This window comes from Euprymna scolopes, chromosome 45, assembly GCF_053919585.1.
Source record: "Euprymna scolopes isolate OS-2025 chromosome 45, ASM5391958v1, whole genome shotgun sequence".
Taxonomy (NCBI): Eukaryota; Metazoa; Mollusca; class Cephalopoda; order Sepiida; family Sepiolidae; genus Euprymna; species Euprymna scolopes.
In genome coordinates, this window is record NC_136526.1 from 20,458,881 (window position 1) to 20,603,059 (window position 144,179).

The window sequence follows — 144,179 nt, forward strand, 5'->3', positions numbered from 1 at the left end:
ATGGGGCTGTTTAGGCATTTATTGTAGCCCAGAGTACACTAATCATAGTGTGTTTGCTTTTCAAATCCACACCTGACCTTGTCTCTAACCTCTAGTAGAAGATGTATATAAAACGTGAAGTAAATTGTACAATACATGCTAATAGCATAGATCTAACATAGGTGTGTAAAATTCCAAACAGAAAATTATTACACTCGCAAAAATATATCAGAATTACAATTGTCTTAAATTTAGTAAAAAGTTTGGACTGTTCTTTAAAAAGTAACTATTAAAATGTCCTTAAAACTGGTATCACAAATTTAATTCAAACATATTTCAACATCTCCTGATGACATGATATGTGAAACGCATACAATTCTCAGTCACATAACCTCAATTTAATGACTGATTAAAGTGTTCTGTAATAGGATAATAAAGAACAATATGGCTACTTTAAAATAATCGTAAAAGCAAATAGAATACATAAATTATGTAAGTTTTTTTCTGTCAGTCTTGTTAATTGGTATTTGCGATTTGGGAAAGAAAGATTCATTTTTGTATTTATTTATATTAGTATTACATAAAAAAAAATGCGAGCATGAAAAGTAATATGGTTAAGATTGAACTTAGAAAAGTAAAAGGACTAGCTGTTAAAACTGGAAATGAAAAAGACAAGATATTCTAGTAAAAAATATAAATTTATAATTTAAAATATTGCAGCATTAAGAATTTTTTCAAATTCAATTTAACATTATATATAAATTCTTAATGCTGCAATATTTTAAGTTATAAATTTATTATATTTTTTACTAGAATACCCTATCTTTTATTTTCCCAGTTTTAACAACTAGTCCTTTTACTTTTCTAAGTTTAATCTTAACCATATTACTTTTCATGCTCGCGTTTTTCGATGTAATCCATGATTTTTCCAGGCTTCGCTTTGAAATAATATTTTCTTTTTTGTGTGTTCAATATAATACGCATTGTCTACAATCCATAAAAAAATTACTACCAACTTCTTAAATGGACTGAATAAAAAAATCAAATAAAAGACATAATTAAGTAAATAAACAAAAAGAAGGGACAAAATAAAGAGAGAAACAGAATTAACGGGCGACATCGTAAGCGAAATATTGTCAGCCCTAGCACGGCAAAGAGCATCACTTTTGTTAACTCTCTCTATATAACCCAAATAAGATGGCATGCGAGCGACATTGCCACAATGATTTATGAAGGTGTCGATGACGAAAAAGTTGCTATGGTATACTATGAAAATGTAGATAACCAAGTAAACATTCTAGTAGAAATAAGGACACAAAAACATTATTAAAGCTGGTCCAGTTTTAATGATGTGTTTGTGTCCTTAATTCTACTAACATGTTTCCTAGGTTATGCACATTTCCATAAACTAATATTCTTGCATACTAATAAGTCTTCTTCCTGCAACCCAAATCATTGCATATTAATTTTTTATAACAAATCGAATTACTATGTATAAGTTACAAAATCTTTGGGTCTTTTTTTTTTTTTGTTTTCAATAATTAAATTAACAAACCAGAGAAAAAGACTTTTGTGCCGGACAAGTACAATAATGAAAGTGGGTAAATGGACAGTAGTGATCGATAGTGGTGTGGTAAAATCACAGGGAATATTGAGAAAAAGAACACAGGAAATTTTTAGAAAAAGAACACAGGAAATTTTTAGAAAAAGAACACAGGAAATTTTTAGAAAAAGAACACAGGAAACTTTTAGAAAAAGAACACAGGAAATTTTTAGAAAAAGAACACAGGAAATTTTGAGAAAAAGAACACAGGAAATTTTGAGAAAAAGAACACAGGAAATTTTGAGAAAAAGAACACAGGAAATTTTGAGAAAAAGAACACAGGAAATTTTGAGAAAAAGAACACAGGAAATTTTGAGAAAAAGAACACAGGAAATTTTTAGAAAAAGAACACAGGAAATTTTTAGAAAAAGAACACAGGAAATTTTTAGAAAAAGAACACAGGAAATTTTTAGAAAAAGAACACAGGAAATTTTTAGAAAAAGAACACAGGAAATTTTTAGAAAAAGAACACAGGAAATTTTGAGAAAAAGAACACAGGAAATTTTTAGAAAAAGAACACAGGAAATTTTGAGAAAAAGAACACAGGAAATTTTGAGAAAAAGAACACAGGAAATTTTGAGAAAAAGAACACAGGAAATTTTTAGAAAAAGAACACAGGAAATTTTTAGAAAAAGAACACAGGAAATTTTTAGAAAAAGAACACAGGAAATTTTTAGAAAAAGAACACAGGAAATTTTGAGAAAAAGAACACAGGAAATTTTGAGAAAAAGAACACAGGAAATTTTGAGAAAAAGAACACAGGAAATTTTTAGAAAAAGAACACAGGAAATTTTGAGAAAAAGAACACAGGAAATTTTGAGAAAAAGAACACAGGAAATTTTGAGAAAAAGAACACAGGAAATTTTGAGAAAAAGAACACAGGAAATTTTTAGAAAAAGAACACAGGAAATTTTTAGAAAAAGAACACAGGAAATTTTGAGAAAAAGAACACAGGAAATTTTGAGAAAAAGAACACAGGAAATTTTGAGAAAAAGAACACAGGAAATTTTTAGAAAAAGAACACAGGAAATTTTGAGAAAAAGAACACAGGAAATTTTGAGAAAAAGAACACAGGAAATTTTGAGAAAAAGAACACAGGAAATTTTGAGAAAAAAAAAACAGGAAATTTTGAGAAAAAAAAAACAGAATTTTTAGAAAAAAAAACACAGAATTTTTAGAAAAAAGAACACAGAGAATTAAAACGTTTTCTATTATATAAATTTTCTTTTGGCTAATAAATTCTTGTAACGGGTTAGTATATAATAATACACCAAACCGCTGCAAAAATATACAATGAAACAAACAGAAAATGAAGGAATGAAAACGCTTGTTGAATAAATTTGAACACGTTTATTTTTCGTAGAAAAACAAAAAGCTAATGTTCATCTCAAAAGATGAAAAATCCAAACGTGAGAAGGAAATGAAAAGGCACACATAAAGCGACTGCTGCTTTATGAAAACGGGGGAGAAAGAAAGGGCGAACGTATGCAGGTCGCTAACCGTCCGCGCACATGTTTTGACGAGGAGTGGCCACTGGTAGTCGGGAGGCGAAATCTGGTGCGACTGGTCAGCTCAAAAACCACCCGATGAAAGAGGAAGAAAAGGGGGCTGCGCGTGGGACCTTGGTTTTCTGCGCATGCGTTTGGAGAAAAAAGGGAAGTGACCTCACGCTCGTATGTGTGTACGTATGTGTGGTTAATGCATATGTGTGCTTGCGTGTGTGCCTGGGGTGTATATACGTAGTTGTGTATATACGTGCGTGCGTGTGGAAAACAAGTTTGGACATTCTCATGACTTTCATAAACTTATTGGTCATGGACTGTTTTTCAATCGATGCCACAAAATATGATTTAAATTCTGCCTCCTCATCCTGTGTATGCTATTATAGCTGAAAGGTAGACAATTACAAACTTAGTAGGAAATTGATCAGTTGATGAATTAATTGTAAATTATGGCCAATTAGAACAATGAAAGTGCAAAATTTTAAAAACATAACTCAATCCCAAAATCGATCAATATTCTAACCTATTTTGTGTGATTAAAATATATTGTAAAAAAGTCTTAAGGAAACAAACGCAGATTAACTCATCTTCCATATAATAATACAAATTACAATTTGCTTATGGTTTAACTGTACAATTGCAGTTCTTAGAAATACGGTTTACTGATACAATTAAAAAAAAGGATTATTATTTTCTGTTCAAACAAATTTGATTATTAATAATTCTTGAATCTCTCAGTGCATCGATTAATGTATTCAGGTTCGTATCGTCTTGAAAAGATCCATTCAGAGGAGAGGTGTAGGTCATAGTTTCATTGGCCTCTAATCAGCCCATAACCTCAAGAATCAACTCATAGAAAAGAAATTACACAACCGAAAAACATTGGCTAATTGGATCAAGCCAAAGTAGTTTAACATCAGAGCTGGCGCTATTTACCACTGTACTTCCTGGCATGACAGGTGGAATATTGTTGGCTGAGGATAGGTGGGTAAAAAGGTATGTTTATAGCAGTGCTCTGAAGGCCTCTACAGTATTCTTTTCCATTCCCTTACTTAAAATCTTCTCAGAAAAAATTATATATGTTACAAAATTACAAATCGGCACCATGTTGACTTGATTTGATTCTGGTTTGATGACGATTGTGCTAATGTTGGCGATGCTGAGGATTGTAGTAATAATCTGTTTTCTTTCAAATAACCAACAACATCTGTTCTTACAGTCCACACTCTTTATTATAGCTCTCTGGTTCTTACAGTCCACACTATTTATTATAGCTCTCTGGAAAATAACAGTAGGGAACGGTGCTTGTTTAAAGTACCCAAGGGAGAGGAGGCATACCTGCAATAATCTAGACCATCAGCAAACACATCCATCTCTACTGAAATCTTACAGAAGAAGAAAGAGAAAACAAATAGAAATCACTTCATTCCTTACAGCTCTGACATTATCCCCAATATTTGAACGTTAATAAAACAAAGACTGTTGGAGTTATACTTGGTGGGCAAGTCAGACATGGACTGAAGTTTATTTCTCACCAAGTGTGATTGATAGTTTTTTCAAAGAAAATCACTTGAGACAAGATGTAAAGCCACTTAATGTAAAGAACTAACAAGAACAAAAGATGATTATTGAAAAGACAGGAAATACCTATTGACCTTAGTCCGAAAAAAAACAAAGCTTTAGATAGAAGGAAAACAGTGAGCAGGAAGAGAGTTCCACAACATTGCAGTTCTTGAAAAGAAGCTACTGGAATAGGAAGTTGTATTACAATGAGGTATGAAAACAGCGATTTGATGATAACCACTAGACCAACAAGTCAAACGATCTGGAACAAAGGAAGCAGGGAATAGGTCAGACGATTCTGAAGAACACCTGCCATACCAGTATCTGTAGAAAAGACTGAGACTAGCAATATCACGTCTGTGAGAGAGAGGTTGCAGTGAAAAAGAAATTACAGATACGTTTCTGCAATTTATCAAGGAACTTTAAATTGGACACAGATTCACACGCCCACATATGACAACAATACGCCATACATGGTTTGATAGTAGATTTGTAGAGACAGAGAATAGCCTTGATTTTAAGAAAGTGTTTGAGTGATAGAAAGAACCGATTTTATAAGAATCAGAAACAGCGATGGATTTAATGTATGAACTCCAAGAAAGATTTGATGAGAAAGAAAGACCAAGAAGTCTTAGTGTCGATTTCTCATCGAGAACAGAACCATCCATTGGAAAGAAGCTATTGGAATAGAAAGCTTTATTTCAATGAGGTATTAAAACAGCAATTTGATGAAGACCACTAGACCAACGAGTCAAACGAGCTGAAACAAAAGAAGCAGTGAATAGCTCAGACAATTCTGAAGAAAACATGCTATCATAGTATTTATAGAAAAGACTGAGACTAGCAACATCATGCCTTAAAACAGCAATTTGATGAAGACCACTAGACCAGCGAGTCAAACGAGCTGGAACAAAAGAAGCAGTGAATAGATCAGACAATTCTGAAGAAAACATGCTATCATAGTATTTATAGAAAAGACTGAGACTAGCAACATCATGCCTTAAAACAGCAATTTGATGAAGACCACTAGACCAGCGAGTCAAACGAGCTGGAGCAAAAGAAGCAGTGAATAGCTCAGACAATTCTGAAGAAAACATGCTATCATAGTATTTATAGAAAAGACTGAGACTAGCAACATCATGCCTTAAAACAGCAATTTGATGAAGACCACATATATACATCTATCTATATCAAAGGCAAAATGGCCGTGCACGTTTTTGTATGTCCTAGAAAGGTTTTGTTTGGGGTGTTCTCGACCACGTTACTATTTTTCTTTTTTACATAGGCATAACCACTTATCAAGGCCCAGAGACCACTCGAGGATAAGGGTTAAGAGTGTACAGTAGTCAGTTGGACAATAAAGTAATCGTTAGTAATGGAAATTCGGTAAATTTGTTAACAAGTGGAATGGCTCATCAAGAACTTGTTCACGTTGGACTTGAAGACAACTATAGTGTAGTCAGCTGGAAAGCAGGAAAATGGAAGACAATTCCACAGACATGCAGTTCTAAGAAAGAAGCTTTTTTCATGGAATCTACGTTTAGGTTTAGGCACAGATAAAGAGTGAGGGTAATTATTGATAGTATTTTCAGCTAGACGAAAGTTTGGCGAGGAGGTACCATAGATTGAAGCTCAGTCGAACACTTTCCATGAAAATAACGATAAAGCAGAGACAAACTCGCAACAGCTCTTCTGTGAGATAGAGGTTGCAGCAAAGAGAAAAGGGCATCTCCTACGAGGCTACGAAGTGTATTTTGAACTCTATCAAGGTAGGACAAGTCCTTTCTAGCAGCTCCTGTCCAGATGTGGCAACAGTACTCCATCCTTGGATGTACCTGGCTCTTATATAAATAGAGAATTGCATTTTTCCAGCGGCCTTGGCAACGGATTTAATGTATGTGTTAGAACTTTTTATATACTCCGTAGATTATAATATCTACGATTTGCAAATGAATGTCGTTTCTATATGTATTTTAATCAACTTTTATAAAAATTCCATCTATTCCATCCTTTTTCGAATTTCCCCAACATCGTGGGGAAGCAGAAACTGGCCTGCAGCCAACTTTCATTTCTGCGCCTGCATGATTCTTAACTTATTCACTTCAAGTCAACTTTTTAATTGACATCGATAAATTTGAACGCTTTTCACTTCTCATCTTTTCTTTTACTTTCTTTTCCATCTTCACATCACGGTTTCGAGCCTGCCTACCTACTACCACTTTTTTCTTTTTCTTTTACACCTCCAAACACCCGGGCAATGCTGGGTACCCCCGCTTCTACAATATAAATCGCAAACGTCTGTGTGTTTGTTGGTTATTTATTTGTTTGTATGTCCACTTAAAACCGGTATTATGACCAAACCGGTATTATTTTAAACTTCCAACTTTCAGAAGACAAATATCGAAAAATGGTCCAAAAACATTAATTCCTTCACCCTCAACTGGGCACTTTTCTACAGGGGAGGGTCGCTTTTTTTTACCGATATTTTCGACAGTCATACCCTCTTTTCGATTGTCTAGCCTTAATTTAAACATTCGTCACTTCCGATTTGGCAATGGGCGCAACAGCAAAGGCGTCATTTTTTTTTCACATTCTTTTCCTCCTTCGCAGTATGGGTTCAAGCCTGCCTGGCTGCCTACTACCACTTTATTTTTTTTTTTTTTGGCTTAATGCACACATCCAAACACCCGGGCAACGCCGGGCACCCAGGCTAGTCTTTTATATAAATCTCATCTGTCTGTTTAAATGTATGTATGTATGTATGTATGTATGGCTGCCTAAAACTTTTATCAGCAGCATCAGACCAGGTCTAAATTGGTAACATCTGAAAAGGTGATGTCTTGCTCAAATATATGTGAAAATTAGAAAAAATGGTCAATTATTTTCTATAGAAATACACATTCGCAATGAGGGAGGATAGCAAAAAATCGTTCCTTCATGACAGTTTAGCTAAACACGCATGCGCAAAAAAATGTTCTTTCTTGAATTAGTTTAAATAGAAAAAAAATCGTGTTACTTCACTGATGCAGTCATAGACAAGTGGTTATGGTGACAGTGTCATTGTCTTAAGGTTGCACGTTCACGCCGACATTCCTTTTTTTTTATTTTCCAATTGCATCATGGAGACATCAGCTAAGACGTCAGATTTTTCTTACTTTCTTTTCTGTCTTCACATCATGAGTTCGAGCCTGCTTGCCTACTACTGCTTTTTTTAACACCTCTCTTCACCCAGGTTACTTACTGTTGTTTTTATTCCCCTGCCCTCGCTACTGCCACTTTTTTAACACCTCCCGGGGCCCCTTACTACACCACCTCAACACACCCGGGCAACACCAGGTACCCCTGCTAGTCTGTTATATAAAGGTCAGTTTTGTGTGTGTGAATGTCCAGTTCATAATCGTGTTGACGCACTAGTTTCTGTGAGATCACCAAAGTCTAGCCTGGTTAAAACTAAAATAGGTGACCGATTGGGAATACCATGTGCCGTATGTGTTCTTTACTTATCTTAGCATTGTTTCCAGTTATCTTGGTTTTCTCTTTGCCACTGGAATCAAGCAGTGCTATCTCAGTAGATGAGTGGTTAGAGATTAAGTTGCGTCGTGGAGACATCGGCTAAGACGTCAATTTTTTTTTTACTGTCTTTTCTGGCTTCACGTCACGGGTTCGAGCCTTCCTGCCTGCTACCACTTTTTTTTTTTTACACCTCTCTTCACCTACAGTTGTTTTGATTCCCTCCCCATGCTACTACCATTTTTTCAACACCTGTCTCCACATTCACATGTTCTTTTTTTTGTTTTGCTCAACACACACCTCCAAACACTCAGACGACGCCGGGCACCCAGGCTAAAAGCAAAAATGTATGTATATATGTATATATGTGTGTTCGCTTTTTCTGTATGTCTACAAAAGGCTTTTATGGCCATCATTCTCGGTTGGCTCGCTCCTTAAAACTTTTTATATGCTGTCTGAATAATAATATCTACAACTAAGGAACTCGGGTCGCAGCTATCTTTAATTTACCTGACTTTTACAAGCTATTTTCGAGATATTTTTTTATCGCAGCGTAGCGGGGAAAACAGAAACTGGCTTTCAGCGCAAAACTAGGCCAAACATCACGCAACTTGACGTTCTCGCACCTGCTAATTTCCGTTTATAAACGTCAACTTAACACACTTACCAATTCATATGTTCCTGCGGTCGAGATGGTTAGGTCGCAGAGTTTTTTTTCCATTTCCTTTCCACCTCCACGTCAAAGGTTCAGGGTTCAAGCCTACCTTTCTACCAAAACTTTTTTTTTCTTGTACACCTCTAAACACCCGACCAACGTTTTTTTTTTTTAAACAGGGTTGTTTTGATCTACCTCCCCCCATCCACACACACATCCAAACACCAGAGCAACGCCGGGTACCCCCGCTAGTCTATATATATAAAAGCGAAAATGTATGTATGTTTGTGTGTTTGTATGTCTGCTAAAAACTTTCGACAGACAGAACAAAAATTCACAAACTTGGTCTCATATGAAAGCCACATCCTTCGCCCGACAAATATCGAAAAATTGGCCAAAAACATTAATTTTTTCATCCTTAAATCAGCACTTTTCTACAGGGGGGGGTCAGCAAAAACCGTCCTCTCATGACGAGATCAGTTTTACACATGTGTCAGACGACGTCATAACCTGATTTAGTTTAAATATTTAAAGAACTGACACAACTTCATGTACGTCGTGTTAGGTCAGTTGGTTAGAGCATTGGGTCATTATCTAAACGTTTTAGGTTCGCATCGTGGTGTGAGATTTCTTTTTTTCTTTCGACTTTTTTAAATTTAAATATTGAAACAGGGTTATTTAAGCCATTTTTCACATAACGTTCGTTTTTCTGTTTTTTTTTTTTACTTCGCTTATTCTTAAGTTATCATTAACACCCTCCACCCCCGACCGACCCGGGTACCCACCGATTTTTAAAATTTTAATATCGAAACAGGCTTATTTAAGCCATTTTTCACGTGTTTTTTTTTTTTTGGGGGGGGGGGTATTTTTCAGATTTTTTAAAGCAGTTTTAACGTTCGTTTTTCTTTTTTGTTTTTTCGATTTTTACATTTAACATCGTTTGTTTGCCTTGCGTTAGTTTTTTTTGTGTTTTATTCTTGTTTTGATTATCCCTCCCCCCTCCACCGCCAGGGTACCTGTTTTCTTTTTTGTTACTTCGCTCATTCTTAGGTTTTTATTAACACCCCCCCACCCCCGACCGCCCACACACACACCTCCAAACACTCGGGCAACGCCGAGCCCCCCCCCCCCGCTACTCTATTACATAAAGGGCAAAATCGGCGCGAGCGTTTGTGTATGTCCAGGAAAGGCTTTTTGCATCAAGGTTTTCGTGTTGGTTAGATTCCGCGAGAAGTTTTCGCATACTTCCCAAATCTTAATATCTCACATTCACAAACGGACATCCTTTCTTTCCTTTTTTTGATCGTTAAAAAAATTCCCACAGTGCCATCGTCTCCAGTGTTTGTTTGTCGTTTTTCTATAAATAAAGCGAAAGTATTCAAAAGCAAATGCCTGGCTTTTGGGCCGAGTAGTATCTGTTCTGTAATTAGTTCTTGGTCAATGTAGGGGAAACCCTTCATACTGAGACAATTTTTTTTTTTTTTTTTTTTTTTTTACAAAGGCATCACCACATTATCAAGGCCCAGAGGCCACTCAAGGATAAGGGTTAAAGAGTGTACAGTAGAAATTGGTCAATATAGTAATCATTAGTAATGAAAATTTGGTAAATTTAATAACTTATATGGAACAGCTCATCAAGAACTTATTTACTTTAGACTTGAACACAACCATATTGTAGTCAGCCGGAAAGCAGGAAAACAGAAGACAATTCCACAGGCGTGCAGTTCTAAGAAAGAAGCTTTGTTCATGGAATCTACGTTTAGGTTTAGGCACAGATAAAGAGTGGGGGAAATTATTGATAGTGTTTACAGCTAGACGAGTGTTTCTTGTGAAAGTTTGGCGAGGGGGGACCATAGATTGAAGCTCAGTTGAACACTTTCCATGAAAATAACGATACATCAGAGACAAACTCGCAACATCTCTTCTGTGACATAGAGGTTGCAAGGAGGAGAAAAGGACATCTCCTACGAGGCTACGAAGTCTATTTTGAACTCTATCAAGGCAGGACAAGTCCTTTCTAGCAGCTCCTGCCCAGATGTGGCAACAGTATTCCATCCTTGGACGTACCTGGCTCTTATATAGGTAGAGAATAGCATCAGCAGTGAGATATCTACTGGATCGATAGAAAGATCCCACCATTTTTCCAGCGGCCTTGGCAACAGATTTGATATACGTGTTCCATTTAAGATCAGGAGTAATGGTCAAGCCCAGAGGCTTGTCAAAACTTGAGGCCTCCTGAAGACGAGAGCCATTCATTTCAATTGATGACAAATGTGGATTAGAATGTTGATGATGTAAAGAGAGAAGCTTGGTTTTAGATGCATTAAAAGTAACCAGCCACTTCTTTCCCCATTGTACTACGTGCTCAAGATCAGAGGAGAGAGAATTGGAGAGAACTTGGTCGTTTACTGTCTTAGATGTGCTACCATAAATGGTAGTGTCGTCAGCATAAATGTCTACAAATGATGTAAGGATATGATTTGGAAGATCATTAATGTAGATCAGGAAAAGAGTTGGGCCCAGGATGGATCCCTGAGGGACACCGGCATTAATACTGTGAGCTTCTGATTTTTGCCCCTCAACTACTACTCTTATGAACCTATCAGAAAGAAATGATTTAATAATTGAGAAGACTTTTCCAGCTATACCATAGCTATTTATTACTTACTTATTAATTACTATTTATTTGGATACTGCCAGAGTGCCCCCTTTTTGGAGGAGCTGGTTTTCCCCCCACATAAAGAACCACCTTGTGTCTAATTTGCTTTCATGGGAGGTTTAAAAGCAACGCCATTTCTGCAAGTCATATTTTGTTTTTGATTGACTACATTAAATTTGAACGCTTTAGCCTTCCGGTCGCAGTAAGACGTCAGATTTTCTTTCACTTTCTTTTCTGCCTTCATGTCACAGGTTTGAGCCTGCTGCCTGCCTGCCTTCCTACTACCACTTTTCTTCTTTCTTTTTTTTTTTTTGTTCAACACATACCTCCAAACACCCGGGCATGCAGGAAAGTTTGAAAGAAGGGGGATGTGAGTATGTCACCATACTAATATAAAGCTTCTTTCTTAGAACTGCATGCCTGTGGAATTCTCTTCTGTTTACCTGCTTTCCAGCTGACTACAATTTGATTGTCTTCAAGTCCAACATAAACAAATTCTTGATGAACCGTCCCCCTAAGTAATTGTTGTAGACCCGTATATATATATATATATATATATATATATATATATATATATATATATATATATATATATATATAGGGCTCGAATAATAATAACAACAGAAACAACAGCCAAGCTAACGTATCCAATAATATAATTCCCAGTGAAGACCAATTTAGTACTAATCAGAACCAAGGCTATGAATCCCCATACCCCATCTCTGCCCAGCCCCCCAATATAGGACTCAATAGAAATGGGACCGATGAACAAATAAACAGTAATAAAACAAGGAAAACATTCACGTATATAGGTGCATCATCAAGCTTAATAAAAATAAGAATCTCAAACCACCTATATTCCTTCAAAAATGAAAGATCTCAAAACAATGATAATAATAGCACATCTTTAACCAAATTAATCAACAGCCTAGAGGACAAGAAAATTCCATATTCAATTAAATGGAGAATACTGAATAAATCTAGATCATATGCCCCAGGGGATAAGTGTTGCAATCTTTGTATATCCGAGGCAGTTAACATCATAACCTTCAATAAACCCATAATTAATACCAAGAACGAGCTAGTGTCCAGATGTAAACACAAGAAAAAATTTAAATACAGTAATCTTAAAATAAAATAACATACACTCTCTGTACAAATGAGAAATAGGTAAAAATAAAAAAGTACTAAATACACACCAGTCTTGACTAAAATCTAAACACTTACTTTACTAATAATAAAATAATGTTCATTTCTAAAGATAGTTTCTTAATAACCTGTTTTAACACATAAATAACTTTTTCTGTTTGTGTATATGCACATGTTAAGTAGAGCCTTACTATAAGAACATTGAAATACTACACTTTAAATCTCCTACACGTAATTGGCACTCTAAGATCTAATTATAATAGTATTTCCAAAAGCATGTAGATTCCCATTTAAAGAATTTATAATTCCGCACCCATCTGCTAACCAGAAAAGGAGTAAAAATTCCCCATTGCAAGGTAATCTCCAGATCCGTACGTATAAACAAGAAAGAACTATACTCATTGATGCGTCATCCCTGTTGCTACTAGGTTAATTAAATTCTATAACCATAGTCACACAATCCCATTTTTTTTCATCTTATTAATGTTAAATTAGCAGAGGAGGGGTTAAAAAATTATAACAAAATTTAAAAAATAAAAAATGTCATTGATAAACTTAGGTAAGTTACATACACTAATTATTCCTATAATTTATAGTGTTAAATAAGTGCATAAATTTTTATTTCTAAATACATTTTTTGTATATATGAGGGCATATCTGTCTATATATGATACACCTGTTATTTGTGGGTATATATGGGCTTAGATGTAAGTATACATAGAATAAGTGAGCGTATGTGTGTATTAACCGTATGGTTGCGAATATGTATAAAAATATATATATTGTACACGTTCATGCATGTGTACGTGTGTGTGTATGTATATGTTATGTGTGGGTATATATATATATATATGTGTATATATGTGTGTATATATGTGTATGTATATGTATATATGTATATATATATATGTGTATATGTGTGTATATGTGTATATGTGTGTATGTATATGTATTATTAATAATGCAGTTATAGAAAATTTCCCCGGTTAAATATTATTAAATAGCATAAGGTTATGGATATACTGATTTTAAACTTTTTCTGTAAGGTATTATCATTACTTTATTACCTTTGTTTTAACTTACTTAGCATTGAACTATTACCGTAAGGACCATAAAATAAAGATAAAACGTTCCATTAATAATATTAGAATTAATTTCACAATTAGCTAAATAAACATTAGTATATTCTAAACTCTATGCCAATCCTCTTTCTAAGGGAAATATAGATAAGTATAAAATTAATAATAATTAGCACCTCATGCGCAGTAACTTGAGTTGACAGAACAAATACGATTTAAATTGACAATGAGGCTTGAGATTAAACTAGGAAAAATCAGGAAAAAAAGAATTATTCCATTTACGGATTAGGCCCATCTCTTTGTTTTAGTTTGTTTTGGTTTTTGTCTTTATATCTATATTATTCTTATTCCTCCTCCTTTCTTCCCCCCACCCCGAACCAAGTCCCTATATCTTGTACACGACCTGACCTCAATTAAGCGACCGGTCAAACTTTATGATTCTTAGATTCTACTTGAAGAGATATCTATTTTTATAGAGATGTATGTATGTTTAAGTGTGTGTATATGTGTATATGTATATATATGTTTATATATATATGTGTATATATGTATATATGTGTGTATGTGTATTACATATGTATATTGTGTGTGAGTGTTGAGTTTGTATATGTGTGTTCATGTGTATATTAGGATGAATATGCACAAAATTGTCTCACCCCACCTCCTGCCACTTACCATTGCCTACTCTCCCTAACACTTCCCCCCCCCCCCGCTAAAATAATATAAGTTTCCAATGAAAAGGCTTCCACCAGACTTTGAAATTATTTTCGGCTGGACCCAAGACAAATTTAAACAAGCACTTGCCCGATTCGGATATATACACAGCTATGCGGATTACCCAGGATATAACTTGGAAACTATTACCAAACGGATGTAAAGAACATATAATATGGATTTTACCAAACAAGTTGGATCAACAAAAACAGTCATATCCTTTTTCTACAAATACTCCTGCCACAGAACTTCTGATAAATATAATGTTTTCACTTTGACTTTCCATGTCTCACTGACTTTAGCAAATAGGGTGCATACCTTTATAACTATTTGCTATTATTTTCACTCCTCTGATGAGATGGTAGACATCGAAACCCTATAGGTTAAGGAGATAAACTTTCTAAAACATTCTTTGTCTTGCTTAGAATAATAAAAATTCTTTGATATGAAACTCAACCACTTCATTTCATTTCAATGAGAATTTTTTGAAATTCATTGAATTACATTTAATATATATATATATATATATATATATATATATATATATATATATATATATATACTCTCCCTAACACTTCGCCCCACTAAAAATAATATAAGCTTCTAATGAAAAGGCTTCCACCAGACTTTGAAATTATTATCGGCTGGACCCCAAAACAAATTTAAACAAGCACTTGCCCGATTCGGATATGTACACAGCTATGCGGATTACCCAGGATATAACTTGGAAACTATTACCAAACGGATGTAAAGAACGTATAATATGGATTTTACCAAACAAGTTGGATCAACAAAAACATTCATATCCTTTTTCTACAAATACTCCTGCTACAGGACTTCTGATAAATGTATTATTTTCACTTTGACTTTCCATGTCTCACTGACTTTAGCAAATAGGGTGCATACCTTTATAACTATTTGCTAATATTTTCACTCCTCTGATGAGATGGTAGACATCGAAACCCTATAGGTTAAGGAGATAAACTTTCTAAAACATTCTTTATCTTGCTTAGAATAATAAAAATTCTTTGATATGAATCTCAACCAATTCATTTCATTTCAATGAGAGTTTTTTGAAATTCATTGAATTACAATTTAATTTTATTTGCTCTATCTTGCATATCTAGCAATTCTTGTTTAGATGGGATAACTTATAGAATATTACTGCCAGTAATATTTTGTAAACCAACAATCTCACGTTTACATAACCACTGATTGTTAAATAAAAACTATTCCGAAGTATATATATATATATATATATATATATATATATATATATATATATATATATATATATATGTATTTATCATAAAGAATACAGGAGCCACACCGAAACAGACTGTCGCTCATAGACACTGCACAGACGTGAAACCCACGTCACTAACCTAGCTACGGCTAGGACCACTAGAAACACCGACCGTTTCTCCCCACCAAACGGCAGGTCCACATTGTCGACTACGTACACTAAATCAAGTGGCACCAACCGCTTGGAGTCGATGCGAGCCATTACCTCTCTGACATATTCCCAGAGACTCCGAATTCCACTGCAATGAAAGAATGCATGTTCTCTCATCTCCTCCTCTTCATTGCAGCGTGGGCAAGAGGGATAATAATATTCTCTATCCCTGCAGTCCCAGTCTAGGCTGCCAAAGAGTGGCAGCACGTCCTGAACTAGCCTCCATGTGATGGAAAACTCTGAATTGTTGATATGGCTACTGGCTGGCGCCCAACTCCACAGCGAGAGAATTTCCCCTCTCTACAGATGTAGCCGCTCCACCAGCGAATCGTTTACGGTTCCCACTACTAAATCCTAATATAGCCTTCTCCAGGAACGCCAATATTTCGGCGTGCTTATGACTCTTCAGGTCAGGCATTTCTAAGCCTCCCTTGCCAAGTTTCTGCGTACATACCTGTCTACGGACATACGGCTTTTCTCCCTTCCAAAGAAGTTTAAACAGGAAGTGCTCTAAAGCCTTACAGCAGTCCACAGGCAGGGGAAGAACAGACAAGCGGTAAAGAATCAGTGGAAACACATAAGTAGTACATGCCTCCGCACGATCCTTCAAGGATAATTTCCTCCGAATCCAAGTCCCTACCGACGACTCGACCTTCATCTGTACCTCCGACCAATTCTTGTCCAGCTGGAGTCCAGGCCTGAACCACACTCCGAGGATCTTAACCGGGCCATCCGTCCAGCCGAATGCACCTGGAAGCGAGTTTACCCTGGTTCAAGCTAACAGACTTGCTGCGATTGACTACGGCCCCTGTGACAACTTCATACTCAGCGATCGCCTCCATCACCACTCTAATATCGCTTCGTCACATAATGAAAACGGTGACATCATCAGCATATGCAGACACCCTGGCAAATTTGCCGCCAGGTAGAGCTATGCCACGCAGGACTGGTCTCGTCGCCTCGTCCCTGAATTTGCAAAGGAAGGGCTCCAACGCCAGGACATATAACAGATGCAACAACGGACAACCCTGGCACACCAACCGAGAGACCCCAAAGGGCTCCGACAACCTACCACTTACTTGCATCACTACCGTGGGATCACGATACAGAACAGAGACCCACTTGCGGAAGTCCGGACCAAAGCCAGTGGTCTCTATCACAGATTCCAAGAAACCATGGTCGACCCTATCGAATGCCTTGGACTGATCTAAATTGATCAGCATGGCTTCCATGTCGGCTTCTAAGCCCTCTATGATCGTGTGCACCAAGTGCAAGTTGTTTTGAATCGATCGACTCTTCACAGCATAGTTCTGATCCGGCTCGACCAAGCCACCGATAACAACCTGCAGTCAGTTTGCAAGAACGCGGGACAAAATCTTCAACTCTGTGTTTAGCAGAGTGATGGGCCTATAAGTCCTCTAGATTCCCCCAACCATACCGTTCTCCCTTCTTCAGAAGCATGACCACTCCTTTGGTAACCTGCCCAGGGATCGAGCCCTGCGCAAACCAGTGGTTAAACACGCCCTTCAGAAGGGGCACAAACATGGGCGACAACCTCAAGAACAGTTCGTAAGGCAGACCATCGAGTCCTGGAGAGTTGTTATAGCCAACCTGCTTCAACGCAGTAATGATCTCACACTCCGTAACCATCCCCTCGCAGCTAGCCGCTCGGGCCGCAGTAAGGCGGGGCGAGCCAGCTAAATAGCTGCCAAACTCCTGGCCACGGAGTCTGGGTAGTTGGGTGAAGCGCTACTCCAAATGTTGTCGAAACTCGTTGCAAATCTCTCGTGCTGATACGAGAGTGTGCCCTTCCAGGTTTTTCACCTCCCGAATGTACCCATCCGAGCTGTGTCTTAGGGCGGCCCCACACTCAACAGCATCAACGTTTATGGCTTTGTTGGAGACTCTTTTTAACCTAGATCTAACTATTTGACCCGCATATCACTTGCTAGCCAAGTGATCCAGGTCCCCCTTAATTAGCGCTAGCTCTAGAGGATCCCCCCTGCCACAGCCTGGGTCAGCCTATCCTCTAGGTGCCTTTTCGTCAGAGCTCTAGTTAACGCGAGGCGTTGGCTATATTGGACGCAAAAGTGCCTAATGGTAGCCTTAAGTCTAACCCACCAGCTACTCCCAGTAACCACCCCCACTAACTCCCGCTGAATTAGTGTTGTCAGCTGCTGCCGGAAGTCTTCCAACTTCAACAAGGAGGCGTTTAACTTCCAGTAGCCAGCCAACCTAGGCTCATTATCTAACTTCAAATGGGCCATAACTAGTTTGTGGTCCGAATGACCTACACAGTGGAATGTGGGACAAGATAAGAAATCTATGTCACCTCTTCCAACTAACATCCTATCCAAGTAGGTACTTGCCATATGATTTTGCCATGTCCACATCTCCCTCCCCAGGTGATCCAGACGGAATCTGTTGACAAGATTGCATGAAGCCATCAGGTCAGACAGGCTTCTTTCACACCTCTCTGACTCTCTATCCCCCCTGACCTTATCTATTTTGGGGTCCAGGATGACATTCCAGTCCCCCATTAACACTACCCGCTTTGGACCCAAAGAGAGAAACACCTCCACCCACCGAAAAAAGGAAACCCTCTCGCTGCAGACGTTAAGTGCATAAACTGCCACAATCTGGAACTCGCCACTTTTAACGGCAACATCGACCACGACCAACTTCCCATGAGCGTCCGCGTGGATGACAGTAACTTTCACAGGCAGGGTGCGACTCACTAGAACAGAAACCCCACAGCTATGGAAATTGCCATATGCTGAGTAAACGCCAAAGTCATTTACCAGCACACAGCAATCTCCGGCCTCAACAAAGTGGGTCTCCTGCAATGCAGCTATATCTACCTCAAGGGCCACAAGATCCCTCAGCACGCGAGCAGTCTTGCTTTGGGATCTCATGCCCCTCGCATTAAAACTAGCTAGGTTCAAGCCCATAGCCATTATTACCTAACTAGTAGTATTCGTCACAGATGTCTCTGAAATCTTCGGGAGTAAGTCCGAAGGTCTGACCAAGACTGCCCGTGAGCAGGTCAGATGTAAGCCGTCCGTCTCGTGCCAGGCCCCCGACGTCCAAGGGGAACGTCACTTTTAATGCCCTATAAAAGGATGGGTGAACGTAAATGGGGACCCTCCCTTCACATTTTTTAGCAATCTGCCCAAGCGATTGGTGCTTCCCGTCAATTATATGCTATCCCTTGAAGGCAGATTTTCCAGCCTCCAACATCCTCCACAAGGCCTTTGCTCTCCCTCCCCTATTTGGTCTCACGAATGTAATGAGTTGTGCGGCATCACTGAAGTTCTGGGGATCGGCAGCCTCCTTCCCATCAACCTTTGAGAGGTTGACGAGGCTCCTCAGGAACTTCTTCTGTCGTCCGTTGAGGTCACCGGTCGTATCTTCTGCCGTCACTTCACAGAGGCGCTCCCCCGGCCAGAAAGGAAACTCTTGTTTTTTCCTCTCTAGGGGCCGCCTCTTGCTTGTCTTGCTTCTTCTCTGGCATCTCTCCTATCGCTGGAGCTTCTGTAACCAGAGCTTCACCTTGCTCCTTTATTTCGGGGGTGTTGAATAGGGGAGGGGTGGACTGAGCTTCCTCATGGGGGATCTGGGTCGGAGGCTCATTTTTTTCGTCTTGGTGTTCTTTCCGTTCCCTTTTTCCTGCCTGTTTGGTCTTGCCCCTCTCCTTCATACTCAGAGGAGCTCATACAGAGTTTCCGCTTGGCCATCGCCACTCCTCTCGGTGTTGCCTGGGGAGCTGACCCTTCCTGTCTTTTTGCCTTTTTCGGGGCAACCTGACTCCAGGTGACGGCTTCGCGTTTTTCTGTCGCTTTCTTCTCCATTTCCTCTGCTGGCTTCCTCGTTGCTTCCTCTGCCTTCTCAGGCGCCTTCTTCTGGGGGCAGAATTTGGCTACATGCCCCGGTTTGGGGCAATGCCAGCAGTGCAGCCTTCTCCTCTCGACTATCACAAACATCTGCTAGCCTTCGCATGTCAGCTGGGAAGGGATCTCATTGAATCCCTTCCTATCCACTCTCATAGGGATCTTGTAGTCGCCAGTTTGTATATTTCGGGGCCCCATCACTGGCTGTACCCCCTCTACCTCACCAAACTGGGACATTGTGGCTCCCAGCTGGTCCCCATCTATAAAACACGGCATGCCCATCACCATGACCGTAGTTCTCCGTTTCGATTGGTACTCCGGTTTTATACTTTTTGCTATTCTTTCCACTTCCTCCTTTGTTGGCAAAAGGAGATCCCACATGGCATAACTGCGCCGGACTATGTACTGGGCAGGGACCTTCAATTCGCCCAGTACCTCCAATATCTTCTCTTTGGGGACCCTGGTGAGACCCCTTTTACTTCAAGGGTTACCAGAGAAACCGATCTCAGCTGAATCTCCTCCAGTCTCCCTGGCAACACTTTTAAGGAGTTTCCCTCCACGTAGTCATTGAATAGGTCCCGATAGTACTCCGGGGTCATTTTCTGACCTTCCTTGAGGCCCCATGTTGTTGTAATCTTTTCAGGTTCTTTGGGCATGGCGGCTGGCTGCCACTTCTCGGCTTCTGCCCCGGTGGTATTGGGGATGAGTCACTCGCTGTGAGGGCTGGCCAATCAACCACACTGACTGGCGTCACTTTCATTGACCCCCTCCACTCCTGGGGAGCTCCCATCCACAACAATTAGTTCAAAGGATTTTGTCTTACTCGGTCCCTCTGCTGCCAGTTTATGAGGGCTACTCGTTTCAGATTGCGTCTGCGTTAGTGGTGGTGTTGACGTGGCTTCTTCCTCGTTGCAGGCCCACCAACGTTTGACCGGTCTTTTCTTCCTTGTCTTTCTATACTCTTTGTAAATGCTCTCAGCGTCTGGAGTGGTTTCCAGCAGCTGTTTCCACGCCTCAACTATCTGCTCCTTGGTTGTGGCCACCATGGTTGCCAGCGTCCTCCAGGGTGTCACTCCTTCCATACTTGCAAATGAGAACGGTTCCGCCATTAGCTCTGGCGTTGCTTCCACTACAGCCACTCTCTCTGTACTGCCTAAAAAGGCACGTCGGTTTCCCCTAGCCCTGCCGGCTGCTTAAGTTGGGTCCAGACACTGGACTCTCTGCAAAGAATAGAAAAAAACAATTAGTAAAAACAACAACAACCCAATTGGGTACAAGTAAACAAAAACAATGCTTAAGGGACCACTCACCTAAAGAAGGGGTCGGTCCCTATAGCCAAACAAGTAAATCCCTTAAATGGCCAACGAGTGATCAAGTGGGTACGACTTTTTCAAATTTGTAGTAAATTAGAAAAATGCCTGGAAAGAATTTACAACATGCGGTTAAACCTGGTCTGAATGTCTCCATCTAGTCTCTGAAACCAGTCGTATTCATAGGACTGGTTGATTCCACTTAGTTCTCAAATAGGGGTGATTTGTAGCCCAGAACAATAATCCAATTTACAAAATTTCCACTACTTATGATTACTACACTATAATCCCATTGACTAATGTATACCCATTAACCCTTATCCTCGAGTGGCCTCCGGGCCTTGATAAGTGGTAACTCTTTTGTAAAAAAAAAAAAACTCTCCAAAAAAAGATAGTTTTTTAACAATTCTTTGTTTTTGGAAATATGGTAAAAATAATAAAGATAGGTCATCGTCATGGCCGCTTTTACTGTACCAGGTATTTTATGTTTTTGTTTCCTAAGCAACAAATAATATTCCAGAGTTGTCAACTTTTTTTTTTTTTTTACATGTTCCTTATTTTCGTTTCAGCAGTCACCCCAATACTAAATTAATTTTATGCTCTATCCTATTAAAAATATCCAAAAATGTCCTTTAATTTGTTGCGAGGCTATAATAAGCATGTTAATGGCTTAGCAATAAAGAAAACCATTATACTAGTATATATATATATATATATATATATATATATATATATATATATATATATATATATATATAAAACTACATTATTTATTTAAAACAAAACGAAACAAAGTTCATACATTAGTGCAATAATTGGGTAGTCACGTAAGGACGTGTGATTGTGGCTTGTACGTGTTGACCTCTGTGGAAGTGTGCACAAATAGAGGTTATAGTTCATATTTTACACAAGCGATATATAGCTTAATTATAAGTCTTGGATTCTTCATATTGTATTAGCTCTATGTGTAAGCATCTTACAGGTAACAATGCTTATATAAAAACATGCAAGCCTACCTCATGTTTCTGTTTGCCTTTCTTCGAGTGCATGCTTATGAAGCGTGTGGGTTTACACGTGTGCATTGCTTGGTGTCAAGTGAAAAAAGAGAACAGTCAAGGAAAACGGAAGGCTATGGTAAAAGGTCACCAGAAATGCATGCGTATCAAAGTTATGTGATGTTTGCACATGCTCCACTCTATGCGTGTGTGCTACTGCACACAGCTTGTTCTGTGTCTGTGTGTTTGATCTAGACAAAGCAAATTGATATAAACGGCTCACTATAAATTCATTTTATTTGCAAGCATTTATTTATTTGATACTAGAGAGCAATGCTTTTTGTTTTTTTTTGTTTTTTTTGTTTTTTTGTTTTTCTTACATCATTCAAACACTACCGTGTTTGAATATATGGTTAAATGGCAGTTTTAGTCATTTAGAACTGCTTTAAAGCTTCACCGTTCACTCATTTTTCGACCAAATTTCAAACAATTATTACAATTTATAGATCACCTTCTCAGCTATATTGTGAAAAAAAAAATTTCAATTTTCATTCAGTAAAACAAATGTTAGGATAAATTTACTGGTGTTCAAAATCTTTAAAAAAAAAAACAAGGAGGTGAGCGACGTTTTTTTTAATTGGTTTCTGTAGCAACCACGTTGCTTCAACTACTACTGTTGCTACTAATTCACCGCTCTCGCAAAAAGAGAAGCAACAAGTGAAACAGAGAATGAAAGGGAGATAATTGGTGGAATTTAATTGAAAGCAGACGAGTGCCGTACATTGTTATTACATATGTGTATGTTTAGCATTGTCAGAAATCGTCAGTAAAAATTTGCAGTAAACACTGGAATATTTAGACTTACTGTCTTTCAAAGCTTATAATTTCTTGAAAAATGTAATTCCAACCCTAATTTTTTTTTTTAATTAAAGGACCAAAGACCAAAATTTAAAAAAAAATAACAGGGTTAATAGCAAATTATGCAATATTTGTTTTTTAAATCGGTTTTCCTTAAAACCGATTTAAAAAAAAAAGCAACGAAATTATACTTCTTTCGATTATGAAAAATATATATAAATTCCAAAAAATTACCTACCTATAAAAACTAGTATTCGATGAGTAGTTCAATTGTTCATTGTTAAGAATTTATCCATATTTATACTTATATTCCATGTCCTTTTTAAATAAAATACTTTTTTAAACAAGGATTAAAAACAAACGCAAACTCATATTTTTTTTTTGACTGTTCAAATAAAGGGAGACAAGTCGGATTTTATTCGCCTTTATATTCCAGCACCTTAAAGGGACATAATTTATATGTCTTTTTAATGCGTGCTGTAAACCAAATTTAGTATTTCGGTCCTCCGTACTTAAAAACTAAACATATTCACTTATAAGTTTTTATTATTAAATAAAAGAAACAGTAGATCGATTTTTTTTATTCTCTTAATGAAATACGAGTTTTTGATTGATATATTTTAATACTTCTTTATCGACTGAATTTTTAGTTTTTTTTTATATTTAAAAAAAAGAAAATATTGAATGAAATTGAAAAAATTGTTGTAAGCATCCCATATTTACTTGATATTCTAAGCATAACATAAGCTTCCACTTAAAAAAAAAATTCAACATGTTTTTTTTTTTAAAAAAAAAAAAAGGTTTTACACTTTGGACTTTACAGGTAAATTTCAAAAAAACTATTCTGTTTTTTTTTAAATTAGGATATTTTATTTATTGATCTTTTATCTTCAATTTGTGATATATAAAACTTTGCTACATAAATTAATTATTAAAATTTTAATAGACATTTCAAAATGGGGGGAGGGGTGAATAAAAAAAACGTTTGTCCAAAGTATTATATTTGGTTTATTGAAAAAGAGCATAAAATTTCACATTGACCCTGAAAATATCGTAAAAATTGAACCAATAGAAAAAATTTTATAGATTTTTAAAGTTTAAAAATTGAAAAATATTTAACTCGTAAAATTCAATTGATTTCATTATGTAAAAAAAGTGGCCGCATGAAGGTGTGCCGGCACTTTGTAAACACTGTTTTTTAAAAAATAATATTTCTATTATGTTTTAAACAACTTTAATAGTTTATTTTAGAAGTATATTCCATAAAGAAAATAAACAACCCACTTTAAAAAGAGAAATTTTTTAATATTTTATTTGCAGTTTTGGGTGAGGGGTGTCAAAAATTCCCTCAAAATTCTGATACACCTAGTGTATGTTATGTTTATGGGGACAAAAAAATAAGATTAAATTTAACAAAGAATAAGTGAATTTACGTGAAGCCTGGAAAAATCATAGATTACAATAGAAAAATGTGAGCATGAAAAGTAATATGGTTAAGCTTAAACATGAAAAGTAAAGGACTAGTTATTAAAACTGGAAAAAAAGACAAGATATTCTAGTAAAAAATACAATAAATTTATAACGTATAATATTGCGACATTAAGAATTTTTAAAATTCAATTTAGAACATTATATAATCAATTCTTAATGCTGCAATATTTTAAGTTATAAATTTATTATATTTTTTACTAGAATATCTTGTCTTTTTCTTTTCCAGTTTTAACAACTACTTCTTTACTTTTCCATGTTTAAGCTTAACCATATATATTTGACATTTTTTATTTTTGTACCTTTTCAATCATGCTCGTATTTTTCTATTTTAATTACAAATTAAAAGATGTCAACTTGGCTTTTTAGTCAAGATCAAAGTATAGTATCTGTTCTTCAGATGCTGCACTTCCATTTCTTGTTCTCTTTCAGTGGAGGATCAGTACTTCACGACTGAGACATTTTTTTTATTTTTGTACCTTTTCTCCACGTTAAAAAACGACCCTGGTGTCTAACTCCGTCCCGTAAATAGGTACAAATTAAAAGATGTGTTCAGGGGAGATAACTCTAACTTTAATCACTAAAGTATTCTCCCCTGCATCGTCTGTAGTGGTCGGAAATAATGGTTCATTTATTGATACGGTCGATATAAATCGTTTAATCACATGTATTGTTTGGTTATCTTCAAGTTTAGTCACCATGTGATTAAAAAGGCTTTGCGTGGTTGCAAAATGAAATCAGTGCTATTTATTTTTTTTCAAATTGTATTTTTTTTTCAATAAGTAAACGAAACAAAAATCGATTTTTGTTTATTTTTTGTTGTTGTTCGTTTGCTTGAAATACAATTTGAAAAAAAATAAAAAAATAAAATAAAATAAACTCCGCACAAAGATTTTGTAAACACAGGGTGAATAAACTTGAAAATAACCTATTGTTTAAATGTTCTTTGCAAAACTTTCTTCAAGTCATTTTTTTTTTCAAGTGTAAACAGTAAACTGTTGAAACGAAATTGTCAATAAAACCCGTGCAAGAGTTACGTACCTTGGAAAAATGTATAAATGAAACGAATTATTATTTTTTTCTTTAATTTTAAAATAACATTTTTGAGAGTATATAATATATATATATGCTGTTATTTTATAAACTTTAGCTTTAAATATTTAAAATTAATGTTTCGAAATATTTAAATTAATTAAAAAATTCCAAATACGAAACTTCCAAAGCTCAAAAATCCAAATACGAAACTTGCGGCTGTGAATACGTGATTGTATGACGACTGTGGAAAACGAGGAGACAACATTACAACAGATACGCATTTATGAGTCACGTGGTTTTGTTTTTTTATTTATTTAGAAAACGCAGAATTTACGGATTATAAAAAAAAAAGTCAAAATGCCGTCCAGAGCCGAGGATATTATGCGCGGATTCCATTTATATCCTTTAATGTTTTTTTTTCTTTTCCTTTGTTGACATTTCGCTTCATTGATAGAGTTAAGGCCGCAATCTAAACTTAGCGCTTTTGCTTCGAGCAAAGAAAGCTTACATGCTAAAATGCGATCTAAGCTTTGATTGTGACCGAAAATTATTTTAGAATTGGCAGTTTAAAGGTTTCAAAATCAATTGAAAATGTCCAAATTTATGACGTAAACATCGTTTCAGGCAACTCTACCTCTCTCATTGTTATCGATTAAAAAAGGGTATTTAGGCAGATAATGAACTGTGCTGAAATAATATTATTTACTAAACGATGTTTAGAACCCCATTTTTAACCGGAGGGGGAGGGCGAGGCTTTTAAAACTAAGATGTACTTTCATCTAACAATAAACAAGATACCATAAAACTTTAATTTAACTTGAAAATCCTATTTCAAAAATAGCATTATCCTTATTCTGAAAAATACCAAAAACAATGGTCAAACCAGTGATTTTTTTTTTCCTATGCCGTGAGAAATTTAAAAGTAATTTTGAATCCTTTAAACTGTCAATTCGAACATGCTTCTTTTTTTTTAATGTAATTCTGGTGAAAGTTATAAATGACAACATAAATTATTTGAAAGGAAATACAGTTGTGGAATTAGTCAAAAAGAAATTTTTGTTTACTTACATATTTGTGACCTATTTGCGTTAACCGTGCAAATCTATATATTAATAGAGGTGCTAGTGCAGCAGCACTGCAGCAGAGAGTGATCCGCGCTATTTTTTAAATAGTATTTCCAAGTTTAATTAAAGTTTTATGATGTTTTTTTTTTATTCAATTGTAAGGATAAAGTACAGAATAGGTACAAAACACCCTCCCCTCTCCATGTTAAGAATGGCTTTTCAAATAACATTATTATTTACGTCCGGATCACTCTCTGCACTAGTACCTTAATAGGATAGCGTGTGTGTTATTTTGCGTGTCACGCTTATATCCGAGTGACTGTCGTTTAATTATTATGGACTTTCATTTCTTGTAATAATTAATTTTACCAAGAATTCTTCAGAAGTTTGGGTTCCGGTTTCGATTATAGTTGATGGCACTAAAGTCATCTGTTTTTTTTATATACATAAATAATTGTATCAAGAATTATAAGTTTTTGTTTTGATTTCGATTATCGCTGAAGGAACTCAAATTATTTATATATATATATATATATATATATATATATATATATATATATATTCGTAAGTTTGGGTTTCGTTTATTCAAGCTTGCACCCAAGTCATATGGATATATTTTTTATATTTGAAATCGCAACTTTATAATATATAAAAATCGATAGAAAATTGACTCTATAATAATATATACGAAATCTGACAAAACTTTATATTTAAGCGTATTTTACGACGAGGCTACGTTGGGTAATACTTTTGCAGTTTTAACAAAAGAGCTACAATGACTTAGCCAAGATCAAAGTGTAATATCTGTTCTTCAGATGCTGCAGTTTTGCTGCACTTCCATTTCTTCTCTTTCGGTGGAGGAACAGTCCTTCACGACTGAGACAATTTTTATTTTTGTACCTTTTCTCCATGTTAAAAAACGACCCTGGTGTCTAACTCTGTCCCGTGGGGAGGCATTGTAAATAGGTGCAATAATACCAAGGCGAAGGCGTCTCCATTTACGCTGAACATCCACAGAATGCCGACATCGATATATTACATATGAAAGAGTCTGCTTGTGGAGTTTCCACAGGTCCCGCTAGTTGTTTAATAATTAAAGAATGAGAAGTAGAAGTGCCGTAATTAATTGGCCATGAATTTTCTAAGGTATCTCGTACCAAGTTCTTCTCAATAAATATCCGATGCCATACTGATTTATTCACAACTAATAATTACGAACTTATAAGCTTATAATTTATATTTTTAACGCAAATTGGTCACAAATGAGTGGATAGACAAAAATAAATTTGAGGTACTTATGCAAGGTACCGTACTATTTTTATTTTATTTTTTGTGCTTTTGCAATTATGTTACCGCGCTATTTTTATTAGTATTTTCAAGTTAAATTTAACATTATTTCAGCGCGTTCCGTGCGGAAATAATGTTATTTCGAAATCCATTCTTAACATGGGGGGGAGGGTGTTTTGTAACTATTCTGTGCTTCCACCTAACAATTTGATAATAATAATAAAAATATCGTGAAACTTGAATTTAACCTGAAAAAAAAAAAAACTATTTAAAAATAGCACGGTACCAAAAATACATAAACACGATTTTTTTTTTTTTTTTTTTTTTTTTTGCGGACGTGGACGAGAATACCCCCCCCCCCATTTTTATAGAATGTTTGGTGCTTATGTATTTTTTGTACCGCGCTATTTTAAGTTTTTTTTTGGGGGGGGGGGGTCGGGTTAAATTCAAGTTCGTTCCACGATATCTTTTTTTTATTATTAAATTGTTCGTTGGAAGAAGCAGATAAGTTACAAAACACTCTTCCCTTCCTCATATTAAGAATGGCTTTAGAAATAATAATGTTATTTCAGCGCGGTACCAAAAATACATAAGTACAGAATGTATGTAGTATAGTTTTCGAGGTTGGGGGTGTTTATTCCGAAAGCCGTTCTTAACATGGGCACGTTGGAAGCGTTTATACTACGCTGCTCGCTGCTGAGGTCGTAAAAAATATTAACTACAGAATACCGGTTAAAATTATAGGGGACGGGGTGATTCTCGTTCAGGTTCGCCTAAACGAGTTTTAAGATTCCGTAAAAATTGAATTTAACTCGAAAATCTTAAACAATAGCGTGGTCCGTAAACTGCACAAGCACCTTCTTTTTTCTGCTTAACTCCTCGTCCACTTGGGCGACTCTATCCGGTTTCTTGTGTTTATTTGTTTTTATAATATAATTCATATTTTTACCTTTTGATTTGAGAGTGGACAGAAAGTGAGGGGTCGATTTCGATTTACTATTTTTTTTTTTATTTTTTTTTTTTTCTTGTTTGATGAAGTTGGGTTAATTTTTTGTTTATTGAAAAAAAAATGAATTTCTATTCCTGAATAATCAACGCCATTTTAAAACGGATTTATTTAAAATCCTTTTCAAATCATTACATAATTCTTCTTTTTTGGCTTGTTTACATGGTAACCGATGTTTTTGTTTTGTTTTTGGTCTCATAAAATCGCTTTTTTTCTCTCCTGCCCAAAACAAATAGAAATGTCTGAGTTAAGGAAACGATAAATTATTTTTTTTTTTAATAACAAGAAAGCATTTTGTTTCATTTACTCATTCAAAATTATTTTAACAATTTAGTTATTTCGTTGAAAAAATTGTTTTTGTTTGCGAATACGTTTTTGCATGTTTTAATAATCGAATACTCGTGCAGTTTACAACCCGTCCTGAAAGGACGTTTCGTCGGCATCTTCCGGTAGTTTACGTAAACAGTCGGTGTCAGCCCAGGTCGTAAACTGCGCCAGAGTCAATTACTGCTATCATCTTCATTCTCACTCGTATATTGTTTTAAACAATTAATCCGATATGTTCGGCGTCTTACCTTTTAAATATTGGCACTTGTCATAAATTTTAATTTAAAAAAAAAAAAAAAGAGATGAAAGAATGGGAAAAAAGTCAACAAATAACTGTTACCAAAGGCAATGAAAGTTACTTTCAATGATTTTCGTTACATCGAAAAACAACGTGGTGGTCTCGTTCGAGCCATAGTTGAGCCTTGATAATCGTTCAAAAATATAAAATTAAACAAGATACTGATGGAACATACATTTTCGCACGATTGATTACATTTATTGGATGGGTTTATATCAGTATTGTTTAATTTCTGATTTTGGGGCGATTATCGAGGCTTCACTGAGACTATTTTGTTTTTTGTTCTAACTTACCATCATTTTTACGTTAAAAAGAACGCTTTAAGTAGAAAACCACCGCCTCCTTTTGCTTTAAAATAAATTAAAAAGCAAAAACCTAATCCAGGAAGTTAGAGTAATTTAGCTTGCCTTTGGTAACATTTATTGGCGCTCTTTTATTGGGACGAAATTTCAGAAATCGTAAAACTGAATTTCACATGAAAACAATGGTATTTACGTATTCCTCGTATTTTTAAGATGATTATATCCAAAAATTACGAAAATCGATATTTCTAGGGCAATTGCTCTTGACTTATCTAAGGCCTTTGATAGGGTATAGCATAAAGGTTTACTTCACAAGATCTTCAGCTATGGTATAGCTGGAAATGTCTTCTCAGTTATTAAATCATTTCTTTCTGATAGGTTCATAAGAGTAGTAGTTGATGGGCAAAAATCAGAAGCTCACAGTATTAATGCAGGGGTCCATCCTGGGCCCAACTCTTTTCTTGATCTACATTAATGATCTTCCAAATCCCATCCTTACATCATTTGTAGACATTTATGCTGATGACACTACCATTTATGGTAGCACATCTAAGACAGTAAACGACCAAGTTCTCTCCGATTTTCTCTCCTCTGATCTTGAGCACATGGTACAATGGGGAAAGGAGTGGCTGGTTACTTTTAATGCATCTAAAACCAAGCTTCTCTCTTTACATTATCAACGTTCTGATCCCCATCTGGCATCAATTGAAATGAATAGCTTTCGTCTTGAGGAGGCCTTAAGTTTTGACAAGCTTCTTGGCTTGACTCCTGACCTTAAATGGAACTCATACATCAAATCTGTTGCCAAGGCCACTGCAAAAATGGTGGGATCTTTCTATCAATCCAGTAAATATCTCACTGCTGATGCTATTCTCTATCTATATAAGAGCCAGGTATGTCCAAGGATGGAATACTGTTGCCACATCTGGGCAGGAGCTGCTAGAAAGGACTTGTCCTGCCTTGATAGATTTCAAAATAGACTTTGTACCCTCGTAGGAGATGTCCTTTTCTCTTCCCTGCAACCTCTGTCTCACAGAAGAGATGTTGTGAGTTTGTCTCTGCTTTATCGTTATTTTCATGGAAAGTGTTTGACTGAGCTTCAGTTTATGGTCTCCCCTCGCCAAACTTTCACAAGAAACACTCGTCTAGCTGAAAACACTATGAATAGTTCCCCCCACTCTTTATCTTTGCCTAAACCTAAACGTAGATTCCATGAGCAAAGCTTCTTTCTTAGAACTGCACGCCTGTGGAATTGTCTTCCGTTTTCCAGCTGACTGCAATATGGTTGTCTTCAAGTCTAACGTAAATTAAGTTCTTGATGAGGCGTTCCATATAAGTTATCAAATTTACCAAATTTTCATTACTAATAATTACTATATTGTCCAATTTCTATTGTACACTTTTTAACCCTTATCCTCGAATGGCCCCTTGGCCTTGATAAGTGGTGATGCTTATGTAAAAAAAAAAAAGGTAGAAAATTATTTATTAAAGAAAATAAAAATAGAATTTGATGAAAACGATTGTAAGACACAGAAGAGTTCAAAAGGGAGGTAATTTTCTGTTTTAATTTAAACAAGATGGCGGGAATTTTTAATCTCCTAACACGATTAAAGTTATTTTGTTTAATTCAGTAATATTCAGGTAATTTCCACTGCATAATTTGGAAACTACCATTGTAACTTATTAGAATTGACAAAAAAAAATCGGTTAAAACCATTGTTTTTTTATCTGAAAGCTCCATTTATCAACTACAAAATCTCGTCCCAATACTGTAGAAGCGCCCTTTTTTTTGTTGTTGTTGTGTATTTAATTTTTTATTGTTTTTATTTTATTTATTTGCTTGGTTAGCTAATCTGGAAAAGCACTTGCTTTTCTACTCATCTGCTTATTTTTTTCTAAGTATTTCTGCCATCCATCTTAAAGGGACCTCATTCTTGTGGATCTTATGAAGCTCGTACATTCTAAGTCACTGTGAACCCATGGGCCGGATCTCTTTACCCTTTTTGGATATCTTTGTAGAAAGGACAGAGAATCGGTTTAGTACAACTGTATACAGAAAACCAACATTTACAGGCCTGTATATAAGTTGGGATTCTGTTGACCCTACCAGGAGGAAAATCAGTTTGATCAAGACTCTGGTCCACCGTGCCCTCATGATTTGCTCGACCAGCAAACTTGATAATGAATTGAAGAAGATAGCTGATATTCTTGTGAAAAATAGTTTCCCTGAGGGTGTAATCTCTAAGCATGTTCGTCAAGCTCTTGTTAAATTTAATACCAACCCTCCTTTTGGTCCGGCTAAGTTGGTTCTATCAGTAAAGGGTTTGTCGATAAAATTACTTCGGTTGTATCTCACTGTCTCTATGCGGTGCAGCCTCATGTGGTGTTCGGCACTAAAACTGCCTTCCCAGCTTTTAAGAAAGATGAACTTCCCACTCTACAAAAAAAGTTTAGTTGTATACCAATTTAAATGTCAGTGTGATGCTGACTATGTGGGTCGTACGTTTCAACGGCTGGGAGTCAGATTGGCACGGCATGTCCCTGCATGTTTCGAAAGTCCAGAGGGTCTAGAATAAACACATTGTTGAACACATCTGGGCATTCACAGAACACTTCCGGGCATTTATGGAGCACATCCAGGTGCTCACCTATTCATGAGTCATCAATCGGTGCAAACTTGTATGACAATAAAGCATGTGGTGAAGCGTATTCGGATGGCTGTTTTCGAATTGTACACAAGGCTCGTTCCAAACAACATCTAAATATTTTGGAGGCCGTAACTGTACTAATGTGCAAATCATCGCTCTGTAGGCAAAAGGAGTTATCACATAAATTAGACCTGTTTAAAGAGCTTTGATTTACCAGGAAGAGGAATAAAAAAAATTACCTTGGTTTTATTTTATGTAATGTACATTTTGTTGCGATTTAGAAACATTATCTTTCATCTAGCAATTAATGATATGGATATAAAATTTTCAATTATTTTTTTTTTAAAAGTGCAACAGAATGTACATTACATAAAATAAATCCAAGGTAATTTTTTTGATTCAATTTAAATTAAATTTTTATACCTTACTTTGTAAAATTTATAAAAGTGCACTTTGAAGATAAATAAATTTCAAATTGAATCTTGTACCTTTATTTTTAAAGCCTATAGTAAAAACATTTTGTTTAACAATTTTCATGCCTTGGATGAAATGCTTTTCTAACTTGTGTGTGTGTATATATATAAAAATATATATGGCGATTAAGCCACACAGAATATTCCGCGTTTCATCCACGCTATAGGATGGATATATATATATATATTATATATATATATACACACACACACACATCGATATCTAACTTTAGAGTGATTAGTATAGAAATTTAATAATGTTGTTTTCTTAATTATGTAAATGTGTTCTATCAATCTTCATTATTTGTCTATTCCTTTGACAGTTTGAAACGCAATGAATTTCTCAGTGTATTTGTAATTAAATAATCCTCACGACAACTGTATCAGTGTGTTGCTGGCCAGTGACTCATCTATACAGATGTAACAGCAGTAAATAGACGTTTGTATCATCATTAATAGCAGAAATTGCTGTTAGATGGTCCTGATTGACCTAGGTGAGATAATATTATTTTGCCTCCCTAATGGACACAAGGTTGGCGAAAATGCCAGTAGAAAATGTGGTTACATGCCATCAAAGCTGATGTCGAACCTAGCTCTGGTACACGGGTCTGTAATATTTGCCACTGGTCCAGGGACTGGTTACCCATTATTATCTTGCTTGCTGCAGACTGTTGTGCATAATCTACATTTGTCAGCGACGTTGTGTGTTCTATGGGAGGAGCCATTTTAAACCATCCTGGGTGAATGTTGTCAAGTTAATAAATTATACAATCATGCAGTTAACAATGGAAAGTGGAATCCCAAGGTTTGTGACGATTCGATCTTTATCTTTAGATTACCCTATAATATGGATCCTCTAAAATTCTGACAATTATGATATTCTTGAATGGTCGTATATCATAGATATGCTGGTATTTGAAACTATAGATGTATTTATACATGAAATATGTTCGTAGAGTCTCTGTCTAAGGATGCAATAGAAAACAAGGCCCTATACCAAGATGCAATATTGTGTTTCTCAAGTACAATTGTATAAGAAAGACAATGGTAAAAATTAAATTCTTATAAAATGGCATGGCATAACTTTTTGTTGGCGTTCGTTTCTTTAGTTTTTTTTTCTTTCTTTTCAAAAATTAAGTACTTAGAGAAAGGCCCACATGAAGGTTGCCAACATATGTGCAAGTGTAACTGACTGGATTTGCACGACTTGTGTTGTCTGTCTGCATTATTATCCATTTTATAATATATCCACCTCCAATATGGGATGGGAACAGGAGTCGTTACCAGTGTAACACGATCATCTTGCGTAAGCCCATAAACACATTGTCACGTATCCTGACGAGGTGGCCTGTTTGCCCAATTCTGCTTCACAGGACCAATCAGTGTAACAAGGCCCTCTCCAGTCCCTAAATGCAATGGATAATCCTAAAACCCTGTGGCTACACTTGTGATATAACCTCTGGGCGTATTTGTCGAATCCTGGTTCACAGGTCCAGCAGTACACAAGAAAATGCGTACTAACCCTAAGTCTCAGTGGCTATACTCTCAAATATGGAATAGAAGAGGAGTCATCCGTATTCATTTCTGAACAATGCTGGGTAATCTGCTAGTTATATGTGTAATAAAATTTTTATGTGTAGAAAATGGTACATTATTCTGCACGTCATTTAAGAAAATGATTCTGTTGAAGAAAAATCATGGGAAAGAACGTTTTTAAAAAAAGTGAGATTATTATTACATCTTTTGTTTCTGATTATTTAGATTCTTCTTGTCATATTCACAACCCTAACCCAAACCTCTTGTCTTCTTCAAGTGCATGTTTTTCAACTGAATTCTTCATACAAAAGATTATTATTCACTTGCAAGGAGTTCTCACACAGTCCATCAGCGGCGACCGCTCACTGACAATGATCTGCAATGTTTCTTGGAGTCTGGGTGACAAGTCTCCCTAGATTTCCAATGCTCTCCACGCCTCTCAATAATCAGCACAGATGCTTTCACGTTATCTCAACAGCTGCTTTAGTTGGTCACAATTGGATTTCCTTCTTTGATCCGATTTTTTTCGATCATCTTTTTCTGATACAAAACATATCTTAGAACATTCCAGCACATGCATTTGTGTGAAATTAGAAAAAAATAAAAAAAATCAGCCCAGCCGTTTCGGGGTCCATAGGGAAAGAACTCTTACACGTGTATATACACACACACACACAGTGTCTTTTATATATAAGTAGAGATAAAGGTTTTGTTCACAGAATTGTTTTTCCATGAGTCTGTGGTGGTATGGATAGAATTTACGAAACAAAGACAACAATAAAACGTTTATGTGGGAAGTGTATATTGTCGTCAAACAATGCATATGGTTTTAGAATTTCATTTCGTTAATTTGCTGCGTCTGATTTTGTTGGTGTGTGTTTGTTTCATCATGGATATTCACATGAATAATTGAAAATGGTCAGAAAAAAGGTTGACATTTAAAATGTTTTTTTTTTTTTTTTTTTTTGGTAACTTCTTTTTTCTTTCAGCTTAATGAAAAAGGTTTATTCATTATTAATCTGTTTTGTTGAATGTTTATTTATTGAGTGATTTTGAATCATTATTGATGCCAATATACACATAAAGGTTGTCCAAAAAGTCACTGAAGGGTTTGAACTTAAATAGATTCTTTATTTTCAATGATATCTTTCTGTAATTTTAACACAATCTGACTAAGACATTGGGAAATTTGAAAAAAAAAAGGAATGCAAAATTTAAACAATCTTTATGAAAAATAAATGTAACTCATTTTCAGCTTCATCAATCTTTCACGATAGACACCCGTCTAGCTGAAACTACTGTCAATAATTTTCCCCATTCTTTATCTGTGCCTAAATCAAAGCGTAGATTCCATGAGCAAACCTTCTTTCTTAGAAGTGCATTCCTGTGGAATTCTCTTCCGTTTGCCTGTTTTCCACCTTATTACAACTTGGATGTTTTCAAGTCCAACATAAACAAATTTCTGATGAACCGCCCCCTTAAGTAAGACACTTTATCAAATCTCCATTACTAACGATTACTACGATATTATCCAATTGATTACTGTACACGCAATAACCCTTATCCCCGAGTGGCTTCTGGGCCTTGATAAGTGGTGACTACCATGTAAAAAAAAAAAAAAAAAAAGTGATTTCAAAAGTTTTAAAAAATGACTTTGGTGACATCACGTAGAATCGAAAGCAAAATATTTAGTACTCTAGCTGTACTTGCTACTATTTGAGCTATCAACAGATAGATACAGATTTAAGATTAAACCGCTTCAAGTAATGAATGAATTTGCGCATACGCAAAAGTAACAGTAATGTCTGCAAGTTGAAATGAACATTTTTTCATTTCAATATGTCAGCATATTTCTATACGTGTTATTTATCCATCCAAACAAAGATTTTACTTGTTATAAACCTTCCTTATTGTATAATTACTATTTCCTATTTCAGTGTTCTGTAATCAGTAGTTTGAAAGTTTATTGGTTAAATATTTTCACACATACATCTACTGTTTTATTTATATAGATTAAAGAAAGCTAAAATGTTTTTTGTTGGTAATAAATTTTATTCATCTTGAAGATACGGGCTAGCTTATTGATCTTATCACCTCGTAAGCCTCTTAGATCATCCAAATCAATACACATTGGATTACTATTCACAAGGTTTTTTTTATTTCTAACGAAAAATAGTAAGAATAATTTAAAAAAATTTTAATTTGATTGACAAGGGCTTATAAAGCTAAAAGTTGTCTCATATTTTTAAGACAAATGAAATTTATTTAAAAAAGTAAACATTGTTTTGGCATTTTTAAATTTCTAATAATAATCAAATTCGTAACGATTTTTCAAAAATTGTCCATATATATATATATTGTCCATATATATATTCAAAAATTGTCCATATATATATATATATATATTGTCCATATATATATATATATATTTATGAGCAAACAGTTAATAAAACATGTTAAAAAATACTTTGAAATGAGTTAAAAACATATTTAATCTGAAAAGGAAACACTAGATAAGTGGATAGTCCTTAATCCACGGAGTTTCGAAGAAATACTTTCATTCTCATCAGAGGGTAGGAATTAGCAAAATGCGGGATCGGATTTTGTATGCAAAAGTATTTGATGAAACAAGTAAGTCAAAGATCTTACTTGATAACAAAAAAAATATATATATATATATATATATATATATATATATAAATTATTATGTCTCGGCAGTCGTGTGAAAAGCATATCTTATTTTTCTTTTATTAATATTATTGGAATTTTTTCCTTTTTTTCACTTGTACACATTTTTGTGAATTATTCCATGGATTTCTGCCTTTGGATTATTTTGGACCATCTTCCAATTACGGGATTTCCTTGGATTTTACTTGTGCTAATGGAAATTAAATTAACTTTCTTGAAGTTATATATTTGGATTTTACCGTCACTGGATTTTTTATCTTCCACCAGACGATCCATTCACCTGTAATCACCTTTTCTTCACCATATTCCTTCTGCTTCACTTTTTTTTGTTATCAAGTAAGATCTTTGACTTACTTGTTGTTTCATCAAATACTTTTGCATGCAAAATCCGATCCCGCATTTTGCTAATTCCTACCCTCTGATGAGAAGGAAAGTATTTCTTCGAAACTCCGCGGATTAAGACTATCCACTTATCAAGTGTTTCCTTTTCAGATTAAATATGTTTTAACTCATTTCAAAGTGTTTTTTAACATGTTTTATTAACTGTTTGCTCATATTATAAGCTCTATCTCCTATTTGGTTTTATCGAGCTTTTACATCTGGCTGAGATTACTTTATAAATATTAATTTTTTAATATTTATAATATACTTTAATTTTACCACCTTGGATCATTTTGGTAAATTTAATTGTAATTTTTATTTTATTTTATATATTGTTTTAACAAAAACCAAGACTTCAAAGAATGGGTTGATAGTAACAAATAGTGTATTTCATCGTTTCTGAATGCTATATGAATGCTCAATTATGAAATATATTTTTGTAGCTTACAGTTTCAGTCATCTCTTTTTGGCTTAAAATTTATTGGTGCATGAATGAGTACTGAATTATATAAAACCAGTAAAATTCGGAATACTACAAATAAGACCATATATATATATATATATATATATATAAGTCTGTTTATCATACAAACATTATTGGTTACATATGTGCGTATATGTTTCAGTGGAGTCCCAATTCTGTATAATAAACTGACTATTATATACCAGTTCTGTTCTGCATTGAGCGCTCTTTAATAATCACATGAGTTTCATTGGATTCACATCTAGGAAACCAATCGATACAACCGATGTCGGAAGTATATCTGTGGTTTTGCCAGCTATTTTGTTTAAAGCAATGTATAAGCTCTGTATCGTTAAACAGTTATATACACACACACCGGTTATGGACATTGAACCTACCATCTTGTATGACACATTGTGTTGGCAAATAAGTGTAATATAATTGGAAATTGTTGAAAATTCCTTCTGATATTGTCATTCTTTTACATGGTAACTCATATCCAGTGTTTCCCATGAACTGCATTGAAATAGTCTTCAAAGCCAACTCCTATAGTTCAATTTTATTTCATGTCTCATTGTTTTTGCCTTAACTCATAATCAGACATTGGATGAACCTTCGTGATGCAGATTCTGGGAAAATCTTGTGGCAATCCAGTGATGATCTGTAAGTTCTTTTTTGTTTTTTGTTTTTTTCCGAACTATTGCATGAATGTTTGTTTTCCATGTACATGTATTTACAGGAATCTATCAAATTAAAATTAAGTTACAGACGTTCTGCCAAATTCACAATCCAAAGAAGAGAAAGAGGAAAGAAATAAACAAGTATGGTGAAAAAAAAGGTCGTAGGTAAAATAATGTTGGTTGCTGCCACTTCATTCAAAGTTTGATACCGGTCAGTAATTCAGAATTTTATCTTTAAACTGCTCACATATACTGAAACATCATCTAAAAATTCACCAAAGTACTTCTTTTAAACTCCTTGGCCTAACATTCACAGAAAACATGAGTTGGAACAATTACATTGAGAGCATTGCCAGGATCGCTGCAAAGAAGGTAGGCTCTCTCTACCGTTCTAGAAAGCTACTAACGCTTGAAAGTATACTGTACCGCTGTAAGGCCACCATTCGCCCATGTATGGAGTACTGTTGTCATATTTGGGCTGGTGTATCTGCTACTAGCCTCTCACTCCTAGACAAGGTTAAAAAGAGAGTCACCAACCTGGTAGGTCCTGAACTGTCATCTAAGCTTCAGCCTCTGTTCCATCCACAAAATGTTGCATCCCTTTGCCTGTTCTATAAGTATTTTAATTGAGAATGCTCTGATGAACTGCAAGCACTTGTACCCCCTCGACATAAATACCCCCAACAAACACAACAACCAGCTAAATCCCACCCCTACACAGAGATCCCTAGATGTAAGAGAGCCTTCTACTCCAGTAGTTTCTTCCCCAGAACTGCTAGACTTTGGAACTCCCTTCTGGGTCCCTGGTTCCCCAACTCTACTGACATGCAGAAGTTCAAGTGTAATGTGAACAGACATCTTGCTGCCAACTCCCTACATAGTACCCCTGTAGCTTAGGTTGCTGATAATAGCCCCCTACTTCAAAGTGGCAATGTGCCTTGTTTGGGGTGAAAATGTAATAAAAAAATTTTTTTTTAAATCACACGGCTATTTGTTTATAACAACACAAAATTCCTGGGTCCTGAGCTCCAATGGTGAGGCTCCATATGTGAACTGTGGAAGATTGAAGTTGCCTCTTAATTACCGTTGCTCCCAAGTCTACTTTGGGCTGGAGTGGTAATACTTGTTAGTGCATCTAGTGCTACCAGATCAGGTTGTCTGAAGATATTGGTTTCCTGATCAAAAATGCACCAAACATTGATGTTATTTTTTCCTTTTGCTTTACAAAACTTAATCATGTTCTGCAAAGTTAAAAACAAAAATTTTCTTTCTATTCGAAGATATTAAGAACTTGCAAAAGAAAGATTTATATATGAAAATAAATGATTGCTGCTACATATGTGTTTAGAAGATTGTGGTGGACATAATGATCCTGAACCTGGATCGAGTGGTGAAAGTGGTTCCCTTATTCCTATCATAGAAGGGCCTGCTTTTGCCTGGCATGCTATTTAAAGATTAAGGAAATGTTTAAATCATGTGTTATGAGTGATGATTTGAACACTATTCCATTGATTACAAATACCGGCGTTATCAGAGATGAGTTATGGAGTTAGACGTCGAGTCCCGATATGCAGTCATGCAAATCAAGTTGGTTTGCATATGTCAGATTTCAATGAATTTAAAAACATAATTTGCATTTGCACATTGGGATTTGATTACTCTTAACTTGATGCTGCGAAAAGATGGAGAGAAGATGCCAAAAACGTAAGGGGAGGGGGAGGCATGAATCCATCCGCCCCGAGAAGGATTATTTTTGACTAAGTCAAAATGTTAAGTATAGGGTGGTCAAAAAGTCACTGAAGGATTTTGAACTAAAATAGATTCCGTATTTTTGAGATCTTTCTGTAATTTTGACACAATCTGACTAAGATATTAGGAATTTAATAAAAAAATGCAAAATTCAAACAATTTTTATTTATGAAAAAATGTCTTTTAAATGTTGCCCGTTTTCCGCTTTGCATATTTGTGCTTTCATGATAGATTGCAGAATATCTGGATTGTGATTTAACTCTCTTATTTCATTCCGGGTGTTTTGCTTCAATTCTTGCAGTGACTTTTTGGACACCTTAAATCCTGCAAGAATTGAAGGAAAACATCAGGAACAAAATAAAGGAGTTAAATCCCAATCCAGAGATTCTGCAAAATAATTTTTAGGAAAGAGCACAAATATGAAAAGCTGAAAATGAGTTGCATTTATTTTTCATAAAGATTGTTTAAGTTTTGCATTTTTTTTTTTTTTTTTTTTAAATTTCCCAATGTCTTAGTCAGATTGTGTTAAAATTACAGAAAAATATCGAAAATAAAGAATCTATTTAAGTTCAAAACCCTTCAGTGACTTTTTGGACAGCCTTTATGTGTATATTGTCATCAATAATGTGATTCAAAATCACTCAATAAATAAACATTCTACAAAACAGATTAATAATGAATAAACTTTTTTTTAGGCCGATCTTTTTCTGTAATTTTAACACCATCTGACTAATAAAGCATTAGGAATTTAAAGAAACAAAATGCAAAATTCAAACAATCTTTATGAAAACTAATGTTTTTTAAATGTTGCCCATTTTCAGCTTCAAATATTTGTGCTCTTTCCAAAACATTATTCATGACAAATTGCAGAATCTCTAGATTGTGGTTTAACTTCCTTATTTCGTTCCGGATGTTTTCCTTCAATTCTTGCAGGGTTTGGGTTTTGTTAACATAGACTCTTTCTTTCCCCATAAGAAAAAGTTAAATCGCTATCCAACTGCAATCCAGAGATTCTGCAATCTGTCATGAATAATGTTTTCCAAGAGCACAAATATGCAAAGCTGAAAATGGGCAACATTTAAGACGTTATTTTTCATAAATAAAAATTATTTTAATTTTGCATTTGTTTTTTTTTTTTAGATTTCTCAATGTCTTGGTCAGATTGCATTAAAATTACAGAAAGATATCATCAAAAATAATCTATCAAAGTTCAAAACCCTTCAGTGACTTTTTGGATACCCTGTGTTTCCATGAAATTTATCTTTTAATAGTTCTATTTTAGTCAAAGTGAAAACTCTTCCCTGATAGACTTTCAAGACCCTCTTTTCAAAGATGAAATGGAAAGAGACAGATATATCAACACATTCAAATTAAATTATATGGTATGATTTTAATGTTTCATTTTCATTACTTAAGACTTTTTTTTTTCTTAAATGAGTGATTTTTTTTCTTTTTGATTAATATACAATCAAACAAATGTATTGCTTGATTACGATTGAACACTTCAATCTTTGGAAGCTTTAAATACCAGCTTATATTTAAAAGATCTGAAAACATTTTGTTCTTACACATTTCGGTTTCTCATTTTTGAGTATCAAAGTCAAATAAAACTCAATAATATAGAGGGGCATTGCTGGTTACCATTTCATCTGTAAGTGTGCTCCTAGAAGGGGTTTACATTTACTGGAGAATAACCCAACCTATTACTCTGTGGGGTTATATAAAAAGAAATGCCTATCAAAACGATATCTAGACTATTCCTGAATTGAAATTAGTGGTGTCGAGAGGAGTGCGTCAGAGTTATTGCCAATGTTGCACATCCTATCCAGGGATGCATATAAGTGTTGCACATTTATAATTGAAACTTGGTGGACAAGTCAGGTAGTTTTTATTTGATTTATTTTATTTTTTTTTACTTTTATTTTTTTGGGGGATGGGACATCCTGTATATGAATTAGCCATCTATTTATTGTGCAAATCTCTATTTTGTTTATGCATATATATATATATATACCGCGAGGTAAAATACCAGGTTGAGAAACTGGTGCTGTCTATCCTTCTCTCGAGGGTAGATGGAACTCCTTTTCAGCAATGGTAGGTACCCCGTCTAGTGATGGCGTCACGATAAAAAATACCCTTGATAGCCCTAGCGAAGCCTCAAGTATTTAGCTATCAACAAGATATTTAATGATTATGTTAATTGTCGGTGACCTTGAAGTAGAATGCTAGCCTATGAAGCCAAGGCTGACTTTGTGATACCGACCAGCAGTAATTATTACAGCTGTGACAACAGCATATTATTTTCATTGTTTTGACTCTTGAGTATATATCCATTAATATCTTATGTTTTTATATAGACGGATGTGGTTCTTGGTTGATTAAGTGTGTCTAACTGTGTCGGATATATTCCCGAGAGTCAAAAGAATGAAAAGAATATTCTGTTGTCACAGCCGTAGTAATTATCACTTCCTACACTGATGATTGTAAGTATGAAATATTATTGTAAATAGATATAAAAATAATTGCTAATATTTATTCAAAAAATATTATATATATATTATATTGAAATTGGTATTAAAAGATGATCAATAAGACATGACTTTCTTAAAGATAGAAATTAAGTCATCTTTTATGAGAAAAGATTTTTAAAAAAACCTGCGAGACAATCTTTGGTAATATAGTAACTAAAAACCTGAATAAAGTTGTACATGGCTTTGTCATGCGCTAATCTTGCTGTGATTCATGGCTATTGTTGGATCTGATAAGCATGTCTCCTCCAAATGAAAACCTGTTTCTTTCTCTTCCTCATGGGTGCAGCCAATACAGAACTTCCTATTCTATTGAGTGCCTCATTAATAGCAAATCAACTGCAAACATGCCTATGACGGGGTGGGGGTGGGTGGTCGCAGGATGTAAAACTATTGTCTGACTTATATTTGGTCTTTCTGATAAACAAATTGATAAAAGATTTTACTTTTTTATAAAAAAGCCACTTGAATATATTACTCCTTAATTAGCTTAGGTTCTTGTAATTGTGTATATATATATATATATATATATATATATATACTAGTAAGGAGACCCGATGTTGCCCAGGATTGAATGATGATCAATGAATATTTCACACTCCTATATTTTTTTTTTTTTGTCATCAAAATCGGTGAAATCACCCATTTTTCAATCCAATCAATTACCTGCTCTAGTTTGGAGTCCATTGCGGGACACCTGGAGAAAGTTTCACATAGCTCATATCATCAGAGGAAATGAAATGCAGTTAGCAAAATGTTCAGCTGCGAATGGACGCTATTTTGCTTTTCAGCACAATTATTGAAAATAGTTTTTGAGTGGTTGTGGATAATTATATGGAGAAAATTCGTATAATTTTTTCCATATAATTATCCACAACCACTCAAAAAAACTATTTTCAATAATTGTGCTGAAAAGCAAAATAGCGTCCATTCACAGCTGAACATTTTACTAACTGCATTTCATTTCCTCTGATGATATGACCCATTGTTGAAAATCCATGGATTAAGGAAATTAAAATAACCCCTTCTATATATTCCTTTCTCAAGCAATAAATTCTTAAATCGAATATATGCCTCTATATGTTGTTTTTTTTTCAGAATTTAAAATTAAACCACGAAACTTATATATTGCTCTATTCTTAAATATTGAGCTTTTCCTTTTTGGCTAGGATCTCCTTGAAATATTACTTCAAGTAATATCTATCAGGATTTTTCATCTGAATTCTATCAGTGTCTTATCTCGCTTATATATATATATATAATTTTTAACCGGGACAAATATACTAACAGTATTTAATAACTAACAAAAAACTAAATAAATAAACTATAAAATAAGAAAATCGAAATAAAAAATAAAATAATTTGCCCCTACTCATCCTGCATTCACCTTTATAACCAATAAAAAAAATTAAAAATAAAGAAATAAAAAAAACTATAAATACACCAAGCCTCAAAGAAAAAGGAAAGGATAACAACAACAATCATTCCTGACGACGATCAGATGCACCGATAGAAATCACTTGAGAAGAATATGGCTGAACAACAACCTTTGGACGCCATTATATACAATATACCAGCTGAAATAAAAAAGACTGCTCGGTGAATCGAAAAGATATCCAGATGTGCTTGAATAATGACTTGCTGCCAAAATATACAAATATATTATAGTCAACATTGCACTGGAACATACATATTGTTTTGATAAAAAAAATTTTTTTTAAATTTAAACCTAAAATGCAAAAGTTAAGTATCATGCTTCAATCATGTTCGAAACAATGAAATTCATTTTGAACGCGCTTCTGTCATATCAAAGAATCTATTGTTGATTTTATATGCCTGGCATTACTGGTTGTGTAGTGGTAATGGCTTGAATTTAAGTTTAAAATGCAAAAATCAAGTATTATGGTGCAATTATGCTTTAAACAGAAACATTCATTTTTGATACACCCCTGTCATGTTAAAGAACCTACTGTTGATTTTATGTCAGGCCTTTCGGCTTGTGTGTAATAAAACTTAAATGCACTTGTGATGTTAGGCTTTGGTCAAAATTGCCTGTTCTTTATTTCGAGTTATTTCGATTATCAATACTTAGGTTTTGTACAGGAATTTCTCTATCTAAAACACTGACTGGCACATAAAGAACCTTTGTGCGATATTTCATATAAACTGGCCCAGCTGTTTTCAAGTCCATAGGAAATGAACTCACATACACAAAGTTCCTTTTATGTACTAGTAAATATAGAGATATATCACTTAGTTTTATTCATCTCAAACAAAACCTGTTGCTACAGCGAAATAAGGAGCTACAAAAGGGCACCTAGGTGAAAAATTGTGCAGCAAGATGTTTGTTCACATTACATTTAAATTTCTGCGTGTTTGTACAGTTAGGGAAGCAGGCAACAAAGGCTATATGTTTTAGGAAAGAATCTAAAGCTCTCCGGCACTTGAAGACTGCTACAGTGAATGGATGGGATTTAGCTGAGTTTCTGATTGGTCAGGTGTATTTGCGTCAAGGGAGCACCTAAAGTCCTGTGTGCTGTGGTATTTTTTGTTCACTGTTTCTTATGGCCTGATCGTCATTTTTCTCACTGGCGACTGTCACTGAGAACACACATGGGTCTACAAGAATGAATATTAAAACAAAATAAACATTTGACAGTTGTGTGTCTTCTCTCCGTTCTATCAGTGTTACGTTCATCTGTCAGTTGTAATCTAGCTCTCTGTTTCGCAGTCAACTCTAAAAACTGCCCAACCATTGTCATTATCAGCTCCCATCTGCTGCAAATGACATCTAGTTGTCAACTCTCTGCGTCAGTATCTGAAATCGCCCCCACCCTCGGCCACCTTAAAGCTACCCTTGTAATCTGTTCTGTAGGCTTGTATTGTCATTGTCAAATCTAAAAGGCTCAATCTAAAAATACCTACAGATTCATTGTTTGCTACTTCCTATTTCATTGTACATTTGTCTATTGTTCCCCTTCAGCACTAAGTGACTCGTGAGTCACCTTCATAGTATCACAGAGTAAGTGTCTTATAATTATTAAAGGAAAGGAGCTTCGTCTTAGTAGCATTAAATGTTACCATCCATTTAATATTTGTTCTGATTTAACTACAAACTGGAGGTTATTTTCTAAGAATTCAGTTATTGCATTGTACCCACATGTCGAGCTTAGAGGATGGTGTCCTCTGCAAATATATCCATCCAACACAATTTTCTCAGGATAGTTGTTTATGAAAATCTGGAAGAATTAAGGTTCAAATGTGATACATCTGCATTAAAGTCATGTTGTTTTGATGTACAGTCATTGAGGACAACCTGGATTTTTATTGTGATTAGGAATTTTCTTTTCACCCCAAACAAGACACAGTGCCACTTTGAAGTAGGGGACTACTATCGAGGTCATAAGTTGCAAGAATACTATGTAGGGAGTTGAGCAGGTTCCAACCTGTGACACGAAAGCAGAAAAAGTGGATGTGTGTGCATAAGGGTGTTGCACACCTCCACTCTAGCAAAAAAAAAAAGAAAAAAGGAAAATTGTGCTCACAAAAAAAAAAAAAACTAGTAGTAGGCAGGCAGGCTCGAACCCGTACCATGAAGGAGGAAAAGAATGTGAAAAAAAAAATGTGACGTCTTTGCTGCTGTGTCCATTGCAAAACAAGAAGTGACGAATGTTTAAATTAAGGCTAGTGAATCGAAAAGATAGTCTGATTTTCGAAAATATCAGCGAAAAAAAGCGACCCCTCCCTGTAGAAAAGTGCCTTGGTAAGGGTAAAGGAATTAATATTTTTAGCCAATTTTTCGATATTTGTCATCCGAAAGGTTGAGCTTCAAAACGATACCAATCTTGTGGAAATCCGTCATCTCTGTCGAAAGTTTTTGCGAGACATACAAACATCCATGCATACATTTAAACAGACAGGTGAGATTTATATTATAGAGAATTTTTATTTGCAATTCATCATTGAATTATTTGAAAACCAGCAAGAGTACCTGGTGTTGCTTAAGACAAAAATGTAATATATTTCTACTAAAACTTTTATCCCTCTTTTTCTTCCATGTTTTTTCCCTTTAATTGTGTGCATTAGGGTGTTAATGTGAGGCCCTGTGACTGTGTACCAGATGCTGTATGTAGAAGGACGTCGACACCTCACTACAAGAATTGCAAAATATAACTCAACCCTTATTTCTCAGTTCATCTTTTTGGACAAACACATGCTTTTTGGTGATTCTTCAAGGAATGAGTTGGTATAAGGGAAGTAACTGTAAAAAAACAATCAGTTACCTCCAGTTAGTACTTAATCTGACTGAACCCCTTTCCTGACGGAATCTAGCAGTTTAGGGTCAAAGAATGAGTATGTTTTTTTTACTTTTAGATAGTACTAGCAGGCCACCCGGTGTTGCCCGGTCGTAAGATATGTTTAAATTTATTTTAATTCATGCAGATTACGTATTTATTATCATCTCTATGGATTATTATATTGTACCTAATATATCAGGACACCATGGAACCCCTGAGCAAGACAAAGGTTTTTCATGGAGCACTAACAAAATAATTTCTAAAATAAATATGAAAAACATTAATTTCAAAGTTTAACACTGATTAATGACAATGTTTACAACCATTTTTGTTTTTATTTATTTACTAGCGAGGGGTACCCGGCATTGCCCGGGTGTTTGGAGGTGTGTGTGGAAACTTCAGGGGTAGGGGGGGGGTTAAAAAAAAAAAAGTAAGTATGAGGATCGAACCCGAACCCTTGAGGCAAAGTTGTAAATTAAAGTGTGAAAAAAAAAAAAGTGCGACGTTAACGATTGTCCCACCACGAGATGCTAACGGAAACACATTTAAATTTATTTAATTACTTGGATTTGGCAGGTGCCCATTTTAATGAGTTAATGAGGTCAAGTTTGACTGCGGGGCGGGAACGCTTCCCAAGATGTTATAGGAAAAAAACTAACCCACATGCGGCGAGCGACAAATGTTGAATATTTATCTTCCCAAAATCGAGCAAATTAAATAGACAGGCGAGCTTCGTTGTTAACTCTGAGATATTACGATTTATAAGTGATATAAAAAGTTTTAAAGTTGTGAAGCGACCAACCGCTTCTCTGAAAAAAGCCTTTTGTAGACATACAGAAAAAGCGAACACACATACATACATACATACATTTTCGCTCTTATATTTATAGATTGCAGACTATTATCCTCATCTCTAGATATTGCTTCACAACGTTTCTGCAAACTATTCCTCTGGCCTTCGTCAGGTGGTAACCATGACGGGATTGGAACTCTGAATCTTCCAACTGCATCCTCGGCAATTACTTCAAGATCCATGGCGCAATGGATAGAGACATTGAATCTCTATGGTTCCAGGTGAGAATTGTCTGAAGACAATCCTACCCAAAGCCGGCCAGAGGATTAGTTGGGCAAAAACGTGGTGAGACGACAACAACTATGGAAGGCAGTAATTGCTGAGGATGCAGTTGGAAGATTCAGAGTTCCTATCCCGTCTCGGTTACCACCTGGCGAAGGCCAGAGGAATAGTTGGTCGAAACCTTGTGAAACAACATTTAAAGAAGATGAGGATAATAGTCCGGAATAAATAAATAAATTAACAAATAATACTCATCTCAATGAATTTCAATTAAAATAACATTTTTGTTTTTTGCTTAATCAAAATTTGTTGCATTTTTTGTTAATTTTTTATTTTCTTTTTCATGAACCATCCTGAAACTCTTTACACTTGTATTTATGTAGCATATCTTTTTCCAGTAAAAACGATAAAAAATTAAATGTCTGCAGCCATTTAATTTTTGCATATAAAGCATTTGATCCTCTTTAAGAAAGGGCTTCCAGAGCCCCTCAGCATCACTCACGGAGCCCCGTGGTTTGTTGACACCCTGCTTTAGACCACGGATATAAATTGAGTTAAAAATGACTTAATTAGTGACTGCTATGGTAAATCTATAAATATAAAAGCGAAAATGTTTGCATGTGTGTTCGCTTTTTCTGTATGTCTACAAAAGGCTTCTTTCAGAGAAGCGGTCGCTGGGTTCACAACTTTTTAAAACTTTTATATCACATACAAATCGGAATATCTCATGTCTATTTAATTTGCTCAATTTCGGGAAGATAAATATTCAAGATTTGTCGCTCGCCACATGTGGGTTAGTCTTTTTCCTATAACATCTTCAGGCGGGGGGCGTTCAGCAGTAAATGAATACTATCCCGCAGTCAAAACTTGACCTCATTTAAAACGGGCACCTGCTAAATCCAAGTAATTAAATTCAAACGTGTTTCCATAAGCATCTCGCGGTGGGGCAATGGTTAACATCGCACTTTTTTTTTTTTCACACTTTAATTTACAACTTTGCCTCAAGGGTTCGGGTTCGATCATCATACTTACTTTTTTTTTTTTTTTTTTCCCCCCCCCAAACTCCCGGGCAATGCCGGGTACCCTTCGCTAGTTATACAATAAGAATGAAATTTATCAGAAACAAAAAACGACATAAATATAATAAAATTATCTGGTCAGATTTTCAATGCCGGACTTCAATAGCCATGCATCTGGAAAATCAGTATTTGATTCAATCTATCAACTTTTCTCAGTTTTTATCCTTGCAGTTTTAATTGTCTCCAGTTTCTTCATGGAGATAATTATTCCAGTAACAAAAATGATTACTATGGAGACAATTTAAAATTTTTATCTGAAACACTCAAAATGTAACTGTAAATTTTTATTTTAGCTTAAAAAATACATTTTGTATTTTCTGTTTTTCTTCTCTTTGTGTCATGCACTTATTTTTAAATTTTAAATTGAAAATAAAATGACATTAATACCTCCAGGTTTACACATGCTAATTATTAGTAATAATTGTATTAAGATTTTAATGTAAAAATGTAGTTTTATAATTTTTTAGATTTATTTGGATTGAGCTTTTACACATTTTATTTTTTCAACTTTTGTGGTGAACTTTCACCATCAAATAAATTTTTCCGTTTAATTTTAGGTTAGAGAATTAAAAAAAAACAAAAAACTGAATATTATTCCAAAGTTTTTAAGAAAATTCTTTTGTAATATTGAAAGTTATATATTTTATTTGTATTATTTGTAGTACTTAGACTACTCAGATACAGTTTTTTTTTTTTTTCAGATTACAATGTGGAATACAATGTTTTTTTCGGCTCCTGGTTACAGTATTTGCCCCACCTTACGGTGTTATTTATAATGTTATTTGATTATATACACGTGTATTATAATTGTACTGTATTTTGTTAATTTTTAATATGTACTGTATAAAATCTTGCTTAGGTCCAGCCATACAGTGATTTTGCCTTATGATCCCAACCCTGAAACGGATTAATGCCGTCTCCCTGGGTTCTACTGTTTTCTCAGTCATTTTCACAATGTTTTAATCCTGACTGTCTTTACATGCATCTTCCTGAACTTGAATACTGAACTGAACACTTTATTTAAAGCATCTATAATATAGATCTCACCTGTTTGTTTAAATGTATGTTTGTCTAAAACTTTTGACAGAGGCGACAGATTTTCACAGGATTGGTATCGTTTTGAAGCTCGACTCTCTGGACGATAAATATCGAAAAATTGGCTAAAAATATCAATTTCTTCACCTTCAACTGAGCACTCTTCTATAAAGAGGGGTCGCTTTTTTCACCAATATTTTTGAAAATCATCCCCTCTTTTCGATTCACTACCCTTAAATTTAAACATTCATCACTTCCGGTTTTGTGAGCAGCAAAGACGTCACTTTTTTCGAGCTTCAAAATAATACCAATCTCATGAAAATCCGTCATCTGTCAAAAGTTTTAGGCAGACATACAAACATACATACATTTAAACAGACAGTTGAGATTTATATTATAGACTAGCATTGCCTGGGGTGTTTGGAGATCTAAAAGAATGTGAAAAAAAAAGCGTTATTAGGCAGGTTCAAACCCATGATGCAACCTGAGATCTTACTGATGCGCTACGACAACAGGTTCAGACCCGTGATGCGACCTGAGATCTTACCGATGCGCTACGACCAGGGTTGCAGAGTCGGATGGTAAAAGTCCGACTCCGACTCCTAGAATTACTAGGATGCCGACTCCGACTCCTTTAATATCTCCAACTCCCGACTCCGACTCCTTGACCCTATGTGAAAATCTATTTTGCAGATCCATATACCAGCCTCCCACATCGATTCAGCATGCATTTTATAATTACTTTTCATGTATATCATTTTCGACGTTTAACATTCACTTGCACGATAAATATACTCATATATAAACTCAACCAGCTTTATAGAATAAGTTTAGATAACAAAGGGATAAAAAGTTTACAATTAAATTTTATTATGCTATCAGTTCAAAATAGAATACAATATTTAGGGATAGAGAAACCTCTTTAGGCTATGGCATTCGAAGTGAAACGCTTTTCATCAGAAGAGGGGGATAAAGACATTATACAGAGAATAATATTTTAAAAGATAATATTACCTTTATGGAATGAGGATCAAACGTAAAACAGGAAAAAGTCATAAAGGGCTATAGTAGTATAGATTGATTATTATTGAAATAGCATATACATATATGTATATATGTATATATATATATATATACACAGACATATATATATACACATATACATACATATATATATATATATGTATGTATATATATATATATAAATACACACATATATATATACACATATACATACATATATATACATATACACATATACATATATATACACATATATATGCATATACATATATATATATATATATATATATATATATATATACATATACATATATACATATACATATATATATATATATATATATATATAATACACAATGGTATTATTTATGCTCATGATCATTTACCAGCCTATCAGCATATTCAAATCTATAATAGCGGAGTTGCACTTCAAGCTATATATTTTCTTTTTCCTTTGTACCCTCTCCCGAAAAAACTCATATGTTATTGCATTTGTCCATTCTCATAAATCTATCACAATATTAGGAAAAAAAATCAATCTATAAAAATGTCTTATTTGTAAACATAAAAAATAGGCTTTATTTATAATTATAGAATTGAAAGTTGCAAATAGGAATTTAATAATTTACTCTCAAAAACAAGATGGCTTCAGTGAGGTTCTCTTTCATTGCAGCCCTTTGGTCTGTCCTGATTAGCCTTAGCGCTGAAAACAAACGTTCAACACTCACTTGTGTTGGAGGAAGTGCTGCTGCCAACATTGCAGATTCTTTCACTATCGCAGAGTACTGCTTTATAGCTTCATGAACATTTAACTTAGACTTTCTATCTAGTTGTTCTACTTGCTGTAATGCAGCATGAAAGTCTAGCTTGAAACTTGCTAAGGCTTTATTCACTGAAGATAGCGCTTTAGCTGTTTCCTGTAGCTTACGCCGCTTTGACCTTGCTTTATGATCTTCTTGATCCAAAAGCTTTTCAAAATCCTCTTCATCGCAGGTTCCCTCTGAGTCTGTGGTTGAAATAGTGTCTGGATCTTCAGTAGATGCCTTTGAATTTAAGCCCGAAATCCTCACAGCAAGATCACAAAGTGCCGATTTCGCTTTATCTTTCTGAGTGTCAGATAACAACACTCTATTCATTGGGTCTACATATACTCCAGCCAGTAGGATTTTATTATGAAGCAGTTGTATTTCTCTTTGACGCATTGACTCGCACATTATTCTTGCTAGCAAAGCACCACGCCTGGATAAGGAATGTTCTAACATTTTCCATTCTTTCAAGAACATTCCTGGAGTGAGGTCCTCTTCTTGAAGCTTTTTTGTCACTTGAAAAGGAAGCTTAAGAAGGTCTTCCAGTTCTTTAAGTTGAATCCATTGTGCTTCTGAAAAACTGACATCTGGGTTTGCCATATCGATAAGAATAGGCTTCAATTCAACAAGCCGTTTTACCATGTTGTAAGTACTACCCCAGCGAGTTACTTGGTCTAATATGGCTCCTTTTCCAGCTCTACTTTTAAGAATGGGATCAATCTTCGGAGTTCTTGCTGAAATAGCAACTCTTCTGACTTTTGCTATCAGATAACTGGAATGATACTCTTTAAGAGCATCATTTACTGCAAATTGGTGTGTATGAACACAGCAACGCTGGTGTTCAATTTCTGAAATGCAGGCTGCTACATTACCAAATGCATCCAATGAATTTGGTGCCTCCTCAAACCCTTCAAAGAAATTAAAAATCCTCTTCTCTGTTAAGTCATCCCAGTCAATTGGCTGTTCTTCCTGAATTTCTGCTGCACATTCTTCTGTAACACTAGAATCTTCTCTTTCATTCAGTTTCTTTTACCATACTCAGCATGTTAGACGCATTATCTGTGACAATGCATAATACATGGTCTTTCTGAATGCCAAAGTCTTGCAACACTTCTTTTACCAATTGCTTTAAGAAGTTACTGGAATGTTGGACTTCAGTGTCTTTAATGGCCAAGGTTTTAGTCATATTTTTCCCTTAATCCACATACCTAACATAAACAGCAAAATAATTAACACGATGGTGTGTGCATGCATCCATTTTCAAGTATACAAACTTATTGCTTAGTTTTTTCTTTAGCTGTTCTTTTTGGCTCTCATATTCACCAATTATTAATTTCTTTATGGAATCTCTGTTTAGAGCCACTCCTAATTTTCGTGCCACTTCACCAATCAGTGCTAACACTTCAGGCCGAGAAAAGAATCTCAAGGGAATGCTGGTGAGAACAATAATCTTAACGATAATCTTTTGAATTCAGCTGGAGTCATTGAGATTGTCACTTTATCACTAACAAAAAAACTTGTAAGAGATGCTGTGGTAGGGTTCTTTTCAGTAATCAAAGTTTTAGATTTTCATGTGGTTGGTGTATTAGATGAGCCTTTGCCTTTCTATTGAACAAGTTTAAAGATGCTAGGATGGCAGCGCTCCAAATGTCTTTTTTAAGTTAGAAGCACAAGTAGGAGCATGGCCTTTGATAGTACCACCACCAGAAGCACTAATTTCAACACCGCAAGTTGTTTCTTCATCGTCTCGGGTTGTTATGCACTGACATACATAATGCTTGAAATCACTGGTTAAGTTAAAATGGTCAAATACGGCAGATTTACGTTTTGAAGCCATCTTGTGGGTGCATCAAATTTTGTAACTAATTTTAAAAATTATATATTTCTGTAAATCTGTCAAAAAAAAAGATGTTTAATTCAAAATGTAAAAATTGTTTGCTTTATTTCAGTAATCAATTTCTGTAAACCTATAAAAACGTAAATAAATACATATGTAGGGTTTTTGAGATTCTTCCACATACCAGTATTAGGGTAGGTTGATTTTTAAATCAACTTGCCTAGACTCGGGAAAGTTGTATATTTGGCTCATTCCATGGAAAGTGGTCCAAAATTAAAGAATTTTGAATCCGATATTTTCTAACATTATGTTTTTCTAAACGACAACACCCTAAACTACAAAAAAATAAAATATTTAAATTCTGATCTTTTATGTTGACTGCGCTGAGGCTATAAACATCAGCTATTTATTGAAGTCAGAAAATTTTCAGGCATTCATTTTTACTAATAAATAGCATAGAATTATGTTTAACTAGCGAGGGTACCCAGCGCTTCCCGGGTGTTTAGAGGTGTGGGTGGAATAAATCCAAACAAAATGGAAAATAAAGAATATGCGAACGTAATAACCCTGTTTAAATATATCTTTTTTTAAATCTGAAAAACAAACAAAACAAAAAAAACAGCGAACAATATGCAGAATAAAGAATAAGAGAACGGAAATGTTTAAATGTTAAAACATTTGTAAGAAAAACAAAAACAAAAATCTAGCATATTTCTATTAACGAAAAATGTGATAAACTACCGAAAATGAAGGAAAAGAAAAATCACTGGGATGCACTGTTTCAGCGATAATCAGCTATTTTTGTTTAGATTAGTTAGTTATATACAATGTTGTCACATGGTGGCAACACAAATTGATTTATACCCATTTTTGTTTTTTTGGATAAGATTATAATTGCGGATCGATCCTGGACTAATCAAATTGCCAAATTCCATTCAGGAACTGGATAACTTTCGGATTACAATCTGATTGTTATCCACAGTGATCTCACTCAAAGACAGACTTTTCATTGATCATGTGTGACGTCACAACCAAAGCGAAAAAAGCTGTCCAGACAAGATTTGCAGTGATCCGATAAACCAAAATATCTTGATGAAGTAGAAGCATTGCAGGACAGTACAAAATATGATATATCTAAAAAATTAAGAACAAGACATTATAAAAACTGCTAAATTGTACAACTGGTAAAACCAAACAGGAAAACCATTTTAAAAAAAATTGGGGGGGGGGGGGACTTAAGGAGTCAGAGCTGGATAAAAAAATTCCAACTCCGACTCCTAGTACATTTAGAAATCCGACTCCGACTAAAACCTCTGACTCACTCTGACTCCGACTCTGCAACCCTGGCTACGACAAAAAGCAAGTGAAAAGTGTTCAAATTTAGCGACGTCAATCAAAAGCTGTTGACTTACTGATAATTAGGTCAGGAATCGGGAAAGAAATGAAATGAATCTCGTGATATTTATTTTCTTCACCACGAGGTCGTGCCCAGCTCCCAGGTATCCAAATGAATAGCAATTGTCTGATATGAGGGGTTTTCCACACAGTGATCAAAGCTCATTGCTTTCTGGACGTCCCCGGCACGAAGCCGGAAAACTGCCTCCGCTTTTGTTCGTTTCGTTTTATACTAGAAAGCCAAACAAACAAGCGAGACGGCAGAATAGCGCGAATTTTTAGTGTGTAAAAATCGCTCAAATAAAAGATAGACATGACCTCCTTTCGTAAATCGGAAATGTTACAATCTAGATAGTATATAAAATGTTCTAAGAATTAGTGACCCCCCCCCCAAAAAAAAGCCTTTACTAGAAATACAAAAAAACGCAACATAAACACATTTTCACTTTTATATATATAGATTATAGATGCTTTTAAAAGCTTTTTTGCCAATTCTCATGACACTATTGTGATTAAAAAAATTCAAAGTAAAGATTTTATTCACTCTACAGCATGTAAAATCATCCTCACAGAAGCTCGATATCACAACACGAGTCATGGAAAAAACTCTTTCCTTCTCTGATGAATATTTTACTCTCCAAAATTATTTTTAAAAAATTTTTTAAAAAAAATGATTTTTAATAAAATATTTGCATCTTAACCTTGTTTATCTGTTTAATCAAAATTTTAAATATTCTTAAAGATGCTTTTTTGCCAATTCTTATTATCTATATATTAAAACGATAGTGTGCGTGTTATTTTCTGTGTCACGTTTACATCCGCGTCATTTAATTGTTATGCACTTTCATTTCTTGTCATAAATAATTTTACCAAGAATTCTTCATACGTTTTGGTTTCGGTTTCTGATTATATTTGATGGCACTCAAGTCATTTCATTTTTTTATAAATAATTTTACTAAGAATTCTTCATAATTTTGGTTTTGGTTTTAATTCTAGTTGATTGCACTTAAGTAATCAATTTTTTTAATAATAATTTTACCAAGAATTCTTCATAAGTTTTGGTTTCGCTTTCAATTATAGCTAATGGCACTCCAATAATCTATTTTTTAAAATAATTTTATCAAGAATTCTTCATGTCTTGGTTTCGGTGAAAGAACTAAAGTTATATATATAAAATTTGGTATTTGGTTTCAATTCGAGATGATGAACCCAAGTCATATAGATATATTTTTTGATTTTTTAAATCGCAACTTTATAATCTGTAAAAATCGATAGAACATTAACTCTATAATAATGTATACAAAATCTGCAAGAATTAAAATATCGTATTTAAGCGTTTTTTACAACTTGGTTATGCTGGGCGTTTCTGCTAGCTTGGATAAATTCTTTTGCAGTTTTAACAAAATCGCTACAATAATATAATTTTCACTGAATATCTACAGAATGCCAACATCAGTCCCCTGTGGAATTTCCACAGGTCCCGCTAGTAAAAAGTATGTACTTTGGGTGTTAACCAAATATTTTAAACTAAATGTATTATAAGTTTTATTCACTATATATCTTTGTATATTTAAATTTGCAATCAGATTTTTGTGACATTAAAAAAACATTGCAGACTCTCATTAGTTTTGCTGAAAACATTGAGCAGAAAAATTTGATTTTTCTTTAACATTATTTAATGTTTCCATTTGATTTTTAATTCCTATTTTTTTCTCTATTCTTTCAGATCATTACCAAGTGTTGAACATGAAGGTAAATACATATATATATATATATATATATATATATATATATATATATATATATATATTGTTGATTTTTTTTATTTTTTAACGATATTATGGTTAGCGTCTCCACTTTGGAGATCGCCCATTTTTTATTTGGATGCAGACAAATAATATTTTATTTATTTATTTATTTTTTAAAAACAGTAATCTACGTACATGCATGTTTTGGGGCCATACCCCTCTTCAGTGTAGCTTGACTGTTGTTAGGAATAACAAAATAATTAAATAATAAAAAAAATATATTTTATACATATATATACTAGCATACCGCCTGGCATTGCCTGGTCATAAAATATGCATTTTAATTCGTACAGAAACTGAAACGTGTGCATGCGAGCATTGTTTTTTTTTTTTTTTTTAAATAGTTCATTACTTGTAATAAAAAAAATAAAATACTTGAGCTGACATCAAAGCCAAAACCTAAAGACAGCGAGTCAAGTACAATAACCACTAGGCCAGCTTGACACATGCTTTAAAAAGTGTTTTTAAACCTACTTATTCTTAACATAAGGAATCTAATATGTGAACAATTCACGCAAGCGCATTCGTGCAACAGTTGACAGATAAAAATCTGATGATCCTCACAAACTAATTTTTCAATTTTCACCACTAAGCTCCACTTTTTTCCGGATGAAAACCGATTAAAGTTTTCCACGTCTGAATACCCTATCGTAATTTCATGTCCGTAGATTAGTAGATAGGTTGAGAATTGTCTTCACATGCACATTCTTACTTTTATAAATATACTAGTAAGCCGCCCGGCATTGCCCGGTCATAAAATTTGTATAAATATTTTAATACAGAAACTGAGATATGTGTATGCGAATATTATGTTTTGTTTCTAAACAGGTCATTACTTGTAAGTTTAAAAAAAAAAAAAGATACTCGAGCTAAGATTGAAACCAAAATCTAAAAACCATGAGTCAAGTGCAATAACCATTAGACCAGCATGACACAATATTTAAAAGATGTTTTCAAGTTACTTATTTTTAACCTAAGAAATCTGTAATGTGAACTATTCACGCATGCGCATTCATGAAACAGCAAATAGATAAAAATCGAATAACCCCCACATACTAATTTTTCAATTTTGACTCCTTAGCAGCACTTTTTTTCAAATGAAAATGGATTAAAAAGTTTTCCACATGTCTGAATAGCCTACACACCAAATTTCAAGTCTGTAGATCAAAAATTTGTTGAGTATATAGGTTGAGAAGTGTCCTCACACACTTACATATTCTCACTTTTATAGATAGACTAGCAGGGCTACCCGGCGTTGCTCGGGACCGTATAAACAATGAAAAAACAAAAGCAGATATTGAACATATGTTTTATTCTTAGGGGAGAGGAATCTTTCATCTCAAGTTTTAGCGTTACAAACAAACATTTGTCTTTTATATATATAGATAATGACAGGTTTTTTTGGGGGCCCCCCTCGAAGATAACTGATCAGTTGACCAACTTCTAGTGGTCCGTTTGACGTGAAATTTCGATATTTGTCATCCGGGTGATGGGGCTTCGATATGATACCAAATTTGTCAAGTTTGGTTCCGTCTTTCAAAAGTTTTAGCGTTACAAACAAACATACATACACACAGACGTTTGGCTTTTATATATATAGATAATTGTGCAGGTTTGACGAGCCATATAATGATATAACACCAAAGATGATTTTAGCAAGTAAAAGCTGCTAAAACCACACGTAATAACACAACAAAACAATCAACTCTTGAGTTGAAAGCCATGTTTAGTTTCAGAACAGTTTCCGATGGTTAGATGTTCTAGACAAGTCCTGGAGGTGACTGGTTCTCAGTAGACAGTTCTCGAGTTGGAATCCACAGAGCAAAAGATTCTTCCAGTGTTGACACAAAGAAAACATATGCAAAGTTGCTACAGAAAAGGTTTAATTTTTATGGAGGAATTCTGGTTTCTGATTGGTTGGTAGTAGAACGTGAATTAATTTGATTCGTCAGTTCCTAGCAGCATCGTTTATAAATAGATGCTTGCAACTCATTATAGATAAAAAATATTACAACATCAATCCTTTTGGTTGAGTTTTGGGTGCTTCTTCATTATTAGAGTGAAATTAAAAAATCCAAAAATTGAATATCTTGTAAAACCAATGACATCTACTTAATTGTCATGTCACTGTAATGAACATATCCAAAAATTATGAAAAACAATACTTGAAGGAATTATTAATGAAAATAGTTTTTGAAGATAATTAGCAGGTTTTTGAAGATAATTAGCAGGTTTGTTAAAAAAAGAAACCAGAGTTTCAATTATAACACAGGAGGTAATAATTTTCTAAAAACTTGGAAAATCTTAGGTCAATTTAGCAGAACTCAATTTTCGCTAATTTTCATTGGAAACTGTTTTCATATATAATTAATTTTCTACCGGATCGTTTTTCAGAATTTTTGGATATGTTAATTACTGTGACATGGCAATTAAGTAGATATGATTGGTTTTACTTGAAATACAATATTTCGGATTTTACTCTAATAAAAGAGGCACCAAACTTTGTTCAAGCATGTTGCAAATCTCTCTGGAATATTCACATGGATGGATGTAATGACTATTTTTATCATATTAGATAGTGGTGGGACGATTAATCGAAATCGTTAATCGTAAGAATCGTGTATTTTGGGAGGTATCGGAATCGGAATCGCATCGTTAAAAAATACCTTAATTTTCCGATTCCTTCATTACGATTCTTTTAGTCTGATGTTGAAAAAAAGAAAAAAAATTCCTGATATTTCTAACCGCAAGAGAGAAATAAAAAGAAACCAAAGAAATTCATTATTAACAGGGCAATGCTTAGTGCCCCTCCCTTACAAGGTTCATTCATTCAGATTTATTGTAATCAAAACTACAAAAGAGTTAACTTGAAAAGAAGTATGCAGGGCTCTACATTGCGAGTAAAAATAAAAAAACGCTTATCTTTTTGGCGATTGTTTTTTTTTACTGACAAATCTTCTAATACTGAATGAAAATGCTTTTTCAACTTATATTTTCTTAAAATAAAACGAGCAAAGTCAAATTATTTAAACAGTAAACGGTTTAATAGAACAATATACTTTTTTTTCTTTTTTTAAAAGAAGGTTTTTGAAAGAAATATCTCTAAAATGAAATTGATCACGTTGTATTATTTCGCAAAGTTTTGACAGTAGTCGGTTTCTTTTGAAGTTTCAAAAAAATCGACCCCATACCTATCTCTTCCAAACCTAAAGTTATTAAATAACCCCTTCGTTAATTTAAGGGTAATTAATTCAATTCAGTCAAGTTTCTTTTTTTTTTAATTTCATTGCAATAAAATCCATTATTTTTTTTTCTCCAGAAAGATAAAACCCTGAATTTGATTATATTAAAAGCAGAATAATATAATCTTTTTTCTAGAATTTTAAATTGAAAATTAAAAGTGTTTTGCGCAGTTCTTTGCCGAACGAAAAAGAAATTAATATATAAATTTTTAAAAGGTTTTGTAATCAGTTAATTTTTATGTCTAAATAATATTTACGATTAATTAAATAATTTCATTTTAAAAAGTATTTATAAATAGAATTTTACTAAGGACTTATAGTTGGGTTTGTATTACTGTACACATAAATTCGAAAAAGTTGTCAAAAAACAAATATATAACAAATAAATGTTATCAAAGGCAAGATAAGTTATTTTTCTACCTAACTGGATTTTTTTTTCGGGTTTTTATTCAATGTAACATGTTTATTCAGCTCGAAAAGCATACAGTGTTTACCGATGTATTGGAAAATACAAAATGGCGCCCGACACTCTCTTTAACACGGTAAGTTTGGGAAAAGATGTTATAAATAATAAACTATACAAAATACTGCTAGAAACTCGCTCAATATATGTTACCGTGACATATTTTGATATATATTCGGTGTTTTTTTTAATAGTATTTTGTTTAGTTTATTATTTATAACACCTTTTCCCGAACTTACCATGTTAAAGAGAGTGTCCTGCGCCATTTTGCATTTTCCAATACATCGGTAAACACTGCATGTTTTTCGAGCTGAATAAACATGTTACATTGAATAAAAACAAAAAAATAATGTATCCAGTTTGGTAGAAAAGTAACTTATCTTGCCTTTGATAATATTTGTTTGTTATATATTTGTTTTTTGACAACTTTTTCGAATCTATGTGTACAGTAATACAAACCCGGTTATTTTGTATCTACGGCGCCATGTCACGTGGTATATTGTTTTTTTTTTCGTTACGCACGTTCATTTATAAATTATTAAATTAAATATTTATCTTTTTTATATTTAATTAGTATATATTTTCTTTCTCTTCCGCTATATTTTTTTATTTAATTCATTAAATCTGTTAATTATGAGGACCAAAATAATGAATCGTGTGTATTTATTCTCTAATTTTCTTGTTTTTGTTCTGTTATATAAATTCTATTTTATTTGTTTTTTCTCTGAAGGATAAATTTTATTTTCTTTGAGTTTTTTTTTTCTGTATTCCAATTAAGTAAAATAAATTTTCTCTAGAATAAATTTTGCTAATTTTTCCGTTTAGTTTGCTATATAATAATTTTATTTAATCCAAAACACGACAGTGTAGACATAAAATATCTCTTCCAAAGTTAGGGAACATATTTGGGAACTACCGACCATAAGTATAAAACTACCTGGTATATTTCAAAACAATAAATTCCCTAGGAATCGGAATCGTACTTGGTATCGGAATCGTTAATCAATATTTTCCTGGAATCGGAATCGGAATCGTATAAAAATTAGGAATCGTCCCAACACTAATATTAGAATATTCACATAGATGAATGTAATAACTATTTTTATCATATTGGAATATTCACATGGATGGATGTAATAACTATTTTTATCATATTGTTATACTTATGTCATTATGTTTTGATTTTAGATTGCTTTTATGTTTTTTTTTTGTTTTTTTTTGACAGCTCGTGTTCCGAAAAAAATTCTTAAATGTCGAGCCGTGTCGCGTGAAATTAACTTCTCTTCGGCTGAACAAATGGATAAATTTCGACTTGAGCAGAAAATAATGTTTAAAGGCAAATGTTTAGAAGGTAAATAAATTTTACGTGTTGTCATCTATTATTTCTTCTTTAATGCATCGTTTGTATTTGTTTTGTACTTGTTTCATTTTGAATGTTTTATTGTATTACACTTGTCTACAGGATGCAATGTTTTAAAAATTCCATTGTCTGCCTTGTTGGCATGAAAACTAATTTCATTTACTTATTTTTTAATATTTGGTTTTTTAATTTTATTTATTCATTTTTTAATATTTTATTTATTTTTTAATTATTTATTTTTTGTAATATTTATTTATTTTTTTAATATTTTATTCATCTCTAGCACAGTGATTAAATGATGGTCAACTAATGTTTCACACTCATTTTTTTTTTTTTTTTTTTTTTTTTCATATAAATCAGTGAAATCTCCCATTTTTCAATCAAATCGATTGATTGCTCTAATTGAGAACCCATCGCGGTGCACCTTGAGGAAGCTCCACGTGCCTCTTGTAGTGTCTTAGTTCATAATTACATTGTAGTCTACATTGCACTGTTGGTTTTTTAAAATTATTTTTCATATGTAATGGCTTGCATAAAACTTTAAAATGCAAAAGTCAAGGATTATGCTTCAATTGTGCTATAAACAGAAACATTCATTCCGGATGTGCCCCTATCTTATCAAAGAACCTACTGGTGATTTTATATTTCTGCTTGTGCAGTGATAATGTCTTGAATTAGGTTTAACATGAAAAGGTCAAGTATAATGGTTCAGTTGTGCTTTAAACAGAAACATTCATTTTGAGCACATCTCTGTCATATTGAAGAATCTATCGATTTTATATGCCAAGCTTTTCAATTTGTGTGGTAACAAGGCCGATAGCCATTAGTTGTGTGCTCTCGTGTAATGAATGAATGCGTGAATGTAGGATTGACATGAAATTCTTAAAGACAAACTAAAATGACCGAAAAAAGGACTGAAATGACTTAAATAAAAAGTAAATGACTTAGAATGACTTTAATGAACTTAAGGATGAATTGAATGACCTTAAGAATGACTTGAATGCTTAAAAAATAACTGGAATCCTTCAAAAACAACTTGGATGATCTGGAGAATGGCTTGAATGGCTTTGAGACTGACTGGTTGTAAAGGGGGGGATCATTTTACATTAAATTAATACAGAAAAGTGATCCCCCACTTTATATCAAACATAAACAAACATAAATACAGCATGTAGTAAGAACAGATACTACACTTTGAGATATTAAATCCTTTTATTCATGTTAAAAATACATTGAAAATCAACAATGAACAAAAAACTTAGGCACATGGCCAACTCAAAAGGGGAGATTGTGGGGGTCGTTGATCATCCTTGTCACTCCAGAACTAAACAAAATCAAAAGTTTCTCCCAGTTAGTATCTTTCACCAAAATACCGCATTCACACTTTCATACTGGGGGACATCCTACTTAACTCCCAATTTTAAAACATTTTTTATTGACGTCTAATAAACAAAAAAGATAATAAAAATGGTACAATAATTATCTTGGCCAAAAGGTCAAGAAAAGCTTAAAAAGCTAAGAATAGCATCTTTTAACAACAGACCTTTGATCTTAACCAAAAAGGCCAAGCACAAAAGTGTTACGGACAGACTGACCGATGGACCGACAGAGTGACTTGAATGTATAATTTTTTAAATTTAATTATTTGGACTATTATCCTCATCTTCTAGTTGTTGCTTTCACAACGTTTCGACCAATTATTCCTCTGGCCTTCGTCAGGTTAACCGCGACGGGATAGAAATGTTGAATCCTCCAACTACATCCACAGCAATTGCTGCCTTCCATAGTTGTTGTCATCTCACCACGGTTTGGTCAACTAATCCTCTGACCGGCTTTGGGTGGGATCGAAACCACTATCTCTAAACAATGTTCACCAATGCTCTTAAATGTACTTGTGATGTTAGGCTGTGTAAGGTTAACTTTAGTCAAAATCGCCTGTTCTTTTTTTTGTCAGATTATTTTGATTATTGATACTTATCGATGACATTATGATACAAAACCTATCTAAGAACACTGCCAGGCACATAAATTACCTTCATGTGCAACTTCATAAAAATCAACTCAGCTGTTTTCGAGTCCATAGGGAACGAACTCACACAGACAAAGTTCCTTTTATATAATAGTATAGATATAGATAATAGACAACTGTAAACCCGCATATTTATAGAAGAGATATTAACATCTTGCTTTTGAGGCTAAGAGCAATGTGTGATATTTGTGTAATGTTTAAAACATTACACAAAACTTTGTACATCGTCTTTTACGTCGACACATATTTGTGCTCATATGTGCTCTTACCAGTGAGCAATCAAGCAAACAAATTAACAAAACAAGGTCTTTCTAAACATAAGTTGCTTTTACAGTTATTTTGGGGGGGGGGGGCTTTATGACTGGCCGTAATCCTCTCATGGTTGTTGACCTTTAACCTCCTCTGTTTAGCTAAACAAGCAAAACTTTTCATGCACGAAAACACAATGAAGACTTGCTGAGGTTTCAAGGTTTTATTTAGAGAGGTTACTCATTGGGGGAGAGACCACTATGACTAATTAACTAAATTATTTACTTATTTCTTCTTTTTTTTACACAGTGATCACCACTTATCAAGGCCCGGAAGCCACTCAGGGATAAGGGTTATTGCAAGTACATTACGTTAGTGTAGAGATTTGATGAAGTGTTTACTTAAGGGGGCGGTTCATTAGGAATTTGTTAACATTGGACTTGAAGACATCCAAGTTGTAGTCCGGTGGGAAGCAGGCAGACGGAACAGAGTTCCACAGGCGTGCAGTTCTAAGAAAGAAGCTTTGTTCATGGAATCCGCGTTTTGATTTAGGCACAGATATAGAGTGGGGGAAATTTTTCACAGTGGATTCAGCTAGATGGGTGTTTTTCGTGAAAGATTGGGGGACCAGAGATTGGAGTTCAGACGAGCACCTGGCATGGAAATAACGATAAAACAAGGATAGGCTCGCAACGTCTCTTCTGTGGGAGAGAGGTTGCAGGGTAGAGAAAAGGGCATCCCCCACTAAGCCACAAAGTCTATTTTGTACTCTGTCAAGGCAGGATAGGCTATTTTAGCAGCTCCTGCCCAGATATGGTAACAGTATTCCATCCTTGGACGTACTTGGCTTTTATATAGATAGAGAATTGCATCAGTAGTGAGATATCTTCTGGAGCGGTAGAAGGATCCCACCATCTTTCCAGTGACCCTGGCAACAGACTTGATGTACGTGTTCCATTTCAGATCAGGAGTAAAGGTCAAACCCAGAAGCTTGTCAAAACACGGGGCCTCACCCAGACGAGAGCCATCCATCACAATTGATGCCAGATGGGGATCAGAGCGTTGATGATGTAAGGATAGAAGTTGGGTTTTGGATGCATTAAAGGTAACCAGCCACGTCTTCCCCCACTGAACCACGCTCTCGAGATCAGAGGAGAGAATCCGAGAGAACTTTGTTTTAATGATGACGATGCATGAGCAGAATCTCGAGGCAACATTCACTTAGATTCCTCTCTACATTGTTGGGTACATCTTACCTGTATCGCTCTCAGTGTGAGACTAACTAGAAACTTTGTCTTTCGTTAATACGTGACATTTTTATTATATCATTCAACACCTACATTTTTAGTGTGTTTTCTCTAGGGAGCTATCCTTTTGCCTTCTTGTCAAGCAATCTGCAGCTGGGTATATTTCTGTTTGCCATCACGGTATATACTAATGTAACCCTCACCAAAATTTATACTAGTTAACTCGATCACTACTTACTGGCATAATCCCAATGCATAAGATCCGTTTTGATGCTACACTCGATCTTTACTTTCCTCGATCCATGAATAAGGAATCCTTCTAGACCGAAGACTCTTTATTTTTGTACTAATCCATAATACTCCTTTTTGCATAGCTGGATTTTCCCCACATTAAAAATTATCTTGTGTCTAATTCTACCCTTGTCATCAAGAGTCATATCTTCCGTTTGATGCGGACTGCGAACCCACATGACTTATTTTTCGCTATTCCTTCTGATCGCAGGCGAATTGGTTGATGGACGCCCAGTTCTTGAGAGATGGCTTTCGTCTTGGAGAGGCTCTATGTTTTGACAAGCTTCTGGGTTTGACCTTTACTCCTGATCTGAAATGGAATATGTACATCAAATCTGTTGCCAGGGATGCTGGGAAAATGGTGGGATCCTTCTACCGCTCCAGAAGATATCTCACTACTGATGCAATTCTCTATCTGTATAAAAGCCAAGTACGTCCAAGGATGGAGTACTGCTGCCACATCTGGGCAGGAGCTGCTAAAAACAGCCTATCCTGCCTTGACAGAGTACAAAATAGACTTCGTGGTTTAGTGGGGGATGCCCTTTTCTCTTCCCTGCGACCTCTCTCCCACAGAAGAGACGTTGCTAGCCTGTCTTTGTTTTATCGCTATTTCCATGGCAGGTGCTCGTCTGAGCTCCAATCTCTCGTCCCCCCTCGCCAACCTTTCACGAGAAACGCCCGTCTGGCTGAAACTACTGTCAACAATTTTCCCCACTCTTTATCTGTGCCTAAATCCAAACGTAGATTCCATGAGTAAGGCTTCTTTCTTAGAACTGCACGCCAGTGGAACTCTCTGCCACTTGCCTGTTTCCCACCCGACTACAACTTGGACGTCTTCAAGTCCAACATAAACAAACTCCTGACAAACCTCCCCCTTAAGCAAAATACTCTATCAAAACCCCCAATACTAATGATTACTACAATACTATCTCATTGATTACTGTACACGCAATAACCCTTATCCCTGAGTGGCCTTCGGGCCTTGATAAGTGGTGACCTCCATGTTAAAAAAAAAAAAAAAAGATATTCAATCAAAAACATTTTTCATCCACCTTCTCCTTGGTTTTCCTCTGCCTCTTTTGTCTTCTAACATACCCTCGAAGCATAACAGGCCAGTGGTTGATCGTTTGGCATGGCTTGTAGAAGAAGGAAAATAAATGAAACAAGTAAGGACATGGATTTAGCCTTGTATTATGACAAAGAACATTTCAGATTTTCTCAGCATCAGTGCGATTGCAAAAGTTAGAAAGGAATTAAGGTTCAGGATTTGACTACAGAGCAACATCCAAGAAAAAAACATCATTGATATGATGCCATCAAAACAATGACATTCCCACTTGCTCTGAGTGACTCAAGTTGAACACCAATAGTTACAGTTGCTTTAATCAAGGTAGTGATACCGTAGATCAACCAGTTACGGCATACGTTTAGTAGAGTGAGCGTCCTATCATATCAGCCAAAAGAGGCAGGCTTAAATGTCAGAACTTTGTTGGTGACACTTCACCTTTCCCTTTTTTAATTATTTTCACCTCAAGCAAGGCACAGTGCCATTTTGATGTCAAGGGCTACTATCAGGGACATAAATTGCAGAGATACTATGTAGGGAGTTGAGCAGCAAGATGTCTGTTCACATTACACTTCTGCATATCAGTTGGGGAAGCAGGAACCCGGAAGGGAATTCCAAAGTCTAGCAGTTCTGGGGCAAAACTATTAAAGTAGAAGGTTTTCTTATATCTGGGGATCTCTACTGTGTAGGGGTGGGACTTTGCTGCTTCTCGGGGGTGGGGTGTACTAGTATCCACCATTAAAATACTTGTAAAACAGGCAGAGGGATGCAACATTTTTTCAATGAAACAGAGGCTGAAGCTTAGATGACAGTTCAAGACCTATCAAGTTGGCGACTCTCTTTTGAACCCTGTCCAGAAGTGAAAGACTATTAGCAGATGCACCAGCCCAAATGTGACAACAATACTCCATACATGAGCAATGGTGATTTTATAGAGGTACAGGATTCTTTCAGGTCTAAGTAACTTTCTAGCATGGTAGAGAGAGCCCACCTTCTTCGCTTCACTTGAGTGAAACCTTATCAACTTATTTATCTATTGCTATCAGATAAGGCTGACATAACTGTGGAAATACTTCATATAATATGAAAAAGTAAGTCTCACTTTGGGCGATCCCTATGTTGTCAAGTGGAGGTATGCCGTCTCATGACTTGTGTTCTTAATGATAATGGCAACGAAATTACAAATGTTCACCCAGCAAGCGACATTCAAATAAAACAATAAAATAGTAATAAAAAGATTTCTATGGTTTGTTTTTGGAGGAGAGTGGCAGAAATTTTGAAAAAGTTAGTATTGCACTGGGTTGAGTAAAACTGTAACATTGTGTGGGAGAGTTCCGTGATCCTTACGAGATGGCCCAAAATCTTATTGACACGTAAGTAGTTGATCTAACATCTGAGTACTAATATAGTGACAAGCAACTGTTAATAGATAATGGTTGGACATTGAGAAATTTGTGCTAGTTCTCCTGGTCTCAGGATTCGTTTATGGCTACACAAATAACAACACTCGGAACCCATTGTGCCACATCGCAATGTGGTAGATTGTCCATTCATTTCTGTTTTAAGCATTTGCCGATTTTTGTCTGTCTTTAATTGTGAGTTTCATTTGGTTTTTTGTTTGTTTGATTTTTAGAATGGTATTTTGAGTTTGGTTTTGTGATCCCGGGCTCTACAAATACTTGGCAGTCAACAATTGAAGCTGCTGCTGAAAACCAAATGATGCCAGCTAATCTTCTCAAGTAAGTTTCTCTTGTGAGTTGTTGATTGCTAATTTGCATTATTTGAATTATCCGGAATATTATTTATTTACTTTTTTTTTTGTATAATTTTTACAAAGGAATTGTGGCGTGATACCTGGCCTTGGTAGGGCCATTTTTGACAATGATAGCATCTTTGGATTTGGCCAAGATCCACACGAACATTTAATATAAATTTGATATAAAAGTCATGTTTTTGAGTAGTAAATGATACATATGGAACATTCATAATAAAAACGCAAATAAATGAAGCATTGAGAAAAGAAGGATCATCAGTTAACAAGTACGGACTAAAAACACGAGCAGTTTTGTAAATGATGAAATTGAGAAAAAACAAAATTTTATAACAAAACATTTTTATGCAAGAGATAAGAATATAAAAGTTATTTTCAGTCATTTATACAAACTTGTTTGATGAAGAAAGCTGAGTTAGTCACAAGACTTAGAAATGTGTCGGTTCATAATTCGAATCTGCATTCGTATTATTTGGATTCACCGAATTAGTTCTTGTCTTCAGTGTGATTTTCACACCCTTTCGGTTAATGTAGCCTCCAACCTTCTTTGGGTGTATCTTGTCGAACTTGGGAGTTTGGACGGAATTTTGAGCCGAACTCTTTATTTACATCACGGGTGTAGTGTGCTCTTGTTCCGTCAGCCATAACTGGATAGAAGTCGTAAGTAATTTGCAATTGTATTTTTCGGTCGCCCACACTGAGGATTGAACCTTCAGGAGGATATCACTTTTTACAATTGATTTTTCCAAGTATTCTAACCACTGCGCCACGGACCCGTCCAATTCTCGAGTTCGACAGAAACATTCCCAAGTTTAACATGCTACACCTGAAGAAGGTCAGAGGTTACATCAACCGAAACGTTGTGAAAATCACACTCCAGATGAGAACAGAATAATCCAAATAATACGAATAACCAATCCTCATCTCAAAAATTCAGAAACATGAATATGCATGTATAATACATATCTGTGAATATTTGCCAACGTGGCTCTGTGTGTGTGTGAGAAAGTAGGTAGTAATTCTTTTCTGTTTGCCTGACTCATGCTAGTGTGTAAGATTATGTGCACAGGATGGAGAAAGCTTGAATGCACATCATTGAGTCTTTTCAGGATTCCTGTTGAAGGTGCGGCCGGCTTCAGAATTCTAGAAAAAACTGATGTTGTTGAGCAGGTCTTTTAGGAATTTCTAAGTTCACACTGGCTTGTTATTTTTACATGTATGTGTTAGTTTTTTAAGCTTTGAACAGGTTTTCATTGGTTGAAAATACTTTAAATTAACACCTTCCCATGAATACTTCCTTGCTTTGAGGAGTGAGGAGGAAAGCAAATTTCAATGAATCAGGGAAAGAAAGAGTGTAGCAATTATAGTCATTTGCTTTTTAGCATTCGTAGGAATCACTTTGCAATTCCGTCGCCACAGAGTCATCACTTTATTATTTTCATGTTTCTTCAGATGTACTTTTTCAAACTTGGGGATCTTTACATCAAATTCAGAAACCTTTATGGAATCTCAAACAGAACTCCTTATTTAATCCATGGAAGTAGATTGTTCTTGCTATGTCAGCCATAATTGAGTAGAAGTATTATGTTATTCATGGTTATTATTAAGTATTGAATTCTGAACAAGAATGCAAAAATTTATTTCCTATCAATTTTAGTCATTTTGATAATCAATCTTACCAATATTTTATTTTGGATTCGTATAATTATAGAAGACTAGCAGGGGTACCCGGCGTTGCCCGGGTATGGAGAGGTTTTATGGTAATGGTATTGATCAACGGAACCCTAAAAAAAAAAATGTTTCAAAACCCCCTAAAAAAATGAAAATAGCAGTGAGTACTTGTGCGAGCGAAAAAAAAAAAAAATAAAAATAAAAAATAACTGATTAACAGAGCCCTAAAAAAAAAAATTATTCAAACCTCTCTCAGAAAAATGAAAATAGTGAGTACCCAAACGAGTGCCAAAAAAAAAATTACTAAACTAACAGGTATGCTCAAACCTGTAATGTTAAGAGGAAAAGGAAGTGGAAAAAAAAGCGAACAGTTTAGTCGCCATGGACACCGTGACATACAGCGTCGCTGCTGTTCAAATTAAGCTTAGTCATTACAAGGCGTATGATGACTTTGCAAAAATGTCAACAAAAAAACTGACCCTTTTTTGTAAAAAACGGCCCAATTGACGGTGAAAGACTTAATGTTTTGAGCCAATTTTCGGATATTTGTCGTCAGAGAGTCCAAGCTTTCAAATGATACCTATTTTGTCAGTGTTAGTTGCGTGTGTTGAAAGTTTTTGGTAGACATACAAACACACACACACATTTTGCCTTCTATATATATAAAAGGCAAAATGGATGCAAGCGTTTGTGTGTGTCTGCGAAAGGCTTTTCAGATGGGGTTCCGCTGTAGGTTAAATTCCACAAGAAGTTTTCTTATACTTCCGAGATCATAATATCCTAGATTCGCAAATAGACACTCTGTAACCCCACATGTGGGTCCCTCGTCAGATCGCCGACTCCCAACCTTGTGTACCATGGATTTTTTGTTCATGGCCGGATCGTCATTTTCTCGCTGGCGACTGTCAGTAGGGACACACGCGTGGTTTAACAAAAGTACAAATATGAACAAAGAAAGGAAAACCACAAACGCCAACGTTCACATATAAATTGACTGTTGGACTTGTGAGTGTGTGTGTGTCTTCTCTCCATTCTATTGATGTTACATTCGTCTATCTCTGTTTCACAGTCAACTCTAAAATTGTCCACAACTCTATTTCACAGTCAACTCTATAACTGTTCAACTGTAGTCGTTATCAACTCCCATCCGCCGTCAAAGGTATGTCCAACTTCCATCCGCCCTCTAGCGCATCTAGATCCCAACTTCCTGTCTCCTCTGTCTTGGTCTATCAGGTCGCCCACCCCACCCTGGCTACCGGAAGCTGCCCTTCCCTGTTTTATCAGTAGGTTTCTATTGTTATGGTTGATTGTAGGATATTTCCGATTTCTTTGTTTATTCTAAGCTATTTCCTCTTCCTTTGTCTATTCCTCACCCCCTCTCAGCACTTAGTGACTCAAATCCACCCCAAGGGCCACTTTATAGTATCATAACTGTTCTTTCCTTTTTTTTTTTTTTTTTTTTTTCTTTTTTGATCGAGTTAAACAAAAATTCCCACTGTGCTGTCTCGTCTCGAGTGTTTATCTTTTTAGTATAATAAAGCAAAAGTATTTGAATGCAAATGACAGAAAGCAGGAAGCTTACCTAGCTCCCAGCCAGATTTAAAAGCAACGTTCATTTCTGCACATGCGTGGCGACTCCTATAATTCTTAAGTTAATTACCAACTCATTGAATTCGCTATCCTCTTTGGCATGAAAAACTAATTACCCACCTCTCTCTATCTTTTTTTTTTTTTTTTTTAACCATATGAAAGCCATTCTTAACATTGTTTCGTCCTCGTGCCAATATCCTCCACCTGGGCAACGCTGGGTACTCCGTGCTAGTTTATATATATATGAATGAGTTTTAATTTCACATTTGGAACTATTTTTTCCATACTTAATAAATTCAATGTTTCTTTTTGTTTTAAATAAAATGTCTTTTTTTTTTTTTACTTTCTTGTACATAAATAAATTGTTTTCTCTTTTTTGCTTTCAGTGGTAACGTTGTCATAGAAACCTGTTTCTTTGATGGTGGATTATTAGTCAGTACATCTAAAGTGCGCATATTTTATGTTTGAACTGTTGCACCTGCTATGACAATGCCACCTGCTGATTTGCTTTCATAACCAGCATTGAAGGACAGAAGGAATAATGCCCATAAAAGAAGAAAAGAAAAATGGCAGACGTGTACAACATTACCCACACCACCTTTTTTATTACCATTTTTTTTTCTTTTTCATTCTTTGGCATACCATCATTTAAAAAAACCACATTTTCAGATTATTAAAAGAAATTTTGTTTTTTTAAATTAACTGTTCAATTTTTAGCAACGTTGAACCTAAAATAATCCTTCAACTTTTTTTCCAACCTGTGTTGAGCAAAAAGATGTTTTCTCAAAATTTTGAGTATTAAACTTTTGTAATAATCTGAGACTTTGATAAATTTGGAGACTAGACAAACCTGTGACCCGTTGGGTCACAACCACTGTCACTATTTGTTGCACTTAGATTATATTTAAAAATTTATGAATTGCATCTTTTTAGGTATTTTTCTTGCATAACTAAAAATTTTTTTTTTTTACTTATGTATTAAGGCCAAAAGCTAAGTAAGGATAAGGATAAATGGAATAGATGGATTATTAGTTGAATGATAAAGAATATGAGATGATTGAAAATGATGAATGAAATGAGTATGGTATTTGGTGATGTTTCGATTTGGCGATGTCATACAAGAAAGTAATTGTGTGGTAGTATGTTTTTACTTTATTATTCTTTATGAAAGTATTATTATTTTTTATTCTTATATGAAAGCATTATTATTTATTAGTCTTATATGAAAGCATCATTATTTATTAGTCTTATATGAAAGCATCATTATTTATTAGTCTTATATGAAAGCATTATTATTTATTAGTCTTATATGAAAGCATTATTATTTATTAGTCTTATATGAAAATATTATTATTTATTAGTCTTATATGAAAATATTATTTATTAGTCTTATAATAAATCATTATTTATTAGTCTTATATGAAAGCATTATTATTTATTAGTCTTATATGAAAATATTATTATTTATTAGTCTTATATGAAAATATTATTATTTATTAGTCTTATATGAAAGTATTATTTATTAGTCTTATATGAAATCATTATTTATTAGTCTTATATGAAAGCATTATTATTTATTAGTCTTATATGAAAATATTATCATTTATTAAGTCTTATATGAATGTTATTATTTCTTATTCTTATATGAAAGTATTATGATTTATTAGTCTTATATGAAAGTATGGGGGGGGGGCTTTGTCCAGGTGTAAAATACGATATTAAAATATGATATTTTAATTTGCCCAGATTTTGTATATATTATTATAAAGTCGTGATTTCAAAAGTAAAAAAAAAAAGTATTTGACTACCATCAGTTAGAATCAAAACCTAGAGCAAAACTGTAGCATTCGAAGCTGATGACTTTACCAATGTGACATGCATATGAATTAAATAAAAATAAACTGAGTGGACAAAATGTATGACGATTTATTTTTCAATTTTGACCCCTTAAAAATCATTTTAACCGGCTAAAGACCCATAAAAGAACAATCCATAAAAAATCCAATCATTTGAGGCCCCTTTTAGTTTCTGAGGACATAGTTTGAAAATATGGAGGCAGACAGAAAGACATAAAACCTTTTATATATTAGATTATTATTTATTAGTCTTATATGAAAGTATTATTTTATTATTTATTAGTCTTATATGAAAGTATTATTATTATGTTAAAAACGTCTCGGTTCTTCTACTTTACATGCATGTTTGCAGCGTGTGCAGAGTTATGTACTTAAATTAGATGACGACACTGACAAAAAGATGGTCACTTTTTTTTTTGTAAATGTTCAGTGACATTAAAAATTTTGATCATTGAATCAACTTAGTGACTAGGGGCTGAAAAAATACATCGATAGCTGAGTTGTTCAATGAATAATAAATTATACCTAATTAAAATAATTTTTAAAACAAAATTTTTGTTTTAAAATATAACGCAATCCCAGAACAAAGGTGTATATTTTAGCATGTATTTTACTTTGTTAAAGTATATGTGGAAAAAACCATAAGTAAATGTTGGTTAACTCTCATCAATAATGATAATTCGAAAAAAATAGAGGGTGAAGAAATCCTCAAGAAATAGTAACACCACGTGGTAAAAAACCATATTTTCAGATTATTAAAAGAAATTTTTTTTTTTTTTAATTGTTCAATTTTTGGATCAGGTGAATCAGAAAGAGAAAAATGGAAACTCTACCAAAAATTGAACAACTTATTTTATTGTGTACTTGAAAATTTATTTCTTACTTTAGTAATAAAACAATTAAGGTGGTCAGTTAAGTGTCCTATACATTCCAAATAATTATAAGAAAAAATAAAGCCAAGGAAAGTCGTCATTATCCTCATCATTATGGCTTTGAACGTTAACAAGCTATCTTCTTTTTTTACCTCTGATGTTATATAATTTTTCTAGCTTTTGCGAGTTTTACAGATTCTGTCTGACTAACATCATGTGTGCAAAATGAGACTCTAAAACTATATGAAATTTGAGGCCCTTCTCTAAAAAATTGTGGGTAAAAAAATTGTCTAAAATTCTACATTATTTAAGATTACAAAATGTTCCTTTTGTTGAATAGTGGGTTTACATTTCGGAGACATATAACGGCATATATGACGAGGAAGAGGACAATTACTTCAGTTTTTTATTTGTAGTAGAAGGGATATAGATGTGAGAGTGGACTGTTATTTTTAACACAGAGAAGAGATACATTATTGATGATGGGGACAGACAGTTACACTTTTAGAGAGTGTTTCATACAAAAATCATTTACAAAGACGATAGACAAAATCACATTACCTTTCAGTGGATAACAAACGAAGACAAAAAATTCACAAATAACATGATCTTTATTCATTCCAGCTGAATGAGATGATCAGGGATTTGATTGCCTTGCAAAATTACATTTTTTTTGTCTCCTTTTCTGTCTTGCTTCCAAAAGGGATTAGCTAACTCAACTCTCCTGAGTCTGTCTCTTAGCTGTGACTCCCAGCTGTGTCTTTCAACTTTGACTGATTTCGAACCCTCTTAACTGAATATGTTGAATTTATCTTTCTTTGTGACGTCAGAACGTGCTCAGACATGTGAATGTTTTTTCACATGAGTTTTACATATTACATGTCTCCAACACGTTTTTTGGCAACACAAAGAAAATTCTTAAATTTAATTTTCATTGTCCTAACTCTGACCTCTAGTTGTATTGTTACTCTAGCACAATCGACAATGTTCCACATTCCTATGATTGCATCTAAATTGCAATATGTATTCTTTTAAACTTTTCATTACTGAGTTCGATTCCAACATTTTCCTTAAATAAATATTATTTTCAATCTTATTAACTTTGTTTTGTTAATTACCAGGATCTGTACCCTTCCATATACAACATTAGTTTCGCATCTCATCTTCTGTTTACTTCCAATTCGACAGACAGATAACAGGTAATTTCTCATCTATATAACACTTTTAACGCTCAATTAACTCATTCCATTTTGTAACTATTACCATTAACAATTGACAAGTATTCAGTTCTTGAAAATAAAAAAAATAATCCATTTTTTTATTTAAAACATTGCTTCTTGTCCAGAATTCCTGCTATATTAAAAATTCAAGAAAAACCTGTAACAAAACGAAAATATCATATTCCAAAAACCATGTAAAACGAGTAATTAGGTTTTACTTTTATGAAAAAAATTCTTTTGAATATTGGAGGGGTGTATGTCTTGCCTACCATTTTGAAAATAATCTCAAAAAAAAACAAGGAAGATAAGTCAACAATGATTCAAAACTTGCAAAATTTATGTTGCAATGCCTACAAATTCCCATTAATTTCTTAAAAATGTTTCTTATAAAAATAAAAGTATTTGATCAATTTACGTGATTTTTGGAATATCAATATTTTTGTGATATCATAGAAATTATTCTTTCTTTCTTTTTGGTTTTTATTATAAGAGTAATTCTTGGCAAGAGGCAAAACATTTTTTCCAATGATCATTGTTTTTATCAAACAATGGAAGAAGCACTTTCTAAACATGCATAAGCGACACTTTGACTCTTCTATTTTGCTGTTTGCTATTTTTTGTTTCCATTCTTCTTGCATGCTTAGAAATAATATGTTTACTTCTATATTAACATAATTAGTAGTAGTATTATTCTTTATTTAGTGTACTTATCTCTAGAAATAAAACAGATGTATGTGCATTTGAAAATATTTAACCGATGAACTGTTCATTTCAACTTGGCAACATTCTTCTTTTACTTGTGGTTTAATTTTAAATCTTGTCTATCTGTCAATAACTCAAGTGGTAGGGAACTCGGCTGGGGCGCTAAATGTTTTTGTTTCAATTCTAGTTGATAGCACTAAAGTCATTTTTATGATATTCAATAGAGAATTGGCTCTGTAATAATAGATACGAAATCTTCATAAAATATATTTAAGAATATTTTATGACCGGGCAAGGTCGGGCACCCTTTGCTAGTGTAGAATAAGGATAGTGCTATCATCAGAATTTTCTGGGTAGTTTACGCAAACTGCTGGAAAGTACTGAAACACCAAGTCAATGAAATTGTGGTAGCCAAACAAAAAAGAAAAAAAAAAAACATAAAAATATCATTAAGAAAACATTTGTTTTCCTTCATTAATTATTTATTAAAAAATTTAATTAACAAATGATTTCAGCAAAAAAAATCAATTAGAATTTTCTATCAGTTTTTTTATCAAAATAAAAATAGTTAATGTTTTATTTTTGTTGATTTGGATATAAATTGTCAGTGTTTCATAAAAAATAATCGATTAATTATTGCATTTTCATCAGAATAACAAAAAGAATTATTTTTTTCATTTTTCAATTAATTTTTCATTGAATTGTTTTTGTAATAACAAAAATATTTTTGTTTATTTAAAAAAAATTGGTCAGCGTTTGTGCAAAAAAAAAAATTAAACTTTTGTTTGGTATTTTATGTTAGCTGTCCTGATAATAGCACAATTCTTATTCTGTATAAGTACCTTATCTTTATATTGTATTGATTTGACTATTGTTCTTATCTTGAGTGTTATTAGTGCGATATTTTGGTTGGATTTTCCTTCAACCTTCATCAGACATGTCGGTTGTTGTTTGGAAAAGAAAGGAGAAACAACAACCGACATGCCTGTTGAAGGTCGAAGGACAATCTGACCGAAACTTTGCACAAAAAACACTCAAGATGAGAACAATAGTCCGATCAATACAAGTAATCTAAACAATCAGCCCTCATCTAAAAAATTCAGAACTTTAATACTTTATCTCTACTTATATATAAAAGGCACTTTGTGTGTTTTCTATGGATTCTGAAATTGCTGGGCCATTTTTTTTTTTTTTTTTCTCACAAATGTACTTTGTGTCTGGGATTGTTTTTAGGTAGGTTTTGGTATCAGAATGCCTCCAATAAGTACCAAAAATCAATGATAAAAAAAATCTGAATAAAGAAGGAACAGTCAGATTTTGACTAAAGTGAACACCCTTATACAGTCTAACGTCAGAAGTGCATTTGAAGAGTTTTCTCACTACACAAGCAGAAAAGTCCGGTGTATAAAATCAACAGTAGGTTCTTCGATAAGACAAGGGCTTTTCTAATTAAAACTAATTTGCAATTTATTTAGCAAATCACCAATTTCAGTCTATTACTCTCACCCTCTCTCATTGTATGTTCAGTGACACATTCTTTTTATTTTATGCTGTATCTATCCCTCTCACTTCCATCATTCTCTCTCTGCTTAATAATGGCCAAAAGTAATAAAGAAAGGAAATGATATAAAAATCGGAATTGTCCATTATAAACAAAAGGGAATATCACCACAAGGAGTAATATTATTAAATTCATAACTGTAGAGAGTTAGCGAACAAAAAGAGACTAATTTTGGATTTTATCTTTTTCATTTTAAAAATATAATTCTCATTTAGAAATCAACCTAATTAAAAAAAAAAATATATATAGGCAAATCTTTTTGTGGTGTATGTATCCATCACAGTACGAAGATGTCATGTTCCAAAAATCACATACATTGATCAAGTAGTTTTATTTTTAACTAAGATCAAATTTATGAGTAAGCAAAAAGGGATTGTCCAATATCACCACCTTGGAATAATAAAGACATGGGCAGATAAGTCCACAATAATTCGAACTTGCGAAATCGGCCTTGTAATGCTACTAGTTTTATATTAATTGCCTTGAATCATTTAAAAATATTTTTTATAAAAATAAAACTACTGGATCAATTTATATGATTTTTGGAATATGACATTTCCATTCCCTAACAGGTACATACATCATAAATATTTTTCCGTAGTTTTTTTTTTTTTTTTTTAATTAGGTTGAATCTATACTCCTGTAATTTCTTTTTTTTTTTTTTTTTGTATTGATACTCATTAAAAACTTTTTTTCTATTTATTTAAAAAGAAAATTCAACTTTGTTATACATGGGTTATGGAATGGCATTCACTATCAAAAGATGTAGCTAATTTGCATATTCTTTTAAACATTCATTTTAATTAATTCCCTAGTAGTTTTTCAGTTTTCTTATGGGATGATCATCTTTAGTTAACTATTACGTGTAATTATATTCATGTAGATATTCTACATGATTTATATTTGCGTAAAAAGGTTATAGTAAACACAAAACTCTTTCTATATATATATATATTTATGTATGCATATATATATATTGTTTAAAAATTTTGTCTAACAAACTCCTACCGTTTTTTGTCTAGACATGAAACTTCATATATAAGGTATTTGAACGCATGCAAAACTTTATATTTGGGTTTTAGCTGGGGGAAATCAGTACAAAAGTGAAAATCAAAAAACTGGAATTTTCCAAGTGAAGATCGAACGAAGGCATTATGAATATGCATGCATAACGTAATAGCAATTAGTTCATGTTTTAATTTTTAGCCTTGCAGCAAATATGTCTTCATAGCTCAAGCATTAACAGCAGGGGAAAAAGTAAATAGTAAGGTAAACGTTTTGGTTTCGATTCTCGGTAATGGCACCAAAGTCATTTTTTTAATTTTTTTTTTAACTTTTTAAATCGTTACTATATATTGAGTCCAATATAATATGATAATAAATACGAAACCTGCATTAATCAAAATATCATATTTAAGTGTATTTTATGACCGGGTAATGTCAGGCGGTTTGCTAGTTCTAAACAAAAACCAAAAATTGAATTGGCTTTGCAAACTTAATTTTTCCTCCATTTAAAAAATCTAACCAGAGCTCAGTGAATGATTCAACATTTTTATCTTGTGTGTAAGCACGCTTCATCTCAATTTACTATTTGGCTTTTTCTTGGCACGTTTCACTAATTTTAATATTTGCAATCTACAAAATTTTCTTTAATGTCAAATTGAAAGTTTTCAATTTAAAAAAAAAAAAAAAAGCCATACTCACAAAATCCATTTCTCTGAGCTAGTTTAAAAAAACTCCCACCATTTTGGCCTAACCCACGAAATCTCTGGAACTCCTCCTGATTATAAAACCAATTTAAACCATCTGACTGCTTGAAAACGCTTTTTGTGTCTGCCCCTTAAGGGGTGATCACGTGTTGCCTTTTCTCTCCACCACCTTTAAAAGGCGTTACTTTTGCTGATTCTTAGTCATCTTCCTAAAGGAAAGAATTTCGATGGTCAGCTATTTCAATTTCAAACTCTAATGAATAGAGTTATTTTTTATTTACCATTTTTTTCAATTTTGCTAACGAATATAATATTTTTTTTTTTTTTTTTTTTCCTGAAATGTTTTGGAGTTTTTGGAATGAGAATTCAAATAATTTGGACTATTATTCTCATCTTGGTCGTTAGTTTCGTGTTTCAATTGACTGTAACCTCCTACCTTTGTTACGTTCATTTTTTCAAACTGGAGAGTTTTTGTCAAACTCGAGAATCCATACAGAATTTCAAGCTGAACCTTTTGTTTAATCCACGAGGGTAGATTTTTCTCATTTTCTCAGTCAGGTAAAAGTGTTAATTGCTTCATATTACAACATTTCTTTGCAATCATAGCTGATGGAACTTGATCATTGAAAGCAGTTATTAGTAATCAGTTCTAAGTGACAGTCTTCTGAAGGTTGAAGGTTCCATCCTTACTAAAGGCGATAATAAAGAACGATATAAGTAACACTTTTACCCAATGGTTAATGGAACAAGAACAATCTACCATTCTAAGTTAAAAAGTTTAGTTCAAAATTCTGTATGTATATATATATATATATATATATATATATTAAGGGAAGTGGTGTTTGATCAACACTGCTGGGGAGCCATGAGTTAACATACGGTTTTGTTTTTAAATCCCCAAAACAGTGTTTCATGGTAAACAACTGATGATTCCTTTAAGAACTTTGGCACTATTGTTTATTCATTTAAGTAAAAAAAAACTATGCAGCTATGCAGGAAATTGATTTAATGATAAAATAATTTTCCAACAAAGACAGAAACTTCCAAGACTATATCTGAGTTTCATTCCAATAATCAAAAAAAAACAAAAATTAATCTACACTCATGATTTTTTTTATTAGTAATTTTTTTAGTAAATGTAAGTGAATGTCTATGTATTCTTTTTTCTATAAGTGTCTTACATGTGTTTCATTACGCACATAAGTTGAGTGATAGCATCATCAGTTATCAGACATTAAAGACGGTCACATGTAAAAGATTAAAAAAAATGCTTAAAGGAAAGAACTTAATTTCTGAAAATTTAATAACATTTACTAAAAAGTGATATCTGAGGAATATTTCTGCATTCATATAAAAACTGTACATATTACTGGTAAAATAGTTAACATTAACACATTAACAATCATCCTTCTACTCAGTGATGGCTCACAGAACAAGAACAATCTACTGTAGTTCATAAAAAACGTTCAGTGCAAAATACTGCATAAATCCCCAAGTAGGATGCAAAGATTCCCGACCTTGAAAAGAAGGTTATTTCGACAGAAACATTGTAAAAGTAAGATTATAAGAATATTAGTGCAATTAATTTTAATGCAAATTGTGAAACGGTTGATTATTTTGTTTGAAGACAAACTTTGTTGTCATAATGATTTGTGAACTTGGTTAGTTGTTTTTAACAATGGCAGGAAAAAAAACAGCTTGAAACCGTAGTAGTGCAATGAAGTGCAAATTGTTGCTTTCGTGAATGTGTAGCATCTGGTATCGACTGTGGACAAACTGTTCTATTTCTCTAATTTGCAATATATTTAATTTTTGCAATATTTTTAATTTATATTTTTAAATATATTTAATTTTTGCAATATTTTTAATTTATATTTTTAAATATATTTAATTTTTGCAATATTTTTAATTTATATTTTTAAATATATTTAATTTTTGCAATATTTTTAATTTATATTTTTAAATATATTTAATTTTTGCAATATTTTTAATTTATATTTTTAAATATATTTAATTTTTGCAATATTTTTAATTTATATTTTTAAATATATTTAATTTTTGCAATATTTTTAATTTATATTTTTAAATATATTTAATTTTTGCAATATTTTTAATTTATATTTTTAAATATATTTAATTTTTGCAATATTTTTAATTTATATTTTTAAATATATTTAATTTTTGCAATATTTTTAATTTATATTTTTAAATATATTTAATTTTTGCAATATTTTTAATTTATATTTTTAAATATATTTAATTTTTGCAATATTTTTAATTTATATTTTTAAATATATTTAATTTTTGCAATATTTTTAATTTATATTTTTAAATATATTTAATTTTTGCAATATTTTTAATTTATATTTTTAAATATATTTAATTTTTGCAATATTTTTAATTTATATTTTTAAATATATTTAATTTTTGCAATATTTTTAATTTATATTTTTAAATATATTTAATTTTTGCAATATTTTTAATTTATATTTTTAAATATATTTAATTTTTGCAATATTTTTAATTTATATTTTTAAATATATTTAATTTTTGCAATATTTTTAATTTATATTTTTAAATATATTTAATTTTTGCAATATTTTTAATTTATATTTTTAAATATATTTAATTTTTGCAATATTTTTAATTTATATTTTTAAATATATTTAATTTTTGCAATATTTTTAATTTATATTTTTAAATATATTTAATTTTTGCAATATTTTTAATTTATATTTTTAAATATATTTAATTTTTGCAATATTTTTAATTTATATTTTTAAATATATTTAATTTTTGCAATATTTTTAATTTATATTTTGAAATATATTTAATTTTTGCAATATTTTTAATTTATATTTTTAAATATATTTAATTTTTGCAATATTTTTAATTTATATTTTTAAATATATTTAATTTTTGCAATATTTTTAATTTATATTTTTAAATATATTTAATTTTTGCAATATTTTTAATTTATATTTTTAAATATATTTAATTTTTGCAATATTTTTAATTTATATTTTTAAATATATTTAATTTTTGCAATATTTTTAATTTATATTTTTAAATATATTTAATTTTTGCAATATTTTTAATTTATATTTTTAAATATATTTAATTTTTGCAATATTTTTAATTTATATTTTTAAATATATTTAATTTTTGCAATATTTTTAATTTATATTTTTAAATATATTTAATTTTTGCAATATTTTTAATTTATATTTTTAAATATATTTAATTTTTGCAATATTTTTAATTTATATTTTTAAATATATTTAATTTTTGCAATATTTTTAATTTATATTTTTAAATATATTTAATTTTTGCAATATTTTTAATTTATATTTTGAAATATATTTAATTTTTGCAATATTTTTAATTTATATTTTTAAATATATTTAATTTTTGCAATATTTTTAATTTATATTTTGAAATATATTTATCATAAAATCTTTTTCAATGCATTTCTATTTCTTCATTAAACGATTTTTTTTTTTTTTTTTGCTGCATTTATCCTCATTCTCATTTATTTTTTTCTAGATGATCAACCTTAAAAATACATTCCAAACATAAGCATATCAGATTGAAAAACAGTTTTATTATTACATTTAGTCCTTTTTTATTTTTTTTATTGCAAAAAAAAAAAAAAAAAAACGTTAGACATCAAAATTTGCATGGAAATCATACTCTACTCTACAATAAGACAAATTTATTTGTGTGTGTATATATATTATATAATATATATATATATATATATATGATTTCTTTTATTCAATTAAGATACACAAAATTGCCACAAGTAGTTACAACATTTAAATGACTAACCTCGAATAAGAACAGGTCTCTTGTCACTTGACGATGTCTTTTAAGACTGAAACAGTAAATTTATTGTAGTGACTTATGGTAATTTTGTGTACCCAAATTAAATAAAATAATAACCTGCTCTTTTTATTGTGCACTATTAACAATGCTGTTGAAATTCAATGGTTTTTACTTTTGGATGTCAACTTGGAATATATAGTAGTGTTGGGACGATTAATTGGAATCGGGAATCGGAAAAATCAGAACATTTGAGGGTATCAGAATCGAAAAAACAATTGTGCCTATTGTCCAATGCCAAAACGATTCTTTTGTCTTTTTTACTTGATTTTGTTTCAAGCAAAGCCTTCCATTGCTGGTAATAATAAAACAGTAAAAAATTTTATTGATTTTAAACAACCAGTAAAACTAAACTCAAGAGAACATCCCTCCATAAATGTATTTTTACGTTTAAGAAAATATCTGCACATTTGACACATGTTTTACAAAAACTGGGGGCAAATAACAAATCTATAGTTAAATATTTAAAGATTTGTACAGAATCAGAATCGGTAATTGTATTGGAATCGGGAATTTAGTATGGAATCAGAAAAAATATTAGAATCGTCCCATCACTAATATATATATATTATATATCCCAATTATGAATGGAAAACTGTTTGTTTGTTTTTTTAATATTCATAGTTAAAAGTAAAAGGTAGTTCAATTAAAAAAAAAAAAAAAAAAAAAGGAGCAGCTGACCAGTTTGCCCTGACTTAACTGGAGCTGTATTGAGGGATTTTTTTATAGGGACAACAAAAAGTTTTAGATATACATAGTTCCATTCATTAACAAAAAAATTTTAGATATACATAGTTCCATTCATTACTACAGATTAAAGGTTCATTCATTTACAAAAAATTTTAGATATACATAGTTTCATTCATTACTACAGATTAAAGGTTCATTCATTAACAAAAAAAGTCCTTCATATACATTAATAAAAAATTTGGAGATTTTGAAAGCATTTTTTTTTTCTCCAAAATGTTAAATATCTTTAAAATGAGAACAATTTTATTTGCTAACATAAAATTTGTCGAAAGAGCAATTTGCATTTCACATAAACGCCTGTTGAAATATGCAAAGACTCGTTTTATAAGCATGACCTGATTTATGTACAACCTTTTCACAATTTTGTTCACACTTGGCCAACTTTTAAATAAATATTAATTTAAACTTTTTTAATCAAAAATTTTTCAGATAAGAATTTATAATTTTTATTTTGACTGATATTCTCAACTTGGCTGTTATTTTTACAATGTTTTGGTTGATGTGATTTTTGACCTTTGTTGTGCATGTCAAATTCAAAATCTGTACGGATTCTCAAACAAAATCCTTTATTTAATTCTACACGAGTATCTTGTCTTCATTCCATCAGTCATGATCAGATGGAAGCATTAAATAATTTGTAATTGTACACCCGTACTAAGGATTGAACTAAAGACTGTCACTTAAAACTAATTAGCATTATGTAACACTTTTATCCGTTGTGCCAAGTGCCCTTGAATAAAAACTTCTTAAATTTTGATAAAATGTATCAGAAGGTCAAAGGTTACATCCAACGAAATCAAGAATGAGTGCCAAGATGAGAACGGTCTGAGTAATAAAAATTAACAAGTGAAGCATGCATGGTCCCCCGTGCACAGTGAATGAGGCATAAAAAAGTAAATAAGTTCAGCATTGCCCCTCCCCCCCATTTAGCCTCAAAAGTCCCAGGGGATGTCAAATCCTTGTAAAAATGAACAAACGGTGCAGTTTTAGGCCTTAACATATGTAAATTTGAGTTCTGCACCATGCAAAAACAGAAATGACTAAGTCCATCATTTGCCCCCACCCCCACCCCCCATTTAGCTCCAAAAGTCCCCAAGGCCGTAACATATTAAAATTTGAGTTCAGCATCATGCAAAACTGCTAAATAGACGTGCACAAAAAATTTTGGACAAATATGGTTAAAATAGTCCCAAAAATGGAGTGTTTTATTAGCCCTAAAAAAGACCCTTTGGGCACACCCAATAGTTGTCACGAAGTATAGACAAACAAAATTATATAGAAATCAGTTAGTTTCAACTTTTCAGAAAGTTTTTAAAAAACCAAGGCATCAATTTTTTTTTTTTTTTTTTTTTTTTTGATAGGCACAAAGTATCAATTTTAGCCATTTTAACCTGAAAGGCACCCCTAGGGGGCAACTGGAGTTTTCCCTGGAAAATCCGTTCTGTTACTTTTTTACTTGTATCATATTTAATGTTTGTGCAAAAATTCCAAGGCATAGTTAGTGAGAAAAGTGTTGACAGAGGAACGGACAAGGGTGAATTTACAGGTCCACCCTCCTTTTGTCGGGTAACCCCAAAAATTTTTTGGAACCAAAGAGAAAAAAATAAATGGAGCTAAAACAAACAAAATACAAAAATTGAAACAAATTGTTTACAACTTTTGTAAATATCTTAAGAATTTTTGTTTTTGTTTTTTAGCACTACAAAATTTTTAAATTGCCTTTATAAGAATTAAACAATATATTTATATTTTACCACAAATATTTTTAATTAAAACCTTTTTTTTTTTTTTTTTATTGATTCCTGAATAGCTATTTTCACTTGACAACTTTTCAAAGCAATATCAAACTTAGAGGAAAATGTGCAAATACTGAAAAGGTGTTTGAAGCATTGTGTGTAGTGTGTAAGACGTTTGCTATTTGAAAGCAGCAACAAAGATGCTGCTTAATAGAAAGTCATACAAGGCAAAGAGAAATAAAACAACATTATTCCATAATTATTGATTAAATATTTACCACCACATTGGATCAAATCAAAGATGGGATGGTATTTGATTTTTTTATATTTCAAGGTAAACCTCCTTTTCAAAAGTAGAAAGCTGAAAGGATTAAGAATGTCTGATCTTCTTGTCACCTAAGTATTTGGGTGTTATTTGCACCAAAAAATCTTAAGTAGACAAAAGGGATTTCCTTTGTTAAGTTTAAGTTGTTCAATTAACCTGTTCGTCTTTTTTAGGTGGAACATTTTGACGTCATTTGAATTATTTATTTTAAATTATTTTAACATTACATTATTTCTTGGAACAATGATAAATGCAATTACCAGTAAAAAGATTGATATCAATAAATTCCTCAACAACATTATTTAGACAAAGAGAATAATGCTGCATTCATCTTGGGTAAGTTGAGCCAACTTTCTTAAATAATGAAATTTTTAAAGAATATTAAATTCACCAGTTATCTCAGTCACATGTGTTCCATTCAGAGGAGATTCTTTTGTTTTGGTTTTGTAGGAAGATGCTATCGTCCTCCCACTTATGACGACTTGTATTCCCAAATGGTCACCTTTTTTTTTGTACTGACGAAGTTCAGTATCATTAAACTATGATAATCTAATAAGAACTACTAAGCTAACTTGACTACAATGTATTTAAACATAATTATAATGTGAAAAAGGCATATAAAAACTATTTGCAGGAAGAAAGATCAAGCGGACAACCAGCACCAAAGAGATAGGCTGGTTGATATTTGTATTTTTTTCTGACACTTAAAAGACTGGGATATGTGACAGAATTTTGTTTTCAAGCATATGAGGAAGCTCTCTGGAGTATTCATATTATTTGGATTCATCCGACTCCTTTTCTCATTTTGAGTGTTATTTTCACAATGTTCGGCCAATGTAACCTCCAACCTTCTTCGTGTGTACATTGTCAAACTCGAGGGAAATCTTTTGGTCAAACTAGGGAATCTACATGTAATTTTGAACAGAACAGTTTATTTTATTCACATGGGTAGCATGTTCTCATTCTGTCAGTCATGCCTGGATGAAAGTCCTAAGTAATTCGAAATTGTATTTTGAGTGTTGCTGAGGATTTAACTTTCAACCTCCAGCAGACCTAGAAAAACGTGATTCAAAGTCACACTCACAACTGAATTTAAGCAAGTATGCACAATCATTTGTTTGGAAAGTTGTAAAATGAAAACAGTTGAGCATAATTTTTTTTTTTTTTTTTTTAATTTTGACTCAAAAATATTTGTTGTTTAACTCTCCTGATGTGTGTGCGCGCGCATGTAATACTAATAACCTTGTAAATATACTTTAGTTTTTACTTGTGTAATCTGTTTTCGCTTCAGTGAGTTACATTTGCACTCAGCCATCCGCAGAGACTAAATACTCCACCCTGAATCCAAATTCACACCTCAGACCACACCCTCCACTGACCCTCATCCCTCCCTCCACTGACCCTCATCCCTCCCTCCACACAAAAATGCGTATATTTTCTTTTGCTTCATTGTTATTCTTTCCATGTTGTCAAAATATGAATTTTTAATTTTGTATTTTTTTGTCTAATTCAATCATTATCATTTATTATTAAAAAGAAAAACAAAATCATTTTTTTAAATATTTTGTCTTTATTTTTTGTTAATTTATTATACATGTTGCATAATAATGTCAAAATGGCATAGAAACAGAAGTTTTCATCTATATATAAAAGTGAAAATTTGTGTATGTTTGTGTCCGCTAAAAACTTTTGACAGACAGAACAAAAATTCACAAACTTGGTATCATATTGAAGCTCCATCCTTCGCTCGAAAAATTGGCCAAAAACGTTCATTTTTTCACCCCGAAATCAACAATTTTCGACAGGGGAGGTGAACAAAAACGGTCTTCTCGTGACGACGACCAGTTGTACGCATGTGTCAGATGACGTCATGACCTGATTTATTTTAAATAGTTAAAAAAATGAATAAATTTCATGTATGTCACGTTAGCTCAGTTGATTAGCGCGTTGGTTCATTATCTAAATGTTGTGGGCTCGAATCGTGGTGTGAGATGTCTTTTTTTTTTTTTTTCGATTTTTTAAATTTAAATATTGAACCAGTGTTATTTAAGCCATTTTTCACGTAACGATCGTTTTTCTGTTTTTCTTCGCTTATCCGCCCCCGACCACACACCCAAAAACACCCGGGTACCTACTATATTTTTTTTAATTTTAATATCGAAACAGGCTTATTTAAGCCATTTTTCACGTGTTCGTTTTTCTGTTTTCATCATTCGTTTGCCTTACGTTTTTTTGTTTTTTTTTCAATGTTTTGATTACCCCCGCCCCCTTAAGTTTTAACATTGTTTTCTTTTTTACTTCGCTTATAACAAACAAACCTGGTCATTGACATTGTCGTCGTCATAACGCTCGACGACTTCCATGCACGCACCTGTCAATTTGGTTCTTACTTAAATAAATTCAAACATCTTTCAGTAACTCATTCTGGCTGGCCGATTTTATTTTCAAACTTCGCCTCGGGGCTTCAGGTTCAATCCTACCAACTTTTACCCCCACCCCCACCCTGGTTTCTTTTTTATTTAACACCACACACACCTCCAAACACCCGGGCAATGCCGGGTACCCCCGCTAGTGTAAATATAAAGTAGAAAATTCCACTAGAAATTTAAGAAGAGTAGAAATTTACGCTGACGTGTTCAGGAAGTAGTGTTACAGAGGTGAAGTCCTCAGTGACACGTGGTGAATAAGATAATCAAATCTTTCTGTGATCTGGATAGCAGCCTGAGCATATTCAGACATGTTTTCAGAGTGCGTTCTATATTGAATACTTCCACTAACAAATGAGAGGAATGTTAGCTTATGCCAGGGTGACATCTGGTTGCCTTGTTAGTCGATTTTCCTAAATCGACTATTATTAAAGTTAAACTGTTAGATAACAAACATTATTATTTTATAAAAGGGTGTGCAGAGAAAATGTTTAGAAATACAGGGTGACCAAAAAAAACGGGCCCCAACTCTAATTAGGCCTTGATTCTTAGTGTTTTCTCCGAATCAAATAAAACTTTGGTCATAACTAGTGTATTATATTCAAAACATCACATCAAAACACTAGGGTTTTAGGCCTTTTTTTCTCTGTTCTACAGCATATGTTCTAGATGGCCTCCATTTAGCTTTTGTTTTTTTTGGGTAACCCTGTATTAGGTTGGTGCAAAAATAATGCCATTTTTGCCATTATACATATATATTATAAAAACGACATTTTTGTACCAACCTAATAACAAGGAAAGATTGTGGTGAGCATAAACAAAATAGGTTTTCAAACCTAGGGATAATAACAATAAATTTGGCTAGAAAAACGTGATTCAAAGTCACATGTTAAAAGATGTTGGAATATTGTATTTGAGGTATGTATATATATATATATATATATATATATATACTAGCCTGTGTGCTTGGTGCTGCCCGGTGTTTGGAGGTGTGTGTTGAGCAAAAAAAAAGTGGTAGTAGGCAGGCTTGAATCCGTGAATGTGGAGCGAGGTGTTAAAAAAATGGTTGTAGTGTGGCAAGGGAATCAAAACGACAGTAGGCAGCCAGGGTGGAGAGAGGCACTAAAAAATTTTTAAAGAAGTGGTAGTTGGCAAGCTCGACCCCATGATGCAAAGACGGAAAAGAAAGTGAAAGAAAATCTAAGGTTTTACCAATGCTCCATGACACGACCGGAAGTTCGGAACGTCAGGCAAAGTCAATCCAACCAATACAATGACTTGCAAAAATTAGACCCCTCCTTGTACAAAATTGGCCAGTTTAGGATGAAAGAATTAATTTTTTGATATTTGTTGTAAGAGACATCGGACTTCAAAATGATACCAATCTTGTCAGAATACGTCACATCTGTGGAAAGTTTTTGCGAGGCATACAGACATATACATTTAAATAGACAGGTGAGATTTATATAATAGACTAGTGGGGGATACCCAGCGTTGCCCGGGTGTTTGTGTTGGAGGGGGGGGTAAAATAAAATAAAAAGTTTTGGTAGGTAAGTATGAAGGATCGAACCCGAACCCTTGAGTCGAAGTTGGAAATTAAAGTGTGAAAAAAAATGTGCAACGTTAACCACTGGGCCACCACGAAATACTAACGGAAACACATTTGAATTTATTTAAGTATTTAGAATTGGCAGGTGCCCGTTTTAATGACTTAATGAGGTTAACTTTTTATTTACTGCAGGAAAGCTTTATTTTTTTTTTTTGTTTCCCCAAGATGTTGTGGGGGGAAACCAGCTCCCCATAAAAAGGGGATTGTCCAAATTGAATAGCAATTGTCTGATATAAGGAGAAACTCCACATTGATCCAAGCTGATTGCTTTTGGACGTTGCCGGCGATCACACTGGGAATGATGTCTTAAGCTCCGTTTTGCTTATTATTATATGAAAAAGCTTAATGCACATGCGGCGATCGAAAATTGTTGAATATTTATCTTTGCAAAGTCGGGCAAATTAAATAGACAGGCGACTCCGGTTGTTAACTCGCAGATATTATCATTTGGGCGCAATATAAAAAGTTTTAAGAAGTTGTGAGGCGACCAATTGGTTCTCGGAAAGAAGCCTTTCTTGGACATACACAAAAACGCACACAAACACAAACATTTTCGCTTTTATATTTATAGATTATGAGAATAATGGAAATAGTATTCCAACAAAATAGAGAAATAAAAAAAGGAACAAACCAAGTTATGTGTTCATCAATGTTTCGTCTTTATTTCATCCAGAGGAAGTTTCGAAATAAAGACGAAACGTTGATAAACATGTAACTCGGTTTGTTCCTTTTTTTTATTTATTCATATATATATATATATATAATATATATATATATTAGGATGATACTCTTGCCAATTTTGACGTATGAAATCCGCCACAACAACTAGGTCGTTTGAGAATCCATACAGCTGATTTTATAGTGGTGAAGACTTTGTGTAGAACCAACTACACTTTTTGATACAACTGCTAATCTCGGTCGGTGCAATGGCTGGTGCTAGTGCACTTATTGATCCGCGCTATTTTTAAAATAGTATTTTCAAGTTTAATTAAAGTTTTATGGTATCTGTTTTTATTAAATTAAAGTACAGAATAGATACAAAACACTCTATTTTCCCAATGTTAAGAATGGCTTTCTAAATAATAACATTATTTCAGTGTGGATCAACAAGTGCACTTGTACTCAATAGCTGCCACAACATAGTGCAGACATCAGATTTTACATCAGAGTTTTCCTTCTCGCATGTCTTAACTAAGATTGAGGGTACATTTCTCCAAGTGGATTAAACGCGCTCCTACCTGGAAATTTCTATGAGCCGTCTACATAATTATTCAGAAAATGTACTCTGGCCCCTAATTTACTTCAGTGGTAATGTGCCTGTTTGGAGTGAATAGAGGTAAAAAAAAAAAATGGTACTTGTACAGTTTAATCAAGACATTAAAAAAATGAAAATATAGAAAAAAAAAGTTTAAATTGTACGTATCCGTTATGGAATGAAGTTCTCCGGAAAAAAATTCACTTAATTTCATCAATTTTTAGGAAGAAAAGATAGTATTAAAGATGGAGAGGGAGTGTCAGCGCTTTAAATTGAGTTATCTCCCTGAGGCGTGTTCTAAAAATCCAAACAAAAATTTAAACAATACAAAGACGTCTACCTTCAATGTGTTGTCATAAAAACGTGTTTTCCGCTGTAAAAAAAAAACAAAAAAAAACTACTCGATCAAATTATATGCAATTTTTTTTCTCAGGGATCTTCAGTTCAAGATGGATACATACAATATAACATTTTTTCGATATTTTCACTTTTTAATGTCTTGATTAAATTATACAAGTGCCGAAAAAATATATAGAGATGCTTCTTCGCCCCCCCCCCCCACATCAAGGCATCAGCAATAAATAATAACGCTGATAATAATCCTTGTTTTTTTTTATTGCTTGAACGATCACTAACACCTATCACTCCCAGGTTTGTTCATGGTTTTAATTTTAAACCATATGATTTCACGGAATACATACTTGATTATACTTTAAAAGCTATTTTTTATTGTCATTGGTAAAAATAAAAAACAAAAAATTTCTTTAATCGCATAAGACAACCGAGACGTAGATGAAAAAGAAATAATAATACTGTGTCATTTACACGGGTCCATCTCGTCAACTAATGTTGCATATGGAAGGGGGCAGATCCCAGTAATTAGATAAACAAAGTAAATAAGATTTGAAAAATATATTTATTAAAGGAAAAGGCAGTAATCAGAAAATTTAAAAGAATACATATTGCAATCCTAGGAATGTGAAGCAATTGTCCATTGTTTTTAGAAATAACTAAATATATTAATTATGTCAGAGTTAGGAGAATGAACAATTCAATTTTTGAATTTTCTTTGTGTTGCCAAAAAACATGTTGGAGACATGTAATATGTAAAACCCACATGAAAAAAATATTCATGTGTTTGAGCACATTCTGATGTCACAAAGAAAGATAGTGCCAATATATTTAGTTAAAAGGATTCAAAATCAGTCAGAGTTCAGAAACATAGCTGGGAGTCGCAGCTAAGAGACTCAGGAGAGAGGGGAGCTGAGTTAGCTGAAACCCTTTTGGAAGTGAACCAGAAAGGAAGACAAGACAATGTAGAAATCTAAAGGCATCGAATCCCTGATCATCATCATCATCATAATCAGCTGGAAGAATAAATATGTTATTTGTAAGTCTTTGTCTTCTCATCATTCAACCTGTGTTTTTGTGAATCATCTTTCTAAAGATTGTATGTAACACCTATCCTCAAAAGTGTAACTGAATCCTTTTCTCCTCAGTAATGTATATTCAGTTAAGAAGATTCAAAATCAGTTCAGTCAGAATCAAGTTCAGAGTTGATTTCAGAACAGTCAGAGGAGGAGAGTTAGCTAAGCTGCTTTTCGGAAGTGAAAGAAGGGTGAGAAGATAATGTAATTCTGCAAGGCAATCGAATTCCTGATCATCATCATCTCATCCAATTGGAAGAATAAACGTCATCACGTAATTGGTAAGTCTTCATTTGTCATCTTTCAACATGAAAAGGTAATGGCTTTTGTGATTCGTCTTGTAAAATGAACTTTCTATGTTGGTTGGTTGTTTTTGTTTTATGGCATATCAACCCTTTTCAGGTTATTTAATGCTGAATCCAGTGATTTTGAAGAAAATTTTTTTAATAGAATATATTTGTTTCTATTTAACTCATAGCTGGGACCCTAACAGGTACTGCCAATCTGGGTCAGGGTGAACCTGGGAGCAATGACAATTAAAGGGTGGTTCCACACTCCCCAATGCCTGCAAGCTGGGCCTCACCATTGTATATAGTTTAAGGTCATATCCAGGACCACGATTTGTATGAAACACCCTTCTAAAGTGTTAACTGTGTCCCTCACTATCAATAACGTATCTCCCCTCAGTGTGTAAACAGAACAATCCAATCTCACATCTACATCCTTTCAACTACAAATAATGAACTCAACAAGTAATTGTCACTGTCGTCACAGTATATCATCCTCTATTATAAACTAGCCTGGGTGCCTGCAGTTGGTGTTTGGAGGCGTGGTAGTAAGCAGGCTTGAACGTGTGACGTGAAGGCGGAAAAGAAAGTGAAAAAAAATCTGACGTCTCACCATGATGTGACCAGAAGTATAAAGCGTTCAAATTTAATGTAGCCAATCAAAAACAAAAGATGACTTGCAGAAATGGCATTGCTTTTGTTGTGTCTGTATCAATAACAACATGAACGCAGGAAGTAAAGGTAAAACAAATATATTAAGACGAAAAGATAATAAATATTTACAAAGGCGCAGTTGTACTGTAGTTGGAAGATTGTCCGGCAGAGGGCGTGTTAAAGTCTTTCATGCAGCAACCGGCACATGCGTCTTGCCTATCCGGCGTTCGAACACAGCTCCCCGGTCCTGCTGACTTGATACCTTTATCTATATATTTTCACCCACGTATGCTAATTAGTGGGCGTCTCCACAACAGTGTTTAAACCTCCCACAAAAGCAAATTAGACACAAGGTCATTTTTAATGTGGGGGAAAACCATCTCTCCCAAAAAGGGGCACTCTGTCAGTATCCAACTAAATAGTAATTGTCTCAGTATGAAGGGTTTCTCCTACATTGACCAAGAACCTACCCAGCCCGAAGGCCAGGCAGTTGCGTTCCAATAGTTTCGCATTATTTATACGAAAAAGACAAATACTGGAGACAACGGCACGGTGGGAATTTTTTAACTCCATCGAAAATAAAAAAGATAGAGACGATGTCCGTTTGCGAATCTGAGACATTATGATCTGGGAAGTATGCAACAAATTCTCCCAAATCTAACCAATGCAAGCAGCCAATGCAAAAGCTTTTTGTGGACACACACAAATGCTTGCGCCCATTTTGCCATTTATAGAATAGATGTCTCATCCTCTGATATATATACTCACTATGCAACACTAAAAATACTGGAAAGGTTTTTGAAAATACACTTTTATTGATTTAAAAACAAGGATGCTGCACGATTTCAAGGACACAGACACATCATCTAAAAATGAGGTGGCCATAAAGAAACACTACAACCACTTCAAAGAACTTTCTTTTCTTCCTCTTGACAGACAGAATTTCCATGAAGAAAGTTTATTTCCAGGAACTTCTCATCTGTGTCGAACACATTACCATAGGGCTGTGTTCCTGCAGATTCGTCTTCATGTCAGCAAATACTGAGTCATCTATCAAATTTTGTCCATTCTATTTGCTCTCAATCCTCTCATAATACTGTTCATCATCCAACTAACAATGTCGTTAGCCCTTATCCTTGAACGTTTTTTAGTCTTGATGAGTAATAACTCATTAGTAAAATAAATTTGTGTCAAAAGAAAGAACAATACAGAAGAACATCCATGATGACAGTTATGCATTTGTTTCATTTATTAAAAAAGGTTTATATTTTAGAAGGCTGTAATAATGCAAAAAGGAAGTGTAGACCAATGCAAAAAAAAAAACCCCAAAAAACTGCAATAAGACAAAATGTTATTTTTGACAACTCGTACTAGCACAACTTACACATCTACCTGTATATTTCCTAATCAACTTTGATAAAGAGGTGATGCCATAAAATATAAGGATTGTACCAGTCCACACCCTATAAATTGAGGGAGAAATAGTAAGTGATGAAATAAAAGTATTACCCACAAGTGACAAAAACACTGTATCGTCTTACCGTTTTTAGCTTTTGTCAATTTTCCTGTTGCCTGTAATGTCACAGCCTTTTAAAATATTTAAGCACTTATTATTTTAAAATTGGAGAATTAAACTGTCTTTTAACACGTTATCTCTTTGTGTTTTAGATCCCCCCCTTCCACCTCAACATACACACACACACGCACCAAAATCCATTTCATGGAATTCCTCCACTTTCTATCTTTGCTAATCTCTTCATCTTGTGTTCTTGTTTGATCTGATTCAAATCTCTCATCAATGCATAAGCACTGTCCAATAATTCGTTCGTTGAGTGCCCACCGACACTGGAGACAGTTCTCTCTTCTGGGTTGGTGACTTCTGCGACACGTTTTAGGAAATCTGAGCGTTTGTCTTTGGTGGCATTTTTCTCTTTAGGAAGACTTTGGTCATGGAGAGAAGCAAGTCTTGCTTTATAACTTGCATTTGTGTGGTCGGCTACAAATCTGGAAACCTTTCTGCGATGACAACCTTTCGCTAAATCTTCAGCTTCTTCTAATGTCTGGAAATAAACCATGCAAACAATAACATTGTTTCAGGCTTTTCTAAACTCAGCAAAACATCTAACATATAAACTAAAGTGAATCGGTTTATCAAATCTTTGTGGTTAATAACTTTCTAAATACAAAAATCATTGTTTGATTCTGGGTCGACACTTTCTTTTGCAGAACGTTGGTTCATGTTCTTAACAACAAAAAATATTTCCAAAAATAATTTATCTACATTGTAAGATTTTTGGAATGGATGCCTTCTTAATAAGATAGCAGTAGCTCTCTGTCCTTAAGCCAGTGCTTCTGCAGAATAGTGGGATTTGAGATAAGGGCATTTCATGTGAAAAGACTATAATGTACTTACATTATTATGTAGAAACTAGTATAAATTCCGAAAATTACAAAAAAATGATCCAGTAGAAAAATAATTCCAAGTAAAAATAAAATTTATAGAGTTTTATTGTACATTTTAATGTAGAAAAGATTTTTGCGACAAATTCTCTATGACTTATCTCTCTTGCTTTGAATTAAAATCTGGCATTTCAAGAGAAAATTTTGGATTGGTAGTATATATGATTTCTTTGTAAAAATTAAATCTAGCACATTTTCTACTGTATATACTATAATTTTTCATGATTTTTGGAATTTATACTAATTTCGATATTTTTTTTTTTTTTTTTTTACACAGTGATCACCACTTATCAAGGCCCGGAAGCCACTCAGGGATAAGGGTTATTGCAAGTACATTACGTTAGTGTGGAGATTTGATGAAGTGTTTACTTAAGGGGGCGGTTCATTAGGAATTTGTTAACATTGGACTTGAAGACATCCAAGTTGTAGTCCGGTGGGAAGCAGGCAGACGAAACAGAGTTCCACAGGCGTGCAGTTCTAAGAAAGAAGCTTTGTTCATGGAATCCGCGTTTTGATTTAGGCACAGATATAGAGTGGGGGAAATTTTTCACAGTGGATTCAGCTAGACGGGTGTTTTTTGTGAAAGATTGGCGAGGGGGGACCAGAGATTGGAGTTCAGATGAGCACCTGCCATGGAAATAACGATAAAACAAGGATAGGCTCGCAATGTCTCTTCTGTGGGAGAGAGGTTGCAGGGTAGAGAAAAGGGCATCCCCCACTAAGCCACGAAGTCTATTTTGTACTCTGTCAAGGCAGGTTAGGCTGTTTTTAGCAGCTCCTGCCCAGATATGGCAACAGTATTCCATCCTTGGACGTGTTTTAACTCACACTGTTTTGCAGAAGCACTATATTTTTGTTTGTGCATATATTTTAACCATCAATTTAAAAGCAGGATAAATTATAGTGAACACTAGCTGGATGCCCGGCATTCCCCGGTCGTAAAATAAGTTTAACCATGATATTTTAATTTATGCAGATTGTGTACGTATGATTATAGAATCAATCCTCTATTGATCATTATAGATAATGAAGAATAATTTGCCCAGTGAACTAATTCACAAAATAAGAAAAACACTCACGTGTGATGTTTAAATTAGTATATATTCCAAAAATTATGAAAAATGATGCAGTAAAAATAATTCCAAGTAAAAATAAAATTTATCAAATTATCGAGTTTTATCATAATGTTTTAATGTGGAACAGTTCTTTGCAATGAATTTGGTAGGACAAACTGACTTATCTCCCTTGCTTTGGATTAAGTCTGCCATTTCAAAATAGAAAATGTCGGACCGGTAGTATCTATGATTTTTTTAGAAAAAACAGATCTAGTACATAAAAGGTGTTTTTGAAGGACTGTACAATGCAGAAATTGTACAATCGTTGTAAGCAGATAAACAATAATACTAATAATTCAATAATTACGATGATGGTAAAATTCCTGCATTGTACTGTCCTTCAAAAACACCTTTTATCCATTAAAAAAATGCTTCAAGCAAACCACGACATACTTCTTAGATCTAGTACATCTTCTACTGGATCAGTTTTTCATAATTTTTCAAAAATTTATACTGATTTCAACATGACACCATACGTAATAATGTTTTCACGTGAAATGCATTTGTTTGAAATGCCATAATACTGCACAAGCATCAAAAAATATTTTAAAAAATAATTCATTTGCCTAATAAAATTTTTCAAATGGATGCCTTCTTAATAAGATGGCAGCAGTTCTTTGTCCTTAAGCCAGTAAAAATATAAATGCCTGGTATTACAAGAGATATAGTCAGACGTCAACCCAAATAGCTCAGTTGGGAAAACAGTAGACTAAAATCTGAATGTCCAAATTTCAATGACGGATCTCAGCATCTGCATTTTTTTATTTTTGTTTTTTATTGAAAATCTATTGTTAACTATCAGCTCATTTCCTTAAAAAGATGCAAGAGTGAAAATTACTAAAACTAATGCATCTCATTTTATTTGTAAAAAAAAAATCAGTTATAATATTATTTTAACCTGTCAGAAATTTGGAAACCTTTAAACTGTTGTATTGCTATAATAATAGGCTTGTCTTTTTTCTGTTGTTCTTGGCCTTTGGGCCAGGATCAATGTGTTGTATCTGTTTTAATGCTACACTTAAGGTAATTTGTCCCAGTCAATGGAGGGAAAAGCCTCTATACTGAGACAATTGTTATTTTTGGTCCCTGCCAGAGTACCCCTTTTTACCTTTTTTTCGGGGAGTTGGTTTAACCCCACATTAAAAACGACCTTGTGTCACATCTTGCTTTCGTGAGGAAGCAAATAACTAGTAAAATTTTAACTAGTATTAAAATTCTTAGCAGATCCGCAAAAGGTTTGAGTCGTAATCTACATCCAGTAATTTTATAATTATAGATTAAAATAATATGACCATAACAACTAATAATTTTAGTTATATCATAATATGATTCAAATGATGCTATAATACTCATATTTAACTTTCAAAATTATATTTAAAAACAAAGAACAATGATATTTAGGGAAAAAAAGCAGCATATTAAAAAAATAACACAAAACAAAATAAAAACATTCTAGAGCAGTATCAGGTAGGATCATCTAGTTCGATAGCAAAAGAGATATTAAAGACTAATTGGTCAAATCCGATTCAGAGAAAGGGATTTTAAAATATTCAGTTAAGATGAGATGGTTTTATACTGTGACCCTACACCAGTAAGTAAAGATTATGTTAACTAGTATAAATTTCAGCAAGAGTGATATGATACATTCCAGGATAACTTGGCAACAAACGGAAATGGAGCTGCAGCGATAGTTGGCATGATTAAAGCAGAAAGTCAAGGGTTGACTTTCTAAACAAAACACACTAGAAATACAGGTGTTGAATGATATGACATAGAAATGACATTATGTGTTTGAGAGACAGAACAGAGTTTCTAGTTAGAGTCAGGAAGCAGGAGAAGCAATATGCGTCTGACAATGTAGAAAGAATCTAAGTGAATGTTGCCTTCAGACTCTGCCTGTGTGTTGTCTATCTTAAGATTAAGTTAGTAAAACAAGTTAAGAGGTAATTAGAATTGGATATTGGTCTCTCCCTCCAATAATAAAAATAATAAATAAAACCTTTGAAATCCAACATGTTTCCATACATGAGTAGATTCGTCTTACATTAAACAGAAGCTCATCAACCACAAGGAGATCAATGGCTTCACACATGGAAAAGCGATGATCAGAGAATGAAGACTAGTAATCACACACATATGAAAAAAAGACTGTTTTGTCGATTTGTTATTGTGATTGCTCACAGGCGAAAACACACACATGCAAAAATTTATTGGAAACGACACGTACAAACGACTTTGTTTAACATCTAAAATGTTACAAGATGATGAGATGCAGAGTCGTTAAATCAGAAAAGGCACAATGTGTAACAAGATTACTTGGGGGTGAGGGAAAGAAAGTAATAATACAAGGTGATCCAAAAAACAAAAGAGGGCATCTACAACATATGCTGTAGAACGGAGAAACAAAGAAAAAAAGGCCAAAGACCCTAGTGTTTTGATGTGATGTTTTGAATATAATAAACTAGTTATGACCAAAGTTTCATTTCATTTGGACAAAACAGTAAGAAACGGGGCCTAATTAAAGCTGGGGCCCTTTTTTTTTTGGTCACCCTGTAATACAGAACAGAAGTCAGTTCAGTGACTAAATACCATTGTCTGACAACGTAAGGTCTTATCTGGGTGGGTTTTATTTCTCAATGCTGTTGTAAGTATTCTTGAAAAAAATATGGCACAATCACATTTACACACAGGTTCTCACAAGACCACCGAAGTTAAGCAACATTGAACCTGGCCAGTACCAGATGGGTTACCAATTTAGGAATTCCAGGCGCTGTGTGTACCATGAGGTAAAATACCAGGTTTATCCTTCTCTCAAGGGTAGATGGGCCTCTCTTAAACTGTGGTAAGCAATCCATCTAGTGATGGCATCACAATACAAAATACCCTTGATAGCACTGGCGAGACATCATATTCAGCTGCCAACAAGATTTGAATTACAATAGAAAACTTGCGTCGTGAATTCAATCTCGGCTGCGTGTTACGTTATGTTATTCCTGAAAATATGTCATGGAAACATTGATAATTCAAAATCTATTTAACCGATCATGTTGAAATTTTGCAATGTGATTACTGTTAGCAAACAGCATCAGATCCATACATTAAATTTGGAAAAAATTGGAAGTTGAAATTCCATCAAAATTTCAACTGTAACGGAACTTATATTTTGACAAGGTTTGGTGATGATTGGTCAAGTGATGCGCATGGTAGGTTGTACACTAAAACATATACTGGCAAACCATCAAACAAACTTGACCAAAAGCATAACCTCTTTGCGGAAGTAATGACAGTAATAATATGATACTAACGTGGTTACTAGCCGTAATGATGGCAACTGGTTTCAATTTTATTCAATAATAAAATATAGTTTAAAATTAGGAAACAAACCCCTCAGTTGCTTTTGAAATGTAATTTGGATAGGTTATAAATTAGGAACTAAATTGAAAAATAAATATTTTTTAAAGCAAAAAAAGTGTTGATAAATAGTATAAGGTGCCTTCAATAAGTTTCCAAACTTTTTCGTATCAACACTTTTATTGATTGTTCACACATGAAACTATGGTCCCCTTGAATGTGGTTGAATAGATACTCGATTGAATGTTACAAATGATTTTATAGTATTACATAATGTTAGAAACTTGCTGCTTGCTGTTCATGACTATTACTTCTATGCTAAAGAGAATCAGTCAAAAAAGATGAAAAATTAACTCACAAAAAGGAAAGATAGAAAGAGAGGAAAGAAAGAGAGCATGGCCAGGGATTATTTTCAGCTATCTTACCAGAACTTGTCTTCCCTTAGAAATTGGCAAGGCATCCTTCATACTCAGTGTGGTACCAACAGGTGGAACATTTAGGCAGGATGAATCCCAACCCAAGACACAATGCTGAAATTATAACAGTACGTTTACAGTTGAAAATAAATGCCAAAGTACATTGTGCGAATTAAAATCAAAGCTAAGTCTGTCAAAAAGTATATGTAAAAATCCTAAAGAGAAACAGAAAAAACTATTGGAATTCTTTTTGAGATGAGTTATTTGTCTATTTACTTATTTATTTGTCTATTTATTTATTTATTTGTCTATTTATTTATTTATTTGTCTATTTATTTATTTATTTGTCTATTTACTTATTTATTTGTCTATTTACTTATTTATTTGTCTATTTATTTATTTATTTGTCTATTTACTTATTTATTTGTCTATTTATTTATTTGTCTATTTACTTATTTATTTGTCTATTTACTTATTTATTTGTCTATTTATTTATCTATTTATTTGTCTATTTATTTATCTATTTATTTGTCTATTTATTTATCTGTCTATTTATTTATTTGTCTGTTTATTTATTTGTCTATTTATTTATTGTCTATTTATTTATTTATTTGTCTGTTTATTTATCTATTTATTTATTTGTCTGTTTATTTATCTATTTATTTATTTGTCTGTTTATTTATCTCTCTATTTATTTGTCTATTTATTTATCTCTCTATTTATTTGTCTATTTATTTATCTCTCTATTTATTTGTCTATCTATCTATCTATTTATTTATTTGTCTGTTTATTTATTCGTCTGTTTATTTATCTGTCTATTTATTTATTGTCTATTTATTTATTTATTTATCTATTTATTTATCTGTCTATTTATTCATTTGTCTATTTATTTATTTGTCTATTTATGTGTCTATTTATTTATCTATCTATTTATTCATTTGTCTATTTATTTATTTGTCTATTTATTTATTTGTCTATTTATTGTCTATTTATTTATTTATTTATCTATCTATTTATTTATCTGTCTATTTATTCGTCTGTTTATTTATCTGTCTATTTATTTATTGTCTATTTATTTATTTATCTATCTATTTATTTATCTGTCTATTTATTTATTTGTCTATTTATTCATTTGTCTGTTTATTTATTTGTCTATTTATTTATCTGTCTATTTATTTATTGTCTATTTATTTATTGTCTATTTATTTATTTATTTATCTATCTATTTATTTATCTGTCTATTTATTTATTCGTCTGTTTATTTATCTGTCTATTTATTTATTGTCTATTTATTTATTTATCTATCTATTTATTTATCTGTCTATTTATTTGTCTATTTATTTATTTGTCTGTTTATTTATCTGTCTATTTATGTCTATTTATCTATCTATTTATTCATTTGTCTGTTTATTTATTTGTCTATTTATTTATTTGTCTATTTATTTATCTGTCTATTTATTTATTTGTCTATTTATTTATCTGTCTATTTATTTATTTGTCTGTTTATTTATTTGTCTATGTATTTATTTGTCTATTTATTTATCTATCTATTTATTCATTTGTCTATTTATTTATTTGTCTATTTATCTGTCTATTTATTTATTTGTCTATTTATTTATTTGTCTATTTATTTATTTGTCTATTTATCTGTCTATTTATTTATTTGTCTATTTATTTATCTGTCTATTTATTTATTTGTCTATTTATTTATTTGTCTATTTATTTATTTGTCTATTTATTTATTTGTCTATTTATTTATCTGTCTATTTATTTATTTGTCTATTTATTTATCTGTCTATTTATTTATCTGTCTATTTATTTATTTGTCTATTTATTTATTTGTCTATTTATTTGCAGACTGTCATCCTAATTGTTATAGTTGTTGTTTCACAACGTTTCGGCCAACTATTCCTCTGTCCTTTGTCAGGCTGTTCAGGGCCTGTGGTGCAGTGGATAGAGACGTTGAATCTCTACAGTTCCAGGTGAGCCTTGTCTGAAGATAACAGTTTCAATCCTACCCAAAGCCTGCCAGAGGCTTAGTTGGCCAAAAATGTGGTGAGACGACACCAACTATGGAAGGCTGTAATTACTGGGGATTCAGCATTCCTATCCCGTCGCAGTTAACAACCTGATGAAGATCAGAGGAATAGTTATCCAAAACATTGTGAAACAAAAACCATAAAAGATGGGGATAAATAGTTTGCAAATAAATAAATAAAATAAAAAACAAAGAACTGGATATCATTTTTAGGAGATTATGTCAACATCTCAACCTGTTTAGTAATATTCAAATGCAAGGAATGTAAAAATAAGATTAGAATCAGAATTATTTTATGTAAGTTTAAAAGTAAGCAGAAAATGAAAGCTTCATTAAAAGTTAGAATTAAAGCTATGTGTAAAGGAAGTTGCATCATAGACTGGAAGTTTGAAGCGAGACATGGTGAATAAGCTGATTAAATCTTCCTCTCTCTTTCTGAACTACAGTATACAGTGTTTGATTTTATTTATTTTTACTTAATTGGTCACTGCTTATCAAGGATTATCGTCAGTTGGACAATGAATGTCACCATGAGAGAACCTGCAAAAATGCATGGGAATGGTAGAAGATTACTTAAGAGGAAGTGATTATTCAATACAACAGCTCAACCAGTATTTGTTTACTTTTGACTTGAAAACAACCAGGTCAGTTGGAAAACAGCCTCAAGGTATTATGTTTCACAGGAAAAGAAACTTTGTTCATGGACATGTTGTTTGGTGTTTGATAAAGATGAAGAAAGAAAAAAGATGTAGTTGTAGCTAGATGAATTCTTGCTATGAATGTCTTACAGAGGTGAAGAGTACCAAAGACTGGAGCTCAGTCGAGCAATTATCATGAACATAAGAACAGAGTAAACAAAAACTAATCTAGTCTTGTGGAATATCCAACTTATGTGGTTACTAGAAGCAACATCACTTGGTTGGTTGGTTGTTTTTGTTTTACGGCATATCAACCCTTTTCGGGTTATTTAATGCCGAATCCAAAGATTTTGAAGAAAAAAATTTTAATAGAATATATTTGTTGTTTTCAAGTCGGTTTCTATTTAACCCATAGTTGGAACCCTAACAGGTACTACCACTCCGAGTCAGAGTGGACCTGGAAGCAATGGTAATTAAAGGGTGGCTCCATACTCCCCAAAGCCCACAAGCTGGGGCCGCACCACTGGATATAGTTTAAGGTTATGACAGGACCCCCATTGAGGGACTTTTACCCTCTGCAGGGGGGCAGTCGGTGTATTCTAATGCCCCACCGACAGAGCCAACATCACTTGGAGAAGGTATATTAGTCCTCGTATTCGTTCGCTCTCAGCAGGTCTTGACTTTAAATCAGTATGTGGTGTCTGTAGACTGGGGGAACCTGGTTTCGTGTTTCTGTTGAAATTTGTTTTCAGAAACTATAACAGATTAAGAGAAATTTATTTTGGATGCACAAAAAATGATTTTGTGCATGGACATATTTGAAAACATGTCTTTCACTGCACTGTATTTTGTTACTAATTTTTAATATGTGCTGTATAATATTTTGCTAAGGCCCTGCCATACGGCAATTCACCGACCCTAGAACAGATTAATGCTGTATCCTGGGGTTCTACTGTACATTTAGTTGAATTCTTCAAGCATCAGCTGTTTTGCTTGTGTTATGTTGATTAATTGGACTATTATTCTTATCTTGAGTATTATTAGCTCTGCTAATTCGGTCGCTGCAACCTGCAACCTTCTTCGGGTGTTAAAAACATACTTCTTTTTTTCTACTAAGGAAAAGAGGGTTGCATTTCTTGTAATGAATGTTTCACGTCCCCATATTTTTATTGCCATCGAAATCGGAAAAAAATTACCCATTTTTTTCAATCAAATCGATTGATTACCTTCTCTAGTTGAGGACTGAACACAATGTATCTTGAGAAAACTTCATATGCTTCTCCACAGTGATTTAGTCCACAATACATTGTAGTAAACATTGCACTGTAGAGAACATACTGTTCATTTTATAAACTTATTTTTATATATAATGGCTTGAATTAAACATTAAAATACAAAAGTCAAGTACCATGATTCAATTGTGCTCTAAATAGAAACATTTTAAATGAACCCCATATCAAAGAACCTACTGCTGAATTTAAAGCCAGGCCTTTTGACTTGTGTCGTAATAAAACTCCTTAAATGCGATGGTAGGTTGTGTAAAGTGGTCAAAATCGCCTGTTCCTTCTTTCAAATTATTTGGTTTTATCGATATTTATTGATATTTATTGATATTTATCGATATTTATCGATATTTATCGATATTTATTGAAGACATTCTGGTAAAAAACATATCTAAGAACACTCCAAGACACATGAGGTACACTTGTGTGAAATTTCATAAAAATCAGCACAGTCTCTGATTGTATAATGCATTTTTTAAGATTTTTGAAGAGAAACTAAGGAAAATTAATTAATTAGTCTCCCTCTCTCTTTAAGTCCATTCTTTACAATAAAAACCTTGAAGATAACTTAGCAAACATCTCCTTGTGTCTTTCTGCATGAGAAATTTTATTATTATACTTAGTTAAACAGACGATTGCCGACCACTAGATAAAATGACAACTCATTAAACATGACAATGAAAAACAGTGACAATGAAAAGAATAAAAAGATCAGCATGTATAACGACTTTTATTTTACTTATTGATTGCTCATTGATGAAAACATTACACTTCCATAACCATACAAATCAGACACAATTTGATTGTTGGCTGGATATCTTTACTTTTTCAATTCATGACTGAAATTTATTCTGATATTAAATTTCCCAAATTGTAAATTAAGTGTGAACTTTTCAATTTGTTAACACAGGTTTTAAGTTTAAACATTTGGCAAACCTACACGAGAGTGCCCATCCCCTAAAATTGCGTGTTTCACACCTTTTTTAAAACTTTTTTTCCGGCGATTATCATAGATTACAGACTTAATAATCATATTAGCAGAAAAAATTTTGAAAAAAAAAAAATTAATGATTTTTAAGAAGGGGGTTCACTTTCTGATTATAACGTTCTACTTCATCGCTACCTGACTTACTGTCCATTTCTTTATTGACGTGTCACGTGATTTTAGAATATTATAACAAGAAAGTGAACCCCATTCTTTAGTCATTAAATTTTCTTTTTTTTTTTTTCAAAATTTTTTCTTTTATATGATTATTAACTCAGTAACTTATGATAATCGTCTGAAAAAAATTTTCTAAAAAAAAAAAGGTAGAAAACTAGCATTTTTAAGGGGGGGGGCACTCTCGTACAGGTCTGACAAATATTTTTTAATAACTGATTTAAATTGGAAATCATTTTTTGATAATTTCATTAAATCAAAACAAATAATTTTCTCCGTAATCAATTTATCCTGAAAAATATATGGTTTCAGGTGTGATGCATGCCATAGAGGAAGCCAGCACAAATTATCAGGGGTGAATTCCACCACAAACAGAAATAAAGGGGAATGAGAGATATGAAATACTCTGATCGCTCAAGCGAAATCACACGTTTAGAATGAGATGGCGTTCTGAAATTGTAACAAAAATCTGGACTTACCCCCCGGATTAAAGTGGTTACATGCAAATCTTAAAAGAAACACATAAACAAAATAATAAAGTGTTCCCCGAGATATTTGCAAGACCAAGATTTTTTTTCTCTGCTTCAGTAAGTGTATACCACAAAGCAAATGTTCATAGAGTGTAGATTGTTTTTTCAACAAATCTTGTGGACTAAATGCAATTATCATGGTGGTAGAGGATTGTCAAGTCAAAAAGTGATGATTGAAATTACTAACAGTGACGGAGAACAGACTGATTCCAGGTGAGATACATGTGTTAGCGGTGATATGAATGACGGAAAGAAACATTTAATGTTTTTATTTATTGTATTTATTTATTCATATATTGGCTAATATTAAAGTGGTAAATCGATGAAAATCATGTGAAGGATCCAGATATGATATTGAAGTGAAGGATCTTGTGAAGGGTCCAGATAATTGACAAAACCATGTGAAGGGTCCAGATAATTGACAAAACCATGTGAAGGGTCCAGATAATTGACAAAACCATGTGAAGGGTCCAGATACCAAATGAAACCATACAAAGGGGTCATATACAAAATGAAACCACATGAAGGGCCCAGAAACAACATAAAACAGTATGAATGGCTTAGATAAAAGCAACGCGAAGAGCTCAGATATGAGATTACATCATGTGAAGTGTCCAGATTAAACCACATAAGCACGCAGATGCCAGATTAGATCACGTAAAGCACCCAAATACCATATTAAACCATCTAATACACTTAGATACTAGTATTTGGGCGCTTCACACGGTTTAATCTTGATTAAACCGCGTGAAGCACCCAGATGCCAGATTAAACCGCGTGAAGCGCCCAGATGCCAGATTAAACCGCGTGAAGCGCCCAGATGCCAGATTAAACCGCGTGAAGCGCCCAGATGCCAGATTAAACCATGTGAAGCGCCTAGATACAAGATTAAACCGTGTGAAGCGCCCAGATACAAGATTAAACCATGTGAAGCACCCAGATAAAAGATAAAACCATGTGAAGCGCCCAGATACAACATTAAACCGTGTCAAGTGCCCAGATACAACATTAAACCGTGTCAAGTGCCCAGATACAAGATTAAACCACGTGAAGTGCTCAGATACAAGATTAAACCGCGTGAAGTACCCAGATGCTAGAGTAAACCGCGTGAAGTGCCCAGATACAAGATCAAATCGCGTGAAGCATCCAGATACAAGATTAAACCATGTGAAGCACTCAGCTGCTAGAGTAAACCGCGTGACGCGCCCAGATACTAGATTAAACCATGGGAAGTACCCAGATACCAGATTAAACCACATAAGCACCCAGATACCAGATTAAATCATGTAAAGCACCTAGATACTATATTAAACCATGTGATACACTTAGATACCAGATTAAACGATGTGATATACTTAGATACCAGATTTTAACCATGTGAAGCACCCAGATACCAGATTGAGCTATGTGAAGTGCCCAAATATCAGGTTAAACTATGTGAAGTGCCCAAATATCAGGTTAAACTATGTGAAGTGCCCAAATATCAGGTTAAACTATGTGAAGGGCCCAGTGGAACCAAAAGAATGGCACAGATATCAGCTGAAAATACATGGAGCCATATACCAAATGAAATGTAAAGGCCAGATATCAGATGAAACCATATGAAGTATCTAGATACTATATGACACTTTGTGGGTACAAGGTTATTTTGCTAGTAAAAAAATAAAAACAAAATCTTACCTTGCCAAGTGAAAGAGACTCTGATGAATCCACGCTGCCTCGATGGTGAGACTGTGCTGCTGAATTTACTTCAACTATATTGTTGGGAACTGTAACGCTAAAATGAGGATTGGGAGAGAGAAAAATAAATAGTCATAAGAATGTGGACTACATCTCCATAAGCATTTGTTCATGGAAATCACTTTTATAATTATGGATGAATTAAATGAAAATCAGGTGAGTTTTGAGAAGTCAGCGGAAGAAAGAACAATGTGAAAATAAATAAGTGAAAAAAACTAAAAAAAAAAAACTAGAAAAAAACATGAGAGTAGATATCTATAAGTTATTGTTGCTTTTTCATAAATAAATGCTTGGTAAGAGGCTATTTTAAATGAACAGGTAATACCTAGTTCAGTATTAGCTCTAGGCAAGCTATGCCGGCTTTCTCCGATGGAGAAAGTTTACAGAGAATATGAAATTAACAAGTGAAGCATGCATAGTCCCCTGTGAGTGCACAGTGAACGAGGCATAAAAATATGACTAAGTTCAGCATTTGCGCCCCCCCCTTCAATTAGCCCCATAAGTCTCCAGGGGACATCAAATCCTAGTGAAAATGAACAAACGGTGCAGTTTTAGGCCTTAACATTTGTAAATTTGAGTTCTGTAGCATGCAAAAAAAGAAATGATTACCTTCATCATTTGCCCCCCACCTTTCATTTAGCCCAAAAGTCCCCAAGGTCTTAACATATTTAAATTTGAGTTCAACACCATGCAAACCTGCTAAATAGACATACACAAAACATTTTGGACAAATATGGTAAAATAGTCACAAAAATGGAGTGTTTTTATTAGCCCTAAAAGAGCCCCTGGGGCACACCTAACAGTTATTGCGAAGTATAGACAAACAAAATTATATAGAAATCAGTTAGTTAGTTCTTTTCAGAAAGTTTTATAAAAATGCAAGGCATCAATTTTCTTTAATAAGCACAAAAGTGTCATTTTAGCCATTTTAACTCAAAAGGCACCCCTGGGGGGAGGGGGGGGGAGTTTTCCCGGAAAATCCGTTCTGTTACCTTTTTACTCGTATCATGTTTAATGTTTGTACAAAATTTCCAAAAGCCATAGTTATTGAGAAAAGTATGGATAGACGAACAGACAAGAGTGAATTTACAGGTCCACTTTCTTTTTGTCGAGGGACCAAAAAGCTGTCATCAACCACATGTATATCCTCAGTCATGGAAAATAATACCCAGTGCCTAGCATCTGGCGATCTAACGAGAACCAATGTTTCAATGCAATGATGTCATACTATCTTAACCTGCATATTATCCATACGTTCTTATACTTTTAATAGCATTCACTAGTCAGGTTGACACTGCCTCATTTCTGGCAGGTACCACATTGTGAAGTATAGCAACCCATGCACAGCGGTACTATGTAAGATCACAGGAGCTGGCTACCCACACGATTCCACTATTGAAAATCAATCCTACATCAAACTCTCGTCCGCATCATTCCACTGTTCGGTTGTGAAACCTGGCCTATGAGAGCAAGCAACTCACGAAAGCTTGAGGTGTTCGATCACTACTCCTACTATTTCGTGTTCGTTGGCAGCAGTTTATCTCAAATGCCATTGTTTGTTCTTCCTGCAATATATCTCCTTTGCAGTAAGTTTTTCTTCCAGAGAGGTCGTCATTGGTTCGTCACATTCTTCATCATCCACAAAGTCATTGAGCCAGCCTCTCCTCAGGGTTGGAAAACACGATGCGGAGGTCAGGTGAAAACTTAGCTCAAAACAGTGAAATATGATACCAAGCTGATCCTGAGCCTTTGGTTCTATTAGTTTCACTGGAACCATTGTTGAGATTTTCCCGACTATAAATGGTAACAAATGTGAAGTTGACAAGAAAAATGGAACACAACACAAATGAAAGTTGTTATAAAAACTTGTATTAATGGGAAAGAGGAGGAAGAAAGAATGTTTCCTTGCAAAAACAGTTGCGTTCTCCAGAACTTATCTGTGGACTTTTGACCAGGTTGAGAAAAAAAAGGAAGCTTCAAGTTTTTTGGTGCTGCAGTTGCTGTTGAAAATCTTCACACGTGTCTGGTGTTGAATGACAGAAAGAGCAGACAGACACACGTCGTCCTCGAGGCACCAAAAGCAAAAGAGGTAGAAATTTAAGAAAACACTCTCGTGGTGTTGGTGAGGATCTAAAAGGGAAGCCTGTAATTGGTTGTTTTTCATCCAATCACAGGGCATCCCGTTAGTGAGTCCTTAATGATTCCAATACCACGATTGAGTCACACTTGTATCAGCATTCATTCAGGACAAAGCAAATTCTCTGGATGGAGCCAGCCTAACTACTTGAGGGGGAATGCTCAAACAAATGTGTATATACACTGCGTATCAAATTATTAACGAGTCTACATTTTTTTAAATATTTAAGGAACGAGTGAATAAAAGTCCATGAAACTTTGAGAAAATGCTATTCAGCTACTCCAATCAGAAAATAAAAGTATTTAAAGCAGTATTAGCAAAACTAAGGCAGAATATAGAAATATCTGTTGATTTCAGCGTGTCAAGTTATTAAAGACGTTGAGAAAAAAAAAAAAACACAATATACCCATAACTTGTTTATTGAAATAATTTTCAAACATTAAATGAATTAGGAAAAATGCTTAGCACACAACTACATACCAATTTCTACATTGACATAATTAGTAGGGGATATGCAATCCTTTTTTATGAATGACTTGTAAAAGATGTTGGTCCACATAATTAGTCAAATTTGTGATTTCGTCAAATTTGTGATTTCGTCGCTTCATGATACACCAAAGGTTCTCAATTGGGTTAAAATCTGGTGAATTCGCAGGCCACTCCATCTTCCATCGCCAAGAGAACCCCAGTTGTTATTTCTTTGCTTTTGTTTGCTACATGCGAGGGAGCATTGTCCTGCATAAAAATAATGGTTCTTCTGAATGCAACCTTTGCTTCTTCAGCCATGGTTCAAAGTGCTTACTCAGAAAAGCTATGTAAGCATTTGACATCATTTTTACGCCTTCTGGGACTCTCCATGGGCCAACTAAAGTACCTACGATAATCCCAGCCCAAATTACTATCCCACCACCACCTCATTGGCGCCTTAAACGCTGATGACGATGTCCTTCATCTAGGACCCTTCCCTTGCTCCAGCTATCTAGACCATCAAGAGTGACACGCACTTCATCCGTGAACAAAACTTTGGAAAAACCCGTTTTCATGCTGTCCCCTGCCTATTTCAATCGGTTTTGTATATGATGTTGCTTTAATGGAGGCTTTGTCACATGCTTAACAGACTTTGCCACTTCTTTCAGAAGACATCGAGTACTTTTTGAGACATTCTTCAATCCGGCTTGGTCAAAGGCTTCTCGACTTGTCTGCCCAGGGTTCTTAACAACTTCACGTGCAATTTGGAGAAGAGAACGGCGTGAAACAACTCTAGATTTACCTTTATCAGCTCTCTTACGTACCTTTGTAGGGTCCTTGACAAAGTTCTTCACAGTTTGATGGTATCTTCCTATCATTTTCACTATTTCGAGGGTAGTTTTAACTTTTGCTAGCTGTTCTGTAATAGTACTCTTTTCAGAAATACTCAAACTACCTTTACGACCCATTTTATTGATGAAACAAACTGTTTTGTTAATAATTTGACACACCTCAAATAACATGAATTCAGCAATTACGGTGGCAATTTGTTTACATTGCACGGAAGAGTGCAAAAATTTCACAGTATGTGCAGCTCAGCATTGCCAACATTTCCGAAGCTTTTCATACAAAACTACCGGTAAGTTTCTGAAACTGGTAAAAAAATGTCATCTCATTAATAATTTGACGCGCAATGTGTGTGTGTATATATATATATATATATATATATATATGTTTTCTATAAAAATGAATATGGCTGCACAATATTAACAAAAAATTCAATACTAGTATTCATAAAGGTTTAAAACCCAAATGTTAAGGTGTATGCAACATGGAAACAATGTAAAGAAAAGAGAAATAAGTCAATAATTCAACCTTGCAGGATTTATGTTGTAATGCCTACAAATTCCTATTTATTGCTTAAAATAATTTTTTTTATAAAAATTAAACTATTTCATTAATTTATGTAATTTTTCTCATGGGTATGTACATCATACCGATTTTTCTTTATTTTTGTTAATTTTTAATATGAGGAAATCTGGAAACTAAACAAATCCGTTTAAAAACAAAAAAAAAAAGGAAAAAAGAGGAAATAAGTTAACCAGCAAAACAAAGCTATAGGAAGTTGTTCACCAAGGTACACAAAAGATAGCTGATGAAATAGTATGAACAAAACAGTTAGTTTTAGGAATAACAAGGAGTTTTGCAACAGTTTACGGACAGTTTTGGGTTTGTGACGGTTGAGGACAGCTGTGAGTTTGACACAGTTGAAGACAAGCCGTAGCTTGGACCAGATCGAGGGAGCTTTGAACACGGCCTCAGCAGACGACTAAGATGCTGATGTTAATGTTCAAGGAGTTCATGGTGTTACACACACCCAGAATGCAACTGATATTTACAAAATGTGTCAGAGTTTGTCTTCTACTTTACACTTGTGTTCACAAGTATAAAAAAATTAATTTTTTTATACTTGTGAACTCGTGCACTCCTTCGGCAGCTGCTAATGTGAGAGACAATGACATGATCAGAAGAGAAGATGAAATATAAGCCCATGAAAACAGCATTGGAGTCAGGGCTTGCTGTCGAGAGAACATGTGGGCGTATACTCCAAGAGGACCTAACTAGTTGTAGTAGATGAAATTGTAACAAGCATAAGCAGGAGCAAGTTCTCACAGTTGGATATTTTAAATACACTTCCTTCCTGGCTTGTCCAATCAGAAACCAGCTCTCAGTCATGTGACTGAGTTAATAAAAGGTTAAACCGGCAACACTCTCTTTCTCTCTCTCTCTCTAGATTTTGAACTGACAACAACTCCACATAGAATGGACCCATCTCCCCTAACTTCTCTCTTGTGGCTCAACAGAATTCAACCAGCTTTTGGGTTCGGGTTTCGACTAAGACGTGAAAACAAACAAGCTAACATGGGCTATCTTTATATACAGACTTCAATGTGATATACACAAGAACTCTCTTTCTCATCCTACAGTACTGTCTCTAATCATTTGCGATGCACATTTCCACTACTATTTTAGGCACAAACATAGATGAACTCTTCTAATCTTTCAACTGGCCTGAATGATCATCAACATCTCTACACAGAAACAGTATGTCTGAAAAAGATCCTCAAATCTGAACTAATCCCTAAAAACAAAATTACGGCTATCAACCAGCTTGCAATACCTGTGATCACGTATGGTTTTGGTATTATAGACTGGCCTCAATATAACATAAACAGGCTCGATACCAAGATCAGGAAACAACTATCCCTACATAATGTAACATACAGAAACCAATGCATGGACAGGATATACCTACCACAAAAGGAAGGGGGCTTAGGCCTCACTGAATTCAACCATGCATATCGAGCCACTATAGTAAGCATGGGCCAATATATTAAAAGTTCAACGGACGTGACAATGGAAATGGTGAAAGACCATCATAATCATCTTTCTCAACAAACCTCAATCACAAAGCTTGCTGAAAACTTTGGAGAAGTCAGACCAGAGAACACTGTCGATGTACACGATAAACCACCAACACAGATTGCAAGAATAAAAAGGAAAAAATACACAGAAATAGAGACAAGAAAAGACGGATGGAAACAAAATAAGCGAGCAGGGAAGTTCCTAGAGGAGCTGAACCAGCAGTATATAGACAAAGATGCTTCACTCCAATGGCTCAAGAGTGGGAGACATCCATTTGATGAGGAAAGACTTATTGTAGCCGGGCAAGATCAGGGCTTACTTACAAATGGATTTAAAAAAATGGCTGGCCTACAAACAAATGGCCAGTGTAGGTTTTGCCACTCAGCGATTGAAAGCGGAAGCCATGTCTGCATGCCCAATCTTATTGGCAGATGGCCATTATACTGCTCGTTACAACAAAGTATGCAAGTACGTCCATTGGAAGATCTGTGGAGAGATGCAACTTGACAGATCACCGAACATTTGGGAACATGAACCACCACCAATAACATCAAACAGAAATGTGACCGTGTTCTATGACAGAGACATACAGGCAGGCAGATACATAAAAGACAAGGCCATCAAACCAGATATTGTTATATGGAACAAGCCTGAAAGAACTGCACTCATTGTTGATGTCACAGTCCCAAATGATTTCGGCCTTAACAGAGCTGAACGGGAAAAGATAACAAAATATCAGGACCTAAAAAATGATCTAAAAACGACATGGTCTCTGAAAGAAATAAACATTATACCGGTTGTGATAGGGGCGACTGGATTAATAAAAAAGAATCTTCAAAAATACTTAGAAGCAATCCCTGGAAGACCAAGCTGTAAGGAAATACAGATAGCAGCCATAAAGGGAACAGTATCTATTCTTAAAAGAGCTCTCGGATATAAATTTAAATCATAACAGAATCAAGTGTTAGCTCCAGGAAGGAGCCCCTTGATCTCTTAAAACTTACTGAAGGAAAATACAAAAAAAAAAAAAGGGAAACACTTTCCACAACTAACCTATTTCCTTATATTCATTAACAAAGAAAATAAATAAAACTATCTTCAAATGTTAAAATAAAACTATTTTTAAATGTTAAAATAAAACTATTTTTAAATGTTAAAATAAAACTATTTTTAAATGTTAAAATAAAACTATCTTTAAATGTTAAAATAAAACTATTTCTAAATGTTAAAATAAGATTTCATGTCACAGTTTTCTTTATATCTACAAAGCTCTACGTGACAGATGCCAATAGAAAAACAAAAACTCACCTGACATATCTCGGAGAAACAAACGGCCGTTGTTTATTTCCATCGTGAAGAGCACTTTCCCCATTTCTCGAAGAAGTATTATTCTTTTGCACAGCTTCAGGAAATAATCGGTCATTGATACGATATGCTTGGATTTCTGACAAAAAAAAATTAAAACATTTTTATAGACTGGTAAATCCAATTAAGAAATAAGAACAATATCTATAGGACATATCCAATCAATTTAAGAATTTTCTCATGAAAGTTCTATTTTTTCAAACTTAAGCATGACTGTTGTGAAGGAACATAACTGGCTATACACCGGTTACAAACTGTATATATATATTGGACTGTTTGGCAGACAGCGGCAGACAAGCAGTCGCAGTAAGACGGATAGTCTTACGTGTTGATTATCAGACTTTCTTCCCCATACTTGTTACTATGTACTTCTATTTACCTTAGGCGAGCAGCCTTACGTTTCTGTATTATAAATAAACCCCATTACACATACCACTCGGTGTAACTCACGTTTGTCTTTATTTCCTAAGTATTTAGGAATATAACAATGGCGACGAAAGGATGTTCTTTCTCTTAACAGAGATAAATTACCGTACCAAGGACTGTGTACAATGCAAGGATTTTTTGTTTTACGAAAAAAACAAACTACACAAGGATTTTTGACCACGTGCGTCAATGAATTTAAAAATTTTTCCTACCTAAAGTAGCGAAAAGTACGGATTTTTCTTCGTAAAGAACTCACAAGAAATTATAGAAACATGTTCAAGGTAAAGTGGAATTTATATTTATTTTGACAAGTAAAAAAAAAAAAAAAAAAAATGGTCGCAAGTTGAATTCGAAACTACACTAAAGGATTACGAGTTTCGAAAGAAAAAATATAAATACAACGACTATTGTACCATTTTATGCCACGTGGGAACGGCAGCCATATATTTTTTTTTTTTGGAAAATTAATTGTTTGTTATTGCCTTTATATAAATAATTGGAACTATTTGTCGTGGGAAGTAAGAAATATTTTGTGTATGAACTTACGTTGTTGAAAAAAAAAAAAAAAAAAAAAAAAAAAAAAAAAAAAAAGAATTATTTTACAAAGCCTGTTGAATTACTATGGATGAACTTTGTTGAAACGTGTTGTGTCTGCATATTGCTACTAATTTACGATATACGTAAATTTACGATTTTTCTTTGGAATTATTGTGTAGAATTCGAAAAGACATTTTTGTACTAGAAGCTAACATGGAACAATTAGCAGAGTTAACTAAGGCTCTAGCCCTTAGCATCCAGGAACAGACAAAAATGACTCAACAATTTTTAGCGCAACAACAACAACAACAACAAATTCAACAACAACAGCTACAGCAACAGCTGCAACAACAACAAGAAAGAACACAAAAAACTTTAGAGGCACAACAAGAACAAACAAACATACTACAACGACAAATGTCGACACAGCAAAAGAATTTAGAAAAGCTAATTCTAACGTCGACCGGGAAGAAGACTAATTTTTCTGCCGAGGGTATTTCAAATTCACTAACGGAATTTCGTTACTCCCCGGATACTGGTGTTACTTTCCCTGCATACTACAGAAGATACGAAACAATTTTTACGAAAAGATGTTTAGACTGGACCGATGAGGAAAAAGTTACCCTGCTACTACAAAAACTGGGTACTGATGAAAACACCAAGTATGCAAATCTAATTCTACCAAAAAAACCGGAGGAGGTTTCGTTCGAGGAAACAATTAGTACCTTGTCGAAAATATTTGATAAAAGGGATAGCCTATTTCACTCTAGATACAAATGTTTGAACATTCAGAAGGCAGAAGCTGAAGACTATCTAGAATATGCTTGCACTGTGAACTGTTTATGCGAATCATTTAAATTGAATGAAATTTCCGCAGACCAATTTAAATGTTTAATCTTTGTACAAGGTCTCACAGCACCAAGGGACAAAGATATACGTTCACGGATCCTAACAATTATGGAGGCGGATCCTAACATAACATTGCAAAAAGTCACTGAAGAGTGTCAACGTCTGATTAACATAAAGAAAGACAACACTCGCATTGAAGAGAAAAATATTTTTAAGGTGCAGCAAGTAAAAAGGCAAGGGACCACAAGAAAGTCCAGGTTCCAAGAACACAGGATCCTTAAAGGATACAAAGACCCAAAGCTAAAGTGTAAATGTTGTGGTAGTTTAAGACACAACAATAAGACCTGCTGGTTTAGGAACAAAATATGTTATGAATGTGGTCTCAGAGGTCACAAGGGAACATACTGTGCCCAGAAGAAAAGACAAGGGACCGATAATGTAAATACGCTTCGCATGAATAAAGAAAAAAGCTGCGAAAGACGGAAATATGTTGATGTTCGGATAAATGGACATCTGGTTACATTGCTTCTGGATAGCGGTGCAGATATTAGTATTATAAATGAAGATATATGGAAAAGGATAGGTCGACCTGAATTAACGAAAACCAGAAAGACGGCGAGAAGTGTGTGCGGCAAAAGATTAGAGTTCAAGGGAGAATTAAAATGCAAAGTGACATTCGCTAACCAGACTCATAAATCCAAAGTGTACGTCGTACCAGGAAAGAATACATGCCTGTTTGGGGTAGATTGGATTGTCTTGTTTAATTTATGGGAGAAACCCATAAATTCGTTTTGTAATGTTTTAACTGCAGAAAAAGCAAACCAAAGGGAAGACTTCCTGAAAGATTTGAAAACTGAATTTCCCAATGTTTTTGCCTAAGGACTAGGACTCTGTATTAAGACAGAGGCAAAATTTGAATTAAAGAAAAATGCCACTCCAGTATTCAAACCTAAAAGGAATGTGCCTTTTTCAGCGATGGACGCAATCGAAAAAGAGTTGGATAGACTTCAACAACTGGAAGTCATTGAAAAAGTTAACCACACAGATTGGGCAAGTCCAACCGTGTATGTAAAGAAAAAAAATAACAGAATAAGGGTCTGTGGAGATTTTTCAACGGGTTTAAATGACTGTCTATTGGACCATAATTATCCCCTTCCGTCCGCAGAAGATCTGTTCTCTAAGCTTAACGGAGGAAAAATTTTTTCTAAGATAGACCTCTCAGATGCTTACTTGCAAATTAAGATCAGCGATGAATGCTCCAAATACTTAGGCATAAATACTCATAAGGGCATTTTTAAGCTAAAGAGGCTTCCTTTTGGATTAAAGGTTGCTCCTGCTATTTTCCAGCAAATTATGGACACGATGCTGGCAGGGTTGGAATTTTCAATGGCCTACCTTGACGATATCCTAATTAAAAGTGAAAATTTGCAAGATCATAAGAAGCATGTAAAAGAAGTATTCAAAAGAATACAGGAATTTGGTTTTAAATTGAGCCCAGAAAAATGCGATTTTTTTATGAAAAAAATTAAATATCTAGGTCAAATAATCGACAAAGAGGGTCGAAGACCGGATCCACAAAGGACTGAAGCAATTGAAAAGATGCCTGCTCCAGATTCAGTGACAAAATTAAAATCGTTTTTGGGATTAGTTCAATACTATGCAATTTACATCCCTAACATACATAATTTAAGAGCTCCTCTTAACGAGTTACTGAAAAAGGGTGTTAAATGGAACTGGAATAAGGAATGTGAATCTGCTTTCCAAAATATCAAAAGATGTCTACTGTCAGACTTAGCATTGGCACATTTCAATCCAGAAAAGGAACTAATACTAGCAACGGACGCCAGTGATTACGGTGTTGGCGCTGTATTACTTCACAAGTATGAGGATGGTAGGACAAAAGCTATCGCCCATGCTTCAAGAACGTTGGTTGCAGCGGAGAAAAATTACAGCCAAATTGAAAAAGAGGCGCTGTCGATAATATTTGGAATTACAAAGTACAATCGATTTCTCCATGGACGATCTTTTATTTTGCAAACCGACCATAAACCCCTACGTACCATATTTGGATCAAAGAAAGGCATTCCCACACATACTGCGAATCGATTACAGCGATGGGCTGTAACCCTCTTAAACTATCAGTTTAAGATGGAACATGTATCCTCAAAAAAGTTAGGACACGCAGATGCATTATCACGGTTGATCCCTAAAAGAAGCGAAAGTTTCGAAGAAACGGTAATTGCTGCGCTTAAAGACGAAAGTGAATGTACAAGTTCAATGTGTAATATGATACGTGAACTTCCGGTAACTTTCGAAAAAATAAAAAAAGAGGCAGTAAATGACATTTTCATTAAGAAAATGAAAAATCAATTGGGATGGATAAAAAAAAATAAAAAGGTAGATCAAACAACGCCTTTTTCCATCTGTGAAGATGTGCTCATGTATGGTGAGAGGATCGTAATTCCACTAACGTTACAGAGGAAAATTCTGAAGGAATTTCATACAGGTCATCCGGGCATTTCGAGAATGAAATCCCTTATGAGAGGATATGTGTACTGGCCTGGTATGGACAAGGAAGTTGAAAAATGTGTCAAGACATGCAGAGGATGTCAATTAGCAGCTCGAGATCCTCCAGTAAAAACGACGTCATGGCCAAAGACGGACCTACCCTGGTCACGTCTGCATATTGATTATGCGGGACCTATAAATGGTTATTTTTACTTGATTATTGTAGATTCTTTTTCAAAATGGCCAGAAATATTTAAGTTTAGACATCCAACAGCAAAAAACACTGTGAGTGCGCTTAATGAAATTTTTAGCCGTTTTGGAGTGCCAAAAACCTTAGTGAGCGATAATGGAACAGCATTTACTGCTCATGAATTCAAAGAATTCTGTGACTCACTAAATATTCTACATATGACAACACCTGTGTACCATCCACGATCGAATGGGTTGGCCGAAAAATTTGTAGATACGTTTAAAAGGGCACTTAAGAAAAATCTTACTACGGACACAGACGAACAATGTATTCAAACATTTTTAGCAATTTACAGGGTGACACCAAATCCTAATAATAATGTCAATTCTTCCCCGGCTGAGCTAATGTTTGCAAGAAAGATAAGATCTGTCTTCGATAGGCTGCTACCAGAGAAAAAGAAAGTTTTCAAAAAAGAAAACCTTAATACCAAGTGCTTCTCCCCAGGTGAAAATGTATATTTCAAAAATTTTCAAAATGGACGAAATCAGTGGGTTGAAGGTATTATCAAAAAAAGGATTGGGAGCATGGTCTATACCATCCAAGGATTAAGTTTTGTCTGCAAAAGACACAGAAATCAAATACGTCCCAGACTGTCTCCAAATGTGGAAGAGACACCAATGGAAACATTTTGCGATATTTTTGATATACCAAAACCAGCGTGTGTACCGCAAACAATGAATATTTCGCCTGAACCGACCATACGGGCTGGACAGAAACCTTTACCCCGGGTAACGCTGACCAGAAGGAAAAGCGCAAGAAAGAGAAAAGTTACCAGGAGATTAAGCCCTGACCCTAAAAGGAAGAGGTATTTAAGCTAAAATCAGGAAGATTTCAGCTTCAGGGGGAGGTGTTGTGAAGGAACATAACTGGCTATACACCGGTTACAAACTGTATATATATATTGGACTGTTTGGCAGACAGCGGCAGACAAGCAGTCGCAGTAAGACGGATAGTCTTACGTGTTGATTATCAGACTTTCTTCCCCATACTTGTTACTATGTACTTCTATTTACCTTAGGCGAGCAGCCTTACGTTTCTGTATTATAAATAAACCCCATTACACATACCACTCGGTGTAACTCACATTTGTCTTTATTTCCTAAGTATTTAGGAATATAACAATGACAAACTTAAATTTTAAACTTAAGTGTGACAAAGAATAATTACATTTTTTAACAACTTCAAAAATCTTGTTTTGAAATTTTTCAGATTTGGATTGATTATTTTTATTGTTTGGAATCTTCCTGTTGAACTCAAGTATCTACATGGAATTTCGCAAAGATCCATGGCATTGTGGATAAATTACTTAGTAAAATTCAGTTGTAAATTACACTCTTCTAGAGGCTGAAGGTTCAAACCTCAGCACGTGCGGCACTCAAAGTACAATTGCAATATAAGTCTGTGTTCTAAAAACAATAAAAATTGTATTTCTCACTGATTTTAATATTTAATCCTGATAAATATTTTATTTCTGATTAGAGAAAGGAAGAGAGGTTACCCTCAAACTCAGAAGCCCTCCTATTGTCACCCATAAAACCAATTTAATAGGAGGCAATTTTTCGATATTTCAGAATTTCACACAAATAGTTTATCTTACATAGCTAATTGAATCCCTCTCTAAAAATAGAACAGACGAGTGTATGTATTCTTCTTATTTTTTTCTATAATCTGAGCATGTGGTGTTTCATATTTTGGATATAGTAATCTGCAGACCTTTTGAAAAATAATTGAATGATGAATCATTTTATATAAAATTTGCATGAAAATTCTTTAATTCATTTTTTTCTATAACTTTTTATAGTTTTTTATACCAAGTAATCCCGTTCCTTCTGTAGCCTTGAAGAATTGTGCATCAGCAGTTCCCGTTTGTTTTCTTGAATTTTCATAGGATCGTGATCTTTTGCCAGCTTATCTAGTTTAGAGCTGGATGATACCGTAATTTGTCTACGTCTGTTCCAGGACTCAAAAATTTATAATCCGGTACAGTGAATTACCAGTTTTCTGTTAGCCAGACACGCCTAACTTATGTCCATGTACTACTCCTACAGGCAATATTCTGCCTCTGCTTCAGTTGTATGAATCGCATCACATGATCATTGGAATATTTGTTGTTTTCACGTCGGTTTCTATTTAACCCATAGTTGGGGCCCTAACAGGTACTACCACTCCGGGTCAGAGTGGACCTGGGAGCAATGGTAATTAAAGGGTGGCTCCACACTCCCCAAAGCCCACAAGTTGGGACCTCACCACTGGATATAGTTTAAGGTCATATCCAAGACCCCCATTGAGGGACTTTTACTCTCTGCAAGGGGGCAGTTGGTGTATTCTAATGCCCCACCGACAGGGCCTCGTCTCAGGAAGCCAATATTTGTAGACAACCTGATCTGATAACACCAATCAAAGGTAGATGTAAGGATCATAATTGTCCGTAATGTGATGCAAGGAAGATAATCTTGATTATTTGCGTTTGTCTGCTGCAGAAGTTCCTCTTCGCCCGAGGTTCTTTGTTTGTTGTACGTACAGTGAAGCTAATCAACAAACACCAGGTTATCGCTTCGTGTGATTCCCATTGGTATCTGTTTATTCAACATGTGATACAACTGCAATAATTTCTATGTTAACAATAATATGTTTCAGAGATCATCGCTTGTATGCATCATTGGTGGGAGTCAAATAAATGAAACCATTTGTTGCTTAACACTTGCAGCAGCTGAATCGCAAAGTAATTTCTACAAAAGTTAAAAAGCTACATTCTACACCTATAGCGAAAATGCTATAATCAATACGCATTTTTTTTCTTTCTCTGTATCATTGGAATTTGCTTTCTGCATCACTTCTAAAAGCAAGTAAATGTTCACAGGAAGGTGTTGACTAAAAGTATTTTAAATTAATGAAGATGAAAAGAAAGTAACACATCTATGTGAAAATAATAAACCAATGCTAAGTTACAAACTCCTATAAAACAAACAGCAAAAATCTAGAGATAGAATGATTCTCAAACTGGTTACACCTTGGACAGGACTCCAAAATGTTTGCTCAACACCCCTTCGAGCCTTTGGTCAGACTCGTGGCTCTCAAAACAACAAGTCAGGACGATGAAGAAGAAGAGAAAAAGACACTTTAATATATTTTTACCTGAAGAAGGTTTCTTTGCAATCTGAAAATTTGTATTTAAATAAAGATTATGTTTATTTACTAAAAAAAGAAAAAGAAAATCGCATTTTGTTGGCTTTCAAATTCCTAATATTTTTAATATAAATTACTTGGCTTACTTTCACAATTTTTTAAATTATTTTATCATTGTCCATTGTCCAATGATTGATGTCATTCAAAAAGAAATTTCCAGATATAAAATTGTTACAATTTAGTTCATTTCAAATAATCTTTTTAATTTATTTTATTATTATTTTTCTTTCATTCTAAGTTTTTGTCTCATTGCCGCATCTTATTACAATAATTTGATAAGTAATTTTAAACATTCAAATAACTCACTTGATTTGGCCAAAATGTCTTTGATCAGTTGTGGTTCTTGAGAGTCATCAACAAAATTCTTCCTAAAAGATAAACGTTAAAACAAAATTGAATTTTATCAAAATTTTAAAAATAAAATCTAATATATAAAAGGCTATATGTCTGTCTGTCAGTCTTCATATTTTCCAACTATATCTCCTCTGAAACTAAAAGTCACAGCGCTAGGGGCCTCAAATGATTGGATTTTTACGGACTGTTCTTTTATGGGTTTTTAGCCGGTTAAAATAGTTTTTAAAGGGCTAAAAATGGGTCAAAATTTAAAAAATTCTTATACATTTTGTACATTTATTTTAGTTATTTTTAATTATTTAATCAGTTCATGTGCGTGTCACGTTGGTACACTGGTAACATCATCCATTTTGAATGGTACAGTTTTGGTTTTGATTCTAGCTGATGGTACCCAAATACTTTTCTTTTTTTAATCACAGCTATAATAATATATACAAAATATGGATAAATTGAAATATATTTAAGCATATTTTACGCCCACCCCCGGCTAGTAAAAATAATTCTGTAAGTTAAATCACAAAAACATTCTCAACATATTTGATCACTTTAAGCCTCCTGCCACCTAATGAGGCCTTAACTCAACAAAATAAAAACCTTTTTAGGTCCATAACTCTGTGTGATCTTTTAGTTTACATAGTAAAAACTATAACATTATGTCTTTAGTTGCATTCAAGTGTTTTGTTTTGGTTGGTACTCTCGCATAATTTGACTTGTGAATTCCCGTCAAGCATGGATCGGGCAAGACCAACAATCATCAGTATCAGCCAAGCATTGTTCAAATGTAGAAACGCTAACTTACATTTTTACTTTATTTATTTAATTTTTTTTTCTGTTATGTTTTTAGTAATTTTTAAGGTGATATTAAGGGGGTGGGACTTTTTTATTTTCTGATTAGTTACTTATTATTTATTTATTATTCATTTTATTTTTTTTACAATTCAATTTCTGGGAGTTTGATTAGCCAATGAAAAAGCGCTATCTAAATGGAAGCAGACGACATTCAAATTAGAAGAAAGTGACTAAACCAAAAAAACAAAAAAAAAATGGAAAAGCTGACAAATATATTTTCAAACTCGCCAAACAGAAAAATGACAGGCAAGGAAATAAATCTTTACATGTTAGAAAAAGAAATGAAAACATCGATGCAGAAAATCTCATATTGTCAGAAGAAATTGCTGTCCCAAAAAACGAGGTGCAACGATGGTAAACAGAAATGTTTGCTTAAAACAGATCGTGTGTAAAAAGATGGTTTCTTCCGGAGATGTACAAATGGACAGTGCAGACAATGGATATCCTTGTGCACAGGATCGTCTTTTGCGTGATCCAAGTTGGAGATTCCAACAATAGTAAAAATCATTTATTTATGGGTGTTCGAAATGGCAACCCTAAAAAATATTTCCTCTACCCCATCTCCTCCATCTTTGCCGGTGATGACCGTTCAACAGTCGACCAGAGTAAAGGATTCCTAAGGAAATATCCTCATCTCAAGAAAATTCTTCTGCCGGAAATTAACAAAAAAAAAAAAAAGAAATCTCAAATTTTCTTGAAAAAAAAAAAAAATGTTTTTAAATTTCAGTAGAATCCTAGAATCCCCCTCCCCCCGAAAAAACTTGACTGAACAAAAAGTCTTGAAGAAAAAAAAAAAAGATAACAATACGGTTACCAAAAAGAAAACCAAAACAAAACAAACTTGTACTTACACCTAACATTTTGTACATTTACTTAAAAAATAACATTTATTTAAAAAATAACATTTATTTAAAAAATGACATTTAGTTAAAAAATCTTTTCTTAAAGAAAAAAGAAAAACTTTTTGTTGATAAATATTTTGAAAATAATAATTAAATACTAAAATAGAATAAACATATTTTTATTTTTCAAGGTAGGTTTTTTTTGTTATTTTTGATTATTTGCATTTGTTTTTTATTTTCGGTTTGTTTTGTTTTTTTTTCGGTTTATTTTGTTTTTTTCATTAGTCTGCGTCTGTTACGATGCTCAGCTGACACCGATGATTGCCAGTCTCGCCCAATCCATACTTGACGGGAATTCACGAGAATTCGGGTCAAATTATGCAAGAGTACTTTTTGATTACCTTGCTTTTCAACATATTCACTTTTTTTTTTCGGAAGGGGCAGGGTCATTTAATGCTAAATCCAGTAATTTTGCCAAAAAGTTTTAATACTTCAAGTCCTTTATATCTTCAAACATTTATTCGTGGTGTTTGGTTTGGTTGTTTTGTTTTATAATATATCAATTATTTCCGGGTTATTTAATGCTGAATCTAATAACTTTGGGAAAAGTTTTTATCCAAGTTGTTTATATTTTCAAATATTTATTTATGGTGTTTGGTTTGGTTGTTTTGTAGATATAATTTTTATTTTGACTTTGCAGAATATGAAGTTTTGCAAAGGGAAAGGAAAAACAATATCAATATTTTATACATTTTTGATCAGGAAGCCAGTATTTTCAGACAACCTGAACTGCTGACACCAGATACCTTAATAAGTTTTATCACTCTGGGCTAAAGTGCCAATGGTAACTAAGAGGGCAGTCCATATAACCTAGAGCCCCCAAATCAGCATTGGATGGCTTTTAACGTGCTCAATTTTGTTCTTTCACCGTTTCTCTTTTAATGGGTCACTCTTTTGATTCGGCTCAATTCTATAACTATGAACAACACTAGACATCACATACAATACTACACAACGCTATGTCTGTTTGGTGCTTATGTCAACAGAAACTCAAATCTAAGGGAGATAATCAGCATAGACATAGCAAAAATAAGCATATTTTCCAAGGTATAATTTGGGACGCTGATATAATCAGTGGAACAATGAAAGAATGTTAAATAAAAAAAAAACATTACATGAATACTATAGCCGAGTCCTGGACATTGCTGAAACAGTTTACAAAAAGAAAACAAATATGCGATCAAACTATACCTGAATGAGGTTAATCCCAGAAATTGCCAAAGCAGTAAAAAAAATACACGAATACTATGCCTGCCAGAGCTGGGTGAAGTTAGTCCCAGAAATTTCCGAAACAGTTCTCAAAAAGAAAACAAGTTAATTAACGAAATGAAAATATAACAATGTTAAGTAACAAAATAAACATTACACAATTACACAAAACAAAAATGAACAACCTGTAAAAATGAAACTGTTAAATAATCCACAATAAAAATTAAATAAACTTGTTAATTAATGAAAATAAAAAAATTATCCGAAAATTTTTCATATGGAGTTTCTTTGCCAGAAAAAGGAGAAGTATGTGATATGATTTTTTATTTTCGTTAATTAACAAGTTTATTTAATTTTTGTTGTTAATTCATATTGTTTCATTGTAAGAGGTTGTTTAATTTTGTGTACATTAATTAATAAGCGTCCCAAATGATACGTTGACAAAACATGTTTATTTTGGTACTTGTACAGTTTAATCAAGACATCAAAAAAAATGAAAATATTGAAAAAAAAAAAAAAAAACAGTTATATTTTACGTACCCATTTTGAACTGAAGTTCTCCGAAAAAAATTTCACTTAATTTGATCAAGTAGTTTTTTGGGTTTTTTTTACAGCGGAAAAACACATTTTCAGAAGGCAGCCATGTTTGGAGTTTTAGAACAATGCCACGGGGAGATAACTCAGCCTAAAGTGCTGACACCCTCCCTCCCATGTTTAAAGATAGCTTTTCTTTCTAAAAATTGAAACATGGCTACCTCTTGAACAGTATCATAAACTGTTTTTCGCTGTAAAAAAAAAAAAAAAAAAAAAAAAAATACTAGTTGATCAAATTAAGTGAAATTTTTTTTCGGAGAAGTTCGTTTCATAACGGATACATACAAGATAACTTTTTTTTTTCAATATTTTCATTTTTTTTTAATGTTTTGATTAAACTGTACAAGTACCCTTATTTTTGCTATGTTTATGCTGGTTATCTCCCCTAGATTTGAGTTTGTGTTGACACAACACTATGTTTATTTATGTTGCGAAGATTTGTCTGCTATGTTACAATGCACTTTATTTAAATATAAGAAAAAAAGAAAAGGAAAAAATCTTTCCACTTACAATAAGTTAAGATCATCAATTGGTCGTCCTTGTTGCTCCTTCCAGAAATTTCTTAATTCTTCAAAATATTCATCAGATATTTCCAAAGAAGTGTCACCACCATTGTCTAAAACGGAAGCTATCCAATCATAGCCAAGCAATTTGTGCTCCTTTAAGACAAAGATAACAAAGAAAATAAACAGCTTTTTTTAATTGGTGTTAAAAGAATTAAAGTCCTATCTTTATGCTACATTGGATTCTCGTCTAGTATCTATGCCGCATTATCTGCACTAAAGGCTATATGTGGGGGCAACCCCACATATCAAACCATTGGTCTTGTAGCAATCAGTTTTGGTCAATGTAGGGGAAACCCTTCATATCAATTGTCACTATCCAGCTCCCCTTACTCCCTCAGGGGAGTTGGTCCCCCTTTCTCCTTGCCTCCTCTTTCTTTCCACATTAAAAAGCAAGCAGCCTTGTGCCTAATTTGCTCAGTGGGGAAGCAAATAATCACATCAATACCACATTTACTCTAAAAGTTTTCTCAGAAACTACTGGACGGATTTTACTGAAATTTTGTATGGATCTTTGTTATGACAAGGTGCAGTGAACTAAGTAGTATGGTATTTTGTCGATGCACAATTATAGAGGTAAACGGGGATTAGTATTTAAATTTTACTTTTTCTTGGAAGTACTGGGTCGATCTGCCTGAAATTTTGTATGGGTCTTTATTATGATAATCTGTTCTATTTTAAGGTGCTTGATATGGTGCAGAAAAAATATCTGTAATTTGATTGGCCCCAAGTTTTCTTCTTCACTGCATCCTTTCTTTCACAGACGTGATGCTGCTAGTCTCAGTCTCTTCTATAAATACTATTAAGGCATCAGTGTTCTTAGGAATTATTTGCTCTTTTTCCTGCTTTTTTTGACCCAGTTTGTTTGACTGTGATCTCTATCAATTAATTGGTTTAATTCCGTATTGTAATACAACTTCATATTCCAGTTGCTTCTTTTCAAGAACTATAAATTTGTGGAACTCTCTTCCTGCTGACTGTTTCTCCCTACTTTTAACCTTGGTCTTTTTAAGATTAAAGTCAATAGGCATCTCCTGTCTTTACGATAATCTTATTTCATTCTTGTTAGCTCCTTACATTAAGCGGCTTCATGCCTTGTTGCGAGCGATTTCCATAAAAAAAAGAAAGCTGGACCACTGGTGACCTGTCGGATCAGTATTTGTTGTATAAAAATCTTTCTCTCACTTGGGAGGGGATGATTAAAGATAATCTTTATAATAATAATTGTGCATGGAACACTGCTAAATACATATATTTTTATTTCAAAAAGATGTGATTCATTGAAACTTAATGGAGATTTCAGGACAGATATAAACAAGAAGCAGATGACAACTAATTTTTTTCTTTACAAGTTAATTTTATTGTGAAATTTTAAGTTTAAACATTATATGTTATGTTGCTAGTCTCGGTCTTTTCTACAAACACTATTATGGCATGTGTTCCACAGAATTGTCTCATCTATTCCCTGCTTCCTTTGTTCCAGCTCATTTGACTCATTGGTCAAATGGTCTCCGTCAAATCACTTCGCTGTGTTATCACCTTATTGTAATTCAACTTCGGGTTTGTATTACTGTACACATAGATTCGAAAAAGTTGTCAAAAAACAAATATATAACAAATAAATGTTATCAAAGGCAAGATAAGTTACTTTTCTGCCAAACTGGATATATTTTTTGTGTTTTTATTTATTCAGCTCGAAAAACATACAGTGTTTACCGATGTATTTGAAAATTCAAGATGGCGTCTCACACCCTCTTTAACACCGTAAGTTTGGAAAAAGGTGTTATAAATAAAAAACTATACAAAATACTATTAAAAACCCGCCGAATATATGTCAACCTATGTCACGGTAACATATATTGAGCGAGTTTTTAACCGTATTTTATCCGGTTTTTTATTTATAACATCTTTTCCCACACTTACCGTGTTAAAGAGAGAATCAGACGCCATCTTGAATGTTCCAATACATCGGTAAACACTGTATGGTTTTCGAGCTGAATAAACATGTTACATTGAATAAAAACACGAAAAATATATCCAGTTTGGTAGAAAAGTAACTTATCTTGCCTTTGATAACATTTATTTGTTATATATTTGTTTTTTGACAACTTTTTCGAATCTATGTGTACAATAATACAAACCCTCAACTTCATATTCCAGTAGCTTCTTATCAAGAACTATCATTTGTTCTTGTTAGCGCCGTACATTAAGCAGTTTCATGCATTGACAATTTCCATAAAAAAGCACTTCCGAAAGAAATCTCAGTATTTTACCTTTTTACACACATATTTTAAACGTATTTTTGCTTCAAGCTTGTTAATATGCACGGGTGATCTATAGGTGCAAACCTTAAACAAGAACATCAGATGTTACATCGGCCAAAACATAAAAATAACAGTGATTAAAAAGGGTTATACTTACCTTCGACTTCAAACGCTGACAATTACACGATGCTCCTCCCGTTACGGGCCATCTTCCCTTATACTGTTTTAAAATCGACCGCTGGGAACTTTTAATATTGCCTGGATCACTCAAGAAACTTTGATAGTCCCTTGTATCATGGTTCATACAGGTCGTGGATAACTCATCCGCCGAAAGACACGGTCGAAATTTTACATCATTTTTATCATCACCGAGGGCATCAAGAATGTAAGAGTCTGACATACAAACAGCTTCATCAGCATCATCAGAATCAGTGTTGACATCAGAATAGCTATAATTCAAACCCAGACCCAAGTCATATTCCTGCCCGATTTTGTCCAAAACGTCTCCGTAGTTAACTTTGATATTTTTGTCAATGATACGGCGTCGTTTGAGCAAGTTTGGAGTTATGTTTTGTTGAGTTTCCAATTCACCGTTGGACATATTTTTTTTTATGGATCCTGAATAAGATGTTGATATAGCAGATGCTTCGAAAGCTTTCATCGGACCATCATGATCAGCAGTAACAGCATTGTCTTTGGCTGGCATTGATTTTTCAGAAGCAGAAGTTATTTGGATATTTGCAGATGTTCCCATCCGATCAGGTAACTGGGCAGCAAAACTATTTCCCTTTCGTCTGTCAGTCATAATGCCATCATTAGGGGATTTCAGACAGTTTTTCTTGGAGTGATGTTTTGCAAGGGCAACCAATTTTTGCTTAGTTGTGCTCTGTTGGCTGAGATCATACGATCGAACCAAAATGCCATATTTTTGGTGATCACCACTCTGGCTTTTGTCAGTAACAGTTTCTTTTGAGCTGAAAAATAATAGATGATTTAGAAGTTGATTTTATGACAATTAATGTAGGTGTATATATATATATATAAGATAAGTAACAGATTAGAAATCAAGTGAATTGTCCAATTACATATTACAGTGAGGTAATAATTTCAGGGCAATCCTAGCCAAAAAGGTAAAGCTCAATATATAAAAATAGAGCAAAATTTTGGATATCACCTCAGATTTGGAACATGCTTCAAATCTATCGGATTACTTGATCACCTCTGATTTACCCCTTGGACCACTACTCGTCCGACCTGGCAGTAATATCCCGGAAACTATTGAACTCGTTCTGATATTGGATTGCCCAGGTTGTATGATATCCTTTTCCTATGACTTTTAAAACCATTTAAATAACTTTCAAATAACATTTTCAATATATGTGCTGAAAAGCAAAATACTCGTTTTTTCATAGCTGAATATTTTGCTAATTGCATTTCATTTCCTCTGATGATATGAGCCAGTATTGAAAATCCATGGATTAAGGAAATAAATATATTTTTTCTCCATATATTCCTTGTTTCAAACAATAAATTATTAACTTAAATATATTTTTATGTATATTTTAATCTCCAGAATTTAACTTTAATCATTAAACTTTACATATATACACAATATTTTATGCCAAATAGTGTAGATAAAAAAGAAATATATATATATATATATATATATATATATATATATATATATATAACACAATATTTTTACGAATAAATATTAACTATTTTTCATACCCACAAACACTAGTGCTCCATGCTTATGCAATTATCAGTGTAGGAAGTAACAATTACTACCAGTTGGAACATTTGAACCCAGTCACAAAGTCAACCATGACTTTGCAGGCTACCAGAAATTAACACAGGAATTGAGGGAAATTAATTGCCAATGAATGCCAAGTCAGTGAGCATATGCAGCAAACAGTCAGAAAGTATTCAACGACAGGAAGTCAGAATATTGCCTTCTGCGCTTTGGTTAATTGCTTTTTCTTAATTTCCTGAAGAAGGCTGAACTTTGATTTTTTTGTACGAATAAATAGTAACAATTATTCCACACTTATGCAATCATCAGTGTAGGAAGTGACAATTACTGCCAATTGGGACACTAAAATGATAAATATTTTGAATTCTTATCCACATACATATGTTTTATTCCTTTTTTTGAAAGGTGAGGCAATCACTCGAACCAACGCATGAAGCCACTTGATGTAAGGAGCTAACATGAACGAAAGCTGATTATTTCAAGACAGGAAATGCCTATTGACCTTAATCTTGAAAAGAGAAGGCTGTAGGTAGAAGGAAAACAGTGAGCAGAAAGAGAGTTCCACAACGTTGCAGTCTAGAAGCTACTGGAACAGGAAACTGTATTAGAATGAGGTATTAAAACAATGACCTGAGGGAAACCTCTAGACCAACGAGTCAAACGAGCAAGTAATCGGACAGACAATTCTGAGGAACACTTGCCATAACAGTATCTGTAGAAAAGACTGAGACTAGCAACATCACGTCTGTGAGAGAGAGGTTGCAGTAAAAAAGAAATTACAGATACATTTCTGCAATTTATCAAGAAACTTTAAATTGGACACAGATTCACACGCCCACATATGACAACAATACGCCATACATGGTTTGATAGTAGATTTGTAGAGACAGAGTATAAGAAAGCATTAGAGTGATAAAAAAGAACCGATTTTACAAGAAGCAGAAAGAGCAATGGATTTAATGTATGAACTCCAAGAAAGATTTGATGAGAAAGAAAGACCAAGAAGTTTTAGTGTCAATTTCTCATAGAGAACAGAGCCATCCATAAGAATGTCAGGAAGAAAAGAAACATACCTGCGATTGAAGGACTGTAGTTGAGTCTTAACAAGATTTTCTGGAAATCATCAGTGTGGAGGACTATTTAATAATTCAGTAATATTTACGTAATTTCGACTGCATAATTTGGAAGCTAACATTGTAACTTATTAGAATTGACGAAAAAAAATCAGTTTAAACTATTGTTTTTAATCGGAAAACTCCATTTATTGACTACAAAATCTCGTCCCAATTCTGTAGAAGCACTAAAATCTGTTTACTCAAAAGCAAATCGACATGAAATAAAATTAAAATTGTATTTACATATTTTGTGAGAAATTCAATATACAATCACCATCTTTCTTGTTTAGGCCAGGCACACAGTTCTAGTAGCCGGTCCACGATTGGTTAATTTTGAATGAGTCAAGTAAATTGTTTGGCGCCCTTCTTATATCATGCTTTTATTTTTCAGTCTAACAGAAATTCGGCATCAGGATAGACTCAACTCAGCGGTTCTCTCAAGGGAGCTAAGACAATTTCTTCATAGACACCAAACAGTTGGTGAATGAAGGCCACAACTCTACAAGCAGAGACAACTTATATTGCTGTATTTATCCTAATTGAGGATGACATGTTTATTTACCAAATATTGGATCTGACTCATTTCTTTTGGAGTCCCAAGGGACTCACATATGCCTGATTATAGGCGCAATCATTCCTGCTGAGTTTACCATGAACATTCATGGACCCTTCCAAAGGAAGGACAAACTAACATTCCAACAATAGGGATTCGAACTAAAGGCTCCATGCGTATGGAAGCAAATCGGGCCACCGTTTTGCAAAAGGACTGTACAAGAACCAAAGAACTTTCATTGATGTGACTTGTGAATAAATTTTGAGTTTGAAGGTATGGCTTTTGTTTGTGGAATTCATTTGCTTCTGCAGAGAGGAAATTGAGTTGCGTGAGAAAGAAATTTCTTGCAATTTATTTTGTGAGAATTTTGCCAAAAAACATTTTGTCAACAAGTTCATGAATTTAATTTTTAAATTAAACTAAAATCAACTTGAGATTTTGGCAGTTAAAACTTTGAAACTCTATTGTAAACTAATTTAAGACAAGTAACTGTACTTGTAATGAATGGGTCTCCAGATTTCAGTAATTTTGAGCCAATTCCAGAAATGGCTGAAGCAGTTTACGGTTTTAAAGTTGTAAAATAGCAGACGTCAATAAGGGTTGATGTTAAAAATAAATTTTAGTTTATTAAAAAGAAATATAAAGTTTTACAAAAAAAGGGGGGGTACTTAATAGTATTTTCAAGTTTAATTAAAGTTCTACAATATCTTTTTTTTTAAATTAAATTGTTCAGTGAAAGTACCGAATAATTACAAAACATCCTCCTCTCCCCATGTTAAGAACGGCTTTCTAAACAACTTTTCTATTTACTTATTATCTGTAATAACAAATAATAAGTAAATAGAAAAGAAGTTATTGTTTAGAAAGCTGTTCTTAACATGGGGAGACCTTCAAGCCGTTGTGTAGAATGTCATCATTTTGTATGTTTACTATAGTTTGAGTAAATTTCTATAAAAAATCATTTATGCAGAAATTTATGAATAAATAAAATGTACAATAAAAAAAATGGATAAATAACAATATAAGATTTACCTTTTGTAAAATAAATAGATTTTTAATAACAAACTACAGAAGATAAAATTAATTTGGTCAATGTCAAGTTTCTTTCCAACCCTTCCAAAAACTTTAAAATGACGACTTTTATAGGTTTCCGATGGTGCTGAAAACGAATATCACATTAGGGGAGATAAGTAGTTTTCATGATATGAAGAAATTACTTTTTCAAAAAGTGGGGGATCACTTTCCTATATAAATTTAACGTAAACTGAGCACCCACTTTCTGGCCACCTAGTAATTTCTTCATATCATAAACAAATTTAACTGTGATATTTGTTTTCAGCACCCCTGAAAACCAGCGCTGTTTTTTTTTTTTTTTTACTAAGAGATTCGCTCATTTTTTCGTCTCATAATTTAGGCCGCCACAACACCACCCGCCCCTCCACCACCCGCTAATGTAATTAGAATTTTTGTGAAATATTAAACGATTCTTCTGCTTTAATAGTTAATGTTGGCATGTTATTTATGGAAAAACGGTTAATTAAACTACAGAAGCACTAGGTGTACCAGAATTTGGGGGGAATTTTTGACACCCCTAACATGAAACTGCGAATAAAATATAAAAAAACTCGTAATTTCTCTTTTAAAAGGGGAGGGGGCTGTTTATTTTCTTTATGGAATATACTTCCAAAATAAACTATTAAAGTTGTTTAAAAAATAATAGAAATATTATTTTTTTAAAAACAGTGTTTACAAAGTGCCAGCACACCTTCATGCAGCCATTCTTTTTACATAATAAAATCAATTGAATTTTACGAGTTAATTTTTTTCAATTTTTTAACTTTAAAAATCTATCAAAATTTTTCTATTGGTTTAATTTTTACGATATTTTCAAGGTCAATGTGAAATTTTATGCTCTTTCCAATAAACCGAATATATTTTAGACAAACGTTTTTTTTCAACCCCCCCCCCCCATTTTGAAATGTCTATTAAAATTTTGATAATTAAATTACTCACCAAAGTTTTATATATCACAAATTGAAGATAAAAGATTGTAAATTAAAACAAAGAAAGAAGTGTTTTTTGGAAATTTACCTGTAAAGTCCAAAGTGTAAAACCTTTTTTTTTTTAAATCACGTTGATTTTTTTTTTTTTGTATTGGAAGCCTATGTTCTGCTTATATTGTCCAGTAAGTATTGGACACTGACAACAATTTTTTCTATTTCATTCAAAGTTTTCTTTTTTTAGATATTAAAAAAAAAAAATCACTCGATAAAGAATTATTAAAATATAATAAATCAAAAATTTATGTATTTCTTTGAGAAAAGAAAAACAAAAATCCTCAACTGTTTTTTTTTTAAGGCAAAAACTTATAAGTAAAATTTGACTATTTTTAAACTATGGGAACACATATTTCTTCACGCACAAGGCTGGACTGCTAACACAAACGTGTGATTTTTACTGCCTTCTGTCCATCCATAGTTCTAAACAAGGACAAATTGGTACTTCCGTTTTTTTGATGAGGACGTAAAAATGCTTGCGTCTTGGCGCTTTTTTCAAATAGTCATTTAAAAAATTCTTTTATTTAAAAAATAAATGAAATTTAAAATATAAATATGGATAAATTCTGAATAATGAAGAATGGAACTACACATTCAATAGTATTTTTATAGGTAAGTGATTTTTTGGAATTTATATTGATTTTTTATAATCGAAGAAAGTAAAATTTCGTTGATTTTCTTCAAATCTTTCTTAAAGAAAACCGATTTAAAAAAACAAATATTGCATACTTTGCTATTAAACCTGTCATTTTTTAAAATTTCATCTTTGCCCGTTTAATTGAAAAAAAAAAATCAGGGTTTGAATTACATTTTTCAAGTAGTTATAAGCTTGTAAAGATAGGAGGTCGAATTATTCAATTTTTTTCACGCATTCTTAAGATTGGTTTCTGACACTGCTACAGAAGCACCTACTAAAAATTATACAAGTTCTATAATGGAATACCCACCTCAAAAAAAAAAAAAAAAAAACGAACGGAAAACAAAAGTATATTTTTGTAAACTGCTTGTGTAAGCTTACTGACAGCATTATTAGCGTCCTAACTTATGAAAAATGAACGAATCTCTTAGTAAAAAAAAAACAGTGCCGTTTTTTTTGGGGGGGGGGTGCTGAAAACGAATATCACAGTTAAATCCGTTTTATGATATTAAGAAATTACTAGGTGGTTAGAAAGTGGGTGCTCATTTTTCGTTAAATTTTTATAGGGGAGTGATCCCCCCCCCCCACCTTTTGAAAAGTAATTTCTTTATATCATGAAAACTACTTATCTGCCCTAAATTTAATTGTGATATTCGTTTTTAGCACTACCGAAAACCTATACAAGTTGTCATTTTAAAGTTTTGGGGGGAGTTGGAAAGAAACATGAAATTGACCATTAAATTTGTCGCTACAGACCTCCGTACTTTTTTGGAAAAAAAGGCGCAAATTTTGATTATCACCGCTGTCATTTTAAATAATCAAATCCAAACGAATTTTTTTAGTCGATTTTTCGCAATTTTTATTATCTCAAAAGTCATATATTCTATTATATGAATATATTTTTTATTATTAAAAACCTGTTATATATAAAAAAATCTGTTGAAACTTCAAATCACGTAATACATGAATTTAATATCATTTACAGCTTTTTAAAAATAATTATTTTTTAGAATTCTGCTTCTTTTGTTGTACCTATTTACTATGCCTCCCCACGGGACAGAGTTAGACACCAGGGTCGTTTTTTAACGTGGAGAAAAGGTACAAAAATAAAAATTGTCTCAGTCGTGAAGGATTTCTCCTCCACCGAAAGAGAACAAGAAATAGAAGTACAGCATCTGAAGAACAGATACTACACTTTGATCTTGTCCCGAAGGCCAAGATTGTTGTAATTCAAATAATTATATTACCAAGAAAGAAAATGAAGAAAAATTGTTTATTTTATTGTTTTTAATATAATAATATTGATTTTATGCCCAGCTTTATTTACGACTTTAAAGTAAGTTAAATAAATAACATGATATATATTATTATTATTATTATTATTATTTGATCTTTTTTGCTGAAATTTTTATCGATCTACATTTTTTCGAAACATGAAATATGGGAGGGGGGGGAGGGTAGAACACCTAAAAAATATATTTCCTCTAACATATTTAACGAAACCTACTTTTATTATGTAAGTTTATTCAATAAAGAATAAACATCGAAAATTTCACGAAAATATTACTATTATTTGATTTTTTGCTAAATTTTTAAAACATAAGTTGACTCAACGGCTTACAAAAATGTCACTACATAGGAACGTTGTTTTAAAGCGTCGATAATGTAAACACGATTTTTGTCTCGCATTTTCATTATTTTTGTATGCTGTGATTTTTTTTTTAATATTAGCAGTTTATTTGAAGCTTCTTTTAAATGGTAAAAAAGGTTATGATGATAATATTAAATTAAATTACAGTTACATCGTGTTGCACACAGGGGGGGGGAGTAAAACTGTGGCGCGCGTTGGAGGTACCTGTTGTTATTAATTATTTAAAGTTAAAGCAATTAAGAATAAACAATCACCAAATTAAGCATTTCTATTATCTGGAAACTTTCATTACTTTTTTTTTTCTTTTTGACAAGGGAAACCGATTCAGTTTCCGAAATGGCCGAAAGCAGTTCACAATTTGAATGACATCTTTTTTTCTCTTTTTCTTGTCTTCTATTTTTTTGTGGGGATCTTTTTTGGCAGTTATGCACTTATTGAACCGTGCTGAAATAATAACGTTATAGTTAAGAAAGCCATTCTTAACATGAGGAGAGAAGGGTGTTTCATAATTATTCTTTACTTTCACTAAACAATTTAATAATAATAAAGGTGCAAGTCTATTATTGGGCCGAAAATGAAGTCGGTTACATGGAAAATCTGCAAAAAAACAGTATAACGTACGTACTTGTCATTGCATGTACATGTCATATTCCAAAAATCACGTAAATCGATCAAGTAGTTTTTTTTTTATTTAAGAAAATCAAATATTAAAGCACAGTTAATCGAGAATAAGTCGAGCGCCATGTTGGATCGACACTATGTCAGCTAACGCCACCTAACAGCCAAATGCGATCCACGGATCAAAGAAGGGGGAGATAATTGACATATTTATTTATTTTTTTATTTTTTTCCTGAAATGCCGAAAACAAACTTTTTCCTATTACAAATACAAATTAATAAAGTAACAATAACGACTTCTTTTCCTTTTTAGGAATGTCCGATTCAGTTATTTATTTGGAATAAAATGTCCGAATCAGTTATTTATTTGGAATGAAAAAAAAATATAAACTGATAAAATAAGACAACGACTTCTTTTCCTAAGAGTCAACAAATTAATAATTTCAAATACTGATTTCATGTCCGAATCAGTTTTTTTTTTAATAGACTTTAAGCGGACATGAAAAAAAAGGCGATTATCTCCCCCTTCTTTGATCCGTGGATCGCATTTGGCTGTTAGGTGGCGTTAGCTGACATAGTGTCGATCCAACATGGCGCTCGACTTATTCTCGATTAACTGTGCTTTAATATTTGATTTTCTTAAATAAAAAAAAAACTACTTGATCGATTTACGTAATTTTTGGAATATGACATGTACATGCAATGACAAGTACGTACGTTATACTGTTTTTTTGCAGATTTTCCATGTAACCGACTTCATTTTCGGCCCAATAATAGACTTGCACCATAATAAAAATAGGTAACTGTGTACAGTTTAATCAAGACATTAAAAAATGAAAATATCGAAAAAAGTTTAAATTGTATGTATTCGTTATGAAATGAAGTTCTCCGAAAAATGGGGAGGGAATGTCGGCGCTTTACCTGGAGTTATTTCCCCGTGGCGTTTCTAAATTCTAAACAAAAATTAAGAAAAAATGCCAAGGTGTCTGCCTTCAACGTGCTGTGATAAAAACGTGTTTTTCCGCTGTAAAAAAAAAAAAAAAAAAAAAAAAATACTCGATCAAATTAAGTGAAAATTTTTTCGGAGATCTTAAGTTCAAAACGGATACCTACAACATTTCGATTTTTTCACTTTTTAATGTCTTGATTAAACTGTACAACTACCAAAAAAAGATATCGTAGAACTCTAATTTAACTTGAAAATACTATTTAAAAATAGCGCGGTTGTGCGCGCGCGGTACGAAGAAGTTAAATATATTTGATATAGAAAACTAGTTTAACTTTCACGAACAATTAAGCCTGACCTGTTTAGGACCTTCAAAGTTTCTTGTAAACAGTTGGAAAGTCCTTTCTGTCCGAGTCTCATTTTTTCAATAAGTTCATGTGTTCGATTCCGAAGTTCTTCCGAATCGAGACTTTTGTCTCGATAGCCGGCATCCATGTTGTTGACAACGAACAGCCTGTCTGAACTTGCTGTCAATCGAATCGGCTTTAGAGTTCTCTCCCTTGCCACATAAGAGTTATTTCCCTTGCTATGCAAGAGTTATTTCCCTTGAGGTACTGTTGTTTTTGTTCCGGAACAAAAGGATGTTATTTTTACTAGGAAGTGGACACTCCTTATTAAGGCCCGAAGACCATTCAAGGATAACAGTTAATAAGTACCAGATGGCCGGTGAAACAGCACCGTATTGAAGGAACTTAGATTGTGTATGTTTATTTGGTACTCATGCAGAGAGTGATCCGTGCTGAAATAATAACGTTATTATTTAAAAAGCCATTCTTAACATGGGGAGGGTGTTTTGTACCTATTCTGTACTTTAAGCTTACAACTGAATAAAAAAAACATATTATAAAACTTTAAATAAACGTGGAAATACGATTTAAAAAAATAGCGCGGATCACTCTCTGCATTTAGCACTGTTTATTTAATAGGACAAGGACGGCTGAACAGAAACTTATTTACATTAGATATGAAAACGGCCAGGTTTCATATCTAATGTAATCTTCAGTGGGGAAGCAACCCTACAGTATAGTGTAACACGGATAGGCAGTTGTAAGAGAGAAACTTTGTTCCTGTAATTTACGTTTAGCTTTCAGCACATATAGATTTTAAAGAACATTGTGGTGGGTATAGAAGGAAATGCGTGTTCATCTCACCAATTTGTAGTGGACTGGTGGATATATCATACATATCCCCCAGTTGTACAAAATAGGAAGAATGATTTGAATTAAGAAAGGAAAAATGAATTGCTTTGAGGGAGGAACAACAACGCGTTTACTTGAATTAAACGAACTAGGATTTATTTCGTGAAGAAGCAAGTGAAAGAAAAGGGTACTACACGTGTTTAGTTTGGCGTGCGTCTCTTGCTGTTTATTGGTGAGAAGGAAAGTCTATTGTCGTAGAGAGAGAAAGAGAGAAAGTCAATCCAGTTTGGTGTGCGTCTCTCGCTGTTAGCTGGTGAGGAGGAAAGTGTATTGTTGCATAGAGAGAGAATGAGAAAAAGTCAATTCAGGCCATGGAGATAGATAACGTATAAAGTGTACATACTGTCTGTTAGCTCGTGCCCCATACCTAGTAGCAGGGGACGTGACACGCGAGAGCGCACGCTTCCCAAAAGGGAGGTGGCTGGTTCGCTGAACCTCTCAGCGCGAGAGCTGGTCCGAAAAGGAAGATGCTGCTTATTGCTCTTGCTTTTATAATTGTTTCCGGTGGTCTTTTGCGCATGTGTGGATTTCCTTTGAAAGGGGAAGTGACGTTGTCCTTGTGTGCGTACATGTGCGCGTATGTGTGCATACATGTGTGTACGTTAGCGTACACACATGTGACTGTGAGTGTATGCACGTGAACGTGAATATATCTACGTGTGTGTACATGTGCGTTTATGTTGGTGTGCACGTATGTATATGACAAGAAAAGTGGCGTGAATGCGTGTTTTTGCGTGAGACTAGGAAAGGCTCCCACAACATTCGTGGCAGATGTTGTCGCTAAACAAGTGTCTGTTGCAAATGTTCCAAATGAATGCTGTCTGTAGGTGCAACTAAAAATCAACACCTATACAAGGCACAGCCTCGGATATAATATAGATACAATAAAATAAAATATGTATCAGATACGTTTGAAAGCCAAATTACAACGCAATATTACGAAAATAAACAAATATTTTACTTGTTTGAAATTTTTAATTGATATATTTCATAGTCAAACTCAATCCTCAGAATTTTGTACATTTTTTCTTTCTTTCTTTTTTTTTGTCATCTTCTTTCTTGCTATGTTGTTAAGTTGGAGAAAGAAAAATCAGTTAGTAAAGGTCCGCACGTTGTCTCTTAGCGGTTGTATTTTGAAATCCCAGAACGGTGCATTGGCTATGCGAGATTAACGGCAGGGGTGTGATTTCCATGATAGAAACGTTGATCTAATTTGAATAAAATAAAATATGCATCAAGTGCGCTTGAAAGCCAAATCACAACGTAATATTAGGAAAATAAACAAATATTTTACTTGTTTGTAAATTTATAACATAAATATATTTCAGAATCAAACTCCATCCTCAGAATTTTGTACATTTTTTTTCTTCTTTTTTCTTGCCATGTTGTTGTCGACATTTTAAGCAATTTTTCAATGTTATTATGGAGTAATTAGTTAGCGATTTTTTCTTGGTTCCAAAAACAGTAAAAGGGGAAATAGGGGATAGAGAGTGGGAGGAGGTGATTGACAAAGGTAAGAGTGTTATATTATGTTGATACAGGCGTATGTGACTGAATTAGTAAAGGGTTAGTGAGAACATTCACAGAAGAGAGACACACATGTGAACGTAATAGAAACTTTATGTGGTGGGAGGTTGAAGGCAATGGTGATGGTAGGAGTAATCACAATCAAAGGGAAGTTACTCATATTATTCGATGTATTCAACAAGAGAAGGGAAGCTAAGTATAATTGTCGTGGTCGCAAATCACCATTCCTTTGTAATTGTAAACCACGCACAACAGAAACAGACATGAAACCTGACACTTCCGGAAATATACCTAAATATACCACAGCCTAAAAATAGCAACCACCGTTTTCAAACAACAAAGAAAAAATATAAAAATTTCATTATTCATAAACTAAATAGAAACAAAGATTATTATTTCAAACCTAGGTTAAAATAAATATATTTAATAAGCACAAAGACACTTTTAACTGTTAGTAATATTGTGTAAAATTAATTATAGTCATTCGTTTTTTAGCTACACCATCACTGGCCTCCAAGCCTGTATCATGAATGACTCTCCATCAAGCTTATGACTTTCACAGCAAATCTTCTGTTAAGCTTGGGAAATAAGAATGCTCCCATCTTGACTTGACCCTTGTCAAGTCTGCAGACCCAGTCATTGTTGGGACCAAAAGCAGCAGCAGCAGCAGCAGAACCCAAACAGCCTTTTCAGGGCTATTCAATAAATTAATTATGCAAGTCACAAACTACTTGTGTGATATACACATTCTACTCTCTACTGCTGCCTGCCTCCTGGAACTCCCCCTTACAACATGCCACACCAGTTCTGCAGCTTCCAGCGGCTCCAGCTTACTCCTGCAGTGACTCCAGCGGCTCCCCAGCTTACTCCTGCATCTTCCAGCTCACTCCTGTAGCTTCCAGCGACTCTAGTTGACTCCTGCAGCACCTCCAGCTCACTCTAGCAGCTCCCCAGCTCCATTGACGTTCAGCCACCTACTCCAGTGCTCACTGATATCCGGCTACCTACTCACTGACCACTGACGTCTAGTTACCCATTCTAGTGCCCACTGACGTCTGGCTACCTGTTCCAGCACCCACTGACGTCTAGCTACCCATTCCAGTGCCCACTGGTGTCTGACTACCTGCTCCAGCATCCACTGACGTCCAGCTACCTATTTCAATGCCCACTGACATCCAGCTATCCATTTAGTGCTCATTGACGTCTGGCTATCTGCTCCAGCATCCACTGACGTCCAGCTACCCATTCTAGTGCCCACTGATGTCTGATTACCTGCTCCAGCACCCATTGACGTCCAGCTACCCATTCTAGTGCCACTGATGTCTGATTACCTGCTCCAGCACCCACTGATGTCCAGCTACCCATTCCAGTGCCTACTGATGTCTGACTACCTGCTCCAGCACCCACTAACGTCCAGCTACCCATTCCAGTGCCCACTGATGTCTGATTACCTGCTCTAG

At 33.7% G+C, this 144,179-nt stretch overlaps 2 protein-coding genes across 4 annotated transcripts; one reads left to right on the plus strand and one right to left on the minus strand.

Annotated features, from left to right (window-relative positions):
* Nucleotides 1–25,665: 25,665 nt before the first annotated feature.
* Nucleotides 25,666–76,034, plus strand: LOC145269277 (retinal rod rhodopsin-sensitive cGMP 3',5'-cyclic phosphodiesterase subunit delta-like). Of its 2 annotated transcripts, XM_080124959.1 has the most exons (7): nucleotides 25,666–25,843; nucleotides 38,519–38,581; nucleotides 57,150–57,175; nucleotides 62,162–62,287; nucleotides 68,812–68,917; nucleotides 71,725–71,779; nucleotides 72,597–76,034. In XM_080124959.1, exons 1-7 carry the CDS (start codon nucleotides 25,803–25,805, stop codon nucleotides 72,600–72,602), a joined length of 423 nt encoding a protein of 140 aa, XP_079981085.1. In that variant the 5' UTR covers nucleotides 25,666–25,802; the 3' UTR covers nucleotides 72,603–76,034. The 2 variants fall into 2 exon arrangements, with proteins under 2 accessions (XP_079981085.1, XP_079981084.1); XM_080124958.1 differs by lacking the exon at nucleotides 71,725–71,779 and having other exon boundaries at nucleotides 25,668–25,843; nucleotides 72,597–73,287.
* Nucleotides 76,035–95,709: 19,675 nt separating this feature from the next.
* Nucleotides 95,710–140,516, minus strand: LOC145269278 (uncharacterized). 2 transcript variants are annotated; one of them, XM_080124960.1, is made up of 8 exons: nucleotides 140,292–140,516; nucleotides 130,758–131,574; nucleotides 128,284–128,432; nucleotides 124,172–124,233; nucleotides 116,053–116,188; nucleotides 109,155–109,251; nucleotides 101,836–101,940; nucleotides 95,710–96,544 (listed from the first exon to the last, which is right to left on the minus strand). In XM_080124960.1, exons 1-8 carry the CDS (start codon nucleotides 140,426–140,428, stop codon nucleotides 96,203–96,205), a joined length of 1,845 nt encoding a protein of 614 aa, XP_079981086.1. In that variant the 5' UTR covers nucleotides 140,429–140,516; the 3' UTR covers nucleotides 95,710–96,202. The 2 variants fall into 2 exon arrangements, with proteins under 2 accessions (XP_079981086.1, XP_079981087.1); XM_080124961.1 differs by lacking the exon at nucleotides 140,292–140,516 and adding an exon at nucleotides 138,995–139,137.
* Nucleotides 140,517–144,179: the final 3,663 nt, after the last annotated feature.

Excerpts from the sequence above, each read along its gene's own strand:
- LOC145269277 (XM_080124958.1), top strand. The coding sequence starts at position 25,803 with ATGCCGTCCAGAGCCGAGGATATTATGCGCGGATTCCATTT. Across the intron at positions 62,288-68,811 it reads TAAAGGCAAATGTTTAGAAG|AATGGTATTTTGAGTTTGGT; the intron begins GTAAATAAATTT and ends TTTGATTTTTAG. Across the intron at positions 68,918-72,596 it reads ATGCCAGCTAATCTTCTCAA|TGGTAACGTTGTCATAGAAA; the intron begins GTAAGTTTCTCT and ends TTTTGCTTTCAG.
- LOC145269278 (XM_080124960.1), bottom strand. The coding sequence starts at position 140,428 with ATGGATGCCGGCTATCGAGACAAAAGTCTCGATTCGGAAGAACTTCGG. Across the intron at positions 131,575-140,291 it reads ACTTTGAAGGTCCTAAACAG|CTCAAAAGAAACTGTTACTG; the intron begins GTCAGGCTTAAT and ends ATTATTTTTCAG. Across the intron at positions 124,234-128,283 it reads ATTGATGATCTTAACTTATT|GAAGAATTTTGTTGATGACT; the intron begins GTAAGTGGAAAG and ends TTTATCTTTTAG.